This window comes from Triturus cristatus, chromosome 8 (assembly GCF_964204655.1).
Source record: "Triturus cristatus chromosome 8, aTriCri1.1, whole genome shotgun sequence".
NCBI lineage: Eukaryota > Metazoa > Chordata > Amphibia > Caudata > Salamandridae > Triturus > Triturus cristatus.
In genome coordinates, this window is record NC_140591.1 from 643,797,347 (window position 1) to 643,941,525 (window position 144,179).

The following is a 144,179-nucleotide window of genomic DNA, read 5'->3' on the forward strand; positions in this document are numbered from 1 at the left end:
GTTCCTCCTGGCCTCCAGCAGCAGCAGCCCCCCTCAGGATCCTAAAAGAGAACAATTTCTGTGGGGACACAGCCCCATTTTTATACAGGCAAACCCTTTGTTCTGGGTTCAGGGTGAGGGGGAAAACCAGTCGCAGCTGGTTGGGGAGCACCCTTGATGTGCTCAGCCCCTCACTCTATTCACTGGCAGGGCTAGGGTCGTCAGTCGCACCACAGGGGGCGGGGCCAGCATTGTGTGTGGAAAACCCTGTCCTATTCAGGACCCAGGTGTACTCCTCCCACCCATCTAGCTGCTGATCTCCCCATTCACCACTGGGTGACTCATCCTGACTCTGGGGAATCCCTAGCCCGTCACATGACATGACCAGCCAATCACGCTACAGACACACTGCACACAGAAGTGCCCACTTCTAGAAGTGGCACTTCCACACTAGGTACATGCACGCCGCACACATCATCACGCAGCATTCACTCCCACGAGTCCGCACATACCAAACTCGGGCCTGCACACCCCACGCATCAGGAACTACTAGGGACACATACACTCCCCATGCATTCCTATGGGAGGGCAGGCCTATCTCACCACATGCACTCAGAGCACGCACGCACTTTACCCTGGGACACAGGGAAAGTGCGTAGAAACCCAAAAAATTACCACACCAAGTCACCAATAAAAAGCCAAAAAGTCCAGGGGTGAACCTGCCAGAAGGGCCAAGTCCAACATCTTTCTTGTAGATTGTTGTAGGCAAGGAGGTAACCTCTCAGTATAGAGGGCAGGGAACCTTGAAGTCTACAATTTGTTGACCATGGAGGCGCTCGTCATTTTTTTGATTTGGTATGTCAAAATCAAATCAATGTAGAGACAGTGATACTGCTGTGTAATCAATAGTGGAGTGAGTGCCACCTGAATGGAAAGACCACGCTGGTGGTGTATCTTCCTGGTACCTGCCATTCAGAGCTATTAGCCCATAGCCCAAAAGATTCCATATCTTTTGCCAATGAAACAGCCTTAACATCACCTGGTACTGTTGTTTGCAGGCTCGATGGACTCTGTAGGGACTGCCCAGGTGCGGTCCTGTTGCAGCGAATGCTCGTCTCAGATGAAGGGTACAAGCAAGTTCATTTTAAAGTCTCCTGTTATAAAAAGATCCAAGGGAGTTGGGTCATGTAAACCGTCTGTTGTGACGTTGACAAGTTTAGGGGCCATCGTTTTCCTGACCCCTGAGTTGAGGTGAATATAGAGGTTAATGAGCAGCAAGGATCACATAGCTACTTTATGCCATTACTGGAGTTGAACTATTAATATGTTGGTGTCATCGAGTTCCACCAGCTTGCTTTCCAACTTTAGTGCTGCAGTTATAAAGATAAAAGACACACAACTGATGGACGGAATGCAGAACAAATCAAAACATTCACCCCCACTCAAGAGATCTGGGTTGAATCCACCATTCTTTTTCTCACCATGCCATCCCAGTTTAGACCTGACCATATGGAAATCAGCCTTGACCCTATGCCTCATGGGAACAGTCCAGCCCGAACTGCCAAGCCAGGTCCTTCCTTGACCAGAAACAAGCATCCTAGGACCGGTTTCGGGGTTTCACCCCTCTTTAGCCAGGATAGCTTGTTTCCAATGGCACAGTGAGACCAGGACCCACGTCTGGGCATATCTGTCGCACTTGGGGCGAGAGAGCAAAGGACACTCAATTGATGGACGTAATGCAGAACAAATCAAAACATTCACCCCCAGTCAAGAGATCTGGGTTAAATCCACCATTCTTTTTCTCACCATGCCACCCCAGTTTAGACCTGGTCATATGCAAATCAGTCTTGACCCTGTGCCTCATAGGAACAGTTCAGCCAGAACTGCCAAGCCAGGTCCTCCCTGGATCATAAACAAACATCCTAGGACGGGTTTCAGGGTTTCACTCCTCTTCAGCCAAGATAGCTTAATTCCAATGACACAGTGAGCCCAGTACCCACATCTGGGCATAACTGGGGCACTTAGGGTGAGAAAGCAAAAGACACACAATTGATGGACGGAATGCAGAACAAATCAAAACATTCACCCCCAGTCAAGAGATCTGGGTTAAATCCAGCATTCTTTTGCTCACCATGCCATCCCAATTTAGACCTGGCTATATGCAAATCAGTCTTGACCCTGTGCCTCATGGGAACAGTTCAGCCCGAACAGCCAAGCCAGGACCTCCCTGGACTGGAAACAAGCATTCTAGGAGATGTTTTGGGGTTTCACCCCTCATCAGCCAGGATAGCTTGGGCCCGATTCACAGAACTAACTTAAGACAAAATCCTAAACTTACTACCATTTTGGTATTCACAGAAGGCACTTACTCATTTTGGTATTCACAGAAGGCACTTACTCATTTCGGTATTCACAGAAGTTAGGAGTCCTAACTTTAGGACTCCTAAATGCCTTCTGTGAATACCGAAAGTCTTAAAATTAGGATTTTTCTCAGTTTAGTAGTAGTATAGTTAGGACTCCTAACTTTAGGACTCCTACATGCCTTCTGTGAATACCGAAAGTCTTAAAATTAGGATTTTTCTCAATTTAGTAGTCCTAAATTTAGGACTCCTAACTTTAGGACTCCTAAATGCCTTCTGTGAATACCGAAAGCCTTAAAATTAGGATTTTTCTCAGTTTAGTAGTAGAATAGTTAGGACTCCTAACTTTAGGACTCCTAAATGCCTTCTGTGAATACCGAAAGTCTTAAAATTAGGATTTTTCTCAATTTAGTAGTCCTAAGTTTAGACTTTGGACTACTAAATTGAGAAAAATCCTAATTTTAAGACTTTCGGTATTCACAGAAGGCATTTAGGAGTCCTAAAGTTAGGAGTCCTAACTATTCTACTACTAAACTGAGAAAAATCCTAATTTTAAGACTTTCGGTATTCACAGAAGGCATGTAGGAGTCCTAAAGTTAGGAGTCCTAACTATACTACTACTAAACTGAGAAAAATCCTAATTTTAAGACTTTCGGTATTCACAGAAGGCATTTAGGAGTCCTAAAGTTAGGACTCCTAACTTCTGTGAATACCGAAATGAGTAAGTGCCTTCTGTGAATACCAAAATGAGTAAGTGCCTTCTGTGAATACCAAAATGGTAGTAAGTTTAGGATTTTGTCTTAAGTTAGTTCTGTGAATCGGGCCCCTTGATTCCAATGGCACAGTGAGCCCAGGACCCACGTCTGGGCATCCCTGGTGCACTTAGGGCTAGAAAGCAAAGGACACACAATTGATGGATGGAATGCAGAACTAATGAAAACATTCACCCCCAGTCAAGAGATCTGGGTTAAATCCACCTTTCTTTTGCTCACCATGCCACCCCAGTTTAGACCTGGCCATAAGCAAATCAGTCTTGACCCTGTGCCTCATGGGAACAGTTGTTATGTTATGTTATTGACACTTTTAAAGCGCGACAAATACCCGGAGGTGTCCTGGCGCTGTCTAGAAAGTCCTGAGAAGTCCGGAGCCTGTGAATTCAGAGAGACATGAGATGGGAAGTTAATCATTAAGGAAAAGCCAAGTCTTAAGTTCCTTTCTGAAAGACAGCAGGTCAGGCAAGGTTCTAAGATAGAGTGGCAGATCATTCCAAGCCTTAACGGCTCCGTAAACAAAACTTTTACCTCCCCATCGAGCTTTCCTAATACGTGGGACTTGAGCCTGTTTAGTTCCTTTTGATCGTAGGCTTCTTCCCGTGACATACCATTGTATGCGCCGCTTTAAAAATTCTGGGCCTAGTCCATGCAAGGCCTTAAAAGCCATGGACAATGCCTTGAAACGTATACGGCTTTTGATAGGGAGCCAATGCAGGGTTTTTCTTTCCAAAGTAACTGAGGAAAATCTGGAGGAGCCTGTAAGTAGTCGGACTGCCGCATTCTGCAGAATCTGTAATTTGTTCAACGTACTTTGCTGTGTTCAGATAGAGTCCGTTACAGTAATCCAATCTAGCAGTGACCAGAGCCCTTACCACCATATGCCTGCTGTCCCGAGGAAGCAAGGGTAACACTTTCCTCACCATTCTGATGGTGTACATGGTTTTAGATGTTAATTCTTTTATTTGGTGCTCAAGGGTCAATTTATCATCCAGTATTATGCCAAGGTTTTTTACCTTTCTGACTGGAATTGGGAGAGTTCCCATGGAGTCGGGCCAGCAGGCAGGGGTCCAAAAGTTAGAGGTGTTACCAAACAATATTACCTCCGTTTTGTCCGAGTTTAGTTTCAGACAATTTTTGGACATCCAACTGCCCACTGCCAACATACACTCCCGCAGACGCAATTCCGACTCCACCTCCCCCCTGGTGTCAGTGATACAACAATTTGTGTATCATCTGCATAGGAGGTGATACCGAACCCATAGGACCTTATAACGGGTGCCAGAGCGCTAACATAAATGTTCAAAAGGGTGGGGCTGAGTGAGGACCCCTGAGGGACCCCACAAGGTGTGGAGAATGGTTTCGACTGGAACTCCCCCAGGGTCACCACTTGTTTTCTGTCAGCTAGAAAAGATTTGATAAGGTCCCATGCTTTACCACCAATCCCACACGTCTTTAAACGACTCAGGAGTATTGAATGGTGGACCGTATTGAAGGCCGCGGACAAGTCAAGCAAGATCAGAGCTGCCTTGCCTCCCTGATCCACTGCCTCCCTAATCTCTTCAGTAGCTTTATTTAGGGCGGATTCTGTGCTATGGCCTGGCCTAAAACCATATTGAGTGGGGTCAAGCACATGGGTATCCTTCAGGAAGAGACTAAGTTTTCTGTTCATGAATTTTTCGACAAATTTAGCCGGTAGGGGAAGTCTAGCTATTGGGCGAAAACTATTGGGATCATTAATCGGGAGGTTGGGTTTTTTCAACAATGGTAGAATAGATGCTAATTTCCAATGGCTGGGAAAGAGCCCTGATTCAAACATAAGGTTAAATATACTAGAGAGCTGGTCCGCAATCGGTCCTGAAGCTAGTTTAGCCACCTTAATGGGGCAAGGGTCAAATGGAGATCCTGAGTTAGCTTCCATCACGATCTTTTGAATGTCCAAGGAGGACACTGACCAACATTTGACAAAGGTCGGATAGGAGGCACGATCTAACCTCGAGCCCTCCCTGCTAGTATCCGGACTAATGGTGCTCCTTTTGCTAAAGACCGCAAAGATAGCCTCCACCTTAGATAAGAAAAATGCGGCCAAATCATCGCACAGTAGTTGGCTGGGTTGGACCGGGCATGGCTTCGGTGCTGCCAGCTTGGCCACTGTCTTAAATAGTTCTTTGGCTGAATTACTTGAATCCAAAATCTGAGAGGCAAAGTCTCTTTGTTTGGCAGTAACAATAACCTGTTTATATGTCTGGAGGCTGATTTTATAAGCTTTTCTCTCTGATTCATTATAATTACTCCTCCACCTACATTCTCGCTGCTTGCAGATGAGCTTTTGAGTTCTAATCTCCTGTGAGTACCAGGGAGCAGAAGGATGTGCTCTCTTTGGCCGCAAAATTTTAATAGGGGCTAGGGTATCACAAGCTTGCTGCAGCCAACCAGTGTAGTTATGACATGCTTTATCCACATCTCCTGGCATATCGGCTGCGGAGGAGGACAGCAGCTTAATCAGAGAGTCTCCCTCCAAATTATTCCAAGCTCGAGTTCTTATCCTATCTTTGTGCCCTATAGTTTTCTTACCAAGTTCATTTAGTAGAATCTCAAATTGGACTGCGGAATGATCCAACCAAGCCAGGGGATGAAGGCTCTGGAAATGGATATTACATTGGTTAGAGAAGCTCCCATCCAGGGTATGTCCTCCCCTGTGCGTTGGGCCCACAACCCACTGCCTAAGATCTATTGACAGCATCAGTTCCTGCAAGGCCCTGGTGTCCGCGTCCTCTGTAAGTTCTAAATGAAAATTAAAATCCCCCAAAACCGTAAATGCATCAGAAAGCAACCCCTCTTCCAATAAAGTACCAACGGGAGCTAGGAAGGCATTTCTAGTTCCAGGTGGCCTGTAAACTAAACAACCCTTAAAGGATTGATGATGGGTTAACATGAGATTGAAAAATAGGGCTTCACAGGAATCCATAGGAATAGGCTGAAAGGATGCTTTAATAGAGTGATGATAGATCACCGCCAGGCCTCCGCCTTTCCTTAGTGGTCTATCCAGAGTGTAACAGAGAAAATCCGGAGGGGTGGCCTTCACGATATCTGGCCCAGCGGCCGGATCGGTCCTGGTTTTAGTGATGAAAGCTACCTTAACCTCAAGTTCCTCCATAAGTCTAGCACACTCAAGGCTATGCTTGACTAGGGACCTGGCATTTAACAAAATGCAAGTTAGAGAGAGATCCTTCTTAATTTCCACCCCTCCCCTTTTCTCCCCTTTAATAGAGATGGGAAGGTTTAGAATCCTCGGAATGCTGGATGAACATCCAGGGCAGTAGTCCGGGGGGGTTATTGGTAATGCCTTAGGTACAAGGCAGAGGCGGTTAGAGGAGTTCTTCTCTTTCCTAAGCCTCAGCAGAGTAGAGGTATCATATCCTTGAACTGGTCTGCTAGCCGGGTCAATACTGGCAGGGTCCCTGGTGCTGGGCGCTGGCCTGGCGCGGACGGGCGCAGACGGGCTTGGCGCGTTCGCGCAAGCTCGTGATTTTATACGCTGTCAGGGAACCTAGACCGCTGACCTGCGTACTTCTAAGATGGTGGCCCCACCTAATGCTCAGCCTCCATCCCAGTCCAGCCTGAACTTCCAAGCCAGGTCCTCCCTGGACCAGAAACAAGCATCCTAGGACCGGTTTCGGGGTTTCACCCCTCTTCAGCCAGGATAGATTGATTCCAATGGCACAGTGAGCCCAGGACCCATGTCTGGGTATACCTGGCGACTTAGGACAAGAAAGCAAAAGACACACAATTGATGAACGGAATGCAGAACAGATCAACACATTCACCCCCAGTCAAGAGATCTGGGTTAAATCCACCATTCTTTTGCTCACCATGCCACCCCAGTTTAGACCTGGCCATATGCAAATCAGTCTTGACCCTGTGCCTCATGGGAACAGTCCTGCCCGAACTGCCATGCCAGGTCCTCCCTGGACCGGAAACAAGCATCCTAGGACCGGTTTCAGGGTTTCACCCCTCTTCAGCCAGGATAGCTTGATTCCAATGGCACAGTGAGCCCATGACCCACGTTTGGGCATACCTGGCGCATTTAGGGCGAGAAAGCAAAAGACACACAATTGATGGATGGAATGCAGAACAAATCCCCTCCTTAGTTTCATTCAGCGTCTTGTTTACCTATTCCATTTTTTCTTATAGGCACTGAGTTGTATCGAGCCTTTCATCTGGGTCTCCAATAGTTGGATCTCAATGAGGATGAGATCTGCTGTTTCTTTAGCTGTGTTGATGATAAGCACTATCGGAGCCGCTTCGTGTCCTGAGTGTTTCCTGGCTGCCTGAACGGACATCCCTCGGACTCCATTGCCCAAGAGGGCTTGCGAAGTTGTCCATTGGCTGCAGCTGACCGCTGCAAGGGGTTCAAAGCTCCTCGCTGCTCCCGCTGCGCGGGAGCCGCTTCGTGTCCTGAGTGTTTCCTGGCTGCCTGAACGGACATCCCTCGGACTCCATTGCCCAGGAGGGCTTGCGAAGTTGTCCATTGGCTGCAGCTGACCGCTGCAAGGGGTTCAAAGCTCCTCGCCGCTCCCGCTGCGCGGGAGCCGCTTCGTGTCCTGAGTGTTTCCTGGCTGCCTGAACGGACATCCCTCGGACTCCATTGCCCAGGAGGGCTTGCGAAGTTGTCCATTGGCTGCAGCTGACCGCTGCAAGGGGTTCAAAGCTCCTCGCCACTCCCGCTGCGCGGGACGCGCGCGGGCGGGCCCGTCCTTGCCCGTCGAGGACCGTCCGAGGCCGGGCTGGGCATTCCCTCTGACGTCTGCGACAGTAAACCTGATTAAGTTGTGACATCTTACTCGTATTCCTTGGATGTAATCATCGACTTTGCTGCCTGTCTCCCCCCCACCGCCGCCACTCCAACGCGGCCGCTGTGTGGAGGGGGACTACATTTTCCAGCATTTCCAGCGGCGCTACTGCTTTGTGGGACTGCGAGCGGGGAGAAGGGCCGGCCCTTAGAGTCACAAAGAGGTTGAGTCGGCCCCCTCCTTTTTATTTCTCTTTTTGTCCTCGTGATCGACCGTAATTCACAATCTATCTAACACTGGACGGTTTCTATCTATGTGAGAACCACAAACAGTAAGCCATTCTGTATAAGACTCTCCATTAACTGTTGGTTGTGAATATTGTATTATTACTTATTTCTTATCGCTGAATTGTATAGTGTTCTAATTTTAAGCTCAGACTGATTGTAGTGTGTAAAATGACCCTTCCTGTTTCCAAAGTGTCATCGTTAGGGGGAGGAGTACTTAAAAGAGGGACTTTGGATAATTTTCTGATTAGGGTACCCATTGGATCTGATAGAGACTTTGCTCTCGACGAGCGACGGGCTGAGAGACGTCGCTCTGTCGAAGCGGCAAAACATAAATCCTCATCCCTTTTTTCTCCACAGTTAGCCATGTCTTCAGAATTTAATACTCCTAGTGAAGTAGAGACTCATGATGATATATCCTTCATTGACAACACACCGCTACTTTTTCGAGACACCACTCCTTCTTCTAACCGAAATAAAGATTCAATCACTACTTTATCTTCTTCCTTGTCTGACGCAATATTCGAGTCAGAGGCTTTATTAGACACACCTGCACAGGCGGCGAGGAAAACTATTGGTACCCCCAAGACCTCCAAGACTCTATGCCTTCAAGGTCCACCTCCCAAAAAAAGGAAAAAGAGGGGAAGTGAACCAAGGCGAGATAAACCCAAATTAACGAACCCTGCTAAGCCTAAGATCTCTTCATCAAAAAAACCCTTATCATCTACTAAGGCAGTTTCTCTATATCCTCCAGTGGTTGAAACCTCAGATATCCATCTACTGGAGAATATTGAGAAAATGATTAGATCCTTTATTCTTCCAATATTAGAAAGATTAAAAACTTTTGTTTCCCACTTGGGGAATTTAGAACAGACAATTGGGGTACTCAAAGAAGAAATTAGGGATCGATCAAACCTTGTACCAACGCTCCCACCCATTCCATCAGCCTTAAACATTATCGATCGAAAGGGAGGAACGTTAACGGATCAACCAGTACTGAAGTCTGACGATTTAATTCCCCGTCTAAAATCTCCCTTAACTGTGACATTTAAGGAAAAAGAGGTGGAGGTGGGTGAAAAAACATACTCCCAACAAATACCTCAAAATCATAGTGGCAATGAAGACCACGCAAGGTCTTCTGTTTTTCCAATTCGTAATGTGGATCTGCCCCCGGAGGCAGTTCCTCTCGTGGTAGTCCTTACGGGAGTTCCTTCCTTAAAAGCTGGTATAAAAGAAGACCACAGCCAGCTAAAAAATAAGGTCATATTTTGGCTTAGACAAAATCGTCCACTCCCCCCAGACATAAACGGAGAAATCCTACACGTTAGGCGTCTTCCTTGGCTGGGTTACAGGAAAAAGGATATTACGGGGGATATTATAATAATCAACTTTCGGGATAAAAGGGCAGTTAGATACATTCTTAATTGGGTTCCCTTGAACTCTTCCAACATCATTAAACCCCTTGAATTGCCCTATTTTTACCCAAGAGTACTCCCGTTAAAGGAGAGCAATTTGAATTTACTATCTCAATCGCAGGATGAATGCATTAGACCCTTAATTCAACCTCGGGATGGCTACTCTAGGTCCTCAATTAATCATCAAGCTTATCAAGATATCTACTCAATTCAACATCCGGAGGACTGCCCCAGCTCTTTTATTCTTGGAAAGACAAATTATTGTAATCCCTCACGTTGTCCTCAGAGGGATACTTGTAGGTTTCCACCGCAAAGTCAAAACCAGAATTATTCTTCTGGATTTCAATTTTCCTCTCAGGCTGATTCTTTTCCTCCTTCAAATCAATATCAGAATCAGTACTTAAGGTCCCCATTTCAGTTTCAGTATCAAGAACGTCCCTTTAGGTCCCGTCCTAAAAATTATGACTATACTGGCTTTACACCCTTCCACCAGGATGACCAATCTTTTTTCTCCTATAACCGCTTTGCACCATTATTAGGCTTGGAAGGTGTGGATTGACTTAACTTTTGGGGAGTCAAGAAAGAACTAGCTGACAGTTTTCCAAAGGTCTCTTGTACACCCACAGAAGTAACTCCCAAAAAAATCTCACATCTATCTTACGGATCTAACCCAGAGTTGAACCAGTCCCTCCCTATATCTACTGATTTATTAGCTAAGACTATAGACCTAAGTCTGACTGATTCTGTCTCGGTTCCAGAGCCAGAACCAAACCCTAATTCCATGATTGATCGACTGTCAGACATACAGGAATTAGGAAAAAAGACTAAGACTAAGCTACGAATTGAAGTACTATTTTGGAACATAGCAGGCCATCGGTCGAAGGTTGGAAATGAAATATGGACTGAATTTAGTTCCAAATTTGATATTATCGCACTCCAAGAGACTTGGACCATTGACGTGGTACATATGGAAGGTTTTAAAACTTACTTCACTCCCGCTTTACCCTCCTCCTCAGGCTGACCAAAAGGAGGTCTAACAATTTACGTCTCAAACCTCCTTAACCCCTTCAGCGCTGGGCGAATTCCGCCGCGGTGCTGAAGGGTTCGTGCGCGGGCGGGCCGATGACGGAACGGTTCCGTCATGAGCACAGCTCAACCGTGGCTCATGACGGAACCGTTCCGTCATGAGCATGGAAGGGGTTAACCTAAATGAAGCAGTTGTCATAAATCTGGATCTAAACTTCCAGATTCTTAAACTGGCTTTGAGTAACAAGGATAGTTTCCTTATAGTGAATTTTTATAACAATCTTTCTGATCTTGAGGCAATCAGCGCGGTATCTAAGATCCGCTCTATATTACAAAATACTATAAGGAAATCCCCAAACGAAGAGATAATTGTCTGGGGGGGGGGGATTTTAATCTGGGACCATGTTCTATTACCAAAACTGGCAGCATCTGTGGCATTTTTGATGAACTTGGTAGTCCAACTCCACATTTTAGACATTCTCCTCTAGGCAATTATTTAAATGAAATTTTGTTCGAGTTGGACTTGTCCCAGGTAAATACCCTGAAAGATATGAAATTAACATTGGCTCCTACCTTTCACGGTAGAGGTTGTTCAACTACAATAGATTACATTTTGGCCTCAAACAGTGTGAGGACTTTAGATGCAGGATTTAATATACATCTTATTCCACTAAGTGACCACTATCCCCTCAGTATCTCCTTTTCACTGACCACCAAATTGAAGAACGGATTGAGCTCCATTTTATCACAAAACAACTTGGTACTAGGCAGAACAAATGGCTACTCCCTTAAATGGGTGAAAATAGACCCTATGGAGGTAACAAAGAAAGTGATTATGAAGGCTAACTCTCCCATCATGAAATGTCTTGATTTACATACACCCCATATAGAAGTGATTACAAGCTTTGAGTTGATTGTTAAAGCAATCAACGAGGCACTGTGGGTAGAAGTAAAACATAAACAAAAAAAGAAGGGTTGGTTCAATCATGACTGCACGGTCGCCTATTCAAATCTGAAGGCTGCTCTAAGAAAATCAGTTAGGGTCCCATCTGAGATAACAGTGTTAAGGAAAATTTATAACTCTGCACTAAAAACAAGGAAAAAGGATCTAAAAAACCAACTTTGGGATCAATTACATCAAACTTGCTCCCAAAAAAACTCGGCTGCTTTTTGGCAAGTGGTCAAGTCTCCTTTTCTAAATGATGATGCTTACCAACCTAAATTAGACCTAGCTATACAAGAAAAGGAATGGGTTCTCCATTTTTCCAAAATTTTTTCAATTAGCACAGAGTCAAATAATCATTCGAATTTAACATCTCAGAATTCTAATTCTTCAAACACCAATTCTCAGAATGATTTGGGTAGTATTTATCCAATTGATCTACAGTTCTCATTGGACCAAGTTGCCCTTGCCTTGAGTGTAAGTAAAAACGGAAAGGCACCGGGTCCAGATGGTGTACCTATCGATCTGTTTAAAAATCAAATAGATCTCTGGACCCCTCTTTTAACAAGAGTTCTGAATGCTTCTTGTCATATTGGCCTACTCCCTTCTTGGTCGAAATCCGTACTGGTTCCTATTTTCAAAAAAGGAGATCGAGAATCAGTAACCTGCTATCGCCCAATCTCTCTCTTAGACTCCCTGGGAAAGGCGGCGGGTAGAGTCATTTTAGACCAATTACAAGCTTGGGCGGAAGATGGCAGGATTATCTCAGATTTGCAATACGGGTTTCGACAGGGCCTGGGGACCATCGAACAGGCATTAAATCTTTCACTTCTAATAGACAAATATGTGTATATTAAAGGCGGAGATTTTTATATGGTCTATGTGGACTTATCAGCCGCATTCGACTGTGTCTCCCACTCTAAGCTTTGGGCTTTATTGGCTGATATGGGGGCTCCATCAAATTTAGTTAAGTTTATTAGAGAACTCTATGCCAATGCTACCACAAGAGTACGTTATGGGGTAGTGGGAGAGTTGACGGAAGCCTTTTCAGTAGAAAGAGGGGTTAGGCAAGGGTGTGTCCTGGCCCCTTTTCTCTTTACATTGTACACAAATGGTCTGGAGAAAGAGATGACTAGGGGATCCCAGGACCTCCCTACGGTGAATAATCGTCCTATACCCGCACTTTTTTATGCTGACGATACCGTGATTTTAGCCCGTACCCCCCGTGAATTGCAAAAGAACCTGAACAGATACTCCACATTTATGGCGGGCCTTGACCTTAAGATCAACGTCTCTAAAACGTTTGTAATGAGGGCACGTCTCGCCCAAAAAAAAAGTACCACCAAAATGAGGGGTATCCACCTGGATCAAAAAAAAATAGCCACCACAGAAAAATATCCCTATTTAGGTATTATTATGGATCATAAATTATCCTGGAAGCCGGCTGTAGAAGCAAGAAAACTTTTATTTTTAAAATCAACTACAGCCCTTATTAATTTTACCAGGAAGCTGGGAAATAGAGCTCCCGCAGAAATTCTTATGATCTATAAAGCTAAATGCTTATCTGTGGCTCTGTACGGGGCGGGTTTATGGGGTTTTGTGACCACAGACTGTATTCAAAAAGTGGAAAATTCTTTTTTGAGATACATTCTCGCAGTCCCCCGGAGTGCGGGCACTTTTGCCTGCCACATAGAGTTGGGCCTTGCTCATGTCTCGGACCAAGCCAAAATCGAACCACTCTTATTATGGCGTAAGATCTGGACCTCTGACAAGGCAACCCTCTCCCAGTCTATTTTGTCTGACTGCCTTTCAATGGATAACGCTCATAGGTCTAGGTGGCTCTCGTATATCGCAAGTTTTTTCCATGATCTGGGCTGGGATACATACTATCACAATCCTTCCCTAATAAGTGAGATCACGAGGAAGACTTTAAAAAACAAAGCCCTTGCCCATCTGGAGGAACAAAGACTGACGAATGAAATTGCTAAACCTTCTGCCACCCATTCTTTATTGATTCAGTTGGTCCCTACATTACAGCCATACCTTACCTATAATACGACAAGCTATGAGCGTTACCTATTGGTAAGATTTAGAATGAATTTTTTCCACCGAATGGTCACATTCCCTGTACAAAATAATTGGGCCAAACATCTCCCCTCTTGTCCTTGTGATCAAAAATCCCAACAATCGACTTTGCATACTATCCTTTTTTGTAAAATTTATACGGATCTAAGAAAAAAATGGCTTATTCCGTATTTGAAGCGAACTGGTTTCAGGCAATGTCGCCCAGCATTATTATTTTTACAGTTGTTGGAGGGGGAGTATTTGGTATTCGTATTAGCAAATTATTTGAAATCTATTGTCAAATACCGCAAGATTTTAGATTGATGTATCACTTTGGATACCCAAGTTTTTGTTTTTTCGCTTTTAACTAGTTGTTATTTTTTTAATCCCATTTTACTTGTAAATAGTGTTATGATATGTGATTGTATTATTGTACGCTTTTATGATTTGAAATTTATAATCGAAATAAAGCAAGAATTGATTAATTGATATCCAGTCTCTGTTGCACTACCATGAGACTTGAGACCAGTTTTTAAAAACCTTGTTGTCCAGGAACAGCCTGAGTGTATTTGTTACTATGAGTCCCTGTGATGCCACTGCCCGCTTAGCTCCAGGGGACTTTGGACCCAACCCAATACACACCTCCCCGTGAACCCCTGAAAAGTGCCTCTGGCTCAGGGTGCCTTGGCAGTGGCTGTTTTCACTTTTGAATTGACGCCACGCAATTGTTGCTTGCCATATCCTTTGCTGCCCCCACCAGATCCTCTCGCTTTGCCTCCTAGAGGATCTGTCCCCCTCACTTGAATTTGATGCCCTGTCTCTCCTATCAGGGATCATGGGTACTGGGGCCTTTGACACATGAAGGAGGACACCCATGTGGGGCAGCCAACTGGTCCCCCCGGCACCCAGCACTTCCCTTCATACCTGGGTCTCTGCGTTCCCCAACGGAATGACATGATATCCCTGACTTCGTAGTTCCCCGTTGTTCTATTCTGCCCCGCCTTAAGTTTCCACCATTTCAAGTTTCCCTCGGGTGGTGTCACTGTGGCCGAAGACACACACCTATGCCGTCCTGACCACACCACCAAAGTGGGCCTTATGGCAGACACTCTGCCATAAGGCTGGACACGCTCCCCCAGCCTCTGGGTTTCTCGAACCCCTGCGAAATATGTACGACTACACCAGAGGTGTGAGTCACACATTTACACACAGGTCATAAGTCCCACAGAACTCTTCAGTTTATCTTACTTGAAGAGCTTCTGTCAGGTCTGCCGACTTCCTGCAGGGCCATCCCACCTGCGGAAGCCATCGCGCCTATGAATGTACCTCCGACTACACTTTCCAGTAGGCTCTAGATCAGGTGACCGGAAGCCGCAATATCGGCACGTCCCAACCTGTATTTGAGTGGCTGGGGAGAGTGGCTCCCCACTCTCGCCTGCCATCTCGAAGAGGGACGACCCGGGCATTCATTGGTAAGTACCCCAACTCTTTCCCTCTTGTTTGCACTAGGTGCTGTGCGCTGTCCATGCGCCTGGGCCTTTTTCCAGGCACATCTCCCATGGCCTTTTATGCTTAAATTATGCCGTCTTGACCGCACCAGCGGTGTTCATCACATGCAGATACTCTGCATACGAGTTTGGACGCTCCCCTAATCCATACAGGTCTCTTACCCATACCACCACACACACATGCCTAAACCAGTGGTGTTAGACTGACATTCATATATAGCCTCATGCTTCAATTTTTCACTTTTAGAACTTTTCCATATTATGCCGATTTCTACCGGGGCCACTTGCCTGCGATGGCCAGCAGTTCTTGAGTGACGCCAGGATGTTTTTGTCGGACGGCAGCATAACATTAATTATGGAGAACGCTGTTTCCCAGGCCGGCATCTGGCGCTATATCCACTGCATGTTTCCCCTCCCTTTCAGGGATGATTGGCCCGCGTGACGTCTTGGACACCTAGGAATGAGCCCATAGTTTAGAGACTGGGCAAGGGCCGCGTTGATTAAGGAAGTAATTTGAAGCACCAAGCCTGTAAAATATGAGACAAGAGGACTAACAAGATAGTCATTGGAAAGCCCTTGTGCCCATTTCCCCCGCATTGAACTGCACTTATAAATATTGCTTTGTATACCATGTCTACCATGTCTAATATTAAGTACCCTAGTAAGCTGGACACAGGAACTTCAATATACCTTATGTTGTGTGCTCTTTACAGCTGGGCACCACAAGATGGTCCAAGAGCACAGAGAGTGCACGTGACTTTTATGCACTATAGGTAAGCACCTATAGAGATGATTTAATGATACATGGGTGTCATGATGTATAATGAGGTCTGATAACACTTACATGACCTTTTCTCAACATTTTCAAGCTTCCCTCTGAGCAGAAGAGGAACGTTGAACCTCAGGCCACATAGTTTCAGTGGTGGCTTGTATAACTCTTCTATTTTTCTATTTTTCACTTTATCACTTGTTTCGCAGAGTGATTTGTAAAAAGTAGGTCCTGATGAATGCCTGGTGGCAGAAACATGTTGACCTAAGACAGTAGGATTTATCTATTGAATCCCTACCCGTCTCTCGTTTTAAGAATGTCACTGTGACCACCTAATAAAGCTTCAGTCGACACAGTCAGACATTTTTAAACCAAACCTTTCACACCTCCCTGCACTTTGCCCCTCATTCACTACATCCCGACGCTCATCTTTTGAGATAAAACACCTCAGCTCCTCCCCAAGGGGAGTCGTAGCCCACACTTCGTTGTGAGGAGGGAACCCATATGATGAAGCATGTCACCTAATGGTGCGTGAGGGTTCTTGCCCTGAGAGAATCTCCCCCTTTAGGTCTCCATAGGACACTGTCTTTCTTATTGTTTCCCCCTTGAACTAGCCAGTTGTACTTCTGTGTGATTGACATTCCTTAGGGATCAGTACTTCCTGGCTATCACAGATCCCTTCTGATCCAGAGTGTGTAGATGTGTTCTGCACTGTGTTATTTGCTCCAACGTTTACTCAGTGACAGATCTGTAATACATTCCGCTTTAGGTATTTCAGATCTTTTAGATATATGTAGCAGATCACTAATATTTACTCTTAGTCAGCAAGACACAAGAATTTATAATGGTCATGCTTGGAGTTTTAGAAGAAGAAGGAGTACACATTGATGACACATTGATGACTTATTTGGACTGAGTTACAAATGGAAACATAACTGTGAAGATTGCTCATTTAATCCACCACTCAAATAAGTTCTGCGTAATTTCTGTAGTTAAAACTGCCAGATTGCAAAAATGTGCCTTTGACAAATGTCTACATTGCATCTACCAAGAACTGGGAAATACCTTTTATTAATCTATTAATGTTACATCAATGCAGAGCAGATTGATCTAAAATGGAAACTGAAATTACCATCTTCAAAGCTAGACAATTATCAATTTCTAGAAGAACTTATAGTACTCTATTTGATATCTTTCATGGAGGAGTTAACATAACTTCTGGACACTACACTGTCCATTTAAAGACTGAAAGTGGATGGACAAATGCAATGACTGCAACCTTAATTTCAAACCAAAATTGACTTTCAAACTATGGCATTTTTACCTCTGAATTCTTCAACCAATGATCTAAGGATTATTGTTTTGAAAAAGTAGTCTGCTGTGTTTCTTGTACCTGGATCGTCAATGTCTTAGACATCATTCGGCCTATCAGGGGTGATGTCTTCAAAAGATTGTGCAAAATTCAACAGTGCTTTTGTCTTCCTTAAAGGAGTTAATATGCATGTGGATACTACACGCTCTAAAAAAAGACTGCAATGGAACACATAGACACAATGGAATTATAGCAACCTTCAATTGATACCAAAACTACCATTTAAACTTCGAATCTGTCGCCTCTTGTTTCTTCAACCAAACTTCTATGTACTATTTCTGGATAAAAAAGTAATATATTGTATTTCATATACATAGCTGTACTTCGTTCCTAGACATTATTAGGCCTACTAGGGATGATATTTTGAAAAGGATCTCCAAAATTTAACTGTGGGTTATATTTATTAGTAGCTGTGTACCAGGTATAATAATAATGGGAAAGGTTTTAAGGTAAGTTTTTTTACATTAGTGTAGTAAGTGTAGGCAACACATCTGTTGTAGTGAGTGCAATGCATAGTAACAATAATTAACAATAGTGTAGTGTGCAGTTGTTTTTTTTTATAATCCATATGATTGTTGTTCCCCAATGTTTAAGAATGAAGCTTCATATAGTGCATTGATTATGGTGTAAAAGTATGAAAGCTGAGAACAATAAAAAGGGATAATAAAATATTTTACTTTATTGTGATATACTGTTTTCGCATGAGCTATGTATACGGTTGTTTCTTGAATTTCATAAATCAAATACTAACTGATATTTTGAATATTTTTCTTTTACAACATGTTTTAGAGTGATATGTAATAAAATACATTTAGTTCCAGAAACATATTTGTTTGACATAGTCATGCAGTGTGCCTTTCTGTATAAAGAGCAGTTGATATCCTGTACCACCAGTTTCTTTTACCAGGTACGGATGTTATAAAACTCCTATGCATTTGATTACTGCTTTTATGAGCTATTGCAACTGATCCTAACTCACTCATTAAGGTACTCACATATCAATTAACTTATCAATATAGGCACCCATACATGCACTTACCCAGCCATACAGGGACTCACATAGCCACTCACTCACTCACTCACCCATACAGTCATTTACACAGACACTCCCTCACACATAGAGGTACTCACAAACCCACTCAGTCACTCATACAGCCACTGATCACCCTTTCAATTATCCATATAGAAGCTCATGCACCCTTTCACTGACTCATACAGCCACTCACACACCCAGTTACTTAGCCATATAGCCACTCACACACACACACTCACTCATCCATAAACCACTCACATACTCACTCACTCACCCTTAAAGCCACTGACACACACTCACTCAGCAATGAAGGCATTTTCCTATGTACTCATTCACCCTTGGATCCACTCATGCACCCTGTCACTCACTCATACAACCACTATCACATCCACTCATTCAGTAACATGATCACTCAGACACCCCTGCACCCATTCATACAAACACTCATACACCCACTGACTTACTTATACAGTCACTCACACACATACTCACTCATATATTGAGCTACTCACATACCCACTCACTCAACAATGTAGGCATTGATTTACCATGTCACTCACCTAAGCAGCCACTCATACATCCACTTACTCACCCATATGCCCATTCATATACCATGTCACCCACTCATACAACCACTGATACACCCATTCACTCACCCATACAGCCACTTACAGACCCACTTGATCATCTATAAGTGACTCACATATCCACACACTCACCTATAGTCACTTTCACAGCCATTCACTAATGCATAGATGCACTCACACATCCACTCATTCACCCATACATTCACTTATACACCTTCTCGTTCACTCATGTAAATACTGATGTAAATACTCACTCCCCCATACAGATACTCATACATGCACTCTGCCACCCATATAGGCACTCACACACACTCAACCACCCATACTCACAGTCACACACCCTTTCACTCACTCATACAGGTACTCACATACCAACTTACACACTGACACAGCCATTCACACACACACTCACCCACCCGTGAGGCCACTAACACACCCACACACTTACCCATATACCCAGTAAAACAGCCACTCACTCATCTTTATAGCTACTCAAGTCATATCAAGTCAAAAAAACTTTATTCGTTTCCAAGGACCATAAAAGCTTGACAAACAGACTTTACAATTTAAACATTTTCATGACATATTTGTTCAACAGTGTAAATAAAACTAATAAACGAAAAAAATCTTATAATTCAGAAAGTTAATGAAGGATATGATCCATAATACAAAATACCTAGTGCTACAAGATATATCTCCAACCATAAAATGTCATTGGGATTAAAACTGTACATTAAAATATTACAACGCTCCTGTTCATCTACTATAGTTCATAAAGCTTTCTAATGGCCCCTGCATGTTTAATATAATTAGAGACCACAGTGCAAATAGCAGAGGTAGCCAACGAGTGCAGATAATTAAAAACTTCACTGTAGATACATATCGGCTGCCACTTCCCAGAAATATTGTTTATTTCCACCTGTAGGGCTTCAATAACATGACGGCTATTCTGATCAAAGATGTTATACTACCAATTCACCACTAGTAACTTAACCCGCGTCAGGTTGGAAATCATGATTATTTCATACCAGGGTGACCAGCTTATGGCAAAGGCTTTTATGGACCCATATTTTACTGAAATTAACAGTACCAGCCCTCCTTTTGCCCTCCATGCCGGCGAAGGTGTTGCATGGACAGTGAATGAACAGTAACCATCCAACACAATATGGTCCTTATACCATGTTTCCTGGAGGCAAATGATGCCGAAACCCCTGATATACTCTAGCCGTACCTCATTGGACAGTTTTGGGTGAATTCCTGCGATGTTCCATGAAATAATTTCAAATGGGAGAGTAGTATGTCCCTGATTTGCCAAGTCCACAGATGTAGTATTAATGGCAGACATGGTGATCAGAGTTGCTAGGCCAGGCAACTCCACTCCAGGGTTATCCTTGGAGATTGAGTTAGTAGGCAGGGAACGGTTTTCAGATTTATCTAAGTTCTTATTAGTTCTGATGGATTTGTACGGAATGGTGCCTGATGGATCTGCGAGTTTTTTGCTATCTGGTTCATCTTCATATAAATCTCTCCCTAGGTTGGTGCATTGCAAACCCATTCTTCTCCGGTTGACTAGGTGTCCAGATCGCATGATCAGGCTGCCATTTTCAGTCAGACCTGAGAGAGCATCAAAGTGGTTAGGGTGACTAACTGGAGAGGACTGTAAGGGTGGTATATTTTCCGGCCTGGCCGTGGGGGCTGTTGTTTCGAGATAGTCCCTTTGGTGGGGTGGATAAAAAAAAACAATGGGCGAGCTGTGGCGTCTCACCTCATTTGCTAATGATGTCACTGTTAGAACTTTCAGAGGGCTCTCGTGTGAGAAGATTCTGAGGTCTGGCAGTTGCTGCGCCTCCACCATTGGATGAGGTGTATAGATTAATAAAAACACCTGCTCTACGTCTTGTCTCTCCTTGAACCGACACCACCCAAGCCTTTATCAATTCACCAGGTGAATCTATGAAGTGCTTCAGAGCAATATGCACACACCTAGCATTGCTAAAGTTAAGCACAACACAATCCCATTTCACACATTTGACCATGTGACCCAACCAGCTCACCCGCCTTGCCATGATGATGTATTCAAGCCAGTTAATCTGGAATGGAATTTTCCTAGAGCACCAATGAGATGATTTATTGATGAGGCTTTGACAGCTTTCTTGCTGGTCAGTGGTCAGCTGTAGAACCCCTGTCAAAATCAGTGTTTATGGTGTGCAATTAGGGGTGTAGATTTAGTATGTTATTTACACCCGCCCACTTAGGGAACCCTGCGCTATGCCTTTAGCATTTCTATTTCCTTGTGGAGGTCTACCCCCAAAAAGCAGACCAGGTCTTGATCAATTTATGACCCCATGTCCCAGATTTCAGTTATTCACATGGGTATTTCCATGGGGCACAGGTTCCCATAGTGTCGGGACCGAGAGATTATTGTTGGCATTATTATAGGGGGATCTTCACAGGAGACCTGGTTACTTAGAGTAGGTGTTACGCTTATTGGGGCCAACCCATTCAGAGGGGCACTAGAAAGAGCGTCATCTACCCCTTTATCTGTGCTACTTAGTTGGGTGGCCATATCATTCTGCTTTTTAGGCGCAGATTTCTTTCCTAAATCCTAAAGTATTCGGGTAAGGTGCTCTTCTACACAGACCAATCTGATAAAGTGGGTGCCAAAGCCTCTTGTACTATTTTACTAAATCTTTCAATAGAGCTGTCCATTTTATCCTGTGCGGTGATTCTTCCTTCTCCTGCACGAGATCTACATGCATTTCCTATTATGTGGGTTTATTTAGTTCTCTTAACCCTCGGTGAGTGGTCCTTCAGTCTGTGACCAACCCCTAACAATTTGGCTCATTTCTTCTTCCCTCCGGTTGCAATTTGAGGTCTAGTCTTCTCTGCGGTTGGGCAAGAGGTAGGCTCAACTCCATCATATGTGGCACGTGAATCACCCTGACTCAAAATTATAACAGTGGACGAAAGTGGGGTTTGTGACCTCTGGTCGGTGTCTATTTCTGCGATGGTTGTATGACAGTCAGCGGTGGTGGAAACAAATTAATCAGGGAGTGGAGCTAATGAAAGTCTTCGCCCAGCCAGTTCAATTTCCTTGTTGATAGCCCCTACCGATTTTTGAAGTAAACGTCCAGTAGTATCAATGGTTTTTGGAACAGGCGTAGGTTTCAGTTTCCCCATTTTGAAATTTGTCTTATTTATTCACAACTAGGGAATGTAGAGTTACTCATATAGTCTCTCTTGTTCACTCATTCAGGGACTCACATACACTCTCACTAATATAGGCACTCATCCATGCACTCCTTATCCAAACGCCTACTCATGCAACCTGTCACTAACTGATACATTCACTAACCCACCCACTGACTCATCCATACCGCCGCTCAATACCACACACTCAACCATACAGGTACTCATGCTCCCTGTCACTCACCCATATAGAAGTCACACAGCTACTCACTCATACATATACACACTCACACACCTACTCTCTCACCCATTGAGTTACTCACATATATTCTCACTCACTCATATATCCAGTCATGCACCTAACTCACCCATACACTCACTCATTCATCCTGTCACTCACTGATACAATCACTCACACACCCACTCACTTACTCATACAGCCATTCAACAACCAATCACTCACCCATACAGACACTCATATACCTTCTCACTCATCTATATACCCACTCATGTATCCTGTCACTCACTCACACAACCACTCACACACCCACTTACTCACCCATACAGATACTCAACACAGACTCACTCACCCATACAAGCATGCAAGTACCCTCTCACTCACCCATATAGCAGTCATGTAGCCCCTCACTCACATATACACACACTCACACAGCTACTCACTCATCCATAGAGTTACTCACACACTCACTCATGCAGGCAGTCATGTACCTACTCACTTACCCACACAGTCACTCATGCACCCTCTCACTCATTCATATAATCACTCACACACCCACTCACTCGTCCAAACAGCCACTCAACAACCATTCATTCACCTACACAACCACTCAACAGCCACTCAAACACCCAAACAGTTTCTCATGCACCCTCTCACTCTTCTATATGGCAGTCATGCAACCACTCACTCACACATATAGCCCCTCACAGAGCTATTCACTCACCCATAGAGTTACTCACAATCAAATGCAAACAGCCATGTACCCATTACTCACCCATACAGTCACTCATGTACCCTTTCACTCCTCATACAACCACTCACTCACCCAAACAGCCACTCAACACCCACTGATTCATCTACACAGCCACTCAACAACCACTCAATCACCCATACAGGTACTCATTAACCCTCTCACTCTTCTATATGGCAGTCATGCAACCATTCACTCACACATACAGCCACTCACAGAGCTATTCACTCATCCATAGAGGTATTCACAATCTCACTCACAATCTAATGCAGCCACTCATATACCCACTACTCACCCATACAGTAATTCATGTACCCACTCACTCCCTCATACAACCACTCACTTACGCATACAGCCACTTAACAACCACTCACCCACCCATAAAGGCACTCATGCAACTGGTCACACACTCATATAGCAGTCACACAGCCACTTACTGACATATGAACCCACTCACCTACCTACTCCCTTACCCATTGAGTTACTAACATACACACTCACTCACTCATACATTCAGTCATGCACCTACTTACTCACCTATACACTCAATCATGCATCCTGTCACTCACTGATACAATAATTCACACACCCACTCACTTACTCATACAGCCACTCAACAACCACTCACTCACCCATACAGGCACTCATCTACCTTTTCACTCATTCATATACCCATTAATGTACCATTCACTCACCTATATACCCACTCATGTATCCTATTACTCACTCACACAACCACTCATACACCCACTCACCCACCCATACAGATACTCAACACAGACTTACTCACCCATACAACCACTCACACACCCACTCACTCATCCACACAGCCACTCCACAACCACCCATTCACCCACACAGCCACTCAATCACCCATACAGGTACTCGTGTCCCCTCTCATTCACCCATATGGCAGTTTACTCATACATACGGCCACTCATAGAGCGATTCACTCACCTATAGTTACTCACAACCTCACTCATAATCTCATACAGATAGTCATGTATCCCCTCCCTCACCAATACAGTCACTCATGCACCGTCGCACTCTCTCAAATAACCAATCACACACCCTCTCACTCTCACCCATACAGCCACTCATGCAGTTGCTCTGTCAACCATACAGACACTGATACACACTCTCACACACCCACACACACTCAATTATTTACCCATACAACCACTCAGCCATCCTCCCACTCACACATATAGCTGCTGATACATCCTCTCACTCACTCATACAGCTAGCCACACACTAATTTAGCTACTGATACAGCCACTCACACACACACTCACTCACTCATGTAGCCACTCTCATCCACTTAACTGTGCAGCTACTCACAGACACACTCACTCACCGATACAGGTACTCACACATGCACTCACTCACCCATGCAGACACTTATACACACTCTCAGTCACCCATAAAGTCACTCACAACACTTATGCACCCTTTCACTCACCCATACAGGTACTCATACATCTACTTACTCACCAATACAGCCACTCACACATACACACACTCACCCATGTAGTTATTCACACATCCAGTCACTCATCTATACAACCATTTACAGACATACTCACTCACCCATATAGCCACTCATACATGCATTCATTTACACATTGAAACACTTACACAATCATAGACTCATTTAAACACTTAGTAACATACTAATAGACAAAACAAGCCACATTCACACTGTGACAAACATACATTTAACATATTCATTGTCTTTCGTAAACTGGAATGAGTGGTTCCAAAAAAACATTTTTGTAAGAAACATTTTTCGGTTTTTTGGCTTTTTTAAAAAAAAAATTATTTTGCTCCGTGTTTTTTTTGTTCCTTTAGAAGAAACATCCTTTGGAAGAGCAAGCACACAAAAACAGAAAGTGCTCTAGTATTTAAATAAAAATTAACAATTGTGTGCATTAATGATCTGCACTTTTGGCAAAAATGCCAACTTTATCAAATTCCAGAATGGTATTCGTAATGCCCAAATTTTGTCCAGCAGCAGATGATGTGCCTGTTTCTCCTTCTGCACTATCACAACTTCTTTCCTGGCTCTTCAATCTTCACATTTCTACTCTTGCCAGACAGGTTCCATGGATAGTTCCAAATTGCTTGTACATACTTGAAGTAGCACATGAGTACTTTTTCTCACTTGCTTCTCACTGCCAAGGGTCAGATCCTTCTGGCACAGAATGCACGTCACTTTTTACGCATTCACTTTTTTCCTCCCTCCAGGATCAAGAAAAACTACCCAACATAGCATTTTTTTTCAGAACCTCCTCTTCATCCAGTTAAGCATTGTCTCATTGCTCTCCAAGATTTTCTGGAGCAGATGCCCTCTTCAATTGGTGGAAAAAACAAAGAAAAACACAAAGCCTAAATTTAAAATGGTCAGTGTCCATAGGAAAGTGGGAAAACTCACAGCCACTCCTAAAACATGGAGGAAAGGGGTGGGACCATCCTGTATTCAAGATAGAAAGGTGTGTAACCTATCAGATCCATTTTTTCTGTGTCACACGAGATGCATGACCCCGGTGCAGCTCCTTCGTGGCGGCATCTCAACTTCGCAAAATGCATAAAAAACAACATTTTTAAAAAGTATTTCCTCTCCAAGTATATGACTTTTCTTTGTCTATTAGTGAACCTCTTTTCTAAAAGTAAACCTTAAAAGTGTCTATATATGTGTTTTACTACTATAAAAAAATGCTGGAGTTGAGTCCCCAGTGAGAATCCGAAAATACGTGCCGGCATGGTGCACAATAGCTTTGCGTCTTTCCCAAAAAACTTACAAGGACCATTAAAATATTTTTCATCTATCATTATACCACTTTCCTTACCATAATACTAGTTTATATATGTGCTTTTCTACTACTAAACCTACATGCATGACTCCTTATTTTTTGTGAAAAAATAACATAAATTTAAGCAACATATTACTGTACATACCTCATAACCATTGTGTTTTGCCAAGATGATGGGCAACATATCAAAATTTCACCCAATGCTTATCTCACAAAATTAGTTGATGTGCTCTTGGTGATGAGGAATATGACCACAACTCCACTAAACAAAGAAGCACTTATTATATATTCCTAAAAGGAAGAAGCAGCACTTGGTGGATATTTACATGTTTCTCCTCTTGTCATCTTTTGTAAAGGAACACTCATGTTATGATAATTTTCTGCATAAAGATGTACAAGGAATAATCACATTGCCCAACCCCTAGGCACATAGCTCAATGGGGGGTGTTTGGAGTGTGACACCCCCCTGTATTAATGTATTTTCTGATAAGCAGTAGGGTATTGGTGCCTTCAGTCAGGTATTGTGAGATGTCAGTCAGATTTCAGCAGGAATCTTTACATATACGCAGACAAAAATGTGCACACGCTCTCTCATTCTCTGTTTTGAAAGTCCTTGCAAATATTAGTTATTTTACAAAATATTGTATTTTCTCATTAAGCACTTCTACCAATCCATATTCCTCTTCCTTTCCACTGCCCTTTAGGCCCCTCTCATGCACCCTGTGTGTCGTATAATGTATTTAAACATTATATGCCAGCCTGACTGTTGACAAATCTGAAGCTCAGACCACCACAATCTTACAGACCAAGGTAAGACCCTGCACAAATGTACAGAATGTCACTATTGACATTTGCTCCTACTCAAGACACTTAAAGATTAAAAAGCCTTAGAAATGTACAGAAAAAATAAAGCTTACAGGGAATTTATAGGTAGCAAATAGAATGAATAAAACATTAGAAATTCCATGAAAACCCCCCCAAAGATTACAGGGATGTTACAGTTAGGCTCACATTTCACTCATAAAACACCATAGAAATTCAGCAGTTATAGTTACCTAAGCTAACTATATCTTACGCTCCTGCAATGCACTGCTTATGATCTCACATATTACATTACTCATGACATTGTCAGTGACATCACTGATGACATCATCCAGTTATTGAGAGTGGTTTAAAAAGTTTGTGAGTGTAAAAATATATACCAAGTACCACAAATGTAAAATTAGTATAGTTTGTATACTACTAATGAGTGATATTATTATTAACATATATTATGTAAGTGGTTGTGTGACTGTTTGCATTCATGTATGAGTGGGTGTCTGAGTGGCTGTATGGGTATGTCAGTTGGTGTGTGAGTGCCTGTACTGGCTAATAAGTGGGTGTGTGAGTAGCTGTAAGGTTGAATAAGTGGGAGTCTCAGTAACCGTATGGGAGAATAAGTGGGTATATATATCTGAGTAACCGTATGGGAGAATAAGTGGGTGTATGTATGTAGATATATATATATATATATATATATATATATATATACATATATTCACTTAAAAAAACCATAGTTTTCACACATGTAATAGTTAGCTGGACATTTCCCTCGTAAAAAACCAATGAAATTCCCCCGTTATAGTTAGTGGAGGCAACTATAACTCACGCGACCGCAATCCTCTGCTGATGACGTCAGATATTACATCACTGATTACATATGTGTCTTTCTGAAAAATAAATATTTGTAATATATGTATAGCTAAAGAATAATGGAAGAAGACATGGGTAAATAGGTGTCTAAATACAGTGATGTAATATCTGACATCATCAGCAGAGGATTGCGGTCGCGTGAGTTATAGTTGCCTGCACTAACTATAACGGGGGAATTTCATTGGTTTTTTATGAGGGAAATGTCCAGCTAACTATAACATGTGTGAAACCTATGGTTTTTTAAGTGAATTTGCAAGGTTTTTTAAATGCTAATTCCTAACTATACCATGTGTGAAACCTATGGTTTTTTAAGTGAATTTGTACGGTTTTTTAAATGCTAAGGTATGTATTTATTAATATTTTTTTTTTTCAAGTTTTTTCACGCACCGTGCGCGCGCTGTGGGCATTCGGTGCGCTCCGCGCACCAAGCGCCCATGATGCGTTGTGCGTGCGCGCACCCCGCGCTTTTTTGTAAAAAATAAAAAGGTTTTTTTTCACCCTTGGGGGTCCTTCAGTGACCCCCTGACAAAGGCTAGGGGGTCAGGAACTGTCCACCCTGCCCCCTTTTCACGTTCTCAACCTTTGTTTTTCACTGCCTCAGACTGCGAGAGACAAAATGGCGGCCGCCACTTCCTGATTTCGACCGATTCGAATGTTTACTGACATCCAACAACCAATCAGAATTGCGCTCGCGCACGGCAGGGTGCGCTCACAGTGCGCGCACGGTGCGCGCGTATAGATATTGATATGGTTTTAAATGCTATTTTCTCAGGAAATACTGAACAGATTTACACAAGACCTGCAAAAGGCACTTCCTTGACCTTATGGCTACCTCTCTGCCAAATTTCAAGTAATTCTGTTCAGCCGTTCGGGCTGTAGCTGCGACTAAAGGTCCTATGGAAAAATACATGGGGAAAACGCATTTTGGGACCCCCCCTTTTTCTCGGCCCCCGCTTGACGAATCACCCCGAGACTTTCAGGGTAGGAGCTGAATGGAGCGCCCCATTCGTTTTTGAAGTTTCGCGAGGATTCGTCAACCGGCGCCAAAGTTATTCAAAATAGAATTTTGAGATTTCCTATGGAAACTCGGTCCTAACTATAACTATCTACTGGTGACCGCCAGTAGATAATATATATATATATATATATATATATATTCACTGAAAAAACCATGCGTTATAGTTAGCTGGACTTTTCACTGGTACAAAACCATAGAAATTCTCCCGTTATAGTTAGTTCAGCTAACTATAACTCGCGCGCCCGCAATGCACTGCTGATGACGTCACATATTACATCACTCATGACATGGTCAGTGACATCACTCATGACATCACTGATGACATCTCAAATGACATCACTGATGACATCACTGATGACATCATCCAGTGAATGTGTGTTTTTCTGAAAATTACATATGTTTTATATATGTATATCTCAAGGTCGATGGAAGAATAAATGGGTATATAAGTGTCTAAATGGATGATTTGTTTTTGAAAAATTGATTGTATAACTGACTGATTAAGTGTATCTTAGTGAATACATGGCTTAGTGAGTAATGTTAAAATATGTAAATATCTGTATCAGTCTCTCACTTTGTTTATAAGTGGCTGCAAGGGTTGGTGAGTAGCTACATGAGTGTCTATATAGGTTATTAGTTGGTTTTGTGAGTATCAGTATAAGTGTCTGATGTCTGTATGGTTAGGTGGGGGGTATTACGTAGTGCATAGGTGCATGAATGAGTGACTCACTGTTTGTCTGTGTTGAAGACAGCATGTGTGCAGGACTGTATGGGTGGATGAGTGTGTGCATGGGTGTGTTAGTGAGTGAATGACTGTCTCAATAGTGTCTCTATGAGTAACTACATATGTTTTAAACTAGTATATGTGACTATTGGTGTATATAAGTGAGTATATGTGAGAGTGAGAGATTGAAAGAGTTCCTGTATGAATAAGTATGTGTTTCTATAAGTGATTGTTAAAAAAACTAAGTATGTGTAAGTTTCTGTAGAAGTAAGTGTGGTGGTGTGTGTATAACTGTATATGCAGGTAAACGGATGTTTGATTCTTTATTAGCATGAGTGACTATGTGTGTGAGTAACTTTATGGATGAGTGGCGTTGTGTAACAGGATGTATAGGTGTATGAGTACATATGATGAGTGATTACATGTATGAGTGACTGTATAGGACTGTTGGTGAATGAGTGGATGTGGATGTGGATCTTGCAATTACTGAATAGGTTGTTGTAACTGGTATTGGTATGCCCATTGTTTTGAAAATTTAATTTTTTTTTTTGAATGTGTGTATCAAAGGTTATATTAGGGGGAGAGGAGGTATGCCACTCTATCACAAGGATGATGTCATCAGTGATGTCATCAGTGATGTCATGAGTGATGTCACTGACCATGTCATGAGTGATGTAATATGTGACGTCATCAGCAGTGCATTGCGGGCGCGCGAGTTATAGTTAGCTGAACTAACTATAACGGGGGAATTGCTATGGTTTTGTACGAGTGAAATGTCCAACTAACTATAACGCCCCTGAAACCTATGGTTTTTTCAGTGAATTTCTAAGGTTTTTTAAATGCTAATTCCTAGCTATAACGTGCCTGAAACCTATGTTTTTTTCAGTAAATTTCAAAGGTTTTTTAAATGCTAATTTCTAGCTATGCCTACAGAGATAGGACATGTGAAGAAAGAAGGAAAAACGCACAGAAAGAAAAAAAAGAAATGCAGAAAGAAGCAACAGAAGTCCTCAAAGACGAAGAAAAGTGCAGGAAGAAGTATAACTTGCAGAAAGAACAAACAGAAGAGCAGAAACAAGCCTTGTTGCAAAATCATCCTGTACCCTCAACTTTTTCAGACGGATACTGGTGGTAACTGAGTCTGACTAACCAGTCCTAGAGCCAGTGCTATGTTAAAAGACACTCAGAATACAGTGAAAACACCTACATACACTAGGGCACAGTATGTGTTGGGGTCCCCCTGTGATTAGCATGACCTCCTCTGTAAGCCCCTAGTATATAATAGGGCAGGGGATTAAAACTACCTCTTAAAACGCACCACAGGGCGTGTTTGAACATGTCACCTCATGCCCTGTCCCCTCCCTTCCCCACTGTGTAAACACGCCCTGTAGCTGTTTTAAGTTGGGAGATTAAGTCCCCTTGAATCCTGAGGGTCCCTAGGGTCCAACTAGACCACTAGGTACCTCCAGTAAGCGCCAAAGAGCTGCATTGTAGAGAGGTGTAAAAAGTGGCACGGCCTGCAACACCTCTCTGCAACGCAGAGCAGTGGTGCTTTCTGGAAGCACCTGGTGGGCTAGTTGGACCCCAGGGTCCCTCAGGATTAAAAGGGAATTATTTCCCCAACTTAAAAACGCGCCACAGGGCCTGTGGGCGTTCTGAGTTGAGAGATTAAGTCCCCTTGAATCCTAAGGGTCCCTAGGGTCAAACTAGCCCACTAGGTACCTTCAGTAAGCGCCACAGAGCTGCGTTGCATGGAGGTGTAAAAATGGGCGTGGCCTCAGAACACCGGTCTGCAACGCAGCTCCCAGGTGCATACTGGAGATACCTGTTGGGCTAGTTGGCCCTCAGGGACCCTCAGTATTGAAGGGGAATTAATTCCTCAACATACAACTGGCCAGGGGGCGCGTTTGCAGAGTGCTGCAAGGAGGGGGCGTGGCCTCCGGCGCAATGCCGGTCTTTTATTTATTTATTTTTAAGAAGGAGGGCTGTGTGGTCCCCTTTCTTTTCTAATTTATTAGCCCTGGGAACCCCTCCCCCAGGGCCTGCAACCTAATTTTTTTTGTTGAAAAAAATTAATTTGGCCCTCCCAAGGCCTTAATCGGCCCCCGGGACCCCAACCCCCAGGTCATGGCCTTTTTTTTATTTTTTTTATTCTTTAGGAGGGGGGCTGTGTTGCCCCCCTCCTCAGGCCACTTATGGCCCCGGGGACCCCATCCTTCGGGGCCGGACTTTGTTTTTTATTTTAAAAAATATATATATATTTATAGAAACACCAAGGACATGCTGGACAAACCGTATGTACCTATCACCATGACGATTTGCGTGATATTCATTAAAAGGCGACTATGCATACAATGAATCCACGTAGAATGTATTCACACCGCTAGTGAAGCTCTGACATGTCTGACACCCTACCGTGCCTAATCCCGGCGCCCCTGCTGGTGGGTACTCTCCAAGTAGACACCCTTGTCGTTTATTTATACAAACATGTGTAGCTATTGACGGGCACATTTAATACACATGCACACCAAGCCATTCAAAGGGGATTCGACAAAAATTCAACCAAACTATGCAAGAAACCACCTCACGGTTAATAAAACACACATCCACCGCCGGATGTGTAATACTTTTTATTTTACTCTCTGGAAAGGAGACAAACCTCACTTGAGAGTCACAGCGTGCTCCTGGCTGAGCCCAATGCTGTGTTACACCCACCAGTGCCCGCCGAGTGCCACACACCTCTGTGTTGTATTCCACCAGCTAGGGCGTATGCTATGACACTCTCTAGCCCATGTGCACTGTAACACCACCCCGTGAATAGGTCATGCCACACTTGCCTTCGCACGGGTTATATTGCCCCATCTAACGTGCCTTCCTCGATGCCTATGTTATAAAGCACAGCGCTATGCCATACATATTACAATCTGGGATCCATATCTTTGTCACAGTGCATATGCAATGTTACACTACCCAGCACATATTTTATATTACAACTTTAGAGACTACTTAGGTTACACAACACTGCCCTGTGCATATTACACTCCAAGGCGCATATCACATAGCAAGCGCTAGTGCCTGTGCTATCTCGCACTCTCCCATGAATCTGTCATTGTGCACAATGTATTGCATATTATATTTCACGCCCCGGTTCATCTTATATCACACATTTTGGTGCATAGTTTATACCATATACTATATCTAGTTTTCATTTTCAATCGTGCTCTCAGGACTATGTTCTATATAACACTGCGTCCACCTACCCTTTTCACGGCCATTACATTTTGCGATGGGGGGTGGAGGGTCAGGGGATGTTTCTGCCAAGTGAGACCGGAGTCACAGTCCCAAACGTCCTCTTCTTCCTGAATAAAAGTGAGATTATGCTGCATACTTGTTCATATTTTAAGTAGTTCGCACAGACACACATTTTAAAAACAATAAAGTTCCTAATACCCACCTTCTATGAACAGTTAGCTTGCTGCCCCATCCACCTCCTCCCTATCCTCTGTTGTCTGAATCCATGGACTAGCCTCCTCCCTCCTGCCATGCATGGTCTGATGTGCTGCCACTGCCCTGCATTTTGCATGTTGTACCAGTCCACTCATCCTGCCCTCCATTGCCCAATTATATGGTCCATCATTGACCTCCTGCTTAGCATCTGTGCTTTGCTTGCTGCCCCTATTCTCCTTCCCCCTGCCCTCCGATGTCTTTGTGCATGCCCCTGCTCCATCCTTTTTGACCACCATGTTCCATGGACCTGCCACTCCTATCTACTCTGAGTGTTCTGTTGAGCTGCCTCTCCCCTTCCACCTGCCTAGCATTGTCAGATGACTGTAACCTGTCCCTGCCACCTCCACCCTGCCTGTCCACATGCCATGCCCCTATCCCCTTCCTCCTGTCCTCTATGGTCCATTTTACTGCCACACCCTTCTGCCCTCCCTGGTCTGTTGTGCTGCAACTGCTCCTCCTGCCTGCCCCGCATGGTCTGTTGTGAGGCCCCTTCCCCTTAACTCTCTTGTCTGTGCCCAGGTCCTGACCCTCCCTTCTATCCTTCATGGTCCTTTGTGCATGCCCCTGCACCCTCCTTCTTGCCCATCATAGCCATTGTGCTGCCACTAACCCTCCCGCTTGCCATGCATGGTCTTCTGTGCTGCCATGGCCCCTCCCACCTTCCCTGTGTGGTCAGCTAGCTGCTCCTGACCACCTCCCACCTTCCCTCCATGGTCTGTGTGTATGCCATCATAGTCTCACTGTTGCTCTCCATGGTGTGTCTTGTTTCCAGTGCCCATTCTGCCTGACCTCCATGGTCATCTTGCTGCTCCTGCCCTGCCCCCTTGCCCCCAACCCTCTGTTTCCATGTGCAGACCCCTATTCCCTCCCTCCTGGCTTGTCGGTTCCATTGTAATGCCCCTGATCCGTCCCTCCTGCCCTTTATGGTCTGTTATGCTGCAGCTTTCTCTCCTGTCTGTCCATTATGGTCAGCTAGCTACCATTGCCTCTTTCCCCTCTGTTGTCTGTTGTCCATGTGCATGGTCCTGTCCCCTCCCTATTGCTTTCTATGGATTGTTGTGCTGCACTCCCGTCCCGCATGCCCTGTGTGGAGTATTGTGCTGCTGCAAACCCTGATGCCTGCCCTGTAGGGTCAGTTTGATGCACCTCTCAATGTCCCTCCTGTCCTCTGTTATCCGAGTCCATGTCCCTACCCCAATTCCTCCTGCCTACTATGATCCAATGTACGATACTTGCGAACATTTTGAACTTGGTAAGAGGGAGATTTTGAAATAAAACTGGGGTATTGATGTTCCCCTTTGAGTTACATTGAAAAAGAGAAGATTGTAGACAGGAAACAGATCAAGTAAAGCCCATTTGAGCTTAAAAACATTGGACGTTTCCAGGCTGAAACGGGTCTGTTGGCATGCATGGTTGTATGACCACTGCCTCTTCCTTCTGCCCACAATGGTCTATTATATTGCCACAGCCTCTCTTGCCAGTCCTGTATTGTTGGTTTGTTGCCCCTGCCCCCCTTTCCACTGCCCTCCATAGTCTGTTGTGATGCCACTGCCCTTCCTGCCTGCCTAGTGTGGTCAAATTGTTGCCTCTGCACTCTCCTACCTGCCTTCAATTTTCAGAGTCCGTGCCCCTGGCCTCTGCCTCTCAACAGTATCCCAATGAACAACTAGATTGCTAACATTCTATATTTATTACAAAAGTGTGGAATGCCTGACGTCATCTTGATGTAATCAAAACTGTAATGCCTAGAGCATTTCCTTTAGAAATTACATATATGAGAGGGTCTTATTTGCATCAAAATTATGGTTAGTGCTCTAAAAAACTAAAATGAGGACATATTTTCGGAGTTTTCAAATAGCGACAAAGAACTTTTAGATTACTTGTAATCTTAGTTTTTTTATCCAGTTGACCACTTGATTAAATGTTGCATCGAAGGGGAGAGGGTGTGGTGTTACTTCCAGAGCTGCAGACTTTGCAACTGGGGAACCAGGTTGGAGTTTCTGCTTCAGCTAAACATTCTGTGATTCTGGTCAAATCACTTAATCTCCCCATGTCTACAACCAACATGAATTTTATCTTGTGTGATGTAACCAATGTTCATGTAAAGCACTCCAATACCTGACAAGTCTGCACTATATAAAACTGCAAATACACAAAAAATAAGTGTTTTGCACACTTCTGTCATTGGGCTACATTTGGGCTACATCTGGGTAATATTTGGGCTACATTTGGGCTCTTTTGTCTCTGGTGGCCATCTTGGGAGATTTATTTGTTATGAAGTTTCCTAATTTCCTCATTTACTGCAGTCTCCTCAGTAGGAAATACTTTCAGTTTTTTACTTTGATTCCATCAAGAAGGTATTCAGATATGTCACACATTTGCCATAAATTCTGAATGTTAGCACTCTAGTTGCTCATTAGATCACTGTAGTAAAAGCTACTGCTCACCACGGAAGTCTGCTGCTACTATTAGAAGTACATGTTTGAGTCTGCATATCAGAATTTTTTAATGAAATAGAAGAGGATTTGAGAAGTCACTCAAAATGTGCCCTAATTTATCTTTCTTCAGCACTAATCATAATTTCTATGGCAAAATGAACCCCCTCATTGTGTTCCTTTTTAAATTAAATGTTTTAAGTGTTACCAGTTTATTCCAATCAAGATGGCTTCAGGTGTGACATACTTTTGTCATAAGTAAGACAGTAAGCGCTCTAGTTGTTCTTAAGAACACTCTGGGACATTCTCTCATTGGGCTATACTTGGGCTACATCTGGGTGATATTTGGGCTACATTTGGGCTCTTTTGTCTCTGGTGGCCATCTTGGGAGATTTATTTGTTATGAAGTTTCCTAATTTCCTCATTTACTGCAGTCTCCTCAGTAGGACATACTTTCAGTTTTTTACTTTGATTCCATCAAGAAGGCATTCAGATGTGTCACACATTTTCCATAAATTCTGAATGTTAGCACTCTAGTTGCTCATTAGATCACTGTAGTAAAGCTACTGCTCACCAGGCAAGTCTGCTGCTGGTATTCAAACTGCATGTTTCAGTCTGCATGTCAGAATGTTTTTATGAAATAAAAGAGGATTTCAGAAGTCAAAATGTGCCCTAGTTTTTCTTTCTGCAGCACTAATCATAATTTATATGGCAAAATGAACCCCCTCATTTTGTTCCTTTGTAAATTAAATGTTTTAAGTGTTACCACTTTATTTCAATCAAGATGACTTCAGGTGTGCCATACTTTTGTCATAAGTAAGACTGTTAGCGCTCTAGTTGTTCTTTAGAGCACTCTGGGAAGCTGCAGTAGAACACAAAGGAATCAACTGACAGTCTCTGCCCTTGTTGGATGTACATGTTTTACTGAGAATGTCAGACTTCATTCTTACATGACTGAGAAAGATAATGTGAATTTACAGAAAATATGCTCTCAGTTTAGCTTATAGATCACCTTCCAAACCTCTGCAGGGGTGTGGAATTTTCCAAATAATCTAGTTGTCCAAGGTACAAAATGCCACTGAGATCTACATGTCCTGTAAAATCCACTTGTCCCACCTACCCCCGTTCCACATCAAACCTAAGGGCTCCGGCTGACAGAGAAACATTAATATATTTTTGCTGTATTAAAATCAGTAAACCATTGAATGCTGTGCAATAATAATGCCATGGAAAACTTGTCAAGCGATATTATCGCGTCCCTGCCCCCCTGCGCCCCCTCCCCTTAACCCTGACGGCAAGTCTTTTATTTCTATTCCCCTTTTTTTCCATTTTTTTTGGCTGTGTATTTATTCCCACAAAATACGTACATTTCAAACCATACGTAATGTACTAATTTACCGTCACCCTTGGCTGTGTATGTATTCCCACAAAATACGTACATTTCAAACCATACGTAATGTACTAATTTACCGTCACCCTTTTAAAAACGTATGGGTGGGATATAAAAGGTGTCAGCCAGCGTGCCTCCTGCCATTTCCCCCTCACTTTTGCAGCTGGCCAGACGTGAGCCCTACGTTCCTTGCGAATCGGTAAGTTGTATCGAAAAAGAAACAGCAAAGTTGGGAGCTTCCTTTAATAATAAGAATCGTTTTTTCGCCAAATGTACCCTCTTTGCAACATTAATCAATTGTGTAATGTATATTTGTCGGTGTGTTTACACAGTTATGGGCTGAAAATTAATAGCTCACTATTCTATATTAGGACTTTAAGTTATAAATTGCAAGTCACCAACGGATGTCTCTTTTGAAAGCATTAATCTGCAGATCTGTTCCCATCCTATGCACTCTGTAATCGATTTTGTACATGTTCTTTGCAGCAGGCATATTAACCCTCTGCACTAACTTCACCGAGGTCACAACCTCAACTATACAAAACACTGATCTTTTCGCCAAATGTACCCTCTTTGCAGCATTAATCAATTTTGTAATGTATATTTGTCAGTGTGTTTATGCAGTTCTGGGCTGAAAGTTAATAGCTCACTATTCTATATTAGGACTTTAAGTTATAAATTGCAAGTCACCAACGGATGTCTCTTTTGAAAGCATTAATTTGCAGATCTGTTTCCATCTTATGCACTCTGTAATCGACTTCGTACATGTTCTTTGCAGCAGGCATATTAACCCTTTGCACTAACTTCACCGAGGTCACAACCTCAACTATACAAAACCAATGGATGTCTCTTTTGAAAGCATTAATCTGCAGGTCTGTTTCCATCCTATGCACTCTGTAATCGACTTCGTACATGTTCTTTGCAGCAGGCATATTAACCCTCTGCACTAACTTCACCGAGGTCACAACCTCAACTATACAAAACACGGATCTTTTTCCAGGATGGTAATTCATCACACGAGTTTTCTACACATTTCTGTGAGGCCTGGTAATTGCCGGCGGAAAGAAACGCAGCAGCAGGTGCTTCGAAAGCTTTTAGTGCTGGCTACGCAGTTCTGGGCTGAAAGTTAATAGTTCACTATTCTATATTAGGACTTTAAGTTATAAATTGCAAGTCACCAACGGATGTCTCTTTTGAAAGCAGATCTGTTTCCATCTGCGATATGAAGGCTCCGGACCCGCGATGTTAAACCCGCGTTGCGATGGCAGCGCGTGAATCTGAATTTGTTGTAATGGGTGTTTCCCCCATGAAGCGGTGGTAGCGCAGCGCGCCTGCTTGCGATACGCTTTTTTGACGTCCTCATCTGAGGCGCCGAGGCGGGCCAGGCCTAGGCTTTTGTACTAATTAATCTACCCACGCACGGTTGCTAAAAATATAAATAAAAGAAAATCGCAGCACCTCCGTCACAATATCACACAATTCAAGCGGGCAAAACTGCGTATTTTACCTGAATGCTTATTGCAAGCCTCGTGGCGGCCACGGACTACTGCTTGCAGGGGCTGAGTGACGTTCCACTCCCCCAGCCAATCACTGGCTAGAGCCCAGTCATGGGCTGCTAGCCAATCAGATGCCGCCAAAGGCTTTCTGCAAGCTTCGGATTGGCTGTGAGCCCTAGAGAGCCCACAGCCTGTTGTTTTAATGTGATTAAAACGTGATTAATGTCTACATGTCCTTCGGACATAAATAGACAATAAATCTTCTTGCCCGTCAATATAAACAACATGGTTCGGGCGTCAGGCGATATGATTCCCCCACCCCTTCCTCTGTGGGAAAAGTATGAGAAAATAGTTTTCTCTCAAACATGGTTCGTGATATCACAGCAGAAGGCTTTTTCACATGGTAAAATCACCTTAGAACACACCACAATTCCTAAAATGAGTATGGTACCATCAACAAATGATTTATAATGTAACTAAAGTCTTAAAACCTTCTATTAACTGCAATGCTTTTTAATGAGGTGCTATCATGTATATTGGTCCCAAGATGGCTGCCAACACTTCTTGGATGAAGTACTGACAGCCAATCAGATCTCACGATGAGATGTGTGGTTAGGCTCCGCCCAGATATGTATGTGATTTTACTTTTGATTTTCTCAGGAACTACTGAACAGATTGACACCATATATGCAAAATGCACATGCCTGACCTGAGGACTACCTCTCTGCCAAATTTCAAGTAATTCTGTTCAGCCGTTTGGGCTGTACCTTGGACTAAAGGTCCCTATGGAAAATTGCATGGGGAAAATGCGTTTTGGGACCCTCTTTTTTCTCAGCCCCCGCTTAACGAATCCCCCCGAGACTTTCAGGGTAGGAGCGGAGCGGAGCGCCCCACCTATTTTGAAAATGTCGCGAGGATTCATCAACCGGCGCCAAAGTTATTCCAAATAGAATGTTGCGGATTTCCTATGGAAACACGGTCCTAACTATAACTATCTAATATGCTATTCCACTATACGCCACTCGACCTCTACTCTATTGTGTGCCACTACACTGTGCCTCACTACACTATATGCTGTTCCACTCGATGCCATTGCTCTCTACTCTAATCCACTTCAAGCTATTACACTCTACCACACTGGAATAAAGGAATGGCATAGAATGTAGTGTGGTAGAGTGTAATAGCATGCAGTTGATTAGATAAGTGTGCAATGGTGTAGAGTGGAGCAGCATACAGTGGAGTGAGGTTCAGTGTAGTGACATAACTAGAATAGCATAGAGTGGAGTAGTGTATAATGAAATGGCATATAGTGGAGTGGGATACAGTGGAGTGGCGTAGAGTGGAATGGCATAGACTGGAGTGGCATCTAGTGGAACAGTGGGGTAGCGTTGAGTGGAGTGGCATGAAGTAGAGTGGCATTCGCCGGAGTAGCATAGATTGGAATAGCACACAGGAGAGTGCTGTAGAGTGCCGTAGTGTAGAATGAAGTGGTATAGAGTGGAGAGGAATAAAGTGGACTGGTGTAGAGTGGCATAATGGTATAAAGTGGAGTGGAGTACAGTGGAGTGGCTCACAAAGCAATAGTGTATGGTAAAGTGGTGTACAGTGGAGTGAAAGAGAGTGGTGAGGCATAGAGTGGCATAGCATAGAATGGAGTGTCATACAGTGGGCTGCGTACAGTAGAACAGCGTAGAGTGGATTGGCGTACAGTGTAGTGGCATACAGTAGAGTGGCCGACACTGGAGTGTAGTGCAGTGTGGAAGGCAAAAAGTGGAATAGCATCCCGTGGGCTGGTGTACAGTGCAGTGTTGTAGAGTGGAGTGTGGTAAAATGGACTGGAGTGCAACAGAATAGAGTACTCTGGAGTGGGCTAGAGTGGAGTGGCATTGAGGGGAATAGCATAAAGTGGGAGTGGTGTACACTGGAGTAGCGCAGCATGGAGTGGCATAGAGTGGAGTGAGGTACAGTGGAATGCCGTACATTGGGATAGCATAGACTGGAGTGGTGTAGAGTGGAGTTGTGTACAGTGGAGTGGCATAGAGTGGAGTGTTGTAGATGGGAATATTGTAGAGTGGAATGTTGTACAGTGGACTGGGGTAGAGTGTAGTGGGGTAGACTGTAGTGGCGTACAGTGCAACAGCATACTGTGAGGTGCAGTAGAGTGGAGTGGCATACAGTGGAATAGAGTCTAGGACCATAGAGAGGAGTGGTGTAAAGTAAAGTGGCGTACAGTGGAGTGTTGTAGAGTGGAATACCGTTGAGTTTACTGGTGCACAGTGTAGTAATATAGAGTGTAGTGGCATAGAGTGGATCAGCGTAGAATAGAGTGGCATATAGTAGTGTGTTGTATTGTGGAATAGTGCAGAGTTTAATATTGTAGTGTGTAGTACTTAGAGTGGAAAGATGTAGAGTGGAGTGGCATAGAATGGAGTGGTGTTCAGTGTACTAGCATACAGTGGATTGTCTTAGAGTGTAGTGGTATATAGTGGAGTGTTGTAGAGTGGAGTGGCATACAGTGCAGTGGTGTACACTGAAGTGACATACAGGGGAGTGACAGAGTAGAATAGGGCAACGTGTAATCTTACAGAGTAGAGCTGCATACACTGGTATAGCATAAAGTGGAGTAGAGTGGAGGGGCATACAGTGAAGTGGCATAGAGTTGAGTGGCATAGAGTGAAGTGTGGTAATTGGAATGGATGTTGTGTGAAAGTGTGTGAACAGGTGTAGATGTAATGTGTTAGGGAAATACATTATGAGGTGTAAATGGTAGTTTTTGTTAGAATGTGTGAGTAGTGTATGCGGTGTTAAAGTAAAATGTTTGAAAAATCATAGTTATATATTGTGCCACAGTATACTATGGTAAGTTTGCAGTACACTGCAGTACATGCAGATGAGAAGTCAGTGTGTGATTAGCTAGTGGATGTATTTATTACCAAAGGTAAAAGGCAGCCATGTAGTTCTTAGCGCGCTATGGCTGTGTTCTACATTTCGCTGCGTTCTGGGTTATGGTCTTAGATATAGGTAAGTAGTAGTTTTTATTGTTGTTCACTACCTATTGACACTTTATTAAAGTGGTAATAGGTATAGAAATGTATTTATAATTTTCTACATATTGTTACAGTAGTTTATAGAGAGCTGCACATTTAAAAAACAAATAAGGCAGCTCTGTAATTTGTAGGCATTATCGCGCTACTCTGTAGACATTTCTGTGCATATTTAATATGTTAAAAATAGAAAATGCACAGCAGTGCCTAGTGCACAAGGTTGGAGGTCCTGCTGGAGCCAACACGACTTATTGTCGGTATCACCGGGAAAGTGATATTGCCCAAGTAGCCAGCTCAGTGGCTCACATTGGGGGCGGGGTTGCAAAGCGGAACCTAGCCAGACCGTGGGGGCAGGCAGACCCCTGATTGTTCAGAAATGGGAAAATGACCTTTGATTGGTGTCAACTAGCAGAACATGAAATATACCAAAGTAGGAGATGCCCCCGTAAATTCGAAATGATTTGGAGTAGCTGGATACAATACAGGGACAGTCAAAAGATAGTTTTAAAGACGGGTGTAGGAGGCACTGGGGGAAGGGCCAGGGGGTGCCTCTCACTGTGTTCAAAGGCGATACTTGTCATGTTTCCAACCTGATTGAAGCTGATCACTATCAAGCGAAAAAACATGTCCGCCTCCTGTGAGAGGCTTACTGTATGCTCATTGCATTCATTCGGTATTGCTGTGAACTGTACAACTGCTTCATAAAAAGAGAAATTACAAAGAAAATACTTACCCTATTTACCTGTAGTACCCAAAAGGATCATCTGTGCACCTTAATATGTAATCTTGCCAAATCTCATTTAATTTTGCCCAGCTGCTGCGTTTGAATACAAAGACTATGGCAAATGCATCCTTTTTCTTTGTTTCCCCTTGTTGAATCTCTGTGAAACCTTGCATACTTCATCAATGTAAAAGGAGGAATAGATTTGCAAATTCGTGGAGATTCGTCAAATGGGTACAAAGTTATAAGCAGTGTACAGACAATACACTTTCAGGCTTAGGATGCTGAATAAATGATGAAAAACAAGATGAAAGGAACTCTGAGTAGTTCCCAGGTTTAGGTAGAAATCCATCAGTTATAGTTTACACTGGTAACAATAGCGTTTGCTCTTGCACTGCACTCCTTATTACCTCACATATTACATCACTCATGGTATGCTAAATTACATATTTGATGACATTACTGATGATGTCTCAAATAAAACAAGAGGGACGCCACATATGAAATTTCTAACTGCAGAACATTGCTGAACAAGGGAGACTATTTGACAAAAGTTTGACACAAATGACCTGTGTCTTTGGACTTGGTACTGAATGCCTTTGACAAATCAAAAAGAATCAGTGCACTGCAAAGTCCATTCTCAACATCCGTTCACAGTTCACCAACAACAGCTATCATGGCTAGCAGTCGATGCTGGTTCTGAATGATGGTGGTGGGACAGGGGTTGGGGGTTTAAAAAAGCATACATAGCACTTACCTTCTAAAGTTGCAGACTCCTCCGTCATCGTCTCTTGTTCTTGGTCCAGCAGAAGAGGAAGCACAAATAGGCTCCCCCAGCCAATGAACAACACTCCAATGCAGCGGCGTGATTGGTCTGAGTGCCGTAGTTTGGTGCTCAGGCAACGGGAGCCTGTGCATGTTCCCCACCAGGCTGTGCATTACAGGCTGGTGGGGAAAATGCTAAGTGCGCATGACGATTTGGCCGGCCTGAGAGTGCTGGCCAAAGCATCATGCACACTTAAGTGCACATATTTCCTCCTCCCCCTGACGGCAGCCAAAGCCCCGCCCGCCCCAAAACCTGCTTCAGGACAAAAAATAAAATGATAACATCATGTTGTTATTATTTTATTTTTCCTTCTATCCACTGCTAAAAAGCCTTAGCAGAGGAGCCACCACTGACTAGTACTTTAAACTGGTCAAAATAATAGTGGCAATACAGTAACAACTAACTTAAAAAATTCATTGTTTTCTCATTTCTAGTGCTAAAACGTTTTTTTACTTCATGAAACATGGAGCATTTTTCACCTTTTAAGGTACTTTGGGGCATATTATCAAGAACGTCATTAAAATTATCTCCGTTTTATCGCTAAAGTGGCGATAATGGGCTTGATAATATGCCCGGTTCTGGTGTGAACCTGGGCTTCTATTGGAATTCTCAAGGGCATATTATCAAGTCCATTATTGCCGCTAAAGCAGCAATAATTTTAACGCTGTTCTTGATAATATGCCCCTTTATTTGCAGAAGAACAGAGGGGTATATCATTAAGGGCATTATCGCCGCTTTAGCGGCACTTTTTGCCGCTAAAGCGGCGATATTCCTATCGCCCTATAAACAAGGCGGCGCTAGCATGCATTAGCGCATGTTAGCTGCCGAATTCCCAACGCCTGGCATCTCAGCGATAAACATCGCTAATGAGATGCAAAGTTGGCGTGACTGGGAAAACAACATGGGAATTTATAGCTAAGGCAGCTTTGCGATATCAGAAAAGAGCCTTAATAATCGTTTTAACTATGCCTTAAAGCAGGAATTTAACGTCTGTTAAATTCCTGACTAAGGCATACCTAACATGGGAGGTGGATTATGGTGATACGACCACAGGGTCGTATCACCAAGGCTATCTCCGTTTTGAGTGTAACATCGCTGGTTTTCCAGGGATGTTGGCCCATTTCCCTGGATATCACTTGAATATTATCGCCCTGGAGTAACGTGTTGTTGATAACGCGCTAACCGGGCGATAAATTCCAGCAATAGACGGCGATAAATATAAAAGCGCTAAGCGCGCTTTGCGATATTTATCGCCGTCTGTTGCTGATATGCCCCAGAGTTCTCCTTTGAAAGTGAGTGACAGCGCAGCGAAGACTCCAGGAAGAGGGAACATTGCACGCCTACTTTGGAACTTTACCATGGACACAGTGACTGTGGTCTCACACCATTTCCCTTTCTCGGACATGTACAGCTCGGGGACAAATGTGGGCTCAAGATTCAAGACCTTCTTCCATCCAGATACATTTACGTCGTTAACAACAATCTTTCAATCGGACCTGCCTTGGTTTCGCAAAAGTACAAATTTGAAGTCTGAAAAGACACCTTTACACATATTTCCTTAACTGTCTCTAAGCATCGTCTTAAGACAATGACTTCGTTTACTTTTTGTAAATAAAAATCTTCTTCTGAAGCGAGCTGGTAAAAAGGATTCACGTCTCCCCAGCCAAAGCGTCATTGAAAACCACATTTAATGTGTTGCTAAGAAGGCCATTCATTGTGTAGCTTTTTTGGAACTTATACAAATATCACATCTCATGCTCATTTCGGGGAACTCATTAAAACCAGGCTGCTTTTACAGACCTTCCAATAATAGTCGGGCAAATCCTTTATTTAATCTTCCCTGAAGTTTGCTCTTGTTCAATTTAATTGGATATTTGGTTCCCATGAAGTACAAGGTGCAGACCTCAGAAAGTCTTTGAAATACGCATTTGTACATTTTGGCCTCAGTCCTATGCATACTATGCCACACGCATTTCTATATTTAATTGCAAGAAGTGACGACACAAATAACATTTTAAGGGACATTTTGTGCTAAAAAATGTGCCACATACTCAGATTCAGACTTACGAGGATTGGTTTTGTATTAATTCATAAAATATTGGTTGGCGCGGTTTGCTGTAAACATTGGTTTACTTTTTGATTTATCGTTCATGTCATGTTTATTTTGTAAATAATTTATTTTGGTCATGCAAATACAAAGAGGTAAACATGCATAAATAAAAAAAGGATTCCAGAAAAGACACGACTTATTGTAAAATTAGGAGTGTGCAAAGATTTATTATAAAAGGAAATTATTTTTCAAACCTTCAACATTAGCCTTCACGTAGATCATATAGTTTTCTGCTTTTCCCATTAATGCTCTGGTGAGGCTTTTTCACAAAAGCTGCAATAGTTTCTAACGAGTGCTAGTTGGTGTTGAAAACAGATGCACTTTTTTTCTCATGATTTGATTCAAAATTCCTTTCCTCCTGACTTTGTGACAAGTAAATTACTTAAAAGGGCAAATGTTCCAATTTTAACTTGAAAACATACATGCAGATAATTTTTTTGCCACCAAGGGTAACTAAGGTTGGGGTAGATTTATTAAACTGTCACCAAACACAGGCCAGCAGCCAAGAATGCTGTGCTGCATGGAGGAAGGAAGCAGGAGAACTATATGTATAGAGCAATGGCACTCTTCTCCCCTCTCCCTAGCGCCCGCAAAGAATTTTGCTGCTGTGCACCACACACACACCCTTACACCACAGTGCAAGAAGGGTGTGTGCAGTGCTTAATTTCAGCCAGTGCTTTCCGGTGCTGAGCACCGGCTCTTAATTGGTTTCCGGCACCGGCACCTAATAGTCCATCGCACTTAGGCCAGTCTGCCACAAGGTGGCGCTGCTCATGCAATTTAGAGATGAGCAATATAACAGTTGTTTAGGAAAACAATATACATTAAAAAATTGCTAATACCTACCTACCCAGCCATTCCTTTAGATTTGGGGACGTGGAATAATCTGAACTGTCGCATTTACATGCGAGAGAGATGGGTAGTAGTTGTTTTGGCAGCAATAACAAGGTCAATGAGTGGTGCAGCTGCAGTAGCCTCCTGGTCAGAGCCCTGGCACTTAATATTTTACAAATTAACACTGGGTGTGTGCTAGAGCATAGCAGAGGATTTGTACTCGAAGGGTTCCCTTCCATTGCAAAATACTATGCCTATACAACTTCTAAAACTTTTCCCTCTTTGTATGTGTGTGGTACAGTTCAGCACACATGCAAAGTCGTAAAAGAAGGAGAAATTAAAACATTTCTTCTTTAACGCCCAGTTTTAAAATGCATTATTTTTTAAATGCAAAACCCTGTTACGCACTTTTGATATATGTGGTTTTGTGTCAACATGGGTGGGTGATTGCATGGGAACACCCATTAAATTCCCCCTAGGACGCTAAGTAACACAAAGCAGCGCTTTCCGCTACTTTTAGTCAATTTCCAGTGCAGAACAAATTTCATAGATTATTAAAAGATTTCTCCTTCACATCTATAACGAATTTCAGTGAACTTTTACCAGATTTTCATGGGATCAAAGTAGCTGATATGCTGCATAAACCAAAAAAAGACATACTTATACCTATTTTGAAAGTATTTTAGTTAATAATTCATATATTTAACTGAGCAATGCACACCCCTCTACGAGGGTCAACAACAATTTAACATATTGGTAATGGAAGAAAATACCAGTATGGATACTACCAGCCACAGCTGTAAAGCTTTCAAAGTGTTCCCTAAACCATAAATACAGTTTCACCAAATAAAGAAATCACAACATATTTTGATTACAGTTGACATTCTGGTTTGTTTCACAAATCAATCTTGTTTAATTTCCATTCAATCTGTGGTGCTTTAGGGTATGTGACTCTACTAAATTCCAACAATTTTTAACGACCACAGGTTTGTTCATGGGGAATATTACATTTAACAACTTAAAACATAGGTGTAAAAAATGTCCCTTTGCAAGTCAATTTCAACAATCTGTGACACAAAAAAATATCATACTAACAAAACATGCATTCCACACAGACAATCATATATGGTAATCACTGTATAAGTAGACATTTTACCTTACACCACTGTCAAACATTCAATGTTTTTGAGGGGTGAGAAAACTGTACAAATATGCAGATTCATTTGTACATGTGTCCCATTGCAAATAAAGGGCCATATTTACAAAAAATGATGCTTCGGCATCGATACGTTAGATTTTTTGCAATAGCCACAAATGCTCCTGGAATGCCATGGATGCACTGTATTTACAGTGCTCCATGGCGCAAGGATTCCCATATTCATCAGGAATTCTCTCTCCTCCTTTGCTGCTAAAGTGACGCATTATTGGAGTTGGCCGTAACAGTAATGCAACTCCAGCTATGCATCAGAACACACAGGGGAGTCCCATGTTAAAAGCCCTGCTTCAATCCTTACTTCTTTTGGAGAAGGCAAAGGGATTTTACCACAGTCAAGTTGCAGAGTGATGCAGTAAAAAGTTGTAAATTTCACTGCATCAGTTCAGCCTTTTAACGTGGGAGTGCCTACCCTGCATACATTACACCTGGTGCAGGTATATTGTGACACAGGCCTATACAAAATGACGTGTTGGGCCCAATGGGGAGGCATAACAATGAGAAATATGTCTATTTCTCCTTGTTTCTTCCTCTTTCTTTATAAGCTGTATTCTGCAGCACACATAAAAAGAGCAATATGCCTCCCAGGACTGTTTTTGTGCAGGAAGGTGCCCCTCCCTGCACAATAACAATCCAGCATGCAACACAGGCATCCTTGCACCCTTGCACGCAAGGGTGCCTAAATTGGGGCTAGGCTGCCAAAAGGGCTCCTGTGCAAGGTAAAGGATAGTAATGCGCCATATTGCCTTGAATATGGCATATTCCTGCCCTTTCCCCATCACGCAGCGCAGTGCTGCAAGATGACTTGTTGTGCTGCAATGCGTGTCTTCCTTATAAATGAGGCACTAAGTATTCACAAATTGTGACTAGTCACAGAATGCTCATTTTAAATTTTGAATTCACCACCATGTCAATTTATGTGGTAACCAGGTGGAATCTTAATATGCAACCTCAGAATACAGCAGCATTTTGCACTATGGCTGCGTTGTACCTGATGGAGAAGAGGATGAGGATACTGACGGGTTTGCAGAGAAGGAAGAGGCGAGAGGAGCCCATATTTAGATTCAGTATTACTTTTTTGACAGAGTCTGAAATCTTTGACAAGTACATGTTATGTTTTGTGCATATATAATATCTGAAAGTTGAATTTAAACCTCACCTAGAGTAACACTCTCAGGAGAAATTCAATGCCCATCCATAGTCTGGCATTATTCTACCAAGGTGTGATAGCTTCAGCAGGTGGTGTTTCAGAAAGTGCACTCTCCCGTTGTATCAGAGCTTTTCTGGATGCCGTGCTATTTAAAATCAAATCAATGTTTACATACAATGTCATACCATCAGCACAGGAATTGCAGTTAACAAAATTACATTTTTATCTGCTAGCTCAATGTCTTCATGTCATTGGCTGTATTGCTGGAACTCATTTTGAAATATGCACTCCATCTAAGGAGTTCTTACTCAGAAATAGGAAAAATACCCAACCTATAAACATTTAAGTTGTTTGCAGTGCCTCAAACATAATTACTGAAATAGTGGCCAGTTTCTCAGGAAGTGCACATGATTTATTTATGTTTCTCCATAGTGGGATTTACTTTCGCCTTCTTAGAGGAGAATTTGGTTTAGTATATTTACTTTGTAATTGTGAACATATTTACATAGATATGTACTGGTGGATGTACACCCATTCTGCTACGATTTTTTTTTACTTTAACATTGTAGGAGATAGTGCTTATGTATGCTGGATAATAACACCACACCTTAACCCTACATCACGATTTTAACACCACATAGGAACCCTACATCATGCTGAAATACTGCCCATATATCAATAAGAAGTGTGATCAAGAGGACTTTTGGACCACTCAATCTCTTTCGCTGATGCCCTAAAGGTAGTGGGGCACTTAAATTTATACCAGACACAAGTTTCAAGATAGTAGGGAAATGTGCATTATTGCACAACTTAGCAACACTAATGGGAACACCCTTCACCTTGTCCAAGCATGAGTCAGAGGAAGATGATCAGCCAGTACAACATCACCCTCAATTATGCATTTTGGTGTGTCCACTTTCCTCATGCCAACAGTCCTCGTCATCCCATCAAAATAAATAAAGGCACTCATAATCAAAAAATATTGGCAGAGTCCATTTTGCACATCTTATTCGAAAACTGATTTACAATACCTGTATGTTTTATTCATATGCTCATTCTTTTGATGTCTGGAAAAGAGTAATCAAATATATTTATTTATTTAAATAGAAACTAGATTAATTGTCCCACATTCTTCATTCTTCATGTTTGGGCTTTTCCTCTATTATAGACATAAAACGAGGTTACAGAGTTGTGGCCTGCTCTGGTCGCTACTTGGCATTTATTCTATCATATCTTGTCTGTGATATCTTTGAAATCATCCATCGAAGATAATAATACTCATCATAATTACACAGAGCTATCCTACATGCGTCTCATCACAAAACAAGTTCCTTTAGAATCATCATAACTTAATATTGGAACCCCCTTGGATAATTAATTACAATTTTCAAAGAACCAGTCTATTCCAGGATGTCAAGCAAAGTATATCGCACAATCTTTCTTTCAAAGTCTAACAGTTTAGGTCATGAATAGGATGGGGGCTCCTTGAAATACAACCCCTATGTGATCCCCTAATGTATTATCTCAGCGATATCCAACTGAGAAAGCAATGTCCACATATGATGCCACAGTGGGTTTGGAAATCTGTCCCATTAGGGATCCATAGTGTCTAATGATAATGTGCAAATGGCTCCAGGCTAACTCTGGTCAGTGTGTCTGACATATCCTTCCATGTATCCCAACTGTGCATGTATTTATCAAGATTTTAATGCGGATTCTGGTACAGCTATAGCAAGTTACATGTACCTGAACCTACACCAAACAAATCCAGTGAATACATAGTACATTAATTTCAACAAACTTTCAAATATGGCCTAAACCATTTGAATGAATATGTATAGCCAGCTCTCTGAATGCTTGGTCCCTACCCCTGTCACCAACTCTTCTCTTTGGCAACACCCTGTCAATACAAAAAGCGATGACATGTCAAAGTCGTATACTTCTGCATACTCCTTAGTTACAGGATATGTGGGGTCCCTATACCCTACAGCTGTTTTGTTTTTTGTTTACCATATCTGAATCCACATGCACGTACCAGTGCATACATTAAAAATCAGAAGTGTGTGTGATCCACTTACAAATCCTCCTTTTTCTTCCACCTGATACCACATACTCTTTCATACTTGTGCTGTTCTTGTATGCTTTAAGTCTTCCATACTGCAAAAGGCTGTCCAAGATTTCATCCAATGGTCTTCTGCATTTATATTTATTTATATTTAATTAAAATATTAAAATATCATAAACTCAATCTCTCGATAATCCCCACAACCTGAAAATAGAATGAATTAAAACAAATATTAAAACTTCACATCACAATAAAATAATTAAAGAAGTTAAAACAGAATACAGTATTCTAACACATTAAAAAAGTATTATAAAATTGACAAACAGTAAAATATATTTTAAACTTTGATTAACCTGCATGAGAGCTTTTTTTATTCTAGAGTCCTCTTTAGCTCTCTGATTGTGGCCAATTTGGTCATGCAGAATTGCGAGCACTTTTTAAAACGAGGGCTGGATCTAATGCCTGTTTTACAATCTAAAGAATATTCCACTATGTGTCCTACAATTCAGTGCCCGAAAGTACAGAGGGACGGTAATCCTGTGGTGTTAGACGCTTAAAATATTAAGGTGTCATTAAACAAAAGGGGTCGCTCAATAAATCTGATGTCAGATGCCATAGGCACCTGTCTGGACACAGCTATAGAAGACGATTTGGCCCAGTGGAGCAGTGGAGATGGGTCACAAAAACCCTGAATACTAACTGTCCGGTAGTAAAAAAAGAAGCGGTATGAGGTAGCCGGAGGGGGGGGGGGGTACTTCTGTCCAGGAATATGGCTGGTTTAGGTCATAAAGAAGAGTAATTGAATTTTTTTAAATCCTTGAATCCCTCGATTATATGTCTACAAGAAACCTGGTCGCGCAAAGATTTTGATTGTGATGGCTTTTTTGCTTTCTCTTGTTCTGCCAAGCACTCCGAAAGGGGACATGCCAGTGCGGGGGTTTCCATTTTTCTCAATAACTCGATAAACTGGAAACAGAAAGTCTTTCGCCACCCATCAAATCTCTGTATTTGCCTTAATCTGTCATGTTTGGGAGAATCTGGCAGTCTTACCTTCTTCCTGGTGGCAAAACTATACATCCCTCCAGGGAGAAACTTCGACCATTTGTTGAGTACACTCTTCTCATATATTCATGAGATAGCTATCATGGAAGAATGCCACTTAGATGTATTAGTGGGAGATTTGAATGCGAAAATCTCGAATTCTGCATTGGAGACTTATGCCAATCCAGATAAAGAGGAAATCTGTCATATTCCAGATACTCTCCTACCAAATTAATAAAAACGGTCAAACAAGGTTTTCCATTGCTTGATAGCACCAGAAGCATGGACTTAGTCATTTTAAATGGTAGGGTACCGCTTGATAAAATAGCAGAATTTACTTTCAGCTCCCATTATACACAAAGTCTATTGAACTACGTGGTTGTCTCCTACCAAATGTTAGGGTCATGTGAAAACTTAGAGGTATCTCCGTCAGTATGGAGTGACCACAGCGTAATAGGTTTGACAATAGCCTTTCATCTACCCGCACTGAATCAAGGGAACCTGGACCAGGGCTCGTGGTTTTTAATAAAGCTAATGGACGTTCCTTTTGGACCTCAAAAAATACGACCGAGGTAGGTGCGATAGTGAAGAAAAGTCACGTAGAACAGCAGGGCCTTGCTTCTGCAAACATTATACACGAGGCCCAAATGAAAGAGATAAAAAAGGTAAGTACTGATTTGGCTGGCCCCCGTATTGCAAACCAGAGGTTGCCCTTGCAGAAAGTATTAAATCAAGAAATTAACCGTTTAGTCCGAAAACAACATTTACAATTCTCCATTGGCAAACAACAGGAAATCAATCGCCTTAAACGAGCAAGATGCCATTATATATTCAGAGAAAAGAGAAGGGGGTTTGATGCCAAATGGATTGGGTTGAGGGAAGCCGCAAGAGCCAAAGACTCAAAGAAATACTGGCACCTGATCACAGAATACTGCGATTCAAGACAGAGGGCTCTCCCTACTCCGATTCCAGAAAGGGAGTGGGTGGTCAATATTTCACTATTATATAAAAATAATGGTTCTTTATCTTTTTTGATGCCCGGCATAGAGGCGTCTTCTTTTTTGGAATATGGTCCTCCGCCAAGGAATGAAGTAGTGGGTTGCATAAAGAATGCTAGAACCTCCGGCGCACAAGGGCCGGATGGAATCCTGATTGTGTTAATTAAAAAGGAGCCAGCGGCACGGGGAGCTCTTTTTGCGCCATTGTTTAATTTCTGCTTTCGAACGATTAATATCCCCTCCTCTTGGAAGGGGAGTATTATAATTCCTTTGTACAAAAAGGGCCCGACTAGTCTACCTACTAGTTTTAGACAGATTGCATTGCTGGACGCTTCGGGCAAATTATTTGCAAAAAGTATACTTTGTCACCTGCTGCAATGGGCCAATGACCAGAACATCTTACCACCAGAACAGGCTGGCTTTAGAAAGAATCATGGAACCCTGGACAACATCGTGACTGTCCAGACCATCATAGAGAAATATACTTTCTCACGAAGCATGCCAGTTTATACGGCTTTCATTGATTTCTCCATGGCATTTGATAAAGTGGATCGTCAAACGCTGTGGAGAAAGCTTCACCATCTCGGTATGCCACACCATCTCCTGGGCCTCTTGATAGAATTACATACAGACACCTGGTGTCAAGAGATGATGGGAGGCCCGCAGGGTCTATCTTGTGGGATTGTGACTGATAATGAGCTTAAGCAAGGTTGCCTGTTGGCCCCTCTTCTGTTTTCCTTTTATATATATGATCTCCCAGGCATGTTAAATTCAGTGAGGGGGGATGTCCCTAGAATTGGTACATTGTCCATCCTTTCCCTACTATATGCAGACGACGTTGCAATTTTCGATTTAACTCCTATTGGCTTGCAACGTCGACTGGATGCCCTAACTAAAGATGCGGAGGACCATTTTCTGAAAATTAATATTTCCAAAAGCAAAATCTTAATCTTCCGCAAGAAAGGTCATAGAATAAAGAAAGGGTATAAGTGGTTGTTGGGGCAAGACGAACTAGAATTGGTTGACTCATATTTGTACCTGAGAAAGGTTTTTCCAAAAATGGGCGAGATTCAGAGCGTATAAAACTGTGTGTTGGTAAGGCTGCCTCCCAGGCCGGAGCTCTAGACAGATTTTTATAAAACCTCCTGGGAGACGCTATTTTAGTCATGTCCTGTCAGTATTCAAGGTTAAAATTCCTCCCTCATTAACTTATGCTGCAGAAGTATTGGATAATAACTACTGGCTCGACTTTGATAAGGCTGAAGGCCGGTTCTTCTACCAAATTTGTAATCTAAATTCTCTGGCTGCCCTACATGTTCTACGCTTGGAATTCGGTCTTGTCTCTCCTTGTATTTTATCTCTGTCAGCGGTCCTGAGGTGGGCGAATGCTCTCCTTTTGGGGTGGAGGGCTCTCTTAGGGTTGCCTTGAGAATGGAAATCTTTGACAAGCTAAAGGATCAATCAGCATTCTTTAGATCATTTGCTTACGCCAAATATATATTTGGGCTCAGTTCAAATAGTAATTCACCTATGCCAAAGTCTGCACTGAAGTTATTCTTAAAGAAGTCTGCAAGCTTGATTAGTATGGCAAGAGATATAGTTTTAAGTAAATCTAAGTCCGACAATACGTTGGTTTGTGGGAGTGCCTTGGGGAAAAGGCCACAACCTTATTTGATTTGAAATCATCCACATGGGATTAGAAGACTGATGCTTCTTTTGAGAATCAACCTGTTGCCCTTAAGAGAAGTTACTGGCATTTGGGATAAAATCCCAAGAGAGGAGAGAATTCGTGAAGTGTGTCATATACAAATCCAGGATCTCAATCACGTGCTATTTGTGTGTCCGGAATTACAAAGGGCAAGGCGTATGTTTTTAAGATCATCATTTATTAAATTTAATAGTCATTCTGCTCAGGAGGCCCAGACATTTGTTTTATCCCCACCAAATGAAATGGTCTGTCATAGGATATTCCAATATTTTAAAACTTTTCTGGCTATTTATTAGGTAATTTTTAAAATATAGCTATTAGGTTGTAACGTCTAATGGTTGGATATTGAAGAAGTCTGCACTGTATAAAAAGTATGTCTATCCTTCTTCCCACTTTTTAATCTACTGTTGTATTTTAGGAAAAAAAAGGGAAACATGTTTTGTATTGTATTTAAAATATGTCTTTTTTTTGTATTGGTGTATTTTTGTGGACCTCCGTAGGAGTTCCTTACCAAATAAAAAATTGAAATTGAAAAAATTGGAAATATCTCTTATTTTTGGGGAATTATTACAGTAAATCAACAAATCAAATTCATTTCACAATAAGGATAGTATAGAAGATGTCTTTATTGATGATATCAAGTTGGAATATTTGTGCCAAGATGCTCTAGAAGACTTTTTTGACTCCCTTCATTCACCATATTATATACAGGGCCATCAGCTTCAGACCACTCCCATGTGGCCTTGAGACACTTGCATGCTATGTCACATTACTAATGCATGCTTAGACTCTCGTTGATAAGACCATTAAGGGTCGGACAGGGAGGCCTATCACTAGGATTTGAGACCTTGACAAGGAACAAGATGCATTTCTTTTCAGCTCTCTTCCTACCTTGACTCAGAGTCTTATTGTGTTCTTTGGTGATGCCCCATGATATCCTGATTGCTCCAAATGTTTGTGGATGCATCCAATTTTGTAAGCCACTGCTCATATTGTAAACCTAATTTAAGTATTGTTTGCAATGCAATGCGAAAGCTTTTTGCTTGCACTTTTCTCACACACGTATGGGCCTCAGAGACTTGTATGTCTCCCTGCATCTTGTGGGTTTGTCATATTGGTGCCTCTTCTCCTTTGATTATCCCCTCCTTATTTGTCCTGCTTGAAGGCTCCTCATTTACGACCTCCTTATTTTTTTATTGTCTCTAGGCTACTTATGCTGTCAGAGGCAGGTCCCAATACCGACAAACATATGCAATCTGACCATTTTGTGAGTGGCCAGTGGGATTTCGGCTGCAAACGTTGGAGTGTGGCACACAGGTCACATTACATTACACTACTCTACATCAAAAGCAATTGCCCTCTCTAATTCCCTACCCTCCATTGTATTGGTGCACAATTTGAACTAGCTGTTGTTCACTGGATGGGATACCCCCATTCAAGTTGTGTCCTAGAAAGTATATGCCTTTCAATTTTTTAAAAAATGGGATGCATTCTGTATTATTTTGGGCAATAACAATGTTGACATAGTATTCCTTTAGGAGTTGCACTTATCCCTGTTGGATTTGGAGAAAACTAAGGCCCTCATTATGATGCTGGTCAGACGAGCATCTAACCAACATCATTTCAGGATCTGGACCACCCGACAAGTAGGTGGCAGTTTCGACCTCTAAATTACGATCCAACTGCTGTGTAGGCAGTCAAAAATATGCCTTTTAGCATTGAGGCTTGTGTTGTGGCCCAGAAATGGGACGCAGCACAAGCCTCATTGCTAAAAGGCATATTTGGAAACATCCTTGCACCGTGTGCCAGGCACCAGGGTGCATGGATGTGTTGGGGGCACCACGGGTGCCCCTTGGGCCCCATAGCAGAAACTCAGAAGGGGCCCCAAAGTCTCTTTATGACACCCTTTCTATGGTGGTCGAACCGCTGTGGAAAGTCTGTCGGAAAGGGACATCGTAATACTTACGGCAGTGCCTGAGCAGGCATCGCTCCTATTGTAGGGTATTATGCTCTGACTGATGGGCTAATGGGCTCCTTGAGCCCATCGGAAGCGTTGATCAGTCCAACTTTCTCCAACAGCCTGCATCATAATGCGGCGGTCGGACCGCAGTACCAGATGTCGGACGGACTGCCACCAACAGGCCTTCGGTGGCGGTCCATCTATCATCGTAATCGGGCCCTAAATGTGGGTGGGAGCAATAGTTTAAAACCTTCTTTATCTTCCCCCTTGCCTATTTTACTCATTCTAAATTAGTACTTGCAGTTATAAAACAAACAGAACATTGATAAGTTAAAAAAGATTAAAACCTCAAAATGATTCTTTACACAAATGTTATTTATTTTAACACAATGTATTATTAAAATTAAACTAACTACATAACCCTTAAATAAATCGTACCAGATTTTTAAAGAACGATTGGAGATATCAAATACACACACCCACCACAAATCTATACAATTTGGAACAATTTGAAAAAGATGCACACTTATTAGATAAACAAATCCAATGAAACATTCGAAATTAATTTTGAAAGAAACCAAAACAATTCATGGCCTACGTGCTAATGCATAAAAATACAGCTTGTTCTCTCCTAAACTGTCTGCCCCACATTCATGAAGAAGTCCCATTTTAAGGAACCTCCTTGCTACGAATTGCCATCTCAAATATGATGCTTGCCTCAGTGTCTTGGACCTTCCTTTATTATCATGATCATTTGCTAGATTAAAACATAAATACTTTTGATCTTGTTTACAGTGCTTATATGTTCATGACAGAAAGTAATTTAATCTTGTTGCAGTCCTAAATACTACACATTTACATGAATACAAACAATTCAGTGATTCTGAGCCCAGCTCCCTTTCTTTCCTATCTTGGTATTCTCCCGACTTCTTAGTTCCCTCCCTCATCAATAGTCATGAGTAGCATGAAACAGACTCAGGTGAGATAGTCCACACCCAGGGGCAGATTTATGTTCCCTGGCGCATCCCTGCAAATCAGCATGGATGCGCCAGGGAAGATGCGTCACGCAAGTTTGCCCTTGCGCCACCGCAGATGCGCCGCATTTACAATGCGGTGCATCGTGGCGCAAGGACAAGCAAAGCGCGACGCAACTCCAGCACTGTTCCAACCTTTCCTATCCCTAACATGGTGCGTCAAGCCTTACGCCTGCTTCAAGCAGGCGCAGGGTTTTGACGCATCAGCGTTGGGAAAGTGACTCAGTGAAATCTTATAGATTTCACGGAGTCACTTTTCAGGGGCGTTCCTGCGACGGAACGCCCCCCCCTGAATAGAAACGCCTACATGAAACCTGACGCAGGTTTCATGTGGCGCAGGGCTTTACACCGTGACGCATCTCCACAGATGCGTCACGATGTAAATGAGACGCAACATGGCGCAGGGTTTACGCCACCTCTGCGTCACCAAAGTGACGCAACGGCGGCGTAAAAGTGGCGCAAGTCTGATATAAATCTGCCCCCCACAGTTTAAATGGGTTCAGTCTTTGAATTATCTTTCCCTTCCTCGAGTTAGGTGATGTCTTTCAAGTCCTTCCAATATTGTGCATGGGTGGCCTTTTTACATGGGTGGTATTTTTGCGCACTAAACATAAACCACAGAGTTCATCAAATCCAGCTATGTATGGAAGTGAGCCTGCACAAACCCTAATGAAGAACTGAATTTTGGGGGGGCGGAGCTTGGCTCGCAACGAAGATGGCTGCTTGAGCTCGGAGCTCCGGCGAGCCACGTCCAATATTCGCTAATAATCCTGACCCCGACGAATCCCAGAACAACGGTTGGCCCCAGCGGAACGTCCCGAGGTGCTGGGCAGTTGACCGACGCGATTTCCAGCCCGATTGAGCGAAGGGGCGACCTCCGGAGCCGGCGACTCGAGAGGCGTCCTAGGCCGCGGATCCCCGGCCTCGGGTGGGGTGGACGGCCGACGACGTGAGGCGACGTGCGGCCAGCGGCGGCTGCGTGAGGCGGACCTGAGGCGCATAGTGGAGGACAGCAGCGATTTGAGGTGGGGTCCTCCGGCGAACACAGAGGCAGCGGAGAGCGCCGAGAGTGGGGCGCCGAGCAGCAGAGAGCGAGATCGGCGGAGAGCACGCTGGGAGGCCCGGGGTGAGCCCCACGGCGCCCGCAGCGCGGAGGATCGGCGGTGCCCCCTGCACGCCCCGAGGCAGAGCGACTGGTGGTGAGGCGCGTTTGGGGCGCTCCTGGGCATCGCTGAAGCGGCGGCCTGGACGAGGGGCGCTGGTGTGCCCTACAGCGGATGTGCGGAGGAGGCAGCAGGACAGGAGACACCGTGGGTGAGACGCCTCCGGGGCAGGGCTGAGCGCGGACGCCACAGCTTGGAAGCCTGGACGCTGAGGCGGGGCGGGCGGCCTGCCGGACACCTGGTGTGGACGGTAGAGGATTGGTACGCCGGGTGAGGACAACAAGTGCTAATTGAACCGCCGAGACGCCCGCTGAGGGCTGCCTGCGATTGTGCCATGGCTGGGTGGTGACGGGGGCTTGCCCAGGCCGAACGGCAACGCGCTGAGCGGAGTGGGGGTGCAAGATGGGCAAATCTGATAAAACCCAGTCGAAACTGAAGTTCGAGCAGCGGCGCCCCCAGCCGCAAACACCGATGGAGGGTGCTATGGGAGGCGGGCCTGACCCCGCGGAGGACGACCGGGACTTGAGGGGCCTCTTGTTGTCCATGGAGAAGGGGTTGCAGAGCGGCATCACCGCCCTGGGCGCCAAAATTGACGCGCTCTCCTACCGAATGGACCGCATGGGAGAGCGCCTGGACAGGCACTCGGAGCGCCTAGACCAGGCTGACAGCCGCATATCGGAGGTGGAGGGCGCGCAGACGACACTGGACGGCGACCATAAGAAGCTCGAGCGCCAAATGCAGATGCTGCAGGACAAAACGGAGGACTTAGAGGCCCGTTCTCGGTGGTGTAACTTGCGCATCACTGGCCTGCCGGAGTCCACTGCCACGGGCCGAATGGAGACCTTCGTGGAAACACTGCTGATTGCGCTGCTGGGGAAAGAAGTGTTCTCCGGGATGTTCGTGGTAGAGAGAGCGCACAGGTCCCTGGGCCCAAGGCCCCCGCCAGGAGCACCGCCCCGACCGGTTATAGCTAAACTTCTGAACTATAGAGACCGGGATGCGGCGCTGAGAGTGGCCCGGGAGAAGAAGACATTGTCCTACGAAGGGTCGCCTATCTCGCTCTACCCGGACTTCACGGCCCGGGTACAGGAGGCCAGACGACAGTTTACCCCTGCCAAAAAGCAGCTCCGGGAGCTCGGAGTGGACTATGCAATGCTGTACCCGGCTAAGCTGCGAGTCAACCGGCAGGGCAAGTCGCACATCTTCCAGGACCCTAAAGCACTTCAAAAGGCGCTGAAGGACTGGGCGAAGGAGCAGCGTCGGAGCCCGGCGACGTCACCGCGAGGAGACGAGAGAGATGGCGACCTGGACGCACAGGACTGACCAAGAGGGCAGGACTCATCTAGTTGGTATTTTGTCGGGACATGCTTGGCTGAAGGGAGGTAGGATTTGAGGGGCACGGGTGGGGAGCGGTTGGACGATATGGTTATGGGGTACAGTACAATGTGAGATGCACTCCCCACCGGACTAGTCGCAACAGGGAAGCCCAAGGACAGTGACTTATCCCCCAGTTGCTCCACTCCTTTATAGGACTATAGAGAATGCTGCTGGGGCCCACCACCTGAGAGGGCTGCTAAGAAGTTGTACCGAAGCGCTGGGAGGGGTCGGGAGACACCATAGTGGCTCGCTGGGCCGGGCGGCGGCAGTTGGGTGCTGGGCGCTTCCACACTAACGTGTGAGCGCAGAGCGACCTCCGCCCGCGTGTGCGTCCCACTCCGTTGGGGGTTCAAAAGTTAAGGGTGGGGAGGCGGGAGGTATGGGGTGCCCCAGTTTGGGAATCTGCAAGGCCGAGTTGGGGAGGGTCTGCTGTGGGCGGGGGGGAGGGAGGGGTTTGGGTTCCGGGGGTTTGAGGTCACTAGGATGGGGTGCGGGATTTGCACTGCTGGTATGCTCCTGCGCTTGGAGACGCGCTCAGTTGAGGGATTTGCACCCTAGAGCAAGCTATGGCGAACACCGAAGCGGCCATGCCTGAGAGGCGCGACGCACTGAGAATCCTCACTTGGAATGTACGGGGACTTAATGATTACCGAAAAGCCCGTAAAGTACTGCACTACCTTAAGAGGCATGAGATAGATATTGCACTCCTACAGGAGACGCATCTTCCTACTAACAGCCCTATCCTGCGCACCAGGGACCTGAGGGAGGCACATGCAGCGGGGTTCACTACACACTCTAGAGGGGTGCTGACATGGGTCAGCGCGCGGGTGGAGCACAGATTGCAGTGCATTGCCACAGACAACGCGGGCAGGTATGCACTCACGCGCTTTCAGGGAAAGGGCATGGATTTACTCCTGGTTAATTGTTATGGGCCGAATTATGACTGCCCTGAGTTTTTCACAGCGCTGGCGGGAGCGGTGGGGGTTACGGGCGCGCGGCAGGTGCTATGGGGAGGCGACTTTAATGTAGTGTTGGACCCGGAGCTGGATAGATCAGGCGGCCCGAACCGAGCGCAACCTGCGGCAGTGAGGGCGATCGCTCGAGGTATGCTGTGTTTGGATCTCGTGGATTTGTGGCGCACTCGTAACCCGGCAAAGGGGGGCTACACACATTACTCGGCATACCATAACCTGCATACGCGGATAGATTACTGGCTACTATCTGCGCCCCTCGTATCGCAGATTCGCGAGTGCACGGTACTCCTGCGAACGCTTTCTGACCATTCGCCGATACTGCTCTCCCTGGCGACGCCCAGAAAGGCCCCCCCGCCGTTTCTTTGGCGATTTCCCCCTTACTCGCTGCTGGATCCCCTATTTAAGGAGGAGCTGACGGCTGCGATCGAACAATTCTTTGCCACCAATTTGGGCTCCGTGGAGGATTTCCAGACTGTCTGGGAGACCTTCAAGGTCCACATTCGCGGAGTGTCGATGGCTAAACACTCGGGGGTACTCCGAAGTATCCGGCGCCGCCTTGCGACGCAGGAGCGTAATCTGGCTGCATTGGAGACCAGACTGCTAGAGACGGGCGGAGATGACACTACTGAGGAGATAAAAGCTCTCCTGGCAGAGTACCACGAAACTGCTGATGCAGAGGTGCTACACCTGGGGAAGTACGCTACGGCCAGGGTTTATGGTGAGGGTGACAGACCGGGGTCGGTGTTAGCTAACCTGCTCAAGGCTCGCAGGCGCAGGACCGCCGTCACGCAGGTCAAGGCAGTAGATGGCTCACTGCTCACAGCGGAGGAGGACGTGGTGGAGCGATTTCGGTCGTACTACGCCGGACTCTATGCTTCTAAACAAGACGGAATGGAGGACGGCATAGGGGACTATCTGGACCATATAAAGTTGCCGTTCCTAGCGAACGAACACAGGGAGTTTCTATCACTACCTATCGAGAGGGATGAAATTCTAGAGGCCCTAGCGAGCATGAAGGCGCAGAGCGCCCCTGGGGCTGATGGCCTTACTGTCGCGTTCTACCGCGCTTTTATAGACCAGCTCTTACCACACGTGTCGACGCTGTTCGACGATATGTGCACCAAGGGACATATGCCACCGTCCATGCGCGAGGCGCTCTTAGTCGCTATACCGAAGCCAGGCAAACCACCCGATGAGTGCAGCTCCTATCGACCGTTGTCGCTACTAAATGTGGATGCGAAATTATATGCCAAGGTCCTGGCCACGCGGTTGGCCCTGCTCGCTCCCGAACTGGTCGCCCCAGAGCGGGCGGGATTCATGCCGGGCAGGAACCTCACATACAATTTGCGGACGGTATTTGGCGTCATGCAACACGTTCGCCCTGAAGCGCGCGCGCTCGCTGTGTTCCTCGACATGGAAAAGGCGTTTGACTCTGTCGAGTGGCCATTCATGCGACAGGTCCTGACGCGAATGGGGCTAGGTCCGATCTTCCTTCAAATGATAGGGGTACTATATAATGGCCCCACGGCGAGACTACGCTTGGGCGATCGAGTCACGGAACCGATGACAATTTCGAGGGGTGCGAGGCAGGGCTGCCCCCTGTCGCCTCTGCTGTATGCCCTGGTGGCAGAACCGCTGGCGTGCGCTATGCGCGAATACCACAGCCTTCGAGGTATTAATTTCCCAACTTACAGGATAACGATATCCACGTATGCAGACGACACCCTGCTATATGTCAGGGACCCGGAAAATAACCTAGCCCCAATGTTGAGGGAGGTGGTTCACTTTGGAGCGCTCTCCGGGCTGAAGGTGAACTGGGACAAATCTATCGTGTTCCCGCTGACGCCAGTCACGACCCCATTTGCTATGGAATACCCGTTGCACTGGTCTGAGGAACCGGTCCGATACCTGGGGATCCAGCTCCATAGGGACTCAGAGGTGGTGCTATCTGAGAATTACGGACGGGCCATCAGTAAACTGGAAGACGACGTGGAGACCTGGATCACGCTGCCTCTTTCGTTATTGGGGCGCATATCCATCATGAAGATGGTGGTGCTCCCTCGGTTTCTGTTTCTGTTTACGAACATCCCCATGGTGCTCTCGCGTGCTTTCTTCGCGCGGCTACAGGCGTCAATGCTAAGGCTGGCGTGGGCTGGCAAGCAGGCGCGGACCAGCTGGAGAGCACTGACGCTACCTTACCAGATGGGTGGCCTTGGGGCACCCGACATGGAGCTGTACTATCGGGTGGCGCAGGGGGCTCAGGCGCATAGTTGGATACACGGGGGCGAGACTGTCCCGTATCTCAGACTGGAGACATTGTTTGCGGCGCCGTTGCCGCTACCCGCGGTCATTTTTGAGCATCCGGACCGCCGCACGGGATTTCTTGATTCCTTGAACTCCACTAGGCATGCCTGGAACTGTATTCTACAGCGCGATTCTGGGGCGCAGCTGTATTCGCCGGCGACGCCAACTGCCTGGGCGGTGTGGCTGGCCCCTTGCAATGAGGAAGGAGTGCGGCGAGCGCTTAAGGAGATAGGTGTACACACCATGGGTGACATGTTTGCTGACGGTCAAGTCAAGACGTGGGAGGCGGTGGCAGCCTCGGGCGTGGAGGGCACACAATTGCAGCGTTTTCAGTATCACAGAGTCAGGCAGGCCTGGAGGCAGTTGTTGGGGTATGATATGGAGGAGCCGGCGGAGGTTCGGGAACTGACATACATAATTAAGAATGACAACCCCCGCGGGTTGATCTCTAAGCTGTACCGAATGGCGCAATCTCATAGGGTGCACGAGTTCGCAAAATGCAGACTGGACTGGCAAAGAGACTTAGGGATCACCATTGACGATGCGATGTGGGCGTACTGCTGCACGGGGATTAGACGCATCTCTCTGCATGGCAGACACCGGCTTGTCCATTTCAAATTCCTCAACAGGTACTACTACACGCTGGAGCGCTTACATAGATATGGGCTGCGTGAAGACCCTGTATGCGAACGGTGCAAGCACCCGGCGGCTGGCTTCCTTTACCTAGCGTGGCAATGCCCGGGCATATACAACTATTGGGAGGCGGTCTGCCACCAGATAGTGGGGGTGACGGGGGTGGAGTTGGCTCCGGACCCGGCAGTGGCGCTATTGGGGCATTCCAGAGTGGTGCCGAAGGCGGCCAGACGCCTGGTGGATATGGGGATGCTGGTGGCGAAACGACGAGTTGCGATGAGCTGGATGCGTGGTCCCGTGCCCACGGTGGAGCAGTGGAAGCGCGATGTGCTGTACTGCTGCACCCAAGCAGAGAGGTTCAGTGAGTTGCTGCCGCCGCGTAGCCGGCCTAAAAACTTCTGGGAATTGTACGAGGACTACCTGAGCGGGCGGGGGGCTGCAGCGGGGAGCCCGGATGGGGGCCCTGATACGGAGGTTGCAGAAGAGGAAGCTCCCGTGGGAGGTGTTCGTGTGGGTGACGCTAGATGAAGATGAGTGGCGGCTGAGTGCGGGAAGCGAGCGAGACTGCGACTGACTTAGGACCTCAATTGTTTGGTTGGGGAGGGTGGGTTAGGGGAGTTGGGGGAAGCGTGAGGGGAGGGAGGGGGTTTGGAGTTTATGGCCATAAAATCAGCGACTGTGCCCTAAGCTTTGGGGGAAGGAGCACGTTGGAGCCTGGCCGCAGACAGGGGGTCTGCCCCGCACACGAGCGTTGAAATGGAGGGACACTCGGGAAGCATTGGGTATTTATTCAGTTTTGCACGGTGATGCCCGGCCTCCGGGATGTGGGATAGCCGATATAGTTGATTGCGATGTGAGAAAAGATGGCGGGCCTCAGGTTGATGGCGCACGGATATGTATATTACTGTTCCTTGTTTGCAGTCAATAAATACATTTAAAAAAAAAAAAGAACTGAATTTTGGGTAATTACAGGTCCAGCTGTGCCTCTCTTCAGTAATGCAGCTCCGTCAGTCCAGGAGTCAGACTACAAGTCAGGCGGTCAGCAGTCTTGGAAGCTTTGGCCCCCAGTACACCAAACTTAGGTGTAGCTCTGAGTGTGCCAAAAAAAAGCTCACAGGTACAGCCCCCATCTGAGCCAACAGCAATTAGACAGATACAGCCTTAACTGGGGCTTTAGCAATCAGGTATATGTAGCCCGGACTTGGCCTTTGCCAATCCCACTGTTTCCTGGGAGAGATTTCCAACAGAAACTGAAGTAGGACACTGGGGGGTAGACAGAGACACCATGGTCCCACATCAATCACTCTTGACCATTCCACTCGATCCAGTGAATGTGTTATAATAATTTAGAATTATATCTCTTACTTCTGCTACTTCCTCGTTTATCGTGCTAACCGTACCAGGCCCTCTAAAGTTAGACGGATCACAGCATTACCCTTACCACAGAGGCACATTTTTCTCTGATGGATCTTTCTCTGTTTATAAGAGGAGTGGTAACTCGGGTGTGCAAAGCACAACATTAGCCACCCAATGACGACCATTAATTGGTTACAAACTCACACGTATGAAACAAGGTTCAGAAACACCACTCTCAGGACTATGCTATAAAAGTAAATTGTTGCAATGGAAAAACCCAACCTCCTAAAAAAAGTTAGTTCTAACTAAAATTATGCACTAGAAGCTCTGCTATGGCAACACAGAATAAGAGAAGCAGAACTTGATATTCTGAAAATATTTACTGATTTTCCCTACAATGCATTTAGATCTGAAGGAAACATTGCACAGTTTTATCTAAAGAACATTAGGACACAACATTTTACATAGTTTGGTTATTTTATTAATTATCCAAAATCAATAAAGATAAGCACTCTCTTAAGCATTTCAGTCAGGAATATTACAGCAAGTAGTACAAGGGTACACATTTAATCAGAGATTCAAATTCAAAAGTATGGTTTCAAACAGACATCAGATTTAAGGTTACAGATTCCTACCACAATTAAAGGCAGAAGGAAGGGTTGGTCCTCTAACAGCATCCATATATTCTAAAGCAAATGGATAAAAGGAATCAAGTTTAAAGTCCATTAAGGGTGAGTCCATAAGCATGGCCAAAAAAGGGAAAATAAGGCAAAATCAAATAATTTGGCAAAGAAGGGTTTCAGATCAACTGCTCAAAGCAGCAGTATCAGCAAAAGGCAATCCAGAATATAAAAGGATGGTTATAAAATCATAGGAAAAGCGTTCCGTTCTCTCAAATAGAGGAAAAAGCATAGTAACGCTGTTGTGTGTCTTGCGTGTGTCTGTTGTGTTACCCTTCTTTTGGGGTTTCTTTTAGAGTCTTTATGGTGCTTTAGTGATGTTGTATTACTCTATTTATTCAGTCTATCACCTGATTAGTTTATTTATGTTGTCACCAAATAAATTCAGTTCTCCTGCATGCTTTCCCATGCTTATCCTGAGAAAGAACAGGCTTTCTGGGCCTCACAGGTTTGTCAACGGTAAGAAGTATACAATGTAACAGTCAATGGCGTTGGGTCAGCGTTGACTTTCCCGCTAAACCATTTCACAGCGAATTTTGAAAGAATGTCCTTTAAACAAAAAATAGTACAATTACAGAACAGATAAAGTAACATTTGCAGAAATGCCAAAGGATGCATATGTCAGCCTTAAATTAATTCAAATTAATGTGAATCAAATACAACGCATTAAATTGTCATTTCATAATGAGAGAAAAAATAGCAATGCTTCAGCAATATATTATTGCACTAAATTGATTAAAGTTAACAATGGCCCACTGCTACAATTTTCAACATCCATACATGTATATTATTCTTAAAAATAATTGTATCTGTTATATCACTTCCAAGCACACTTTTGTGGTGCTGTTACTTCACTTGTTTGAACTGCTGTGTCACTTCATTTAACACGTGCAATGTGCATGCACAGATTTTTGTGTCCAAATCGGTAAATGCATTATGTAAAGTGTTTTTGAAATATTTTGTGTCATCACACTTCTTGTCAGGATGCCACTACTGCTTGCATCAGACATTGCCTCTGCCATGCTGCCAATGTAGTAACAATACAACTACTAACCATCACACTACTACAAGCGTGAAAATTCAGACTATTCCGGGCCGTAATTAATAGTAATTTTTAATGCATATTAAATTAATAATTGACTGTTATTGTGGTCACCTCTAAATTATCCAGACAAAGCCACGTTGTGCCGGGCTGTTGCAAGCGCTGGTGTTGATAATTAAGTGCTGGTGCCGAGCACTGGAATTCATCGGCTCAAATCAGACACTGCCTTGTTGCAGGTTACTTTTAGTACTCTGTGTAGGCCTTCATTCCCTTGTCCTAAAGAGGCGGTAACTGGAGCAAGGTTGGGTGATTTGGGGCCAACTGTATTAAAAAATATATATAAAAAACTTCTAAACAGGGGACTTGAATCCACTGTCTCAAAGTGTAAAACCAGATTGCATGGTCCTCTTTTCAAATGTCCTTTCCTGGTTGTTAATCAGAGTCAGACTTTATGTAGAGGGATATTTCGCATAGGAGGTAGCACTAGGGCTGGCTATATTCTGGAGGACGCACAACAGAGCCATAAATAGGTGTGAGGTTTCAGCATCTGGATCTCATTCATCCAACTGAAGGAGCAATCACAGAAAGACAAAATTGCAGGCCCACCTATATGCGTCCTCACTTTTCAAAACATAGTCTGTAGTTCGACCCCTCACCCCTACCATCCACAAAATCATGCTGCTGAGAAAGACTAACCAGTATCCTCTTGGAAACTAAAAGTGCCCATAGAATTTCGAAAGACATCCCTGTCTCTATTCCCCAAACTTTAGTGTCTGATTCGCCTTTCCCCAGCAATAGAAATGCAGAAAATACACCCCTCCCTAGGAACACAGTCCTAGCTCAGATATCCAAAATGAATCCCATTGGCCTCCATTAACCAGGTTCACTGACACACAATTTAATACTAGGTATGTTTTACATGCATTCACATGTGATTTTCACAAAGATGGAATGCCATGTCAGCCAGTATGCCTAATTCCCAGTGAGCTTGATAAAGTATGGTGTCACACTATTAACTTACTTTACATCATGGTATGCTGCCTCTGGGGGGGTGAGGGGTGGAGGAGGTATCCATATGAGACCTGTAAAAATATTAGCGCAGTGTTTATGTCATCATACAATGCACTGAACTCGGTGAGACCTAAGCTCTGTATTCTCCATTTTGCTGCTATGGTCAATCTGCCTTTATATTTGTTTTAAGTCTGTGCTTGTAGCATGCTCTTATGCTTTTTAGGATAACTTAGTCAGTAGTATGTTTCATGTATATGGTTTTTATTAACTAATAAACTACTTTTATCATAATGTGCTGCCCCCACTGCTCTAAAAGCTATATTCATGGCAGAGAGAAGAATCCACTGTCACTTAGGGGAGCAAACTTTGACGCGCCCTTCTTGGTCACAACGCAGGTCTAGGACCTCTACTAGTTAGGACCTAGCTTGGGCACACATGCTTAGAGTCACGTGACATCAGGGCCAGAATAAAATTCAGGCTATAAGATATACTCAGTGTTTGGCACTCAGAGTAGGGTGTACACCTGCACACCAAGCAGGGAACATTCCCGTCCAAACAGCAGGTTTGTATGAGTATATGGTTTCTCATTTAGTACTTATACCAGGTGTGGAATGACGTAACACTATTGTAGGTGTTTCAATAAAGCGTTATCTGTATGATTGCTGGTGCACTAATGTATGAAAGTGAGAAATGTTTATATATTAATGGTTAAGCCATTATTTTCTGGTATGATGTTCAAATTAGGAGTATTATTAGTTTAATCATGAGTGCATCATTACGCATAATACTATTGAAATGTCAGACCCTAAAATATCAATAGATATTAGTTTACTTATCAAAAAGCTTCGGAATACAAAGTGACCATAATTTTACCTTTAGATACCGTTCCATATTTCCTTTAGCCCTGAAACCTGAAAATAAACCGGTCGCCCAAGAACTGGAAATTGTGTGGGAGGAAGCAAGATGGTGGCTGGTAACTCAGCCAAGTGAGCGCTCATAACCTGACCTCCCTGATTGGCATGCACAATGGAAGGTACTATCAGTGAATTACTAAATACCCCCGGGAATGCTGTGGGACTTACTTTTGTAAACACTTAGTACTGGGCTGCTCGCGAGTGTTGCGTTTCCGTGGCTGTGGCGGAGTTCTCTGGTGGGTGCCTACGGGAAGAGACAGGATTGTTTGCCGGGCCGGGATGCCGCCGAAGAGTGCAAGAAGCAGAAAGACCCACGGAGCAGGGGGAAACGTCACGCTGAGTAAGCCCCCGGAAAGCGCCCAAAACAAACAACGAAGTGGAGCGGCTGAAGATAACAACAGCCCGGTCAGTAAAGCCAATAGTGGGAAGAGAGTGACTCCTGCAATCTTCATGGCAGCCAGGAAAGGTAAACAGCTAACTCAGGGACAGGACACTTCCGAGGAAGCTGCAGCATTGGGAAGCTCTGCCAAGGTGAGCGAGGGAGATGGTGGGACTACTGGATCTGCTGTGACTAATACTGTGACTAATACAATGTTAGGGAGAGAGGGGGACTCTCTGAGATGTGGTCTAGTGTTCTAACGCCAAGATAGATCTCACGGCCTGATGTTAGGAGGGAGGCTTCGCCAGCAGTGGTGACTTCTGTAGCACCCATAAGCCTGGAAACAGAAGTTTTGTTGCCATCAAACAACAGGGTGTTTGCAAACAAAATAGATGGCTCCAATGATGGTGTAGACACTGAGGGTGTATTTACGCTGGAGGCAGATGCAGAAGGGCCCTTTTTCTCACTCTCGGATCATTCTAGTACATCTGACGACGAATCCCTACAGATATCTGAGGACCCTCTCAGTCTAACAAGTGGGCGGTGGAGCGAAACCAGCAGTATATGCCAGGAAGAGGAGACCCCTGGGAAAGATAACAGGGTGTCTAGCTCCGGGACTGTACGTAAGAAAACGATATCACACGCTTCACAGCGGAATGAAAGGCAGGCCGCTCCAGGTCAAATCCCAAAGGAAAAACTGGGTAATGGTCCCAATAATGAGCCTTTACCGGGGGGCAAGAGCAACACAATTCATTAGAACGCCCAGAGGGCATTTCACTGACAGTCATATATGAGACAATGAGAGCACATAGAGAAGAAAGCCGGGCGGAAAGTCAAAAACTCAAGGTGCATGTAGGAAATTGCAGAATTTGATTCGGCGGGTGGCTAAATCTTGTTCAGAATTTGCTGAAAGGATATCCGAAGCCGAGAATCGAATTTCTACTCTTGAGGATGAGATGGTAACACAGAAAATAGCCACTGATGTGTTGACAACACACAGGGATGACCTATCCTGGAAGATTGATGACACGGAAAATCACCTACGGCAGAATAATTTAAGAATTCTTGGCCTACCTGAGGGGATCAAAGGCTCACACCCCCGGAAATTTGTCGTGAAACTTTTCACAGAGGCTTTCCCAGAGCTGGTCCAATGGACATGGGATATTGAGATACAACGAGCCCGCAGATTTCCCTTTCTTGTGAAACAGAATCAAACTAATATGAGGCTCAGAGCTATACTGATATGCTTGTCGAATTGTTTGTCGAGGCAGGCGTTGTACGATCTAGCCAGGCCAGATAGACAGAGAAAAGAGGCTGGAGTAGAGTTCTTTGTTCGCCCCAATTTCTGTCCCACTACTGTGGAAAAAAGATGGCAACTACGGTCGCTAATCAAGCCATTTCAGGATAAGGGTGCACAAGCATTTCTCCTAAGTCCAGCTAAGCTGAAGATAATATATAAAGAGAAAACAAGATTTTTTACATCTGAGCTGAAAGCATAAGAGATCAAGCCCTAGGGAGGATAACAAATAAGTGAGGGAAACCCTAGCTAAATGCCGGCAGCAGTAATGTGGGTAATTCCTGTAGATCTTTGTAGATTTATGCTGATCCGCATGTTAGTGAATTCCTTTTTCTTTTTTTTTTCTTTTCCTTATCGCTTAAACGTTTTTCTGTTTGAGCTAGGGGTACTATGCACACGGGGGACACGGGGGTACTGGGGTGGGTACGAGGCTCTTAATCGCTGTAGACCGTTGGGTCTATCAGCTTCCTTGTTGGGGGGAGTAGGGGGGATTCCTTCTTTGGTAGAGGAGGTAGAAGTGGGGAGGAGGGGTGGTGCTCTGATGCAGGGAGGAGGGTGGCTACCAAGGGGGGTGGGGTTTGGAGGGCAAAAAGTATAAAAAAGCCAGCAGTAATTACAGGATTTATGAAGGAAAGAGAGATGATGTTAAGAGAGACAGGAAATGATATTTGCTTTTTCAAACCAGGACAAAATGGCATTTTTAACTGTGTGTACATTTAATGTGTGGGGACTTAATGAGAGGGGGAAACGGCAAAGAGTAGCACGCAAAATAAGGAATATGTCACCCGATGTAGTCTGTATCCAAGAGACACATGCCCCTTGGAACAAACACATTAAATTGAAGGAGCTAGGATATGAGTTGCAGGTGTGTACTACCTAAGGGACTACTACTAGAGGCGTCGCTATACTTGCAAAAAAAGGCCTTTTAAAAATTATGAAAAGCTTAGCAGATAAACATGGGCGATGGGCCATGATTGAATGTATCACAGCTAACGAGAAATGTACAATATGTTCTGTATATGGCTCTAATCATGATGAAACGCAAGTTATTGAATATTTGAATACAGAATTGGCCAACTGGGCAACCCCTCTAATATTTACGGGGGATTTTAATATCCAATTGGGAGAAGTGACTCATGGGTTGGGGGGAGATAGACACGTTGGCAAGAAACCTAAGGTATATAAAGCCCTACAGCAGCTCCTTGATGAACATGGCCTAGTCGATGTATGGCCCAGGTCAAAACATCCAGAACCAGGGTACACACACTATTTCTGCCCTAATCAAAAGTTAACTAGATTAAATTATTTTTTTGTAACATAAACTTATTTAAAAGATGCACACATACAGATCTTTCCTTGAATAAACTAGGACCATAACCCAGTCCTGCTGAAACTCATAATGTATGGCTTAATATGACCCAGAAATACATTTTCCTTTGACAGGAAATTACTATTGCATGAAGAGTTTATGAGTCATATATGAAAATGGGTAACACAATTTCTGGTCATAAATCGCAACTCTACTAAGTACGGTATAGTCTAGGATGCAATGAAGGCAGGACTGAGGGGAGAGATACTAAGTTTCGGATTACATGTGCAGAAACAACTTAGACAGCACCAAACAGCACTATATGAGGAACTACTTCGCTTCGAGTGCAATTTGATAGAAGCAGTACAGGGAAAGCTAGATATTGCACAGGCACAAACAGAGGTGGCATGGTGCAAAGCTAGGATAAATGAGGAATGGGCCAAAGATATTGCAAAGAAATATCATCTTTTTAAGAGAGAGTGTTACGAGTTTGGGGAGGCAACAGGTAGATGCCTTGCAAAAAAGATCAGTAGTAAAGAGGTGAAAACTCTATTGCGGCAGTTGAGGATTCAGCAGGGAACACAGTAGAAACATCGGAGGGATTCTCAAGGTTTTTAGGGTTTTCTATGAGGGACTGTACTCAGAGGACAGTGACACTCAAAGAGGAGGGGACGATTTAGATAGGGATCCTCATAGGAAAATTGTGAATGAAGAAGACCAGAGAATGCTAGAGGAGCCTATTTCAATGTAATAGCTTATAGATGCCGTAGGTTCACTAGCAACAGGGAAAGCTGCTGGCCCCGATAGGCTTCCATTAGAACTATATAAACTTCTATTGCCAGAAATACAAATAGACATGCTAGCTGTTTTTCGGGAGGCACAAGAGGGCACTGCCCCTGCATCCTGGGATGAAGCTAGTATCATTATTTTTCTTTAAAAAGATAAACCTCCCACACTTCCAGGGTCATTCAGACCGATATCGCTTATAAACTGCGAAGGGAAAATGTATGCAAAAATATTAGCATCACGACTCTCTCATGTGATTACGCCATTGGTTTTGGTCCACCAACACGGATTCATACCAGGTAGAGGCACGGTCAACCATATAAGTAGAGTTACAACAATGCTGGATATCGCCAACACACGTAAATTGCCATGTGGTGTGATACTATTGGATGCAGAAAAGCGTTTGACCGTGTCTCCTGGGAATTTTTATGGGTAACAATGAGGTGGTATGGGTTTGGTGCAGGATTTATTAAGGCAATTAAAACAATGTACAGATTACCAAACGTGCGAGTGTGTGCGTTACGGCTAGAGTCGAACTTATTATTATACCCCTACGGATGCCACAGCTTTATTGCAAGCCATTTTCTCGGATGACATTATGAATAGATGGAGAAGCAAAGGAATTTTAACGTTAGGATATCTCGTAGACAGTAGTGGTACTAGGACATATACTTAATTAATGGTTAATTACGATCTTCCCAAAGCAGACTTCTTCAAATATTTACAGATTCGGGACTACTTGAGCAAAAGAGGGGATGGCTCATGCCTAGCACAGAAAAATAATCTATTAGAAGTTGTGAAGGGCCGGGGAAAAATCGGCAATATATATCAAGCACTTACGGAAATGCAAAAGGATGATGTGGAGTTACACAATTCTAAATTGAATGCCAGGCTGTCTGTAGAGGGCAATATTTTACAAGAATTTATTACATTAGTTGACAAACTTCTAATATCTTCCAACCTAAAAACACAGCAGTATAAAACTATGTTTAATTTGTATTATACACCGGCGAAAATTGCACGTTGGGAGCAGATAAATGAGGATAAATGTAGCCGGTGCGGTGAGGATCAGGCAGATATAGGTCACATGTTTGCCACATGTCCAGATCTAAAAACATTGAAATAACCCCAACAGTTATGTTGCTGGGGGTGCTAGAGGATGATATATCTGCAGAGAAAATGTATACAATTAGATAATTAATATATATTGCTGTCGCCGTGGCAAGATTATGTATAGCCTCACTGTGGCGCCAGGAGGAACCCCCTACGTTTGAGATGTGGAGAGGAAGGCTAGTTGCTAAATGCAAACTAGAAACTAACCTTTATGCTATCAAAGGGCTACAGAAGCGAAGACTGGGCACTAAAATCTGGGGGCTTTATCTGAATTTATGACACCTGCAATATAAGATCATATGTAGACCCCGCTTTTCGGAAGGATCCTAATCTGCCTGGTTGTTGAAGTCTCATGCTCCCTCTGTAAATGCAGTTGTAGGCTATTTGCAAATCACTATGTATTTTCTTTAGTCTATCTGTTTGATACTTGCCTGTCGGTACCTAGAATTTAATTAATAGGTAAGGGGATTAAACTCTAAGGTTGGGTCCTAAATACGTATATATGTTTATTATCTCTGATTGTACAAATGTTATTTTTCTTGCATGTCCTCCCATTTGACTATCTCTCTCTGGTGTTTTTTCTGTCTTATGTTTGCTTTTTTATGCTTTCTGTAATTGTCTACTGGCTTAATAAAAAATAAAATAAAAAAGAACTGGAAATTGTGTTGCCTTTATTGTTATGTGAACTCTTGCGTCCCTTCTGGTATCTTAAATTAACCATAAACCGTCTCCCTCCTGTAGGAATGCACTTGAATATAAAAAAATTATGACGATTTCAATGTAATTTTTCTGCCAGTTTCTTTAAGTAAATGGTTTTGCTGTTCTTGAATGTGTTTACTTTAAGTCACCAAATGTGATCCAGGCAGCGCTTATAGTATAATGGTTGGGCGTTGCATGTGGAAATATTTCTAAAATGCAAAAAAATGCAGGATCATGATATATGAACCACCTGTTATTTCTCAAGAACAAAAAAACTATAGCTGTCATCCAACAATTAAGATGATATATAATGTTGCAATCTGCATTACATTTTTGTAAAATATTTGGGAGTAATACATCTCCAAAAGTCTAATCTGTTAGTACTCTCCAGACAGTTCTTTTGTTAGACAGGCTAAACACAGCTAGGAAAACTGCGTTTGCTCTGTGAGAGTTACCCTCCACCGTGCATTGACAATAAGCCATATATATTATCACAACCCTTACACTAAGGCACCATATCATTTACATTTGATATTTTCAGAAATAACGTACACAAAGGTAACATCTGAGTCATATACACAGGCATACTAGGCATGCTCACAGAGATTCAAGCTGCAATAGTCACTGCAGTTACAGTAAAACATGGGAGTCTGAGGAGTCAGTGGCAATGCCAATGGTTCAACTGCAGCAAGAAAAGAGGCCATATCACAAAAATACAAAGAGGAAAATAGAAAAATCAAAAAGCTAGAAAACCATTAATATAGAGAGGAGCCACCCTATTTCTGAACTGAGCAGGTAGATTAATGTAGGAAATTGGGTTCTTGGTTTGGGGGGCGGGGGGGACCCTATTCAAAACAACCACAATTCTTGTCAGGGTAAAACACAAGCAAACCCCAAATTAGCCTGTGCTTACCCCTCCGGTAGTTTGGCACAATGGAGTCAAGCTTAATGTAGAGGCAATGTATAAAGTATATATGCGCACTTCAAACACAGCAGAAGAAAAATCCCACACATTTAAAAAAATAGAAGAAATCCCAATTAGAACCCGAGCTGTGCAATTTTAGAGGTTTGGGGGAAATCAAATGCTAAGAAGCAAAAAATGCAAACCACAGTTAAAGTCAAGAATAACTTTATTTTGGTTCAGAGAACTATAAAAGTTTAACAGATTTTTTTTTTTTACAATTTGTAAAACAATCACAGCAAATAAGTTTAAAAACAAGAACAATTCATGGGGTTCTGTAGTTTAAAAGTTCTATATATAAAATAGTCGGCCTAGAGAAGCATGGTAATACACAGTTCAAAAGATTCTGGCAATATAAAAATGAGACAGGGAAAAATTACACCATACTTTGAACAGCCTCTAATGATCATAGCGCTATCTGATAGCTATCAAGACTTTGATGTAGTTAGCTACCACAGTACAAATATCAGGGGTGGCCAAAGTGAACAAAAAGTTAAAACCATCAATGTATGTACATGGGCGAATTTTCCTTAAAAGTGAGGCTAAAAATGTACTCCTCAACTCTTTATATGAGGTGCAGAATAGAATAAAGCGCTTAGGGCCTTATGTAGGTGGCCTGGCATTTACCACTTCATAAATACCGAATCATACCGATTCGGTATTTATGAAGTGGTAAATGCTATGTAGGTAATGAGTCGGTAAATATTACCGATTCGTTAAAATTCGGTAATTACTGAATCGGTATTTACCGATTCGGTAATGAGGCATACCTTCCCATTGATGGGAAGGTATGCCTCATTACCGAATCGGTAAATACCGATTCGGTAATGGGGGGAACACATGCAAGGGTGGCAGGGTGTCACATTGACACCCTGTTGCACCCCTGATTCGGCCATGTGTGCACATGTGGCAGACATACATGCCCTAAGGGCATGTATGTCTGCCACATTGCACACTTCTAAGCGCTTTCAAATGCTTAAACACATCCATTCATTATTTACCACCAACTATTAGTTGGTGGTAAATACCGACTCCAAACAACACCCACACACTCCCCCTACATCTCATTTCTGTATTCGGAAATTACCGAATCGGTAAAATTACCGATTCGGTAATTTTACCGATTCGGTAAATTACCGAATACAGAAATTAGCCCCCTACATCTCAAAAGCCAAAATACCGGTCGGTAACGGTATAATTACCGAAAATCGGCCGTTACCGACCGGTATTTGGCTACCTACATGAGGCCCTTAGTGCTTTGTCCTACCGAATTATCACATGGACAGGGAATAAGCTTATCAGTCCACCCTCTTGGGTGTGGAAATGCCAGTAAAAAGTGCACAGTTCATAAGCGAAATCTGGTTAAAAGGAATCTAATCTGCACATTAGTAGTGAAAGTTAAGTAATTTTGCTGTGGGATGGGGAGCAATCGTGAGAAGCCCATCTCCTGGTGTTGTGGATAGCGCATAATGTCTCTAGTGTGTATTGCTTCTTTAATGATGGCTTTAGCATTCATAGGGATGCTTCCAGGACTATCATAAAGATTCCCCAGTCCTATCTCTTGAAATTTGTCTCTCACAAAATGGAGTCATTATATCGTTAAGGCGCTATCCAAGTTGATGCAGTCTTTAATTACTTCTCTTGAAAACATTAATTTGTCTACCAGCCAGATTTTTGCCCATAAACACAGAGGGGCACTACGTATGCAGTCCTCTATGAACTCTTTTTACCTAACCACTTTTGAAATTTGCTACAAGGCGCCCTCTCACTTACCTAACTCTGGACATCCTTCCTGGTGCCCAGGTAAGACATTCATTGGGCGATTTCCTCTCCCTTAAATAATTATAGGGATGTATGTACATATATATAATATTCTATTCAGTTTAAACAAGATTTTTACTCTTCCACTTAGGTAACAAAAAGTAGGGCCCTAATTACGGAGAGGCCTCATTTATGATTTACACTGGAACCTAACCAGATGACATTTACCTAAGGTGAAATGCTCAAACGACTTCTTTCTCACACACCATTACAGAATTTCTTGTCTTGTACTACTGTGTTACATATGTATTGTCTTGTGGTTTTAAATGTTTGTATTTGTGACACTCTGCACCTATTGTGTATCTTGTACCCATTTGTCTTGTGCATTCTTTGTACATATGAGATCAATGGCCCTGTGGGCTAGTGTAAGCGCTCATCGTATATGAATATTTAAAAACTCCTAATTCTCTACCAGTCTCTGGTGTCAATGACTTGTGATATTTGTATATCTGTAGATTCATTTATCCTTTTTTTAAATTTGTCAAAGAGGTGGCGAGTCCAAACACATACTATGACTTAGCCCACTGATGCTTCAGCTCGGAGATGATGTGATCTCTTTCAAAGACCTGGCACATGTGCCAATGCACCCGCCCATACTGGCCTTTCCTGTCTTTTGGGGGGTTGCCTTAGTTGAACATACCACCAGAGGCCACCATGTTGTGCAGGTAGCTCATGAAATTAAGCTCCAACCTCTCCCTCTGTATAATTCTTTACCCTACCCTTCCCCAATATGACACCATTCCTCCTTAACAGACTAAACCCCCCAAAAATGCCCCTTAAATATTTAACTGGACCTAGTGCACAAAAAAAAAGAAATTTACAAACGCCCGGCAATACTAAAACAAATACTAATGAAATTTACTACAAAAACACAGAAAAAATACACAATCAACAGAAGACCAGACACCAACTACACCACACACAATGAAAACTCCACCAGACACTCTCCAAATACCACCAACTACCAGCTCAAACTAACAGAATGTAACAGAAAGTGAAACTAACTTTCACACTTCCTAGTATGCAGCCTGCCACACCCATTGCGTCATTTCCTGGATGTAACCAGCACGTTTTTCACATTTGCATCTATTTTTCGGACACATTGCTACATAAATGTACATCACATGATGGATGTACTGCGTAGTTGCTCTTCTGCAGCTACAGGAAGTTCCAATAATGGTGTTGATGCACAGGTCCCAGCTTCACAACTGGTACAATGCACCGGTCCAGACCTGAGCAAATGGGCAGATACGCAGGTTCATACCCACACAATAGGGGCGATGTGCAGGATCTGAAGTAGAAGTGTGCCTTCTGCTGGAGCAAACACCTCAGGCCAATTTTCATTAGTCCAGGACTTCATGACCGGAGGACAGACAGATTGTCCTTGGAGTCACTTTGGGCTCAAGGGATGGATGCGCATTCCTTATTATCCAGCCAGGGGAACAGCAGCCAGCATGACAGCACAGCGAGGCAGAGCTGAATGCTCACAAATCAATTTTCATACACGTTACCAGGGTACACACCTGGATACCCACCACAGTCATATGTGCACATAAAGTGCTCATAAAGTTTGATCCTGGGGCCAATGCTCAAATCTTTTAGTTTCCCTAATCAGCCCAATCTCTCTCTTCCAGGGATGTGTCGAGGCACACACACTTAGGGAGGCACAGAGACAGGCCGGCTCTCCCATACTCCAGTGTATGTCCACCCAGCATGCAGCTTTGCTGGACTGTCAAACTCCATCTGGTGTAAATCCTCTGGTGTAAATCCTCTCATCCTCATGTTTTGACCAGCCAGCCATGTCTTACCCACAAAGGAAGCCAAGGTTCTCCATCTAATGTAGCGGAGCAGCCACTTATGCACTCCCGGCATATTTACAACCCCAGTTGTTTTGCGCTTTCACCACGCAACCTGATACATATGCAACACAACGGAAAATTTTGATTTATGAGGCGACTGAAGGGCTGTTTGTGTGTCCTTGAGTTGCTTCATAAATCCAGAGTAAAGCAATGCAGCACAAATAGCTTGTTGCCTTACTCTGTGGTATGGAAGTGCTCCATGGGCGTTGCATGGGTGTTCTTACACAACTCCCATGGTTTTTGACACATTCCCACATTTACCAGAACTGGTAAACATGGGAATGCACCAAAAAGATACGCATTCCCAGGAGAGGGGTAATGGTAGAAATATCTTTATTTTTCCACATTACTTCCTCTTTCCATAGAAAGAGGAATTTGCCTCTCATGACTGCTTTTGTGCGTATGGTGCCCCTTCCTGCACAAAAACAGTCCTGCATGCACCACAAGCACCCTTGCACCATGGTGCAAGAGTGCCTGCATTGTTGCTAGAGAGCCATAATGGTACCAATGCAGGGAAAAAGGAAGGAATGTGCAGTATTCTTTTAAATACAGCTCATTTCTGCCCTTTCCCTGTCACATAGCGCAGCACAGCAATGTGAGTTGCTGGTCTGCACTGCGAGACAAATCTCTCAAATATCCCCCTCAGTGACTAATACTGTAATACACATGTATCATTCTACCACCAGCAAACTGACGTGCAGCACACTTAGTCTACACACACTGTTTACTTCTACAGTCCCCTCGTAATGTAGTACAGTGTGACAGGTCTATGTCATGACACACACGTATATTACATGTTCCCCTTTGGGAATTTACTAGAATTAGTAAGCCACCCAACTATGCAGTAGGAAACTCAGGCCAGGGGTACACTACTCTTACCAAGTAGGGGACATTTCCTACCCAAAACCTGCATTGCACTATGCTCAATGAAATTGTGTATGTAAACATACATTTGTGCTTGAATTGTGGCATGCACACTTCACACATTAACAATCTCTGTCTTCCTGATGCGATGTGACAGTTGGCAAATATCTGCCTTGACTTACTTCTCCAGTTAATGCGAATCATTACTACTACATCAGTTTATCCGTTTTGCTACAGGCATTTGAGTCTCCTTGCACTGCTGTGCAAAGCATGGCAAATGAGTATTGTGTCAACTGTGGCCAGATGTTGTATTTACATCAACCAGCCCACGAAAAGTCTTACAAGTGTGCTGGTTTGTGAATCCTCACACATGCATGAATGCAATCTTAACAAATGACATTTTGACATCTACACTCCTGAGACTAGACCTTTGTCTATGACAGCTGTCACCCATTATCTGTTATAATAGCTGCTGTGCTATTTGGTCCTGCAAAATGCTGCCATTCTGCACGCTAGTCCATATGTGAGGCACACTACAATTAGGAGTTAGTCACGGAGACTGACTTTTTGGAAGATTTGTGATCCATCGTACACTGAGTACCATATGAAACACACTTTGATGCTGCAGAACACAGCAAGACAGTTTGCTGTGCTTCACTGCACTGCTTAAGAGTGTGACAACAGGACTAGCCCAAATCTTTCTAGATATAGGGCAATCCTGACCTGTCCCTTTCATGAAGTGCACTGCACCACATTGGCTTGCTACTTTTATTTGCTCCTATTTGGAGTTATGGCCCCATGTTGATCAACAGATGAGTCAACATGATTCATACACATCTAGGCCCACACGTAGTTGAGAAGATGCGAGTGACTAGATTTCTACATTGACTTCCACTCATACACACCAAAACGTATGAGTTCAAAACAAGTATTTATTGGATGATAAGTTGACATACCTTTTGTCAGAATTACCTCCAATTGCCATTGATTAAGCAAAACAATTGGGCACTATTTGATCCCGTCTCCGCGGACCTGCCTGCGTTTGTTCTATATCTCCATCATGGACTGCATCCTCCTCTAGGTCGTCTTGAGTTTGTGGCTCATAGTCCCACAGCACATTTGTTTTTAAGCAGATATTGTGCAATATCGCACACATGAGGATGATTTTCAACACCATAGGGGGCGAGTACAATAGTCTTCCACCTGACATGTCCAGGCAGCAGAACTGGGACTTTAGCACCCCAAAGCCCCTCACAACAGTGTTCCTTGTCTTTGTCAGAGCAGTGCTACATTATTTGTCTGCCTCCGTCTGAGGATTATTGAATGGGGTCATGAGCCATGGCTGCAACCTATATCCTTTGTCAACTGAAAAGTGGAGGAAAAACAACAGTAAATGATGTTGTAAATTTTTACCTAGACATAGCCATGTGTGTTATATATCCTGGCAAAAACATATATATTTCTTTTACTTTTAACAGATATGTGTTAGGTAGTGTGGACCATTGCTTTGCACATGTATGTTCAAGTTCTATTTGTCATTGCACATATTGTCCACTACCAAAGACATATGACACTTCTACATGCTGACTTTAATGCTTAGGCAGTAGATTACTATGACACGTAATTTGGAATGTTCTTAACAGCTCTGTGCCAATTGCACTCACTATGCCTGCAAAGTTGCAAACATGAACAGAATCCCTCGCATATATTCAGCCCTATATAGGTTGTGGCTGTGCCAACTTGTTTGACACTCACACATACATTTGTCCTTTTATCACATGTGATTTAGTTGCTTGCCTACATGACATTAGCACGGCCTTTGATTTGTTTACTAAAGTCAGAATGCTATTTGCTTAGTGAATGTAATCAATTTCTGACATGTGACATGGGTATTTATATAGGTTTTGATCAAACAGTAGATAACTCTTTTCATTTGGAAAGGTGGCATGATGAACTTTGATTTACACATAGGTATGGAAATGTAGGCCATTTTCATATGGGACAAACGGATGTAGATAAAGGGAACTTCATACTACAGACCTATACTCAACACTTTCAGGTTTCATATGTATGCATGTGATTTGCCTTGTAGGTGATTCAGTACTTATATGCCTTGATTGTGACATCATTGATGTGGCAAGAGAGTGTTCAGTTTAGGATCCTGATTTCCATGTGATACCTTACCTTGGTTGCATCTCATTCCATGCTATTCACTAGTGTATGACATACTTGACAGCACATTAATTGACTGTGTCAGTTTTACATTGATGGACTGAGGTGCAGGAAATTTAGCCAACTTAAGCCATGAAACTGGTCATCTATCACATTGATAAAGTATGTCAATGTGGGTTCTTATCTATGTGTATGTTTGGACCTAGAATGTAGGATTGACTGAGATATATGTGTACTTAGTACTTTGGGTATCACATATGTACCTAGATTTGACATTTACACATGATTGGAAGCTACACTTAGCTAATTTGCACCCTTTCTACTCATATTGACTTTACATGTGAACCACAGGTTTTGTGTGCTGATTTGCTAACCAGTGCAGAAAATGTGGTTCTGTCCACTCACACAGTGTGAGATTACACAATACTTCTCACAGATGACTTTTTGCTACTTCCATTGCAGGATTAGCGAGGGAACAACCGAATGGGACATCATTGTCTCCATGTTGAAGTATGTTATTCCACTATGTGCATGTGACTTGAGATCCATACACAAACTCACAGATGGTTATTATGTCATACGGTATGACTTCTTGGTCACTATGATGTATATTTCTGCTTTCCTTACAAATGAGTCGAGCATTTCCATATGTGCCATTCTGAAACCACTCATTGATGGTACTGTGGTGGAAGATTAAGGCATCATGTGCATTCCTATGATATTTAGCCAGCACATTTATGAACATTCCCTGATGGTCTGTACTGGCCTGGACATTGATGGAGTAGGTGTGCTTATTGTTTCTGTACAGGCTGCATGTTGCAGCAGGGGGCACCAACTTCACATGTTTTCAATCAATTACTTCAAGTACATTAAGTACATTAGGAAATCCAGCCATGGCATAGAATCCTTGCTTGGTAGCTAGTTGTTGTGTAGTCTTGGGGAAGAGAAACTACTGGGTTGTGAGTTTAATTGTGGCATCCTAAACAGAACAGAGAAACACAGAAAATGCTCCCTGTGAAATTCCTGACAATCTGGCTGTGGCAGCTTACAAGGAACCTGATGTCAGCATGTGGTTCACAGCCATCAATTTGACATGCTGTGGAATGTTATTGGGCCATGCATTTGATGGCTGGAGACTTGGTGCAATCGTCTCCAACAATTCCAAGATCGACACCCTTTAGAAGCTGTAGAACTGCATGAACTCCTCCTCCTTGAGGTCAATGAGGGATATGCTCTGCTGGAAAATGCGCTCCATCCTCCTTCACTGCCTGTGTAGTGATGGTGAGCTCCTAGCTACTCCCAGTTGCAGTATGACAGCCTTCATGGCATAGTTGAGCTTGTCAAAGTGTTATGTTCTGTTGGAGATTTTCTACTACAGCCACTACATCTTTTCCTACACCTGATTTATCGATGAGCATCAATTCTGGCACATTTAAAGCTTTGCGTTGCACTACCCCATGATGTGTGACACAGTGGTATACCCATAAATACCACTATGTAATAGTTGCTTAGGATTTTACGGGAGAACACCTACATTGCCTATATTACATTTTGCGCGACATAGGTGCTTTCAGCTCAGCTTTTGCCCCATGCAACCCTTAAAAAACAATGCATTTTTGGAGATGCATCATTTTTTAAATATGAACTACATCTTGCGCCGCTGTTGCATCACACTACGTGGCACAATGCCTCTCATATATATGCCCCCCACTTTGGAAAGATGGACTCAGTTACATTGTTGCCAATGAATGCATCAAATCCCCATGAGTAGATTCTCCTAAAATTGTCTTCTTTACTTGTAGATGTCACTCACTTTTATGCCACTATATGACATATTGTATGTACCACACAATTGATGTGAGGTACAATTTCATTATCTACAGTGGTCCAATAGACATCTGAAAACCGAAAGCATACTAAGAGCCTACATGCTTCTCAATCAATAAACCATTGCCATTGCAAGTATTCAAATACACATGCTAGTGAAAACAATGCATCATTGGTAGAAATTTCTTAGTCAAGATGAACATTTTTAAATATGTCCTGTCTCTGATTATATTAGCTTATAGCTCCAAATATAGTGGATATCAAGACACTAACTCTAAAATAAAAAGAAACTGCTCAGATTAAATTCCATAATGGTGCAATTTTTAGTCTTCTATTACAGCTGGGTAGCAAGTGCTCAATCCAGAGGAGATTGAAGCAAGCACATTTCCTTTAACATGATGATTCTGAGAAAAAACCTCACCAGTGGCTACTGTTCCAGGTTTTTGAGGTTGAATGAGTCCTGGTTATGAGTGCGTGAGTGTGGGACCTGATTTATATTTATATGTCTGGTGTGTATTATATATATGTCTTTATCTTTGTTTTTGCTCATATTTGATAAATCGTAATATTGTTAATAATGAAAATAAATATTTAGAAATGTTGTAAAAATGTATTTTGGGGATTTTTACTGTGGGAAATATTTATTTGTTAGCCCAGCGTTGTTGATTATTTAGTGACCCTAGTGGGTACAATGTAGTCTATATATAGGCAGGTTGATACTTTTAGTACTAATTTGGTTAGCTCCACCAGTAACAGGAAGATTTCCATTACCATCCGTACGATGGTGGAAATTCAACCGATATATTCTCAGTTACTGCTGAACTCTAAATGTATCCCACAATCTACAGATGATGTTGTAAATATTTGGTCAAACAGGACTGAAGTAGTTAAATCTCTTCAAAATTCAGTAAGGAAAACAAGATGGTCAACGACCTACATGAATACATATCCATAAAATAAAGGTTAATGCTACATAGGGTGAATGCAAAGGGAGATGGAACAAAAAGAACAAAAAGAATACATACTATCAAAAAAAACGTTGAAGTTGATTTGTTTCAGCACCAACCTGCCATTATGGACAAGCACTGACAACACGTCTGCAGAATTGTTTCGCCTGAGACAAACCAGTGCAGGCAAGGCTATGTTTATAAATGAAACCGAAGCCATGGAGCAGTACATGTTTCTGCAAAGAAGTGTCCTAACAAGATTGTAAACACGGAGCTGCAGCAAGTTACTGTGGAAAAGCAATCACTGCTGTCAAAAATCCCGAACGAAAGGAAACCTGCGGAGGAAACAATCATGTTTGTAACAAACACGATGATGCATGAAACGAATGACAAAACATTTCCTAACACCATTGGGAAGTTCTATAACATGAACCTACATATTAGGATTGAATGCTAAAGAACCAATGATCGCCGAGGCGATGCAGCTCGTGCAAGGTAAATAGTTGTATTTATTTATTTACTTACTTTACTCTGTTCAGCCATATGTCTGAGTCCACTACCCCCCACCATGCCCCTCCTCCGCCCCACCCCATCCCACCCCCCATAGCACTCCCTTTGAAAGCCGCCACTGGTCCAAAGACATGTGCCTCCCATGTAATGTTCCCTAGGTGCTAAGTAACACAAAGCAGTGCTTTGCACTGTTTTGCATTACCTTCAAGGTGCTTTCCAGCACAAAACTATTTTTGCATGGAAAGTAAAATCAGAAAAAAACATTTTGTGCTGGTTAGCATCACTTTTGGAATGCTAACCCAACTCAAAATGTTGGTAAATCTACCCCAAAGCCAGCATCCAAAGCGCTAATTTAAGACATGTTTCTGCAACAGTTTTAGGCAGAGTGGTGTTTAAAACAGATCAAGAGCTAGAGCAGGGGTATTTTACCATCATAGATGTCATCGACAGTGGTTCATGGTTGTGTCTTAGGACTGTTGACTTGTGGCTGGAAAAATAACAGAGGGGCATATTATCAAGGACGGGGTAAAAAATTATCGCCGGTTTAGCGGCAGAAAACTGCCGCTAAAGCGGCGATAACGGGCTTGATAATATCCCCTTGAGAATTCCAATAGAAGCCCAGGTTCACACCAGAACCTGGGCTTCTATTGGAATTCTCCAGGGCATATTATCAAGCCCATTATCGCCGCTTTAGCCGGCGATAATTTTAATGCCGTCCTTGATAATATGCCCCAGAATTTGTTGACATAGATAAATGGAATAACAGAACACAACATGTGTAACCAGAGTCACTGGGATAATACGATCCTGCAGCAGTGGCGTTTTCTGTATAGTTAAGGATTTTATACATTTGACAGTTAATTCATTATCTGCATCATAATATGCAGATTTTATCAAAATAATATTCTAGCTTAAACAGATCAAAACAACGTGCCATCATGTTTTCCCACACAGTGGCAGGCCCTTCACAAAGGTCAACTGCTCAGTTCAAAACATTATTGCTTTATTTGGTCATTAAACTGGTGCTAATTATGTAAATGTTTGCCCAGACAATGTTACCATGTGCACAAATTTCAAAATAATGAAGTCATATTACCACAAAGCATCACACAAAAAGTGCTGCATTATGCCACATAATTTATCTTTTCTTGCTGCAAAACTTAGTCAACCCTGCTTCATGATTTGGCTTTCTCTCCCCCCAATTCCTTGGGCTCTGACTATAACATATAAAAAAGCAACATAACAATACGAAACATAACAGGACACAACAGATTAAAGGAGTCAAAACTCAGCGTAACACAAGAACCACAATAGAGCTGTTAATATTGAAAAAAATCGATGCAAATGTTAATAACGATACATTTATATTTCAGAGGAAAATTGCATCTCCAATATCGAATTCACCCGTCAACCCCAACTCAGAAATATGTGGTCAGGCAGGCTCTGAGACCAAGGCCTGAGGTTACTGATTGGCAGGTCACAGGTGTAGCTGGAAGACACACGTGCGAACAGGACACTTAGATAAATCCTACAGATAGGCGCAGCAACACCACAATGGTCCAGGGAAATTGGCCCCAATAAAGCACACATGGCTGTAGGGGTGCCCACATTCCCAAATCACCATAAAATCAGATGCCACAAGAAGTTAGGAACACATAGCCAATCAGGACACAATTGTACTTTGAGACAGTCCTCAGAACCGCTTCTGTAACTGCATTCCTGGTCAAAGAGTTTAATTAAACTAACTGTACCTGTTTAGCCAAACACATTTTGTATTTTGTGTTTACAAGGTAAATACATATTCGAGCAACATTTTGGTGAGCCAGCCAGAAGCAAAGGGGACCCCACCTTGTCAGATTCACATTTGCTCAGCAAGAAAGGTGAGCAGACACCACAATTGATTGAAAGTTCTGCTGAATTCACAAGGGCTGAGGTCCATCCTGAAGTCGTTGTCACAGTGTTTAAGAGACTACATCAGATCCTTAGTGACAGCATTTAGCGTATGGCAAACTAGGAAGAAGATCAAAAATGTAACCTGAGTTGCTTGCAAATTACATAAATCTGGCATGTCACCTTTTTTATGTGTCTGAACTGAATAGCATCCTCTGAGGTGTTCACTTGGAGGTCACCTTTTTTCAATATTCAGCACACTAGCAAACGTGAATATTGTTTGTCACTTGGACCGCTGGGCATGACACACAGGGTACGCATTGGGGAGAGGATGTAGCCTAATGGCTAGGGCGGTAGATCTAAAATCTGGGGAACTGGGTTCGAGCCTCAGCAATGACGCTCAACATCCTGTGATTCTGGGCAAATAACTCAATCTCCCCGTGCCCAACAAAAATGAATGTGTCCTTGTGTAAAGCAAATGGTGCTCATGTAAAGTGCTCTGATGCCTGATACCTTCGGGTCAAGTTCGCACTATGTAAAACTACAATAAAGAAAACAAATTGGCCCTGGATGTGATATAGGTCCAGCACCTCAATCTTAATGTTTTAGTCTAACAGGGTTTTCTCAGTGTTACTGGTTTCTTAACACTGTTGGTATCTGAAAGAAGTGAGAGGTGTTGTTAAATTGATCCGCTGGGCATGACACAAGTGGTACACTTGGCCACTGGGTGTGATACACTGTGAAATTCAGGCATTTGGGAAAAGTATTTGGATCTGGAGATTAGGTGCAGCTTGGGTTTGGCCAAGAGGGGCCTGCGGTTTCTCGAGTTATTTCTTCTCTCTGTAAAAAATTGTTATTCCCTTTGCCCCGGAGCCGATATTGATATACTATCAGGCTCGCTTAGTCCCATATACCACGCAGCTGTTCTCCTCATCAAGGGATAGCATGTGCTAGGAGCGAGCTAAGGTATTTTTGACGAAGTATAATTTTTTTCTTTGTCAGTTTTTTCTTATTGTAGTTTGAAATTGATGCAAGGTATATTTGATGTTGCTGGAACTGGTAGTTAATGAAACTGTGTTTAGTCTTAAATGTTGTATTTTGGCAATGTTTTTAATGTGGTAAATGTAGGTGCTGCTATTTCCCACAATCATTATTTGATGTCAAAGCAAAAATGTGTTATTTTATGCCAATGTCAAAATGCGTTAATTGATGCCAAATTTCCTGTTGCTCGCTTCAGAATCTCACTTTTGTCATGGTTGTGACCCTTCATATGCATTGTTATTTGTGTTTGTGAAATATTCATGTTGATGTATCTGTAGATACTATTTACCTCACAGTTGGGTGCCGATTCCGATCCTGTAAAACCCGGGTACGAATGGTCGTATGGAGCGTTTTTTCTGTACGACTCGTACCCGGGAAATCCTCCTTACAAACCAGCAAGTACGAATCGTACAGAAATACCATTTCCGTACGATTCGTACAAAAGTACGTGCGGCGAAAAAATACCCACAATTCCGATCCGGGACATCACGTACGTGACGTCCAGATGGAGTCAGGCAGGGTTTTACGGACCAGCAAGTACAATTCGTGCCTACGTCACTCCGCACGGACCATTTTTTATGGCAGCCAAAAACTGCTGGGAAATTGAGGACGAAGCGAAGAAGGAGCACCGGTACGCGACGGACAGCCATGGACCCCATCCTACGTGTCATCCCGGCCCTCCTAGCCTATGACCTGGTGCACAGAATCCCACGCAGACGCCGCAGAAGGTCAGAACAACACCCAGGGGCAAAGGGGGGGGCCAGGGGCAGGAAACATAACCCCCACCCAAGTTAAATTATAAATATGTCCTGTACATACATGACCTCCTGGCTCTGGTCACTTCGGGGGGTGCGTGTCCACCACTCCCTACGTACCGTCACAACAGAAGTGGACGTGGACGCGTACCCGTCACCACGACAATGGTGGTACAGACCGTACCCACGCTGTGGGGGCGTGGCTACGGCCCATACCACCATTGGAGTGGTGATGGAGGTGTACGTGCCATGCCCTCAGAGCGTGGGTATGGCGCGTACCCCTCCATCACCACTCCAATGGTGGTACGGGCCGTACCCATGCCCCCACAGCGTGGGTACGGCACGTACACCTCCATCACCACTTCCAACTCGTGAGCAGTAGACAGGTATCAAGGGTGAGTTCTATGCCCTGGGAGGGATGCCCCATGTAATTGGGTCCATTGATGGGACACATGTGGCTTTGGTAGCACTATCGAAACCGTAAACATTATCACTCCATTAATGCCCTTGTGGTGTGTCTTTCTAACATGCTGATTTCCCATGTCTGTGCACGTTTTCCAGGGTCAGCACACGATGCCTACATCATGAGGCATAGCAGGGTGCCAGAAATGATGCTGCAGCTGCAAAACGAACGAGCATGTCTTGTTGGTGGGATGACTCTGTTTGTCCAGTATTCAGCTGTATCTTAGTATGTGACGGCATCTCCTGACCCACTTCTTTACATGATGTTTCCATGTAGGGGACACTGGCTATCCCAACATGCCATGGCTGGTGACGCCTCTCCGCAACCCGAGAACAGCTGCAGATCACCGTTACAATAACACCCATGGGCAGACCAGGCGAGTGATTGAGAGGACGTTTGGCCTCCTGAAGAGCCGATTCCGTTGCCTCCACAAGACCAGCGGGTCACTCCCATATGCACCGGTGAAGCTCTGCAAAATCTTCCTCGTGTGCTGCATGCTGCACAACATGGCAGTGGAGAAAGCTGTGCCACTCATCCTGGATCCCGATGAGCAGGAACATCCACCCGTGGAGGATGACGGCCTTGGTCACGAGGCAAGTGAGGAGGAGGAGGAGGAGGAGGAGAGGAGGACATCCGGAGTCAGCTCATACGCAACTTCTTCTCATAATGGTGAGTCCCTGGGTCTGAGTGTGCACGCTTGGAGCCTTGTGTGGCATGTGTTGCAATGTGTATGTCTAGCTGACTGTATGCTAAGTGTGCTGATGTGTCACTCGAGTGCTGATGTCATTCCACACATTTTAGCTGACACACTCAATTGACAACTAGCATGTTGTCAACCTTATTCATGTAGAGTACATGACCATGCATGCGGATGACTTTGTTTTTCCTGACTTCTTGTGTGTCTCTCATCCCCAGGTAGTTGCGCATACTGTCTGCTCGTGGCATCGTTGTGCTCCTGCTATTCCTCATGAGTAATGCAACGTGTGCTGAATCAGCGTTACATGCACGGACATGGTGAAAAGTCTCCTTTGGGTAAGGATTGCAGCAAGGCTTTTTGGGTGTGGTAGTTGTTTGTAATGTGTGGGCACTGCTCCTGTGCAGGTTGTGTTACTATGCATACATGTCGACTCACCATGGGGCACATGACATGACATGTAGCATGACTCACATGAATTGATAGTCACACTTCGTGACAGTCATCTGTTATGGGATTGTGGTTTTTGATGAAGGCATCAATGTGTGTACAACTTCCCTCGGAAACATACGGGAGGCTACAGGTGGACATATTGCGGGACATCCCCATAAGAGGCTCAATGGGGAATTGCAGCCTCTCTGTGTGCAGCAGGGGATGTTTGGCTCACCCCCTTCACTTGTGTGCCACTCCCATGGATTTACAGCATCTGTGGTGCGAAGGGGGTGCCCAGTGTAGGTCCCACATGTTAATCAAAAAGACCTGTGAGTCTGTTAATATTGATGCATTTCCATAGGTGTGAGCCTGAGTAATAAAGGTGTTCCTCAGCCTCCAAGGTGCCTCATCTCTGTCAATGCAGGTCTCTTGCCACTGTGCATGCGCCATCTCTGGCATGGTTGTCAAGGATTGTGCATATGAGTCTATGGGCCATATGTAGGTAGCTAAATACCGGTCGGTAACGGCCGAAAATCGGTAAATTTCCCGTTACCGACCGGTATTTAGCCCTTTGAGATGTAGGAGGCTGGATTGAAGGATTCGGTAATTTATCGATTCGGTATTTTAAAAAATCGGTAAAATACCGAATCGGTAAATTACCGAATCCTTAAATCCTATCTAGGGAGCACTCAAGTGAGTGCATTTTTGGTTTAAGGATTCGTTTTTTACCACCAACTACAAGTTGATGGTAAATACCGAATACCTTTTCAAAAGCAATTTTGTGCTTTTTTAAAAGTGCCATGTGGCAGACATAAGGGCATGTATATGCGCCACATGTGCACACATGCACGATTCAGGGGTGCAACAGGGTGTCAATGTAACACCCTCCCACCCATGAATATGCTCCCTCTATTACCGATTCGGTATTTACCGAATCGGTAATAGTGAATAGCTTCCCATTCATTCCTATGGGCCTCCAGGCCCATAGGAATGAATGGGAAGGTATGCCTTATTACCGATTCGGTAAATACCGAAACGGTAATAACGAATATTACCGAATCGGTAAAATTTACCGATTTTTTACCTACATTCTATTTACCGATTCTTAAATACCGAATCGGTAAAATTCGGTATTTAGGAATCGGTAAATAGAAATTACCTACATATGGTCCTATGTGTAGATTAGCAACCTGCATGCTGTTCTACATGTATTTGATTCTCTATTGTGCATGAAGTCCATGGCTGTGTATGTGTTTTGGTATGTCGGTCCCCACAACGGGCCGTCAACACCTTCTGGGGTGTGTTTCCTGTGCGCAGCTTGGCCTTCAGTTTCATGATCCGGTGTCAGTCATCTTTGGGGAGTGTGCATCCTTTGTCTCTGGATGTGCCATTGAAAAAAGGTCACTCCTTCCTTGACATACACCTGTTGCAGTAGTCCTTTCTGACATCCTAGTCTTTGTGTGGAAATTGTGGCATAGTTCCCAAGACATGCCGCCTGCTGTTGCAGCCACTGCAGCAAGGGCACACGAAGTTTCCTGATTTGGCAACACACACACATCAAAGATGCTCCTCCCTTCCTCCATCAACCCATTCATTTGGCTATCATCAGCTTGTCTGTGCCACAGTTGCGGCCACGCGGTGCCAAAGGCTGGAACGTCTGCACATGCAACATGCACATTGCACGAGCCTCATGTCCTTGCATGACCCACATCACACTACAGTCTGATGTTGCAGCCACCCTCCAAGCAATGTCCATCCACACATCTGCCGCCAGCTCTCAGGCATACACTAAGCGCACACACAACACCTTTGCATGATGAGTGTGCAACTCCCACTGCCTACACAGCGCTGCCACGCCTTCCAGGCCCTGTCACACCCACCAGGTCATGTCCCTCCTACTCCCCACCGGCTCTGTACCCCGGCAAGGCCATGGGAGTGGGACTCAAGGCTTCTGCATGTAGTATGCTGTCGTTGTGAGGCACATGGCACAGGTATCATCTCTCAGCGTGTCAATCTACAATGTGTTCAGGACCCCCTCCTCTCCACCATCACATGCGCACACAACCTCATCATCAACTCGTATGCCATTGACAGCCAGGTGCTCCTCACCCTCACCAAGGATGCAGACATTGCCAGTTCCAATATTTTAGATTGCATGAGATCCATTGATGAATGGCAGAACAGCAGCCACCTGAGGCTGGACTTGTACAGGACTGAGGTCAACATCTGAGGATTGTCCCCTTACAGCTGGGTCAACTGCTTGTGTCCCACCTGCAGAAGCCCCGCACAAGCACCCAGTGTCCATGCACACAAGATGGTGTGCATCATGGATTGCTTGCTCACATTTGCCATGGTAATCACCAGCATCTGTGCCTCAGACTGCAACACCCTCTGCATTATGCACATGATCTCCAGATAGATCCACTCCAAGGAAAGACGGACCATCCCCCAGGTCCACGACAACATCCGTGTCAAATACTGCCCTGCCCTCTACGGGGCAGCCACATCCAAACTCCCAGGACACTTGTCCACATCCAGGCTGCATCTGCACACCTCAGCTGCAACATCCCGCGCACCAGCCACATCACCGTCCAGCAGAGATAGCTGCAATGGATCACTGTGTGCTGCAGGATGACCTTCAGACTCCCCACCCACACTCAGGAGGCAGGCCACAACCCCGACCCAACACCAACCTTGTACCACTGTCATCCGAGAACCCGTATTGCCATCTCCGGGCATCCAACCTTGACCTGGCCACCATTCTTCAGATCCACCGTACTCCACCATTCAGGACATAGTTCTCCCACCTGGGAACACATACCTCGGACTCCCTCCCCGGGAAACTCCAAATGAGGCATGACCTCTACGCCTTAATGATACTCTTCCAAATAGATCTGTCTGCACAGTATTGCAAGCAACCCCTCAGCAGCTTGAGGCCATCACAGGTGAGTATTGTGCTCCATGTCTGCATTGACTGATAAATTGTGACCCATGTGTGTCCTGTACCTGACTAAGATCCCAGGGTATGGATGGCGGGAGTTAGTTAAACACTCAGGCATAGTTTGACATTTACACACACATATGTTGTGGACTAATGCCAAATGACAGCACCATCTCATGAAAAAATTTATTTTTTATTTTTGGTGGGGTAAGTCTTTTGGTAGATGTACTAAGGTGCTCTACCGGGTGCATAGAATCCAAAGTTCAGAGGGGGAGATGGCATCCTTGTCAGTTGGAGTCATCAGAGTCCAGACCACAGTGTTGGTCATCATTGGTCAGACTGTGACCAGCAAGTCCATGTGGCAGAGAATGTCATTGGGTGAAGTGCTGCTGTTGCGCCAGTGGGCCAGGTGCCAGGCCAGGTGACCTGGGAGATGTGGATGGTTCGCTGACTCTCACGGTCTTTTCCGTGGACGACCCACCTTCCTTGCGGGACCCTCAGATGCAGGCCTTGACGATGCTTGGGACACTCCGTCGGTTGAATCCTCCTCCTCCTCCCTCCCTGTGGCTGGTGCTGGTCTTCGCCTGGTGGCACAGGGAGGGTTGCCCATGTTGTCAGTGATCCGACGGAGTGAACGGCTCATGCCCGTTTGCACCGCCAGGAGCTCAGCCAGTCTTGCCTCCATCCGTCCTTGGTGTTGTTGTTGACTGGCATGTTGCTCGGCATGCAGGTTCTTCATCTCGTCGAGGGTCCCCTTCATCTCTGTGAGGTTCGACACTACCTGGCTGATGCCCCTGGTGTCATGCCGGTAGTTGTCTAGGATGTGGCGTATGTGTGACATACCGGTTCCCTCAGCTGGCTGGTCAGGTTCTCGCCTCCGCCTGCCTTCACTCCCACCACCCCTGCCCACACGAGCCTGGCCTGTCGTTGTGGGCACATCGGGTCTACGGGACCCCTGAGGGATGGCATTATCTGGGTTGTCTGCCTCCTCCTGGGTGCCCCGAGAACCTTGTCCCTCCTGGTCAGACTTGCTGTGTTGTTCAGTGGGAGCAAGGGCTTCTGGGTGTCTCCTGGGATGTGGCAGGAATGGGGGTGGTGGTTGGCACAGATGTACCTGACGCAGGTGCTGCAGGGGCTTGGGCACCAGAGGGGCCAGGTTGGTCAGGGTCATCCACGGAGTGGTGAGAGTCATCGCTGCCGGTGGGATCATCTTCACGCTGAGCCTGGGACTGGGACTGTGATTGTTCCCCCCCATTGTTGGGGGGAGGTCGATGACGTTGCCCTGTGTGTGAGAGAGAGACAATGTTAATGCTGTTTCATGCCACATCCATGTTTCATACATATTCAAGTTGTCACAGATCCTCCAGGTAGTTGGATGTGCCTAGCATTCCTCTCAATGTACACTTGGGGATGGGTATGTTGCGGGGGATCGATTGGTATGTCCTCCTGAGTGTTTGACCAGTAGAATTTTGGCTCGGATGCTTATTTGGCGATGGATTGGTCTTGTTGTGTCACATGTCCATTGTGAGAGTGGGTAAATCTGTTGCCCGCCCCGGGGGTGTGTGCTTGTGTGAGGGGGGTGTGACCGGACCTGCTGTTGGGTGTAGTGTGATTTGTCATTGGGTCTCCCAGGTGATGTGTTTGTCCCCTCATGGTGCATGCTGGCATGACAGTGAGTTTGAGTGCCTGTGCTAGATATCTGAGCTTGTATAGTTGGTGTTTGAGTGTACAGTGGTCACAGGAGGGCCTTGTGCTGCATACAGCAGGGCCAAGTGTCAGCTACCTTGTCAGTACTTTGCCAGCCCCTGTGCATTGGGCATGGTGCATGGGTATGTACCTAGGCCATATGGGCTGAGGGCATTGGTGTCTGCTTCGGAGTTGCACAATGTGTTGTGTGAGCCCCACCCTCCCAGCATCCCGGACATCCAGTCTTGGGTTTGTGGTTGGTGTGGCCTGGGACATGGCATTGCCTTTATTTGTGAATGGTGCAAAAACAACAATTGATGGACAGAATGCAGAACAATGTCATACATTCACCCCAGTACAGAGATCTGGGCCTAAATCCATCGTTTTTTTGCTCACCATGCCATTCCAGTTTGAACCCAGCCATATGCAAATCAGTCTTGACCCTGTGCCCCATGGGAACAGTCCAGCCCGAACTGCCAAGCCAGGTCCTCTCTGGACTGGAAACAAGCATCCTAGGACCGGTTTCGGGCTTTCAGCCCTCGTCAGCCAGGATAGCTTGATTCCAGTGGCATGGAGAGCAAGGGACTCACGTCTGAGCATACCCTTTCCACTCGGGGCGACAAATGCAAAAACAACAATTGATGGACAGAATGCAGAACAATGTCATACATTCACCCCAGTACAGAGATCTGGGCCTAAATCCATCGTTTTTTTGCTCACCATGCCATTCCAGTTTGAACCCAGCCATATGCAAATCAGTCTTGACCCTGTGCCCCATGGGAACAGTCCAGCCCGAACTGCCAAGCCAGGTCCTCCCTGGACTGGAAACAAGCATCCTAGGACCGGTTTTGTAACGCTTTTCGCCCTAAGTGGGATGGGTATTCCCAGACGTGGGACCCGTGCTCACTACGCCACTGGAGTCAAGCTATCCTGGCTGATGACGGCTGATAGCCAGAAACTGGTCCTAGGATGCTTGATTCCGGTCCAGGGAAGACATGGCTTGGCAGTTCGGGCTGGACTGTTCCCATGAGGCACAGGGTCAAGACTGATTTGCATATGGCCATGTCTAAACTGGGGTGGCGTAGTGGGCAAAAGAACAATGGATTTAACCTAGATCTCTTGACTGGGGGAGAATGTCTGCATTGTCAGCATTCCGTCCATCATTTGTTTGTTGTAACGCTTTTCGCCCTAAGTGGGATGGGTATTCCCAGACGTGGGACCCGTGCTCACTACGCCACTGGAGTCAAGCTATCCTGGCTGATGACGGCTGATAGCCAGAAACCGGTCCTAGGATGCTTGATTCCGGTCCAGGGAAGACATGGCTTGGCAGTTCGGGCTGGACTGTTCCCATGAGGCACAGGGTCAAGACTGATTTGCATATGGCCATGTCTAAACTGGGGTGGCGTAGTGGGCAAAAGAACGATGGATTTAACCTAGATCTCTTGACTGGGGGAGAATGTCTGCATTGTCAGCATTCCGTCCATCATTTGTTTGTTGTAACGTTTATTTGTGAATGGGGCATGGAGACGTTAGTGGCATGAGCGTGGTTTTTGAGTGTGGATGCGTGTGGTGAGGGCTTGGAAGAAGTTGCGTGCATTTTGTGTATTTGTGGTGTGGATGGCATTTCCCCCATTTAATGTGAGTTGTTTGTGTACTCACCAGGCTCTGCGACTCCTTCGACTCCGTGTACTCCCACCGGCGGAAGCATGGCCATCACCTTCTCCTCCCAGGGATGGTAATGTACGGGTCTGTGGGGAAGCCCGCCTCCAGTGATGTTACTCTGGGAGTATTCCTCGTTCATTTTCCTCTTGACTGCCCTGCGCAGATCGTACCACCTGGCTTGGCATTCATGCCTGCTCCTTCGGATGGGCGCAACAGCATTCACCTAATCGACAATCCTCTGCCACAGGCTTGTTTTTTGGGCTATGCTGGTCTGTCTGACCAATGTTCCAAACAGCTGTGGCTCGACTCTGATGACTTCGTTGACGAGGAGGTCCAGCTCCGCCGTTGTGTACTTTGGATTCTTGTCTGTGGGCATGGTGTGGGATGTGGGTGTGGATGGTTGTGGGTGTGTGGGTGTGAATGTGACTGTGTGTGTGTGAATGTGAACAGGGGGTGTTTGTGAATGAGGTTGTGTGAAGGTGTGTAAGTTAAGGTGTAGTTAAGGTGTAAGTAAGGTGCAGTTGTTTGTCTGTGGGGTCTGTCAGCAGTGGGTCTGTTGCAAAGGCTCATGGGTTGTGTGTGTGGGCCCTTTTTATTGTTCCATTTGTGGGTGTGGCGGGGTTTGAATTCGTGGTGGGTGTGTTATAAGAGGTGGTTGTGATTTAGGGCCTCTGTTTGCCTGTTTGGATGTGCCAGGTCAGTCATAGAAATGTATTTTGTCATGTTGAAGTGTTTTGTGGTGTTGTGTGAGTCGAATTGACCCTCCTAGTGTTGTATTACAGTGTCCTGGTTCTGTACGAGTATTTTTCGCGTAGGTAAGGTCCGTACATACGCGATGCTGGGTGAGGGTGCTGGGGTATGGTGTAGGGGTACGGTGCGTACAGGTACGGGGCTGGGGTACGAGCCTGGGGTGCGTCACATACAGGTGGGGGGCTGTGCTACGGTGTTGGGGTACGGTGCGTACAGGTGCGGGGCTGTGCTACGGTGTTGGGGTACGGTGCGTACTGGTGCAGGGATGTGCTACGGTGTTGGGGTACGGTGTGTACAGGTGCAGGGATGTGCTAGGGTGTTGGGGTACGGTGTGTACAGGTGCGGGTCTGTGCTACGGTGTTGGGGTACGATGCATACAGGTGCGGGATGTGCTAGGGTGTTGGGGTACCGTGCGTACAGGTGCAGGGCTGGGCTATGCTGTTGGGGTACGGTGCATACAGGTACGGGGCTGGGCTATGGTGCTGGGGTACGGTGCGTACAGGTACGGGGCTGGGAGACGGGCCTGGGGTGCGGCGCGTACAGGTGGGGGGCTGGGGTACGGTCCTGGGGTACGGGGCGTACAGGTGCGGGGCTGGGAGACGGGCCTGGGGTGCAGTGTGTACAGGTATGGGGCTGGGCTACAGTGTTGGGGTATGGTGCGTACAGGTACGGGGCTGGGAGACGGGCCTGGGGTGCGTCGTGTACAGGTGGGGGGCTGGGGTACGGTCCTGGGGTACGGGGCGTACAGGTGCGGTGCTGGGAGACGGGCCTGGGGTGCAGCGCGTACAGGTGCGGGGCTGTGCTACGGTGTTGGGGTACGGTGCGGAGGGGGGTACGGTGCTGACATACGGGGGTATGGTGCTGACATGTGCGGGGTGAGGGGGGGCTCTACGACTCGTATCCGGGCACAAGTTTACCCGTGTACATGTGTGCTACAGCGTTCGCTCCGTATGGGGCCGTTTACATGCGGTTGTGTATTCGGACGGGCGGTACGGATCGTACTTGCGCGCTCGCACTTCTGTTTTACGATTTGCACGTTAAAATGTCTGGCTCCCTATCGGACACTTTTCCCGATGCTATTTGGACGTAAAAATTTACGGCTCCCTCTCGAATCATTTTCCCTACGCAATTCGTATGTATTTTTCACGTACAAATCGTACTTCACAGTTTGTACGGTACTTGTACGATTCGTACGTGAAAATATACGGATACGAGTCGTACGCAAAATTTTTTACCCGGATCGGAATCGGCACCTAAGTTGTTAGAACCAGTATACCCCCATATATATATTCTCCTACAATTTAAGGAAAACAAAAAGATCACCTGAATAAGAGAAATTAGGGCGCATCTGTTCCCTAAAATTACTGAACTTATCATGGAGTCACCACTAAAACACATGCTAAAAACTTAATAAGCTGTGCAAAGACAGGCTAAAAAAACTAACAAGTTTTGCCAAGAATGGCATGCACACTCTAAGGCACACATATTTCCATGGCCAAAGGAGGGAACTTTTGACACTACCCCAATCAAACACATGAGAAAACACATACAAACCAATTATGCATGACGCAAGAAGGACAGAGGCACTGTCAGAACGGTGGGCCATCTTTGAGGATGGCCAGACTGATAATCCTATCCCACAGGCAACTACCAAGGCATCTGCACCCACCCAGCCACATGCAGAACAATGGATGGCACTAAGGAAATGTTCCCTGACTGCCCTGATGTAGGAGGGTTAATAGCAGAGACTATAAAACCTGGGTAAACCAAAACCAATTTTCTGGATAGGATAACGGAACTATGGGAACAAGAGACAAGATAGTCATTGCAAAAACTGTCCCAGCCTATCACACTCATTAGGTGAATTTCAACAAGCTATTGGTCTTAACTCCAAATTCTCCATACAGCAATGTTTCTTCTTCCTTTCCATCAAGTTTTCCAAATAGCTATAGTCTGTTTATAGGGTCTTACCCCTCCAAAATAATGACTGAAGTGTACCACCAGTTAGAATCCCCTAGCCACAGCTCCATACCACAGGCCCAAATACCCTGGAAAATATGTGGTTCAAGGGAGGGGGGGTACCTGGGAGAAAAGGGTCCCCAAAGACTGTCAAAGCTCGGAGCGAGTGTAGAGCACAGGATGTGCTCACCCCCGTATCAGACCTAGCAAATCAGTCAACAGACAAGGCCTTACATACACCATCTGGAGAAAGCAGTAAGTCCAACCCCAAACACTGGAAAATGACGCAAGCAGAGGTACACAGGGGCCATGGAACAGCTGCCCGAACACCTTCGCTTTCATGAAAAAAGACCATCAAGAAAAAGCACAAATAAGCCCAAAAGAAGTCTCTAGAAAAAGGGCATAGCAAAGACACCTGGTGCCATGAGGGTCACGTTGCAAGCCACATGCCAGGGCCTAAAGGGGTACAAATCTGACCTTAGGGCATGTTGCAACCATCAACAGCACTCAAATAGTGACACACCCCCTTATTACACATTGTCACACACACGTCTATGTCAAACAATACTGCCTGCAACGAAAGTGCGCCCATGCATACACCAGGACAGAAGGGCTGGCGATGCTTATTGAACCCTAGCTAAAATTCATACTACCCTAATGTTCATGATATCACCCAATAAATGTCCTTCACCAGAATGTCACCCAGATAGGTACAAAGAGGGGGAGGCCTAAAAACACATACAAATCTAAGGCGTTTCATAAACAATACCCTCAAAATAGACATTCCGACTTGGGCCACCTTCTGGTGCCTCACTATAAATTGCATGAATGGAGTGTGAGGAACAAAGCCCTAAAGAAGAGCAAAGGAACCTGAAGAAAAATGATTGACCACAGCACATGTAATAATGCACTGTTTTCTGAACTAACCAATGAACGTAGCTTTCATGAACAGGTCGATAATTGAATGTTTAAGCGCACCACCTTTTCAGTGGCCACATCAGCACACCGACAGGATCTACAGTGTGTAAATTGGGAACTACAAACTTTACCATGAACTTTTTGTCTCAAACTGAAGAGACACCTAATTACCAGAGGACTACTGACACCTCCCCTGGATTCATCCCGGTTCACTGACAGAATATCAACACCTAAAATGTCCCCATATCACAATATGTAGTTTTAAATATCAGTCAAAAATATCAACATCCTATATTTATAGTGGTAAGTACAAACATATTGAAAAAAGATATTGATGGAAAAATATAGGTGTATAAATTATCGATTTTTATATATAAAATAAAACAATAAATATTAATTATGTTAAATAAAATTCATATAAAAATAAAGTAGATTCAACATACAGTTATAAAATATAGCAAATAAACATAATTAAAAAAAGTTAAATACACATACAGAATAATTAATATATATTTACTTTAAAACAATTAATAAACAATTAATTAAAAATGTATTTTATCCTTTTAAAATTACATAAGAATGTACAATTATAAATATATGTATATATGCAAATAATATAAAATTTAATAAAAAACATTTTATTATAAATTAAAACAATAAACTATTTAAAAATCTTTAAACCAACATTTCCCACCACAGTGAGTGCAACAGTAGGGAAAGTGTTGGATAGCAGAGGGGTAAAAATTAGTATTCCCACTCCAGTGAGTGTAACAGTAGGAAAAGTGTTGGATAGCGGAGGGGTAAAAATTAATATTCCCACTCCAGTGAGTGCAACAGTAGGGAAAGTGTTGGATAGCGAAGGGGTTAAAATTACCATTCCCACTCCAGTGAGTGCAACAGTAGGGAAAGTGTTGGATAGCGGAGGGGAAAAAATGACTATTTCAGCTTCAGTGGGTGCAACAGTAGGGAATGTGTTGGATAGCGGAGGGGTAAAAAGTACTATTCCCACTCCAGTGAGTGTAACAGTAGGGAAAGTGTTGGATAGCGAAGGGGTAAAAATTAATATTCCCACTTCAGTGAGTTCAACACTAGAGAAAGTGTTAGATAGCGTTGAAGTAAAAATAACTATTCCCACTCCAGTGAGTGTAACAGTAGGGAAAGTGTTGGATAGCGGAGGGGTGGAAATTGCTATTCCCACTCCAGCAATTGCAACAGTAGGGAAAGTATTGGATAGTGGTGGGGTAAAAATTGATATTCCCACTCTAGTCAATGCAACAGTAGGGGAATTGTTGGATTGTGAAGGGGTGAAAAAAACTATTCCCACTCCAAAAATTGTAACAGTAGGGAAAGTGTTGGATAGCGAAGGGGTAAAAAAATATTATTCCCACTCCAATAAGTGCAACAGTAGGGAAAGTGTTGGATAGCGGAGGGGTAAAAATTACTATTCCCACTCCAGTGAGTGCAACTGTAGGGAAAGTTTTGGATAGTGGCAGGATAACATTTACTATTCCCACTCCAATGAGTGCAACAGGAGGGAAAGTGTTGGATTGCGGAGGGGTAACAATTAATATTCTCACTGCAGTCAGTTCAAAATGAAAAACAAACAAAATATTAACAACAATAAAAATATTTAAAAAACAAAATAAATAAAAATCTATATAAATATGTAAACAAATAAAATACAACTATATTTAATATTAAAAACTTAAAACGCATATTATAATGTGAAATACATATGACAAATACCTACAAATATTATATTAAAAAATAACAAATAAATATTTTAAATTACAAATTAATTAGAAACAAAAGCATTGATTATTTTATCAATTTACTTTTTTATTTCCTACCCTATAACACCACAACATTCACAAACCACATCTAATTTGTTTTTTCAAAAATGTACTTCTATAATTACCATAATTAATTACCAAGTAAAGAAATATTTTTAATTAAAAAACAAATTAAAACTCATAAAAATGAATTAACTTCCCCCACTTTAACCCATGACTCCCACAATGCACAGCTAACATTAAACTGTAAAACAATTATTACAAAATGTAAACTTATTTTTAATTAAAAAACTGATAGTATTTAACAATTGATTATAATGTAAAATTAATGTATTCCCCTCCCTTTACCCCTATAAAAGTAAAACCCACACACAAAACATATAAACAAATACCTTAATTAAATATCAATTAATTAATTAATAATAATGATCAACTAATTATTAAATAATTAATTAATATTAATTAACAGCCAATTGATAATTAATTACAAATACATTACTTCTCACAATTAACACTATACAATCTCAATTAAATAAATATTAATAAATAAAAAAAAAATTATAAATGCATTATAATTAAATTACCCACCACCCTATTCCACTATAAACCCACAACCCGCTATGGAACTAAAAAACGCAAAATTGTATTAAAATAAAATTGATAGCTACAGAAAATGTAACCCATAAAATAAAAAAACTAAACAATACTTATGCAAATAAACATACATCACATACATTTAACATATAAACTAAAATATATAACAATAAAAAAATTGATATTTTAAACAACTATATTTTTGCAAATTATTTTAATGACTTCTATATTTTTGAAAACTTAGGGGCCTATTAGGATGGCGGGCGGACACCCTTGCGGTGCAGGGACCGGCTGCCAGTGGTGCGGCAGTCCCGCACCGGCAATTAGGATGCCACAGCCACGGAGGCGGTGGCATCCCCCATACACATCATTGTGGCGGGCGGTGCACACAGCACAGCCCGCCACAATGCTGTGGCTGCACACTGTGCATTTGCTTTTTTTGGGGAGAGGAAGAAAGTGCCCCAGAGTCTCCAACTTCCTGTTCCTGTCCAGCAGGCTCCTCCCAGTGCTTTGTCCATGTCCTGTTCACTTTTCATTTGGATTTGGAGCTGGAAGGATCACTCTTTGTGTCTGCTGCATCATATATCATTGGATTTGAGGACTTTTGGATTTGAGGACTTTTGGATTTGAGGACTTTTGGATTTGAGGACTTTTGGATTAGAGATTTTATAAGTAAGTTGGTGTTGTTTGTTTGATTGAGGCATTGCAGTTGCTGCAACTACAAGTTTTGTACTTTTCATAATTTTAGAAAAAAATTAGTGTGGGTAGCCAGTAGGCCCAGAGCTTGGTGTGTGTTGAATTTATTTTAAACATCATTTAGGGCATGGATGACCTTGGATTGAATTGCAAAATGTGTATTTTTGGGGTATTTCAGTTTTTTGTGTGTGTTAAATAAAAGCCTTTGTTGTGTGTGTGTGGTGTGTTTGTCGTGTAACTTGCACACCTCGGATTTTTGTTTTTTGCATTTTATTGCATTAATGCAGCATGCCTCCTTTGCCTGGCTATTATAGGCCTGTTTCAGTTAATTGTTTTCCAGGCCTCCTGCGTGTTGCTTGTGACTGCAAGCTTGTGGCATAGACTTCCAATAGACCTTTCATCCAGTAGGCCCAGAGGAAGTCATGGGTGCGTGATGAAACAATTGTTTCTGTGGGGTCTGTTGATAAACATCATTTAGGGCATGGATGGCATTGGATTGAAATGCAAAATGTGTTTTATTGGGGTATTTCACTTTTTGGGTGTGTGTTAAATAAATGCCTTTGTTGTATGTGTATGTGTGTGTGTGTGTGTGTGTGGTGTGGTTGTTGTGTAACTTGAACACCTTGTTTTACCCTGTGGCTTTTCTTTTTTGCATTTTATTGCATTAAAGCTGTGTTGTTTAGCATGTCTCCTTTGCCTGGCTATTATAGGCCTGTTTCAGTTCATTGTTTTCCAGGCCTCTTGCTTGTTGCTTGTGACTGTGAGTGTCCATGTGGCTGGTGGCCATTTCTGGTGGTAGTTATGAGTGTGGTGATTTTGCCATATAGGCCTGCATGTGTTTCCTTTGTTCCTTTTTGGCTTAGGCTTCTTGTTGTTGTGGGTCTGGCCATGTGGCTGGTGGCCATTTTGAAGCCAGGTAGTGTTCTTTTGCCATAGGCCTGCATTGTCTGTCTTCCATTTCTTGTTGTTGTGGGCCTGGCCATGTGGCTGGCGGCCATTTCTGGCGGTAGTTATGAGTGAGCTGCCTTGGCCATATAGGCCTGCATGTGTTTCCTTTGTTCCTCTTGGCTTACTGCTTCCACCCCCTTTGCCAGCTGCAGCTCCCTGAATGATGTGATGTGCAAATTAATACAAAACAGGTTCCACTTCCATTCCATTTGTATTTTTGTTTTTGTTCTTCTTCTTACCTCTCCTTCCTAACAGTACACAGTATACCATGAAAGCCCTTGTTGTCAAAGTCTCACAAATGGCTAAACTGTTGAAAAAAAAGAATTATAACTTAAACTGAGTTAAAAAAAAATGTTTATTTGTACTAGTGTTAACCCCTTCGCTGCCAGGCCTTTTCCCCCTCCTGTGCCACGCCCTTTTTTGGCTATTTGGGGTAGTGCGCGCTGAGGCCCCTGTAACTTATTGACCACATAAGGTATCCACGCCAAATTTGCGTCCTTTTCTTCCAACATCATGGGGATTCTGAAGGTACTCAGGGTTTGTGGATTCCCCTGGAGGGGTCACAGAAATGAGCCAAAATACAGCAAAATTTAGTTTTTGGGGGGGAAAATGGGAAAAACAGGCTGCAAATGAAAGCATCTGGGTTTTTCCCTGCAAATGTTATCAAAAAAGGGTTTGTGGGGCCGAAATCACCATTTTCCCAGCTTTTAGGGGATACCAGACTTTTGTCAGAAACCCAAAATGTTTTACACAGTTTTGGCATTTTTCTGGGACATAGCCTATTTTTGCTATTTTTTGTGCTTTCAACCTCCTTCCAGTTAATGGTAGAAATGGGTACAAAAGCAATAATGGATCCTGGAAAGCTATACATTTTAGAGAATTAAATATAATTCTGAATTCAGCAAGGGGTCATTTGTGTAGATCCATCAAGGTTTCTTTATAGAAACTAACAGTTAAATATAGGATAAATTGAAAATTTGTTGATAAAAAGCGCCTTTTGAGTCAACGTTTTCACCTGTAACTTCTTCTAATTTTGACAGCTCTTTGAAAGCAATATACCGTTATATAGGACTTGTAGGTTCACCAAGAACCCGACGAACCCAGAGCCAAAAACTAAGCAGCAACTTGCAATGGTTTTTTATTATGTACCGGATATATAGTAATTATTCTGTAAAAATGTGTACATGGAAAAATCGGTATGAAAGACACCTATGTATTTCTGAAATGGGAACAAAATATAGAGTTTAGAAACAGTAGATATTTGCACATTTCCGAAATTGGGATACTCATACTAGCATGAGAATTGCCTGTCGCGGGTACTTGGGCCTCCCACACGAGTGAGGCACTGTTTTTATCGGGAGACCCGGGGGAACGCTGGGTGGTAGGAAATTTGTGGTACAAAAGGGGGTGGTGATGGACGGAGCATCAGAACCAATCAAGCACTCACACCCAGTCAACAGATCTGGGTTTGATCCATCACCGTTCTTTAGCCCACTCTGCCACCCCAGTTCAGACATGGCCATATGCAAATCAGTCTGACCCTGTGCCTCATGGGAACAGTCCAGCCCGAACTGCCAAGCCATGCCTTCCCTGGACTGGAAAGAAGCTTCCTAGGACCGGTTTCTGGCATTCCAGCCGTCTTCAGCCAGGGTTGCTTGAATACAGTGGCAAAGTGAGCAAGGGACTCACGTCTGAGCATACCCTGCCAACTTATGGCGAACAAAGCGGTACAAAAGGGGATGGTGATGGACGGAGCATCAGAACCAATCAAGCACTCACACCCAGTCAACAGATCTGGGTTTGATCCATCACCGTTCTTTAGCCCACTCTGCCACCCCAGTTCAGACATGGCCATTTGCAAATCAGTCTGACCCTGTGCCTCATGGGAACAGTCCAGCCCGAACTGCCAAGCCATGCCTTCCCTGGACCGGAAACAAGCTTCCTAGGACCGGTTTCTGGCATTTCAGCCGTCTTCAGCCAGGCTTGCTTGAATACAGTGGCAAAGTGAGCAAGGGACTCACGTCTGAGCATACCCTGCCAACTTATGGCGAACAAAGCGGTACAAAAGGGGGTGGTGATGGACGGAGCATCATAAACAATCAAGCACTCACACCCAGTCAACAAATCTGGGTTTGATCCATCACCGTTCTTTAGCCCACTCTGCCACCCCAGTTCAGACATGGCCATATGCAAATCAGTCTGACCCTGTGCCTCATGGGAACAGTCCAGCCCGAACTGCCAAGCCATGCCTTCCCTGGACCGGAAACAAGCTTCCTAGGACCGGTTTCTGGCATTTCAGCCGTCTTCAGCCAGGCTTGCTTGAATACAGTGGCAAAGTGAGCAAGGGACTCACGTCTTGGCATACCCTGCCAACTTATGGCAAACAAAGCGGTACAAAAGGGGGTGGTGATGGTAGGAAATTTGTGTCAGCCCTGTGATCCCACAACTTTCCCACACAAAAATGTGTGAAAAAGGTGATTTTTTCAGCTAAATTTGATGTTTGCAGGGCATTCTGGATAAGGAAACGTTGGGGGATCCACTCAAGCCATACCTCCCTGGAATCCCCCGGGTGTCTAGTTTTCAGAAATGTGTGGGTTTGGTAGGTTCCCCTAGGTGGCCGCCGAGCACCGGGCCAAAAACCCAGGTGACACCCCTTGCAAAACCAGGTCGTTTTGAGGTAGGCAATTTTCATGTCGCCTCACCACGTTTTGGGCCCTTGCCTGTCGCGGGTACTTGGGCCTCCCACACGAGTTAGGCACCGTTTTTATCGGGAGACCCGGGGGAACGCTGGGTGGTAGGAAATTTGTGTCAGCCCGGTGATCCCACAACTTTCCCACACAAAAATGTGTGAAAAAGGTGATTTTTCAGCTAAATTTGAGGTTTGCAGGGCATTCTGGGTAAGGAACGTTGGGGGATCCACGCAAGCCATACCTCCTTGGAATCCCCCGAGTGTCTAGTTTTCAGAAATGTGTGGGTTTGGTAGGTGTCCCTAGATTGCCGCCAAGCCCGGGGCAAAACCAGGTTGTTTTGTGATTGGTAATTTTGATGTCTCCTCAAAAGGTTTTGGGCCCTTGCCTGATGCGGGCACTAGGCCTACCCATGCAAGTGAGGTACCATTTTTCTCTGAAGACTTTGTGGAACGCAGGGTGGGTGGAATTTTGTGGACCCACACAGATTCCAGATCTTTCCACCACAGAAATGTGAGGAACATGTGTTATTTTGGACACATTTTTAGGTTTGCAATGGATTCTGGGTAACAGAACCTGGTGAGAGCCAGTGAAGTCACCCCATCCAAGATTCCCCTCGGTGTCTAGTTTAAACATTTTTACAGATTTGCTAGGTTTGCCTACGTGCCAACTGCGCTAGGGCCCAAAATCCACAGGTATGCACATTGCTAAAAAAAGTTCGGAGCCCAGTGGGCTTTCTGCCTCCCTGGAGGGGAATCGGGGAAGGGGGTTTCATCCTGATATGCCCCTAAAGGGGCAGAAAGACTGTGGCTATTTTTTGTGGGGGTGTGGGCATTGGTATGACCATTTTGGGCAGCCCCCACGCATAAAAAAAGCCTGCGTACTCGCTGGCGCCTAGTGGGCTTTCTGCCCCGGGGCAGATCAGGGGCCACTGCCACCATCTGCCCTCCCGGGGGGGCAGAAAGACTGGAATTTCTCTGGGGGTGGGGTGGGGTATTGTCATGCCCATTTTGGGGAGCCCCTACCCCTACACTAATAAAACAAAACAATCCATGGTTTCTCGTGGCATTCTGCACCCCCAGGGGTGGCCAGATTGGGGGCTACAGCTCCCATCTACCTCCTGGGGGGCAGAAAGACTGTCATTTTGGTGGGGGGGTGGGTGGGGCCATTGGCGTGCCCGTTTCGGGCAGCCCACACCCTAAAAACAATTGTGCAAAAAAAATACCTGGTGTTTAGTGGGCTTTTCTGCCCCCCCGAAGGGGAAGATTAGGGGTCAATGCCCCATCTGCCCCCCGGGGGGAAGCAGAAAGGCTGTAATAATTGGGGGGTGGGGTGGGGCATGGGCCTGCCCGTTTTGGGCAGCCCCACCCCTATTTTTATTTTTTGTAAATTTCCCTGGTGTCTAGTGGTCTTTTGGCCCCCCGGGGTGCAGATTGGGGGCAAATGCCACATCTGCCCCCCAGGGGGGCAGATAGGCTGTAATGGTGGCGGGTGGGTGGGGGCATTGGCGTGCCCGTTACGGGCAGCCCCCAACCTAAAGCAAACTGAAAACAAATCCCTGGTGTATAGTGGGCTTTCTGCCCCCCCGAAGGGGCAGATTAGGGACCAATGCCCCATCTGCCCCCATGGGCGGCAGAAAGACTGTGATAATTGGGGGGTGGGGTGGGGGCATGGGCCTGCCCATTTTGGGCAGCCCCCACCCCTATTTTTTTTTTTTACAATTCCCTGGTGTCTAGTGGCCGTTTTGCCCCCCCGGGGGGGCAGATTGGGGGCCAATACCCCATCTGCCCCCCAGGGGGGGCAGAAAGGCTGTAATGGTGGTGGGTGGGTGAAGGCATTGGCGTGCCCTTTTCGGGCAGCCCCCACCCTAAAAATAAAAAGGAAAAGAAATCCCTGGTGTATAGTGGGCTTTCTGCCCCCCGAAGAGGCAGATTAGGGGCCAATGCCCCATCTGCCCCCCGGGGGGGCAGAAAGACTATGATAATTGGGGGGTGGGGTGGGGGCATGGGCCTGCCCGTTTTGGGCAGCCCCCACCCCTATTTTTTTCTTTTTTTAATTCCCTGGTGTCTAGTGGGCTTTTTGCCCCCCGGGGGGGCAGATTGGGGGCTACTGCCCCCATCTGCCCCCCAGGGGGGGCAAAAAGACTAAATGTGGCCAAAATTATTTGGGGGAAGCAAAGGCCCTTGCCCAAGGGTCCGCTCTCCCCTTCCTGGTGTCTAGTGGGTGGATCTCTGCTTGGGGATCGCCCTCCTGTGGTGATCCCCAAGCAGGGATCCACTGGTGAGGGGTACCATTGGAAAGGGGAGACTCTCCCCTTTCCAACGATACCTGTCCCATCTTTCTACCTGCTCAGGGGGCTGAGTTAGCCCCCTGAGCATGTAGAAAGAGAAACAGAAATGAGCCTCTTGGCTCATTTCAGTTTCACTTTCAGTGTAATGAAGTCGGCGCGACGTGCGCACCGATCGTCATTACACTGAAAGCAGGGGGGGGGGGGGGCCTCGGGAGCTGGGGAAGCTCTTCTTCAGCTCCCGAGGCTATTTTCACTAAAAGGGAATCCCTCTGGTGCCCGCACCTGAGGGATTCCCAAGGGAATGCGTCATGGGCACAGCGCGACTGTGCTCCATGACGAGTCCAGCTCATCATGGGCACACAAGGGGTTAATTGAACCACAATAACAAATACAACATTTCACTGATGTTTCTCTGGCTTCTTTGCTTTTAGGTGCACAAAAGACTGAGAAGGAGGTGTCACTGTCATCATCATCACCCGTTGTACTGCCAGACAGAAGTCCTACAGCGCACAACGTCACATGACGTGTGGCCACAGACATCTCTGCAAATTGTGCAACTGTGTCCTGCTGACATCTGAAGAAGATGGCCCCTAAGAAAGTTACCAGGTCATCCAGTACCAAGAAAGTTGCCAGTGAGAAGAAAGAACAGAAGAAGGAAGTGGCACATACCAAGACTTGATGTTTTTTGGGAAACAAAAAATTACGCCTGCATCAGCGGTGTCCGGGGACCAAGCTGGGAGCAGCACCTCCGCAGCAGTGGGCCCACCCTACCAACCTAGGCCCAAACCCATGAGTGTCACAGAGGTAGCCAGTGTACTTGTGCAAACGCCAACGACCAGTGATTTTGAAATATCATTATCGCAAAGTAGTACCCAATCAACGCAGGTGGAAACTCAGCAGATAAGTGGGCAGCAACAGTAGGAACAACAGCTGGAACAACAGCCGCAAAAATAGCTGGAACAACAGCCGCAACAACAGCCGAAACATCAGCCAGAACAACAGCCGCAACAACAGCTGCAACAACAACCCACAGTAGTAGTTCTTCCTCCCGAAGTAGGGTCAGTTCAGGGGAAATCGAGCTTCGTGCAGAGGAAGAAGAGCAAACCATTCTTTCAGAAGATCCATTGTCTTCCAGATCCCCAGCAAGGAAAAGGAGGGTTAGTCCATCAACTTCTTCTTCAAGCCCCCCTTCTGATGATCTAGATACCACTTGGAAGCCATCTGCTCAGTCTGAGAGTGAGGCACGCCAAGCGACAAGGCTAAGGAAAAGGAAGATTCCAGAAAGCCTTAGAGTTATGGAGGAAGATGTAGCAGAGGAGGATGATGACAAGTCAGTCATCATGAAGATCACTCCTGCCCCAGTGGAGATGGAGACCAACATTATTATTACCCCATCCCAAATTGCTGCGAGGGAAGTGGCACGGATACCACCAACACAGGTAACACCAACACGACCTCCAGCTTCCATACTTGCTAAGGCCCTGCAGGGACATACATCCAGCTCAACCACCACCTCAGTAGGTAGTGGTACTGTAAGTGCACAGAGTCAAATTCTACTCCCACCCTCCAGTTCATCTGGCATTGAAAGTGGCACCTCCAGCAGCACCAAAAAGTTCACCTCCCCAGTATGGGACCTCTTTTTGGTTAGCAGTAAAGGGGAGAACATAGCTATATGCTCAATTTGTCGACAGGCTGTTAGTTGGGGTAAGCTTGATACAAACTATGGTACCGGAGGCCCAAAAAGTCATCTAAAAAAACACCACATGATCCAGTGGGAGGCACACCTACTTAGCGTACCAAAAATTAAAACTGCACCCATTGCTGTTGGTGGGGATAAGGAAGTACAAGAAGATATGATCGCGGTGGAAGGTGAACAAGAGGGAGACATTTCTAGCCCTGTCCCCAGCAGTGTAGTGGCACCGCCCACATCCTCAGCAACATCTCAGTGGCACCGTAGTAAGAGTCCGGCTGGGACACCAAGGCAACAGAGTGCTGCAATGGAAAAAAAGTGCATCGTTGAGCCTAACTGGGTTCAAGAAGTCACTTGCATAAGCTGCACCACAAAGGAAAATAATCCAGCCTACCATTAACAGCATGCTTACGTTGGAGGGACAGTACGAACGCAACCACCCAATGGCACATTTGTACATGGCAAAGCTGGCTAAAATGTTAGCGCTGGACCTTCTCCCTTTTTCTTTTGTGGAAGGGGTGAGTTTCCTTGAATCTGTGGCAGCCATCTGCCCTAAATGGAAGGTTACCAGCCGGTCCTATTTCGCCAGAGTTGCTGTTCTAGAACTACATCTAAATGTGCTGGAATTGCTTGGACAAGCCTTGCAACACAGTGTTGTTCACACTATCAGCCTGAGAACAGACATTTGAACCAGTTGCCAAGACACTGATTACATGTGCATCACTGCACACTGGATCTCTTTTGTGGGGGTTAGGGAAAAGATATTTGAACCAGGTGTTGCTGACACTGCTGAAATTATTCATGCTACTCGGAAACATGCAACTGTAGCCATGTTCGCCATGGAGAAATCTCATACTGCTGCAAAAATTTTGGAAGAGTTTCACAGCAAGGTCTTTGAATGGCTGCGCCCAAGAGGGCTTAACATTGGTTTTGTTGCCACGGATAATGGCAGTAATGTACTTAAAGCCAAGGAGGATGGTACCTATTTCAGGGTCCTGTGTTTGGCGCACTGCATTAACATTATTGTTCAAGAGTTTCTGAAAAAAGAAGCCATAGTCAGCAACTTACTGACCACCTGCAGAAGAATATGCACACATTTCAGTCATTCTTTTAAAGCCCGGAAGCAGCTGAGGATCATTCAACGTGAGTATAGAATGCCAGTCAAAGCACTCATCCTGGAGGTGGCAACACGTTGGAACTCAACTTATTACATGCTTGACTGTCTGTTTGAGCAGTACAGACCAACCAATGAATATGTCATGCAAAGAGGGGATGCTACTGTGAAAGGCATAGTTAAATGCCTGACAGAGATGCTTCTTCCTTTCTAGCGCTTCACACGTGAAGACAGCAAGGAGGACTGTACTATGGTCCAAGCTATCCTATTGTTGCACATGCTAGAGCAACAGCTGAAGGAGGTGTCTCAAGCGTACACAGGTGTGGAGGAAAAAAATAGAAGCATATGAGTTGTTGGACAGCTTATCTGGTCACTTAGGTGAAAATACAATGGTACAAACTCACATTGTTTCAGAAAAACATTACATTTGTGCCACAATTCTGGATCCACGGTACAGATCTGCACTGAACAGTATGACATTAATTCATTTTTCAGGAGTGGATGTTGCCCGGTACAAAACTTGGATAGCTGAGCCAGCCACTGACTCTGAAAAAAAAAGGCTGGTAATTAAAGGCCCGCTACTCAAACCCACAAAAAGTACTGCAGCAGGGCATCCGGCGTCAAATTCCACTTATCTGAGGGCAGTGCGTTTGGCTCAGAGCAGTCACCAACACTATCGACAACAGCAAGAACAGCAAGAAGCATTAGGGCCAGTAACAGATTTACACCTTTTAGATGGGAGGGTTGGGAGAAAAAAGTTGCCTTATATGCAGATGACTTGATGATCTTCTCCATCGAGTCTCCTTTTATCTTACCTTGTCTGTAGAAACTATTGACAAATTTTGGAAAGATTTCAGCTTATCTAATTAATTTAAAAAAAACTGAGATTATGACTTGGAACACACCTGTATGCTCAGTTACAACAAAACAGCAAATCCGCTATCTTGGCATTCAAATTACTCATGATATTACTAAGATGACCCTAGTTAATTTAGACCTTAAAAGGAAAGAAATGGTTTTGCTTTTAAATTCTTGGAATAGCCTCACTCTATCTATTTTGGGCCGCTCTAACTTAATTAAGATGTCAATTTTGCCCAAAGTTTACCTTCATCTTTAACACGATCCCCTTATCTTTTGATCAGTCTGCTTTGAAAAACGTACAAGGGTCAATATATAGTTTCTCTGGGCTAATAACGGGGTGAGGATTGCTTGGCGGAAGTTGAGATGTTCAAAAGTAGAGGGGGGTATTGCTAGCTCGGATCTCCGCTTTTACTGTCTTGCCTTTCAATTAAAATATGTAAGACCTCTCCTCTTCAAATCTTCTTGCTTTCCCTCTATGCTGCTAGCCCTGTCTAAAAACACCCCACAAGGGGGGACGGAGTTCTTTTTAAGTTTGGACACCCAACATTTAAAAAAGAAATTTGACTAAAGGTTCTAAGTTCGGCCTGTGAAGTTTGGTTTCAATTCAGGAAGATTCTGAAGATCTCTTATTTTAGTGCAGGGGCCCCAATTTGCAACTCCCCAGGTACGCCAGTCTACTTAAAAGACTCCCTATCCACTGTATTACAGGAGGAAGGTATTATGAGTTGGGTCCAACTGCTTCAAGGAAATAAACTCCTCTTGTGGGACGTGTTGTATAATCTCACAAATCAAAGACTTGCAAGATTTAAGTTTTATCAATTATCTAGCTCGGCCTCACATTTGGATAAAGAAGAAGGAGATAGTGTAAAGTATGAACTCTTTCCCCGTGGACATCTATCTCAACAAAAAGAGGTCTCCAAATGGTATTGGATTCTAATTAAAAGTGAACGCCCTTCGGTGCCTATGGAGGAGTCCTGGGGAAGAGACCTGCCATCAACCAATGTAACACACCTATGGGAAGTATCAATGCGCACTCTTTGGAATGTGGTTAAAGCTGCCTATCTCAAGAGGAACAATTTGTTCACACTCCATAGGGCATGCTGGTCTCCAAAGAAACTGGCTAAATTGGGAGGTGCCCGTCGAAAGGTTTGTCCAAAGTGCGAGTCTGATGATGCAGTTGATCGGCATCTATTTTGGCACTGTCCTTCTATCCAAGACTTCTGGCAAGACATAGGTAAGACTGTCTCGAAGGTTCTGGGGTGAGAAAATAAGGTAAGCTTAAGTCTGGTTATATTTGGGGTCCTACGAGAGGAGGGTATTAGTTATAATTTCTCTAATTCACAGGCATCTTTATTATTTTTGCTGGTCCTTCTAGCAAAGTAAAGCTACAGTGGTTCTGTCGGGGAAGGAACAATTACTTTGTACATAACCTTGAATCTTGTAACCAACAGTTTATAAATAGTATCTTGTTACTCTCTGCTTAACCAATTAGTTGGAGAGTGAAAATGGGCTAAATCGCAGCGGGCAACCAAACAAATGACGGAACACAACAGTACAACAAGAAAATTCAAATAGTTTTCACAAGTTGAATGCCTTCTGCGAGGGGTTTTGGAAAAGCAGGAAAGTGGCGCTCAAGTAGGGTAGCGTTGTGCTACAATGAGTAAATGAAAGAACAAAAGGGTTTCACGGTGCAACCAGGTCAGGGGAAGACCCATAACCCCTGTACACAGTGTGGGCAGAGACCCACACAAACAAATTCAAGACCAAGTCCCGGGCACACGTATAGGTATACAGTTTAGTACATTTGTATTTTTCAATTAATACAGAAATCAAAAGAGATCGACACCGGTAGTTCCATGTATTGAACGATGTTTATGCAAGTTTTAGAGTTCGTCAAAGCAAAACACCAGCCGACACGTGTTTCGTCAACAGGTAGTGGCCTGTTAATCTTCAGGGCTGAAATAGTGTTAGGAATACGTAATGGAAGTACCGTGATAATTCCGACCCGGTCGACGGGTAAAATGCGAGTGAGGGTTGTAGGTCAAAATACGATCGAGGGTTGACGATTATTTTGACCTACAACCCTCGAGCACCACTATCACTGGGCACCCACTGTCACTTTGCCATATTTGGCACTTTATTTTTATGCCTCACTTTGACAGACCCTGAAAAATGTATTTTCAAAATGCTTTGAAAAAACTGGAAAATAACAAATAATAATAATGTACTTGTTGTACTGTTGTGTTTCGTCATTTGTTTGGTTGCGCACTGCGATTTAGCCCATTTTCAATCTCCGACTAATTGGTTAAGCAGAGAGTAACAAGATACTATTTATAAACTGTTGGTTACAAGATTCAAGGTCATGTACAAAGTAATTGTTCCTTCCCCGACAGAACCACTTTAGCTTTACTTATACGTACCCAGGTTCTGAAGGACACAGGGTTTCCCCATTATCTATACAAGGTCCTTCTAGCTAGGCGGGAAATTTGCCTAAAAAGGATTTTACCACAATCACCAGTAGTATTAGAACGAGTGGCTTCAGTTAGGCATATTCATAAATTAGATATGGCTAGTTCATCAAAGAAAAGAAGTAAAATATGTAGGAATTGGGTTGATTGGGAGAACAAGGTTTGATAAAACCTGTTTTGCTATTTGTCTTGTCACATATAAAAGTCCAATGATTATTAAATAAGTGATAGTGGAGGTAGTGTTTCTATCTTGTGGTGGTGAAAGGTTTCCACCCGCTACTTGTATCACTAATCACCACCAGAATCTTGGCAACTGGTTTCATTGGATCCCCAGGGGGCCCAGTGACTTCAAGATATCGTCATACAGGGACCCTTAAATAAGCATTGGTTTGCTTAAAGATTTATCCCTTATTTAGGCTAAATGAGGACAAAAAATAAAATAAAAACATAAAAATAAAAAAAAGAACCGGATCATCATCCTCAGTAAAATCGGCACAGGATTGGTATTTACAGCAAGGGCTTGCTAGGTCCAGTGCTGATGCAAAGACAAAAGAGGCCAAGCAAAGTATATCACCATTTAGCAGATGGTCAGGCCTAACTGGATGACCCAACAGAGGTCTACATTGATCAAAACCCATGGCGATATTGGTATGGAAAAAGGGGCCAGTGCTCAGCATCCTGGCGATAAACTATCTTGCCCTTGCCCTGTCGTAAGTGTCTCTTCTGAACATGTTTTCAGAGCTGCTGGTGCCATGGTAACAGTGAAAAGGACCAGTCTCTCGCCCAAAAACGTGGAGAGGTTAACCACGATCAAAATGAATCAGCACTTTATACCAGTGAATTACACAATACTTGAATCAACGCAGGAAGATGAGGACAGCGACTTAGGTGACGGAAGTAGTGTGTTAGATGATAACTTACTTCTGGTTGAACCCCCAGAGTTTGAGGATGAGCTATACTTCCCTGACAACTAGGCTTGAACTTCTTACTTTCTTCCTTCCTTATTTACTTGTATTTGTATGTGTCTGTCTTTCTGGTTCACAACTTCGAATAACAACAAATCCATCACCACCGTCTTCTAGTCTTTTTATTGCTATATTGGAGGTGCAGCTGTCTGCATTTAACTGAAGTCCACTACTCCGAGTCCTGCTCCTCCATCCTCCTGACTCACCCTAAATCCATTTCCCTCAAGCCAGATGCTGATTGGATGTAGAATAATAAAAGTACAATCAAGAAAATGTTGCCTCGTCGAGTCACTCCAAAAGAAGTGGAACATGATGACTACTAAAGCTATCCTCCTTTCTGAGCCAAGAGAGGCTGCCCCTTAACTTAAGATGAGAAGGAAAAGGTAATGAATGATGGCATGCTTTGGATGCTGACTCTGAGAGTAATTGGTGTTTGTGTTGTTGGTTGTTGTGCATGAAGTGAATTCATTGTGTACTTTTATTATTTAATGTATGCACTAAAAGTAACTCATGTCAATGTTTCCCTTCTTGTTGTTTACTAACAAAATTGTACTTCTACTGCAGGCCGATCCATTGCATTTTTTAATATGGAATCTGGACTCACTATGTACACTGCACTGCACACTGAGTTGGACAACACAATGATAATGACTACAGTGACATAATATCTTCGCACTCACTCAGTAGGATCGGAAATGATTGAGGGCGTTTTATGAGTGGCCGAAAAGGTAAACAAGTCAACAACAACCCCAGCAGACCTACATGTCTGTGTAGTGGTGGAGTCGAGTGTAGTGGTATGACTGACAGTGGTGTATTGATTTAGTCACTTAATTTGGAAAATGCTATGTTGCTGTAAATGTGCTTTGTCTGTCTGTCAAAATGTAAGCTAAATGGAGGTTGGGTCACGGGTGCCGTGGGCCTCCTCTGTCCTGTTGTTGTTGTAGGTTAATGCTGGGAACAGAGTAGACATGATGTATCCATGCCGCCTCTGAAAGTGTTCTTGTTGCACTCCACCATCATTTATGCATTTTTTTCTCCTTGATGTTTCAATATCCCTTTTGTTTTCCATCGACAATTACAGGCTGGCCCTTACCCGGTGCTATACTAGGAAAAACAATTCACACTTACCTTACCAATCCGTATCCGCCAGGCAGGGCGTGTCGGCACCCAAGATTGATGGATGGGGCGTCCATGGAAGGGAGGACCAAGAGGAATGCCGAGATGCAACTCCCCACTTTGACCAGGATAACATACAGTAACAAAATCAACATTCATCATCTTTTAAATAATTTAAGTTATTTTTATCTTCAATCATTACGACTGTGTGTTGCTGTTATTATGTTTGCTCTCTGCTTATCATTCATCCCTACAGCTATTTGTTAATTTTCCTTGCTATCTTTAAAAGTAAGCCCAGTACTATAGAACAGAAACTGTATGCAATGTGGGTCTCTCTGTGGGCAGACAGGCAAGGCAAATTGCATAATATACAGCTGCCCTGTACTGTCTAATTGTCTAGTAGTAGTTAGTAAGTACTACTTATCATTAACTATCAAGTTATCATCATCATGCATGCATTTGCTTTTTTCCCTTAACAGATTTATGGATATGGTCATCTGCTAAGATTGTGTTTTGTTGTTTGTCCATGCGTAGTGTTTTTCTTTGTCAAACCTTTCCCCAAACCCTCCTTCCCAACCATTCATCAAACCCTAACGCTCTTCCTCTGGGCTGTGTGATTTATATTGAGGTGTGACTAAATTAATTGTGCACCAATAATTGATCACATGCTTGCTGGGGCAGATGTGGTGAAAGCAACGCTAATTCAATTTCAAGGCAGAGCTAGGATCTTCTTCAACTTGCCCACCCATGCTCAGTATATTTGAAAGTCAATTTTTTTTCTCCAAGAGAACCTAAACCATCATAATTAATTACCCAGCATCGATTGGATTCATCAACATCCTCCTACACAGCACTAAAGGTTACATATGTGTTGAGTGACTCAACACATCTACAGTTTGTAACTTGTTGTACTAGGCTATCCTCACCACCGGAAGGAGGAGCTATATCAAGAAACAAAAAAAAGGCTATAATAACCAATACTCTTAGCAAAACAGTAACACAAAATTAATTCAACACATAGTGGCACAGTAGCAGTAGCAAGCACAGTACATAACATTTGTGGTATGTATCTATCCTCCCACTTCCTCGGCCTCTAACATTTGTGGGAGTTTCAGGCAATATACTAGCACTATGGACTCGAGTACACAGTACACCAGTCTTCTTCTTCTCTCTTGTTTAGCAAAATTACGTAACCTTCTTGTAGCTGGCATGCCAGCTCAGTCAGCTTGAGCCCAAGACAAACATACTCGAATCATGACGCAGACTCACGTTAGTTTTATTTACTACTGTCTGCAGGTGGGAAAGCTCATATTTTTCTATTACGGGTGGCACTGGCCATACTGTTACATCAAGGGCAACTGCTCAATTTCACTTTCACTCTGCCCTGACTACTACAAAAAAGCAGATGATTATATATGGGACGACATGTGGTACTTTGTTTGATTGATTGTGTAACCAGCCGATAGGCCACCCATGGCAGGCTGGCTGACAGAGTTGAAAATAAATTAATATAGGTAGGGAGTGGTCCTCAGAATGAGAGGAAGGCGCTTGATAACTACATACATACACAATATATATGCAATGCTTGCAGACTACTGTGAGTCAAGAGAGTATTCTGAAAATACAACATATTCTCCTCGACTTTGCTACTCTGGCGCGGTTCTTTTACATTCTCTTCAAACTAAGACTCTTCATCCAGTGACAGACTACACCTATGCTATCTATGATGAATACCATCCAGGCCTCCAACCATTCAAAGTAAACATCTATCATTCTTCTTAATCTCTCAACAAACCTTTTTTTGTTTTCACCAACAACAAACATTTATTCTTTTTTTTAAACCACCACCTATGCGTCCTTCGTTCCTTGCTTGCCTTGGCTTTGAGTTTGACCCAAACACCACTGAGGATTCTTGCTATACACCCATACAGTTTCACCGACCCAGGCAGGCATTTTTTCTTTCACCTTCCACCCATCCTTCAACCACCGATGTATCTGATTCCCATCAGCCACCTATGCCTGCATCCCACGAATCCTTCTCTGCCAGTCATAAATATTACATTTCACCCGTCCTTCCTCCTTCCACCCTGCTTTCCCTTTTCATTGAAACATCCATCAAGGTCATCTGATCTGACTTTTAGTCTTCTCCATAAAACTTTCACAGCTGAGTTGAAGTCAGATAGTTGGTTACTCAACTCCCGCCGCTAATGCTAATGCTAATGCTAATGCTAAGTAAAGGGTGTTCACAACAACTTCTTACTTACTACGTCTCAACAGTACAGTGTACACCCTTGCAGCGAGTGTAATGTCAATAAGTAAAGAATATAACTAACCACCGCTGGCCACTGCTGCTGGCTCACCCCCTGCAGCTCCCTCAGCTGCCGCATCTCCTGCTCCCTCCGAAGTGGCCGCGTCGCCATCGCCGCTGGCCCCGGCACTGGTGGTCGGTACTACCCCTAGAAAAAACATTACACATTTTTTAGATGCCATATACACCTCCTCCTATTTATTCTTTTTCACTAGCAAGATTGAAAAAAAAGTTAATACATACATATACAACATACATCACTAGTACGAATCGGGGACTAGAGTAGACATTAGTCGTGTTACATGGTCCCTAGGGTCATTCTAGTCTTTGCTAAGTTAGCCTGAGCCATGCAACCTTTTTAGCTTTGTCTTTTATTTTTGCGCAAGTTACCTCGCAGCTTGTTGTGTAAGATGCCTTTGAGCCCACATGACCTCAAACTGCGACTGTCTGAGCGCTGCGTACAAGGTCGAAAAGCAAGCAACTTTGTTATTGAGTTCTAGTCGGTCCATATTGCTTAGCCATAACATGCTACACTTTTTGGCACGACTGAGAAATGCTTGCATTATACTAATGCGCACCATTTTTCTCATAACAGACGGAAGATTCCCTTCTACGAACCAGAGCTTTGCAGAGCTTATGATATTACCAGTACTTCTAGGTTCTAAGGTGAGGGGTCCCCCAGAATTTCGCTCAGAGATCTTCATTTATAATTTTATATTAACTATATTCCTACCAAGGGGAGGGTGCTTCTTCCACCACTGTTCAGTTATCATGATTTCCCCTTTTGTCTTCTATGAACTTGTAGTTGTAACAATGTTTTCATTTTGCTGTTGGTGCTGGCTCGTATACTGCATTATAGAACAACATACAGAGCTTGTTAGTTGAAAATAAACCTTTGAACTTACATAGACTCTATGGTATTTGGTGGGGACTTACACGAGTGAGTGAGGGAAAGGATGTGCATTGCTTCAGTGACTCTGAGAGGCCGGGAGTGTTGTGTTCTGGGTTGTCTAATCATTGGGTATCTTTGGGGGGTTCGGGGAGCTAATGAGACACACTAGCTAGTTGGTGAGGGGATTGTGGGTTCTGAGGTGTGAGGAAGGTCCAACCTCCAATCACCAATTTTCTATTTTCTTGTGCATAGTTCTGTATGTGCAGAATCCCTACAACAGTAGTAGTATGTCTTATCATATTAAAAATAGTAAAATATCAGGTTGGGCATTTTGTTGGTGGGAATTGGTGAAAAGTCTCAAGATTAAGAAGACTAGAAGAGGACAACCCAAAGGACTGGACTCAGTGGCAAGAGCTATTGGTGAATCTGAATTGTATTTAAAACCTTTTGAATAAAGAGTGGCCAACTGGGCAAGCTTAGCTACAGAAAGACTAATAGTATTAGTACAGAGAGTCATAGCAGAGGCAGCAGGGATAACAAAAATTTAGAAACAAATAGTCTAGATCAAAGAAGATTTTGTAAAAAATAGAATTAGGAAACCGTTCGGAAAAAATAAGGTGCAGTAAAAGTTAGGGAAGTATAATTACTAATATTAACAACAGGAGGACTTACTGGGGCCAGCAGCAGAGACCTCGGTAGAGGAGCGGTCCTGGCCATCAGCTGCTCCCGCCGACTCCGACGACCCCGTCTTCTTGCCCCTGGGTGCTGATCATGAAAGATGTAAGAAAGAAAGAGATAAACATGTATGATTGGTGTGAAAAAAATAACATATTTAAAAAAGCGCAATTTTTTTATATGGAAACAACAATTGCAATAAAATTGACCTATCTAATCTGGTCGACAAGTATTGCGGGATTCGCGTGCCGTCTAGTTATTATTTATGAACACTAATCCGGTGTTCTATTCTGATTCCAGAATACTAACTAAGCCTAAGTACCACCTGACCTAGCCCACCTATTCCAGACGGGCCAATTGTTCACTAAGTCTGCATTTCCATTTATTTTAGTCCTCAAAAATGCATAGATGAAGCACACATACATACATTTTTGCATATACCAAATTGTTGGTTGGTTGCTGCTGATGTTCTGCTAGTGATAAGCCTATTACCACTCACTAAACAAACTACAAAAGGTTCTACTGAGGACTGGGGTAAGCAGCACTCAGCAGCACGTGACGTGACAGAGGATGCGCACACACAGACCCGGGTCGGAAGCACTCCGACTGAGTCGGATCCGGAGTGTTTTCTGACCGAGACGGACCCCTACAGTCCGACCGAGCGAGTATGATGCGCATGTATGCTGTCGGACTCGGTTCGGTCAGACTCCCATAGAAGTCAATGGGAGCCAGCTGTACGACGTGTACATGCGCTCCCATTGACTGAATGGGTACATCTCGAACAAGTTCGCCCCCTACAGTGGGTATGCATCGGTGCCACCCGCACCATAAATGCCTGTGTTGGGGAGACCCATAGGTCTCCTCCTGTGTCCGAGTCGTAGGCCTGCGGGTGTCAGGGTGTCCGACGCGGACCCCCGAAGTCCGACTCCGGGAGCTTTTGCGAGACAGACACTCCGGCTCGCACAGGCTGTCCGACACTTGCATCACACTGGCTCGGTCGTAAATCGCATCCATTGCACGCCACGGTCAACTTCTGACTGGGACGTACGGAGCAGTTCGGACCTAGAAACGACTTGGTCAGTGAATCTCACGTAGCTCGCATCGTACTTGCTCGCTCGTACAGCTGTACGAGTCAGCTGGCAAACACACGTACGGCTCGCAGTTTTTCCGGCTGGATTGCGTTCGGTGCCCTTCCGACCCGGATCGGAATCGGCCCCTGAGAAGTAACTAAACATATCAATCCACCACTATTTCTTCTTAGTGGAAGGAGGACAAAGGAAGGACTAGAGTCTCTCTAGCATTACCTAAATTAAGCTCTCTAAAGTAAACTCTTACATAATCAGGCCAAGCGAGCGCAAAGTTGCAAAAAAGTAAGATTAGTAGCGCCGAGCACCTGTGTCATAACAATCACTGAAGATTTTTAACATAATTTACCTGCAATGTAAGCAGCAGCATTCTTGCAGTTTGGCAAAAATATATATTCGCAAAAATATAGCACAGAGCAGAAGAACACAAAGTAGTAATATTAAATAGCTACTCACCAAGCCCCGGGACCTCCACTCCTAGCAGGTCCAGCAGGTCCTGCTCTCGGTCCAGGATATCGGACCACCGATGCATCAGCTGGGTTTCAGTGCGCCGGACACCAGAGCAGTGAAACACTCCCCAGCGCACCTTTCCCCACCGCTGGCGACGCTCCCAGAGCCCGTACCCGGACCCAGGCTTGCCGCCTACTGCTAGGGTTAAAAAAAAAAAAACAAGTGCGGCCACCTCCGCCTCGCTGAAGATATCCCTAGCCAGCACCCTTCGTGGGCGCTGCCTTCCGCAGGGAAGGCGGTCGCGGCTGCGGCTACGAGTAGCTTTGCACTTGCCCTTGCCTTCTCCCTTGGCCATGGTTCTGGGACTCGGGGGGGCGGAAAAGAAAAGGGAGGAATTAGAAAAGTAAGTAAAAGAAATGAAAAAAGCAAGTTATAGAAAAAGAGTGAAAAAGTAGTAGAAAAAGTGAAAATAAGTAGAACACAACTCAAAATATAGAATCAGGAAAAATAGAGAGATAGATAATAAATAAAAAAGATTAAATAAAGTGTACATAAACAAAGGATTACAAAGATAGAGGGAGGATAGATAAGCTGGCCCAGAACCATAGCAATAGAGTGAAAAACAAGATGGCCGCGCCCATTGCGACCGCATGGGCAAGTTTGCGCGATATTTCCTCCCCCAAGCATGCCAAAAGCATCGCGTACGTGAAATACGCATTCCTGAACAGGATATACTCATCGCGAACGGGTGGGAGCACGCAATACGCGACCCCGAACATGAAATAGCATCGCAAACAGGCGGGACAAGTGAAAAACAAGATGGGCGTGCCCATTAGCGACCACATGGGTAAGTTTGCGAGATATTTTCCCACGAGCACGCAAACAGCGTTCCCGAACAGAAAAAATGCATCTCGAACGGGCGCAACAAGCAATTCCGCGTGCTCGCGGAATTCTGCGTAGCTCGTGGAGATTTTTTACCATTTCGCAGAACTTTGCGTAATGCGACTACGCAAATCCCGCCCACCCCTAACGATGATATTCTTGCTGTCGATATTTCTGCGCCACGATTTTTTCAACTCGATATTTGTGTAGGTCGACATTTCCAACTCGATATTCTGTCTGCATACCATTCATCCCACAACTGGCAATGTTCAATAAGTTATGTTTTGTTGCACCTCTATGTACCCTGTTTACTATGGGTGTTGTTGCAGTCATTCATTGCCAAAGAGCTGTCTAGTCAAATTGAGTCCACACAGGAACTTTTACGGTGCTTGCATAGGGACCTCTACCATATCACTTACAATTACACTGAACACAACACTGGCATCTTACATGCACTACACAAAGCCCTCTTACACAACACATGGTCTCAGCACATGACCCCTGCGGCCTCCAAGACATCCGCCAGGTCATGTTATATCTGTTCACTTATACAGCAAGCAGTAGGCACAGATAGGCTTTACTTGTCCCAAGAGGTAGCCCCCGAAAAAGCAAAATGCCTTCTCCACCTATACCTATGTAGGATTAGGGCCAAAATACAATCCATCAAGGTAGAACCCCACAGAGTAGTAGTGAATCTGAGCCGATATGAGACCAATCCAACAACACAGTACCTTTTCACCGAGCCTAGCGACATTCAAACTGTGCTAGATAGGATGTGCAGGAGGGGCACCATAGGGGAGGAGACTGTCTGGCCCTGAGATATCCCAGAGAAGAGATTATTGGAGGTAGCAACACATCCACCCCTGCTTCCATCTGTAGTCCCAGGGCAGTCCTTAAGGTATTTGGGGCAGTCTTCTTTAATAACAAATTGATCCCAGACATGGAGTTCCAGTGTAGGTGTGCCTGTGCAGGGAGAGACCTGAAGAGCACCATATCCTTGTAGATATGGTGCTTTTCAGCTCATTCATGTTCACACAATGCAATGCTGCAACTGTGCTTGCTGTCTTGCATAGCATGAACTTTCAATACATGTTTCCTGTGGTGTCAAGTAATGGCTTGTGAGGAATTTCACATTTTAATTTGGGGTTTGCAAAATTATTAATATAAGTGAAAATCTATTTATCTGATATTTGACACCAATGTGATGATGCCTCTTGAAACTAGAACAGCACACTAGAACAACAATTACTCATTTATGCATCCAAATAACAGCATTTTTTACTTCCACATGGTATCCTTAATTATCATAGACTTCTACACAGTGAATCCTCATGTCCATAGGAGTCTCGACTATTCCTAGAGAGAAGAAACTTATGCTGCAGTATTTCTTAGGATTTGGGAGGCTTGAGCCAGCTTGAGCATAATGCCCCCCATCCATCCTTGCACTCTGCAGGTTCACTGTGGTTGCAGGAAAATACATCTACCAAAAAGTCTGATTCAAAACCCAGAGAACAGGACGAGAGTACTTGCACATTGATAGCATCCTTATCATTTGATCCCAGTTCTCAGAAACTCTTAGGTAGGTTTATTAATGCTTGTTGTAGAGTAGTACAGCAATCAAAGTTACTGTGCTGCTTTTTGTCAAAGGGAGAGAGAAGAATAGCGTTATATCTGCTAAGATCTGCTTCCCTCTCCCCCTGCCTGGGTGCATTTTTGGTTGCCTTACACCATCCACACACTGTTGCATTGCAGTGCAATGGTGTATGCGTGATGTCTAGCATAGGTTTTCAACTGTAAACGTACCCATCTGATGCAAATCCATGTCTACCAATTTTAGTACATAGGGATTTGAATCAAAACCCATGAATAGATTTATGTGAAAATCCATATACCACCTGTTAGACCTGGCATCATTGGCATGAGTCTCTCCTCCATTTTTTTCTGTTTGCCTCCTCTGTTTACGATGTTTTTGCTGGATTATTGCTTTGGGCACTGTGCCACTGCTGATCAGTGCCACAGTGCAAGTGCTCCCTATGTTAAATTGTTATATTGATTGGTGTTACCATGATTGGCTTGGTTGACTTACTGTTCAGACCCTAGTCTAGTGCACTGCGTGTGCCAAGGGCGTGTAAGTTAACTGCTGCTGGTGGGCTTGCAGCACTGGTTGTGCCACCCACAGAAGCAGCGTGTAAAATGTGTCTCAGGCCTGCCACCACAGCGCCTGCGTGCAGTCCCTGACTGCTATGTCGGCTTGGCAAGGAAACCTACTTGCCAGTCTCTAAACCTTCACTTTGCCACATTTCAGACACCTCTATGGTAGGCCCTAGGGCAGGGTGCATTGTTGGTAAAAGGTAGGTCATGCCCTGATGTGTGTGGCATGACCTAATAGTGAATTACAGCCATTTTCGTTTTTCACCATTGAAGGGCTACCTGCCTCCAATAGGCCAGACTGGGCAGACCGATTATTAACTCCATTATAATCTATCTGACTCAGGGAGCATGGTAGCAAGTCGAGTTTAGTATCCCTGAACTCAGAATTTAATAACACACCCTTTAGGATGGATGGTTTTTAAATTCTATGTTTGAAAATAGCACTTTTAGAAAGTGGCTATTTTCTTGTCCAACTATCTACCGGTCTCTGCTGGTTTGGTGTGTGTCAGGGGCTGGGTGGCTCCAGAGGTCTGAATGAGTCAGTGTGGGGTGAATGGGGCGTTTACACATAGAGTGAGGGAAGAGTAGCCTGCCCTGCCTGACACAATACTGGTTCCCCCTCCTGCTGGACGACTGATAGCCCTGCTCCTGCCAGTGACAATACTGGCTCCGCCTCCTGCTGGGCGGCTGAGGACTCTGCCCTGCTCAGTGAATAGGCCAGGTGCCTCTGCCTGGCAACACCCACAACAAACTTGAGATGGTGGGAATCTCCCTGCTTGGACAAAGGGAAAAAGGGGTATAAGAGAAGGACCCCTGAACCAAGAACTCAGATCACTTCTGACAAGGAAACCTGTACCAAGGACAAGAAGCCTGCTGATCTAAGGGCTTGCCTCCCCTTTCTGCCAGAGTGCTGTTTTGCTGTGGAGGAACCTGAAAGCTGCTTCTTTATTTTTGCCAAGGAACAAGGAGAGAGGAACTTGGTGTGTACTCTCTGAACTTGCTAGGAAATCTCCAAGGGCTGGAAGAGTGCCAGTCTCCTGCTGAAGTCACAGGGCCAAAGGACTTCACCATTTGCTGAATTGCTGGAAAGTGTTGTTTCCAGTACACAAGGGAAAATCTGCAGTCTCGACGCCGCCGACGCCGCCGAATCCAGCTCAACATCGTGAGTAACGGCTCCAGTGTCCCGAGCCTTCGACACCGGCCGCCGGGCCCGATCGACGCCAGCAGCAACGCCAGTGAGCAGGGGGTATCGGCCCCGGCTCCAAGTGACCCCGTCTCGACGCCGGTACCGACGCCAGTGAGGAGTGAGTATCGGCTCCACCTCCAAGCGACCCTGTCCCGATGCCGCTGCTGATCGCATCGACTCGACGCCCTTCTCGACGCCGTGAGCGCTGCTCCGGCCCGACATCCCTCGACGCCGCTGCGGATCGACCCGAATCCGAGGCACGATCGACGCCGACCTCGACGCCGACATCTCGACGCCGTGGATCATCGTTTTCTTCGTTTCTCAAGGTACTGTACTTGTGGGGTCTGTTGCACCTCCAGGCTCGACGTAGCGCTCCTCGCGGTCGACGCCGAACCTTGGGAATCTTGTAGACTCGACGTCGTGTGACTCCCGTGGGGGTTACATTGTTGCCAAAGAACTGTGCTCAGAAGAATACTTTGCTAAAGAACTATTTGCCAAGAAGAAACCTTACTTGAACTATTATTTTTCCTTCCAAAGAGTATTTATTAAGACTGTGGTATATTTTTGTCGTTATTTGGTCTTGTGCTAAGCCTTATATAAAAATACTATTTTTATAATAACTTCTGTGTCGTGTCCATCTGTAGTGTATTCACTTTATTACTGTATGTGGTCATAAATGCTTAACACACTGCCTCTGAGATAAGCCTGTCTGCTCTGCAAAGCTACCAAGGGGGTAGCAGGGGTTATCTGAGTGTGTAATCCCCTTTCCCTGACTAGAGTTGGTTGGTCCCTATTTGTCAGAAGTGTATACCTCTGCCAACTAGAGACCGCCGGTTCTAACACCACCCAAGTAAAGCCTCTTGAAATAAAGTAGTGCACAATTTAGCTTTGCATTACTTAATGGCTCTTTTTCATTGATAAAAACAAGTATTGCACTGGAGCGTAAATCCCAATACAGAAATTTGCTGTGGGTTGCATCACGTTTGTCACCAGAAGTGTTAGTAAACCTATACCTTTGTGTTTGTGTAGCGGCAAATACTTGTGATCTCATGAGCACCAGAGTGACTTTATATGCAGTTTTCTGACTATTACATATCCTCCAGTGATTTACAGGCCTTGAAGGATGAGATACATGCCTGGACTGTATGTCCTCCTCCCTCACCCCATAGCAGTTGGGCTGCAAGAAACTGTTTTAAAAAAAACAAGTTGCCAAGCGAAGTATAAGAGCTCGGCTGGTGTGTGTTTGGCAGTGATGTTCACATCATGAGCAGTGATATTGAAAAAATAAACCAGGAAGCTCATTACCCATATAAAATCACAAAGATCATCACCCATAATAAAATGAAAAAATCAGTAACTGCATTATGGACACATTTTTTGCATAACTCTTGATACTGTCATAGTTCAATGGAAAAAAAGATGGAATGTCACCCAACCAAAGATGGTTGCAAGCTTTCACAAGCATCTAATGATATGCAAGATCTCTGCCAGAAACTTCCGATGTTACCTAATGTCACCTTTGGAACCCTAATATAGGCACACCTCCTATCACATTTACCACAATCATAACTTTTAAAGAAACATGTACTGAACAGCTCTGGAAGCACATATAAAAAAAACAGAGAGTGATGCATCCACTGCCACAAAATCCAAGTAAGAAAAGATTTGAGTCAAATGTAATGCGATTCCCAATAGAAATTACTACATTCAATACCAAGGAATCAAATTCATGTGTTTATATAACCTATGTAGGAAACTGAATTCTTATTTGGGTTGGGCGACTGCCTCCCTCAAGGAATAATCACAAGACTTATTAAAAGTAACTTATTTAAACTGAGGTCAACCCCTGATAGCTATGGCATAGGATAGACAGGCTTACCTTAAAGAAATGTGTAAAATATTTATGTAGTAACAAAACAGTAATAAAGTCAAAACACCAAGCAATAAAAGTCCCAAAACCAAATGAGAGAAAATAGAGTAACATTTAATAAGAAGAATTATACCAAAATGGCAAAGATTCAATAAGGGTAACCGGAGATAAAACTTTATAAAAATTTTAAGATGAAATAGCACAAAAAGGGCAGAGCATCAACGATAGTCAATGGTTACTGTAGACCGGAACATAGGGGCTCATTATAGCGGTGCTGGGACCGCCCGCTGACGCACAGCGGTCCCACCAGCCTAATTAGGATGCGCCCACCAGTATGGCGGGCGCATCCTGGCCTTTTAACATTGCGATGTTAAAATGCCATGATGTGCATTTCCATGCACAACGTGGCAGGCACCACACGGTGCCTGCCACCTTGTGCATGGAAATGTAGAGGGTACCATGGGTGCCCCCCAGTGCACAACTGGCTCCCCACCACAGAGAGGACACGTAACAGGCCCCAAAAGCCAGCCTCCACCAGCCTTTCCATGGTGGTTCCACCGCCATGGAAATGCTGGCTGACGCCAGCATTGTGATCAGACAGGTGGTGCCTGCTAGGCACCTCCACCATATCCCCGGTCTGAACCGCTCCGCCAGGCCATCACAATGATTGACTGTTACGGAAGAGTGGCTGGCGCTCTTTGCACCAGCTACGCTTGTGGAATGATTCTCCCCGTTATCATAATGTGGCGGGGGGAAATGGAACCCAGATGGCAGAGGGACCACCACCACCTGCCCGATGGTGGCGGTCCCTCCACCATCATAATGAGCCCCTAAGATGGTATTAGAGGCTGACGGCAATTTAGTCCCAGTCTAGAGCAACATGTGGGTTGGTCCCACTGAAAAGTATGGAAGACTATGCTTGACAAAAAAATTAAGTCTTAATTCAAAAATAGCCTTCATCTTTTTTGTAGTTGAAAAGCCTCTCCATACGGGTTAAAGCTGAAAATGTAGCCCCTGTTTTAGAACTGCAGGTCAATCGATACAGGAAGCAGGTTGGTCTCCTAAGTTCCTGAGCAGAAAGGGACTTTGTCTATTTTTTCAGAGGTGCACAGATATTTGCACTGGGGAAGTTGACATTCAGTCTGACGCATAGGACCTGCCAGTCGAATACTTTGCCTGGTGTGTTCCACTGAGGTTCGGCAGCACAAGTTTTACAAAGTCTTCAATCATTGTCCTGATGCACAAATCACCACCTTAGTACAATACCTGGGCCCCAGGGACCCTAGGGGAGGGTATTTAGAGACTACTAGGGTATCAGGCAGAGGCCATCAGGAGAGTCCAGATCAAAACTCCAGTTGTCACTCATCAGCTGGGCACTTCAGAAAAAAGGACTCTTGAAGCTTATTGTGATTCTGTAGCTACACAGGTGGTCATACAACTGACCCTTGGATTTCACTTACTTGCCTGAGTACAAGAGGTAGCAGGTCCAGTCTTATTTTGCTCTTCTGCAGGCTTAGAAAGTGTTCGGATGAGGTGCCCAGGGGTGCAACATTTATGCCTGGCACTAGCTTATGGGTGTGGATGACTCCTGGAAACTCCTTAACCAATGGGATAATAATTCCCATGACAACCCTACCCACCTTTTCAGTAGCTCCGGTTTAATACTTACTACAACTAACAATAATGAACTTTTCTTCTGTCCCCTCTTACAGGGGAATTTCCATAAATGTTATATACAAGGATCATTTATATATTAGAACCAAATCAAAAGGTGAGAGATCAAGAGAGCCTTTTACCCTGAATTCTACATATAATGTCTAAACACATGATTCTAAACTAAACCATATTTCCTCCTATGCAGGCCATACACAGACTTTCCTTTTAATCCTGATGAAGACCCTGTGTTGATGTTCCTAAATTGCACACAATCTAAAGGGACAAAACATTGATGTGTAATTATAAGCGTTACAGTCCAACCTGACCATCAGAAAAAGAAGGACAAAACTCTAGGTCACGTTGAGAGTACCCTCACCATGTTTTTCACGCTGTGCCTAATTGTATTTCTTTATATGTAGTAATTGTTATATTCTAACCGTTTTGTGTTGTGATATGTGAATAAAACACCTCACTTTTTCTGTGTTTCACTTTTGCAAAAGATACAGTTGCATCAGATTTTCATGTGTGTATGTCCTGTTTTGTATTGAAATATGATTTTTTTCTTATAAAAATCTACATCAAACAATACAATTAGTTTGCTATTCTAATAAGTGTTTAGACATATCCTTGTATATAACATTTATGGAAATCCCACTGTAAGGGGGGACAGAAGAAAAGTTCATTATAGTTTGTGTGTTGTGGCAGAACCACTGCTCGTTTAACACAACAATCCCCAGGTTCTGCACATTGCTGGGTTAACCCATTGATTAATACCGCTTACTGCAACTAGGCCCAAAATGCCATGGTCAGGGCATTTCCAAAACACTTGGGCCCTGAGACTTGTGGACGTCACTATGGTAATCACTAATGTACTCCCACTTTTAACACTAATCTCCAGTTAGAATTAGGACCCCCTATCCACAACATATGAGGAGACAGAAATCTGTTAGAACAAAAGCACTGTCCTACAGCACCTACATCAGGAATATAGAGGAATTATCCTGGCATCCTGTTTTCTTCCTCTTCAGTGCACAAACGTGTTATATGCGTCTCAAACAGAACTTTCAGGGAAGATTTGATACTGCAGTGTCAACAAGATGCCCACAGACCCCACCCTGACGAGATCATATCTGCCCATTCAGGCCAGCCTATTGTGTAGCTCATGGGACCAATTTCACACCCGGTTCACACTTCATTCAAGGCTGAGCACAGGTTGGGAGCTAGCAGCGAATATCACTAATTCGTCTTCTGAAAATTCAGATAGGTAAAGAGTAACTTTCTAAAAGTTACACTTACTTAGGGGCATATTATCAAGGACGCATTAAAAATTATCGCCGGTTTAGCGGCACTTTAGCGGCGATAATGGGCTTGATAATATCTCCTTGAGAATTCCAATAGAAGTCCATGTTCTGGTGTGAACATGGGCTTCTATTGGAATTCTCCAGGGCATATAATCAAGCCCATTATCTCCGCTTTAGCTGCAGTTTTCTGCCGCTAAACCGGCGATAATTGTAACGCCGTCCTTGATAATATGCTCCGACATCTTTTTTTTAAATATGACTTCTCCATTGAATTGCATTTTATTACCGATTAAAAATAGCGGTTTATAGATCTAGGTGTTCCTTTCTCCTGAGCTATCAGTATAGGTATTTTAATCTGCACTCGGTTTTCTACATAGGACAGCTAGGCCTGCCACAGAGAAAATAGCTTTTTAGGTCTTGTCACTGTAGGGACATGATAATATAATTCTTTTACTTGTCCCACTTTTTAAAGCACATAAACCTGCCTCGTCGGTTAAAAGGCTAAATAGGGGTGACTTACAGATATTTAAAAAGAGGTCTTTACCTGTCAAAACAGATGATGTTGACAGGGCAAACTGATGGTTTACACTGCAACTGTCAGGCTACACAGGGTGCACCTGTAGCCATGTTTGCATATCCACTGTAGTGGATGGCACAGAAGATGCTGCAGTCTACAAGCAGAATTTAACTTCCAGGGCCGGGGTCCGCTTTGTACACCATGTACAAGAAACCCTCAAGCAAGTAAAATATGTCAATCGGGAATAAGCAAATGTTACTCCTGGTTAGCACAGATAACATGCACAGAGTTTCAAAGCCAGCAGAAAAAGTGATCAAAAAGGTGAAAAATCTGGGCTGACCATGCAGAAAGGGTGGATATACTACTACATAAAAACACTTTTAAAATTAAAGTTACTAAAACAATGCATGAAACTCTGCAAAAATAAAGATTCTTATTAGCTATTTTAAGATGGCTTTACTTCTTGTTATTTGCGGCCATCTTCAAATGAGCACGTTTTAGAAGCATGTAAAGGGTCAGAGAAAGAATACGGAAAGGGTTTGCTCCCCACTATAAGCTTGAAGCAGTAGTTCAGGAGTATTCTTTTACGTACCATTGTACACCTTTCAGGAATGCTATTCCCAGCATGTAAGCAGCTCTGGGATTGGTCTGAGCACTTCGGTTTGGCGCTCAGACATTGACTGGAAGCCTCTGTTGGATTCTCCACCTAGCTGTACAACACAGCTAGGTGGAGAAAGGCGAAGTGCGCATGATGGTTTGGCTGGCCCTATAGGGCTGGCCAACCCATCATATGCATTTAGCAGTGCTCACCACTCCCCCCTCCTCCCTGGTGCTGCAGGGTCAATGTTCTGTCCCGCCCCTTCCTCGGATTGACTGGCAGGCAGGCTGCGGGATGCAAAATAAAATGATAATACAAATGTTTTGCTATCATTTTATGTATGTCCTTACCTCTGCTAACTTTCAGCAGGGTGGAAACTCTCCTCCGCCATAGCGTAGGAGCCGCCACTGCTAAAATGTGAATACAATCTGAATAATATGGCAATATTCATATAGAATGAGTGCAGATAAAATTCTGCGTCCTCTTTGCAACTTCCCTTATTGGGAATCGCATATTTACGGTCTGATTCACAAAGGCATGCAACAAATACATAAAATAGTACTCCTGTAGAGCTAATTCCATTTCTTGTACATGGTTCTGTGAATTAGTCCCTTCATTTTTATTGTACCTAACTAGAGTTTTTCTGTGTGATCCCTTGCCACTGTTTATTTCCTTTCTACTCGTTTTTGTGATGTGTTAGTTAGCATAGCATATAGTATAGGTTTACAAACCTGGTGGTTTGGAAGTAAGATGGAGATTCTTAGTCTTTACAATGAGTTCTGTGTTCATGATCCCAAAATGTACACACTAATGGAATGGACATATTCTACTAAAACGTTTTCCTTTTTTGAAAAGGTAATGACTTTATGTTGCATTATACCTTTCCTGAATGACCCCAATATTTGTGATTATTTAGTGACTGCAAATGATTCTTGATGAGTGCAAGTAAAGTACTCTGTTTTATCAGTATGGGCCTGATGCATGAAATTCTGCTCACAACAAACTGGTTGCAATTTGCAACCAGTATTATTGCAGCCAGTAAAAACTTTAGCAACCAAACTATATATCAATAGGTCAATGCATACAATTCTGATTTGCAGTGGGCCGTAATCCATAGTACCTCATGAATATAAATGAAGTAGATCACAAATTGTGACTCACGCCAATTGATGGCCATACCATGAATGGTGGCCTGCTATGGTAAACCTTTTCTGACTCCTAAAATGGTATTTCTACATTGAAAATCACATTTTGTGATTGCAAACTATGATTCGGGGTATTTGTGACCGACAGTCACTATCAGCAGCGGCCCATGCATGTAGGCGTTGTGGGGCGGGGGAGGCTCAGGAGGGTGGGGGGGGAAATTGACAGACGACAGAATAGGGAAAATAAATAAATAAATCCTATTCCATCGTTTGTCGACATCCCCCCTGCCTTGTGACGCCACACCGCGCTTACCTGCAAGGACCACTGCAGGTCGCTGGATTCCCATTACTGATATCTTTCCATTGTTGTACTCTTTGTGCCTCGCGAGCCTGGAATGAGGATCCCTTTTTTCTTAAGGCTGCCCCAGATCTTCTCTCGTTTCGGAAGGGCCTGAAGACATGGCTCTTCTTGCAGTAGTACTCTTTCAGCTTCCCCAGGCAACCAGTACTTAGCGCCAGGACACCCAATGGTAATTGCGAGATCTACAAGTGCAATTGTGTAATTGATTGTCTACCTTATTTTTTGGCATTTGTGTTGGACAATCTTGATATGTTTGGAAAAATTATTACGTCTACAAAAATTCTGGACTTTGGATTGGCATTTAAAAATCTTTATTTCAACTGTGATAATATTCTGTGCTGAACTCCGACTAAACCTCACAAAGCCTCCTTTGAGCCCAGTCTGGACCGCTTGATGAAGCTGCTCCAATAAGTGTAATGCATACCTCTTCTTCACCAGAAAAACACTTTTTGAAAACTCTTGTAATGGCAGTGGTAATAAAATGTACATTTAATTGCAACCTTGGCAAAAAAAGTTGCCACACATGAACAGATGACATGGATTGTGCCTTTCATTGACTAGCTATGTACTGAGAATCGAGCAGTTTCTCATCAGCAAAATCACTCATCATTCATTCATCAGATGCAAATTCCGGCTCAAAAGTTCTATGCCCAGTGGATAATAGTTCAACCAACATAACTCTCAACTTTGACAGTTCCACGAGCAAGCACCTCATTAATTGCAGATTTAGTCCTTTGCATCCTGTGAGTTGTGTTCTTTTTTTTCATTACAAACCACAAGTCCTGAAATTCAAATAAAACCATTTACTGAAAGAGCTACTCAAGCATGGTCAAGGGAAACATGATTTCTGAGTAAAATGCACGTGATCTAGGTTCTAGTAAAGACCTATAAGTATGCTGAATGTAATGCCTGATTATTCACCCATGCTTCACACTTAATGGCAAAGTGCCCTCTATATCTGACGGCTCATAGACCCTGGGTGCCCTGTTGCCCCCCGCTGGCCGCTCCATATACTCTATGTAATCCTCTGGGAATGCCAAGAGAGTGAAGAATAAGACGTGCACTGTATATGGCCAGCCACTCTAAAAGATCTCAAAGCCAGTCTAAATGTGAGATGGGGAAATGGGATAAAAAATGGAGCAAGTGGGATTTGTGTACCTCGCCTACTAAGGAGATGGAGATGAGACAGAATTTTGAAAACAATATTGGGGCAAATGACTGATTTACTTTTGATGCCTTTTATATGCATGAATGATGTAACTGTACTGCAAAATATGCAACCAAAAGAATTGTGACTTATTTGTTTTTTCAAATCAATAAAAAAATCTTTAAAATAAAATAAAAAAATTAAAAGTGAGATGCGGGAACCTCAAAGCAGGTGCTGGTGTAATGCAGCCATATTAAATCTTCTTTGGGACAATAGAGGGAAAAAGAGGGACCCACAGGAAAGCAGTTGTTACAATCAGCCAGAATAAATGCTCTATAGAATCTGTCTGGAGCCTGATAATAGAGTAATTAGAGAGTGCTGGATACAACATACTTTATATGGTACATCTAGGAGTGATAGCCAAAGAGCTCACTACTTGAATTGCATATTCACAGTCATTATAAATTATAATAGATCTCGCAGTCTAGTTTTAGTGATATACTGTAACTTAGATGCATGCACAGTAGAAGTGAAGCCATGTTGCTGCTCAGAAGTGACAAAGGAGCAATCTGCAAGCATGCACTTTTCACAGGGACCAGTAGACAAGGTCACAGAAGACATACAAACCCTTCAATGAATACTCTATATGAAGAAGATAAACACTTTTGGCAGAGAACATACCATCCCAGCATGTACAAACAACTTTCAGAACTTTGATAACAAGAATTAGCAATACCATGAAGATTTCTGATTTTATATTCTAGGTTCTACCTACTGCCAACAGAGGAGCAACCCACAGGCGTGCAACTGGATGCAGGCAATCAGGAAGGGGCTTTACGGGAAATCCATGAGTGCCCAGGGCAGCACTATACAGGGTGTTTGACACTTCCATGAGTAATAGAGTTGGACGTAGGTTAATGATACACAGCAAATATTATTTGAAGCATGGATCAATTGGAAAAAAGGGGATAAAGTCAGTGGAGAAGCAAGAGTGCTCTTGGCCCTAATGCAAGCAGAGAACATGGGCCCCCATCATACAACGTAGTGGGAAAGAATTGTGTATCAGTGTGGCCCTCATAATAGTCAATCAATCAATCAATGAATCAATCAATCGAATTGTAAGCGCGCTACTCACCCGTGAAGCTCTGAAGGCGCTGGGGGTGGGGGTCAGCAGTTCCGTTCAGCCAAAGAGCCAGGTCTTGAGAGCCCTCCTGAAGGTGTCCAAGGAGGGGGCACGTCTGATGTCGATCAGGAGCTCGTTCCAGGTCCTGGCCGCTATGTAGGAGAAGGCTCTTCCCCCTGTTTTGAATCTGTGGATGTGTGGGGTTTCGGTGAGGGCAAGGTTGGCAGTTTGAAGGTTCCTTTTGGGTATGTGAAAGGTGATTCTGTCATTGATGTATTGGGGCCAGTGTTATGTAGGTATTTGTAGGTGTGGGTGAGTATTTTGAACGTGACTCCCTTCTCGACGGGGAGCCAGTGGAGATTCCGTAGGTGCTGACTGATGTGTTCGCTTCTAGGGATGCCGAGGACGAGTCTGGCAGCGGTGTTCTCTATCGTCTGGAGCTTGCGGAGCAGGGACTTGTTTATGTAGTCAAGTCTGCTGGGAATGAGTGGGTGGGGGACTGTCTTCCGTGACTTGGGGGGATCCATTTGAAAGTCTTACAGAGGATGCGGAGGGTGCTGAAGCAGCTGGAGGTGATGGCATTGACCTATCGGTTCATGGAGAGGGAGGAGTCAAATACGATGCCGAGGTTTCTGGCGTGGTCCATGGGGGTTGGGGGCTGCTGAGGGCGGTGGGCCACCAGGTGTTGTTCCATGCCAATGGGGTGGTTCCGAGGATGAGGACTTCTGTCTTCTCTAAGTTGAGCTTCAGGCAGCTGTTGCTCATCCAGGTTACGAGGTCCTGCATTCCTTCCTGGAAGTTCAATCTGGTGGTGGTGGGGTCCTTGGTGAGGAAGAGTATGAGCTAGGTTTCATCAGCGTAGGATATTATGCTGAGGCTGTGCTGTCAGACAATGGCGGCAAGGGGGGCCATGCAGATATTGAAGAGGTTTGGGCTGAGCGGTGATCCCTGGGGCACTCTGCAATTGTTTTCCGCGGGTTCGGAGAGGAAGGGTGGCAGTCTGATCCATTGACTTCTGCCGGTGAGGAACAATCATGTCCAATCGAGGGCGGCTCCTTGTATGCCGGTGTTTTTTAGTCTGGTGGCGAGTGTTTGGTGGGAGACGGTGTCAGAATCTGCTGATAGGTTGAGTCGAATATGGGCTGCAGTGTGGCCTTGGTCGAGGAGTGTGCGGATGTCTTCTGTGGTGGCGAGTAGGGTGGTTTCAGTGCTGGGGGTTATGCACAATCCAGATTGGGAGAGGTGGAGGATGGTGTTGTCAGTTCTGTGTTGACTGTCTTTTCAGCGACTTTTGCAGCAAAGGGGAGAAGCAAGATGGGCCGGTAGTTCTTGAGGTCTGTTGGATCTGCTGAGGGCTTCTTGAGCAGGGGCCTGACATCTGTTTATTTCCAGTCGTCAGGAAAGTGCCAGTCTCAAAGGTGGAATTGATGGTGCCTCGTAATTCTGGTGCTATGGTGGTGGCAGGTCTGTGGTAGAAGTGTGGTGGGCAGGGGTCTGTGGGGGCCTCCGAGTGGATGGCTTCGATAGTCGAGGGAGTGTCTTTGGTAGTGATCGGTGCACAGGAGGAGATGGTGGGTTGGCTTGTGTTGCCAGATGACGGGTGGTTGCAAAATCAGGTGTTTGGTCTTCGAAGTTCTCGTAGAGGTTTTTGATCTTCAGGTAGAAGTAGTATCCGAGCTTGTCGCAGAGGTCCTGGCAAGGGGTGATGTCCGTGGCTTCGCAGGGGGGCTTGGTGACTTCCTGAATGACGCTGAAGATTTTTTGGGAGGTGCTGGAGTTGGCAAGGATTTTGTTGCGGATGAAGGTCCTTTTGGTAGTTCTGATGAGTTGGTGGTGTTCCGTTATGGCGTTCTTGTAGGTGGTGTAGTTTTCCAATGTCTTGTTGTTTCTCTAGGTCTTCTCCAGGCGTCTGCATGTGCATCTGGTTTCTTGGAGGTCTGTGGTGAACCAGGCAGCTTTCCTGGAGCGTTGTCTGTTGGCGTTGCGTAGCGGGCGAGCTTGTCTGCACTGTTGGAGATTCATGTGTGGAACTGCCTGGCTGCAAGGTTTGTTTCAGATGTAGCGGTGTTGTGGTTGAGGGTGGAATTGAGCTGCTCCTCAGGGACTCTGCCCAAGTTCCTTTGCGGGGGGCGCGGAACCGATTTGGGTGGCCTGGGTTTGTTGATGACGAAGTGTACGCAGTGGTGGTCGATCCACGGGGGTTGCATGGTGTGACTAAAGTGGACTTTGTTTCCTCCTGCAAAGATGGGGTCGAGGGTGTGTCCTGCCTTGTGGGTCAGTGTGTTGAGAAGTTGTTTCAGTCCGATGTTGTCCCGAAGGGTGGTGGAGTTGGAGTCGCTGGAGTTGGAGTTGCTGGAGTTGTCGAGGTGGAAGTTCTTGTCACAGATGAGAATGTAGTCTATGGAGGTGATGCAGTGGGGTGTGATGAGGTCAGCGATGGAGTTGGCGAAGAGGGCCTGGGGGCTGGGGGGTCTGTAGGCGAGGGTGCCGCAGTGTGTGGAGTTGGGTCTAGTCTTGGCCTGAAAGTGCCGTTGTTCGGCAGCAGGGAAGGTGTCGCTGGAGGTGGAAAGGTGGAGGGAGTACTTGTGTGCGATGGTGAACCTTCCTCCCTGGTGGTTGGAGCGGTCCTTCCTCTGGATCTTGTATCCGTCCGGTATTGCGATGGAAGGGGCGGATGAGGTCATGGTCCAGTTCTCTGTCAAAAAGGCGACGTCGGGTGAGAGGGTGTCCAGGAGGTTCAAGATCTCCACGGCGTGTCTGTGCAGGAAGCGTACGTTGAGGAGGATTCATTATAGGGCGTTGGTGGTATCGGTGGTCGGGGGGCTGGTGAGGGTCTGGCTCATTGAGGTCACTGCACTATTGATAGCTATGCCCCTGTCTAAAGCTGGATTGATTTGGGAAGATTCTCAGGAGCATCGACTCTGGCCTGAGCTCTAACCCAGCAGGCCAAAACATAAATACACAATGCAGTTCATCATTGCACCAGGTAAAAACACGAAAACAAAACACTAATGTACCCGAGGTGCTGTCCGCTTACGTCTCTGAGTCACCAATCATGCCTGCATGTGATGATCCCTCAAAGCAATATTGAACATTTTAAATTATGTTTAATTTGCATTGTTAATATCTGTGAATACAATGTCAATAGACACCAAGACATATGCAGGCCTGCCAAGGGCAATCCCAATAAATGCAATGTCGATGTACGCTATAAACTGAGCCTCCATAAAAATGTTGACACCAGTAGAAACAATGTCAATGTATGCCATAAACTGTGCATGCATAACAATGTAAAAATCAGGAAACACACTATCGATGTAAGCTATGACAACTGTATAGACAATTCTGAGAATGTCAGTAAAAATCATACCAATGACCGCCATATTAGTTTTTCCCGTTATAATAAACTTGTATCATTTCTGTCAAATTCACCCAAGGTAACCTTCCCATCAACCCAGAGTCAGAGATACATGGCCAGGCAGGTCCTTGAGACCCAAGCCTCCTGATTGACAGGTCACAGGTGGAGCTACACTAAGCACAAAGACAAACACGCACCCAAGGAAAGCCCTAATTGATCCCACAGATAGGCAATTACACCAAAAACAGGTCCGAGTCTATTTGCCCCAATAAAGCACGTTTGGCCAAAGGTGCTCGTTCCCAAAATACCGCAAAGTCAGATGCCACATAAAGTTGAGAACACTCAGCCAATCAGGACACAGCATGCACATCACATATAGTGATCACTCGCTCCCCACAACGGACATCTGGACACATACACACTAGCCCACACTAGCTCTCCCTGAGGTCAAGAGCACCTGTATGCTTCTTATCAGATGGTTGTACTTGTTGTTTATAACTAAGATCCTTTTTCTAAGAATGCAAGATCTGTTTATTGTACCTCACAAACTGTTTTTGTTGTCAACCAAAACTTCCATCCGATGCAACTCTGTTGATACTCTACTGGCTGCTGTATTTAATTATTCCAACTTTTCCCTGGTTTGCGAAACGCCTCTTGTCTTTCCATTTTTTAAGGTAAATTCATATCCAAGCACCAGCATGAATATTTAATTTCAGGTATAACATAATAGTCCCTTTAAATAAAGCATTGCACTTAACATTATGGAAATGGATAACTGCATTGTTGAGCTACTAATAGAATGTGCACAATATGCTTTGGTAATGTTGATTATGTCACAGGGAGCACTTGACTCTGGAGGCTAATTGAAAACAGTGTCATCGCTGTTAGGCCCAGCACTGTGTGTCCTTGCTGTATACAATACAGTAGTAGCTGCTTCTGTCCTCTGCCATGACTCTTGATAAATATCTATTTTACAAAGGAATGGCACAACTTGTACGTAAATGCGCCTCATACTTTGCGTGAAAATATTAAGCTCTGAATTGCACTGCAGAACAGGAAATACAACAGCTGAGTTTTTTTCATCACTTTTTAAACTGCTTAGAAAAAAATGTGAGTCAATATAAAGCACACTTGGCTGATGTATTTAGAATTGTAGTTTTAGTTTTGCAAAAGGTGCCTTCATTTTATTATTTTTATGTCCTCATATCACCAATATCTGCAAAACCAGGCCTTTCTGTAAAACCTGTCCCGACCTCAGGCCAGTTGCAATATATCTCTGGCCCTGCCGATCCAGTCCTACCAGTTTCCTGGTTACTGGATTCACGCAGGTGTAATCATGGGACACTTCCTTAAGACATTGCCATTCCACACCATCTTTGGGAAACCCTCCCCAGATCCAGATCCGATATCCATTCTGCATACACTTCTAACCGTCTGTAGCCAATCAAGCCCATTGGGAGGTAGGGGATCCGTCCAATGCTGACAGATCTCTCTTCTAGCTAAGAGCATCAAATAAAACAACAAAGCCCTCCTAACTCTGGTTAAGGACTGACGGGGGGGACTTTCACCTCCATCAACACCAATGCTGAGCTCAGCATTATCTTTGCCCTGAGAATATCCTTGACCACCTTCTACACCTCCTGCAAATAGGCCTTTAATTCTGGACACCCAAAAAACATATGTTGGTCGTCGGCTCTTAAAAGACCACAACTCCGGCATCTTGGTATCGGATATTGCACAAACTTTGGTATCTTCTGGGGCATCTAATAGAGCCTATTGATAGTAAAAAAACGTCATTCGGTTTCAGATTGGCTGGTTTAGCCACCGAGTAAAACAGTTTTGAATAAAGTTGCCAAGTTGTTTATAGCTCAACCCCCTGAATTACTCCTTCTCATACTGAGCATAGTGCCTTCAGTTTCCTGTCCTCGGCATCGTGTAGTGTCCAGTACCAATAAACAACCTCCTTCTTCCTGGGGGACTTATCCTGCAGATTTGAGTTGAATTATCCCACCCCCCTCATCTCCTGTACATTGGCTGTGACCTAAGATGATAACTGGAGGTACTTGAATCTCGAAAGGGAATTACCAGTCTTTGCCACTAACACTTCCCAGGGCAACATACCATGCACTGTAAGTTGACCCCCCCATAGTTAAAATCCAGCCCTCCTCAATGGAAGACTCGGCCCATCTTTAAGATACTCAGGTATGCCGGTGAGTCATAGATTGGGGAGAAATACAAAAAATACCCCATTCCCAGAATCCTTCGAACTCCCAGCCAAAGAGTGAGTGCAGCCTTTAAAGCCTTTAACAGAACCTTTGTGAAGAACGTCCTTGCCCCAAACTTCTACAAAAAACCTTTAGAGTCCCACTCCCTTACCATCTCTTCCAGCATACCTTCTAATGTCAGGGGCCCCAGTTTATTCAGGAGCGTGCTACAATGTTTAAACTGGAAGGCCATACAATATAATTTTAAATGTGGAAAAGCCAATCGGCCCTTTTCAAGCCTACGCCTCAATTTCTTCCAGGCCAGCCGAGCTCCTTTTGGTGCCCAAACAAAACTAGCAATTTTACCCTGAATCTTGTCAATTGCACTTTTTTCAGTCTTCAAAGTACTTTACTTCATCCTGTATGGCCATAAAAGTCGAAAGCAAGTAAAATACAGTACATACACAGGAATTAAAAAATACACTCATCCGTAGCTCGCTACAGCGCACCAGGATTCATATGTTTTGCAAAAATTCTCAATGAATTTAAATAAGGGTATCGCATATCCCACAGGGTAGCCACAACAGTCTGGAGACTAACCTATTGTCATCCTACTATATAAAGTGCTTGTGCAATACATGAGCAGCATCATGCTGTTTATCTGTTACCAAGCATTGATTTCTGATAAAGTGCATATACATTAGATGTGCAATGGCACAGTTGTTACGATAGTCCATTTTTCTCAACCATCAGCATAAGCTAGTTAAAGTGCGTGTACAAAAGATGCAAGGGTTAATGGTGTTTACATTGCTCTGAAAAATAACTTCAATAAAATGCCTATGTAAAGCGGGTCCTATCAATTCATAAACTCATCAAAATATTTCTAAAACTGTAAAAGGCTTCCCAATATGTAGGGTACTTCTAGAGTATATGATTAAGTTCTGGGTAGATGAAAGGGATCTTAAAATACAATGACTACCAAAATTAGATTTGTCTCATGGAACATCAATGGGCTTCGATGTCCAAGTAGACAAAGGCTAGTCATGAAATTTCTTGAGCAATCTACAGCTCAGATCTTCCTTCTACAAGAGACTCATTTGAGTAGTTCCGAGTGTAAGGCTATCTTTGGGAAGTATAGATGGGTTGAGCATTAGTGCTCCTCCGAGCAGACATCTCATTGTAAGGGGGTAGCAATATTGATTAGATCAGGTATTGGAGGTACTATCAAATCTGTCTCAACGGATCAGTTAGGAAGATCGATAATAGTGCAGTTGACTATTGGGGGGGTTGATTTAACTATAGTCTCATACTACGGTCCTAATACGGATGATCCGGCTTATATATACAGAATGCAGGCTAAACTAATAGAGGCCACCACTCCGGTAATAATTGGAGACGATTTTAATGTTCTTCTTAACCCTCTCTAGGACAGGTCTAATTATAGTCAATATGTTGCTGCTCCTCGTGCTCACCGAGCTATGATTAATATGACTCATATGCTTGGCTTGGTAGATGCCTGGAGGGCCAAAAGAGGTGCAGAGCAAGGTTTTACTTTTTTTAGTAAGATATATAACCATTCTTCTAGAATCGGCTATATCTTTATCGATAGGTTAAGTTTGGAAAACTTAGTTGATATTACTATTCTCCCAAGTATTTTGTCTGACCATGCTCCAATTTATTTTTCGTATTCAGGGAATAGGCCTAGTTTAATTCCTAGGTGGACATTGAAAAGGGCAATGTTGTCTAATTCTGAAATAATCGATGCCCTAAAAATTTCCACAACGGATTATTTTATCAACAACATCGGCTCTACATCCCTAGATTATGTATGGGACGCTTACAAGGCTTACCTGCGTGGTCAGACACATAGTTTGATATGTGCTAAGAACAGGGAAGAGGCTCTGGAATTCCAGATTCTGGAAAGAGAGATTTCCAAGCTTGAAGGAGATAGATTGACTTGCCCCTCTGGTAACGACACAGATCCTTAGTGATCTAGAAC